Here is a 144,179-nt window from a genome sequence, read left to right as displayed (position 1 = left end):
CTAAGCCTTCCCAGTCTAATGGCTTGAATACTTGTTCTAAGCATGCAGTGAATAGCGTTGGAGAGATTGTGTCTCCTTGTCTGGCCCTTTTCTTGATAGATAATTTTCTACTTTTCTTGTGGAGAACCAAGGTAGCTGTGGAATCTTTGCATATATTTGCCATGATATTTTCGTATGCCTCCTGTACTCCTTGATTACGCAATGTCTCTATGACTGCTGGTATCTCTACTCAATCAAATGCCTTTTCATAATCTATGAAAACCATATAAAGGGGTTGATTGTACTCCGCAGATTTCTCGCTTACCTGATTGATGACATGGACGTGGTCCATCGTAGAATATCCCTTTCTGAAGCCAGCCTGTTCTCTCGGTTGACTGAAGTCGAGTGTTGCCTTCATTCTATTGGAAATTATCTTGGTGAATATTTTACACAATACTGAAAGCAAGCTAATGGGCCTATTTTTCTTCAATTCTTTATCGCCTCCCTTCTTATGAATTAGGGCAATGTTGGCATTCTTCCAGTTGTATAGTATAGTTGAAGGTAAAGTTCTCTAAATGTAATCCTCATCAAATGCTGGCTTATAGCTTATCGCACTGAAAACCAGTGACCGGGCCTCTCTCCGGCGCGTCAGCAAGTTTCGGCGCGTTGCATTTCTTGTTCGTTGGTGAATTTTTTACTAGTTAGTTTAGTTTAGTATTACGTTAATAAAATGGTACCAGTCCCTTGCCCATAGAAGAGGGTAGGATCATCGTTAAAAGATAATGCCATTTTATAGACACTCCAAGCGGATTTCTGCCGTCGTCGTCGCCGTGAGGTTCCATATAGAGTCCAACGGCGATGAAATCGTCGCCGCGCTGTGTGTTGTATGTGCGCGAGGGACGCGCGCTTTCATGGGGAGCGAACGCACGGCGGAGAGCAAACGCGACTTCTCCCGTCGCGCGAAAGGCCGTTGGGGAACGGGAGAGAGGGAGGGGAGGCGACGTTTAGCTGCCGCACCAAATGCGTATTTATATAAAAAACGTTGCAAGGCCAGAAGGTGGTAAAGACTTCCGACGCTGCTCGACGAGTGTCCCGTTCTGATCTCGTCGTAAACCTCCGAGCTAGCATCGTGTTAGCATCAATAGTTAGCATCATGATCAAAATTATCAGGCGAATACGAAAACTACGAGGACATAATAACCAATTTTGACCAACCTTGCTCATTGAAAGCCCGGCCCACGCGGGGTTTCCCAACAAACACACTCAACTTGCCGCATCATCTGTGGCTATCGTTTGGCCTTTTCTTTTTAGCTACCTGCTTTTACTTCTTTTTTGAACCGAAACAATACCCTTCTTTAATTTTGGATGCGGAATATTTGTTGCCGCTCTGCAGGCAGTTAAATTACACATTTTCGTACTGATTTCGGCATCATTCCGCAATTATTCTACCCATATGGTGCGGTCGCGACCGCCGCATGGCCCGAGTATATATCACGATTTCTGCGATCATAGTTTTGTTCGTGCCTGGATTGTTTGTCTTTTTATGCGTAAAGTTTGGTATCTCTGACTGCGCAACATGTTTATTTGTCATGTCTAACGCATTATATACAGTGACGTTTGCTTAAATACGTAGATTTATTGGAGACTTATACGTGTATTTAAATATCTTGTTGCGAGGTGTTGTATATACAAGAAGTGAACTGTTTCCAGCGACACTTTTTTTTGCCCTTTATCAAGTTGTATCTTCGCACTTTTATAATCCATGCTATCTTCTAATTTATAATGTATATTTTGCGGAACTCCTGCTTTTCATATGTACTCACTGTTGCGACTATAATCTCGGTGTAATTATAGTACACGACCGGTAACAGTTGCTCCTGCGCAATCTATTGCAACAAATGACAGCGTCACTGAAGTTTTTCCCTGGCTGTTGCATATGTACAAAAATGTACACAAGGTTCTTGAATGACAAACATTCATCAAAATATATGTCCGCAGCTTGTTCTCTTCATGGCCTTTACGCTTTTCATATCAGCTGCACGCACTGATTTGCTGGTTTCGAACTGATATAGTACTAAAGTTCAGTGTGATATTTTCTTTACTTATTAAATAGACAAAAAAAGCGCGGAAGATTTGATACCAGTTATTCCTGCCACTATTTTTGGGACATTCGAATATATTCTGTTATGAAAAAATACATATTTCACTTGACAGTGCGTAGCGTTCAATAATTTGTTTGCAGCATCTAATATGCAATGACACTGACAATGCAGTTATTATTCATGTATTTGATCCCTCGACAAATATTATAAGGAGGAGGCCGCGCTGCAATGTCAGCCCCCCCCCCCCCCCCCCCCCCCCCCACGAACTAAATTTCTGGCTACGCCACTGGAAGGCTCCCTAATACGCACTGCGCGTCTCTTGCGCCTCTGGCAACATTCTGGCAAACGCGCGAGCGTATTTTATAAGAGCATGACGGCGGCTTTGTCTATCACTGCGCGAACGCGCATCGAATATCCCTAATGCTTTTATTGCAAAAAAAAAAAAAATGCGGCCAGCTTGACACTCGCTGGGCCAAGTCTGAAGAAACAGCGGAGTTGGGCGACGTTCCTTAGCAACTCGTTGATGTAGACTTAACGTGGCTTAACTCGGTTTTTTTTCGGCAAATTTGGGCTATCAGGGCAAGGCTAGGCTATCATGGCAAGGCTGGGCGTTCACGCTTAGCTTGATTCTCGCGTTCTCGGTATTCCTGATCGGCTCGGCGACGTCGCCTATCGGCGGCTTTGTGGCGAGGTAGGCTGGATCGGCACGAAGACGACGATTCCTTTACCGCGTGGCTTGAAGGCGCTTCTCTCGTCGAGCAGCCTCTTCTTCCGGCATCAAGGTGCGCTTAGGTCGAGCCATATCTCGGTTTGGGGTAGAGCGGAGAAATACCCGGGCGCCGCCGCGCGCACTCTTTCATTAGCGCGGTAACGTGACTCTGCTGAACACGTGCTCGGCGCAGCTATGACATCAATGTCCAGGCTCCTCTCTCGCGAGCATAGCGCGCGGCGCTATGGGGCTTCTGCGTTGCCCAGGGGGCGCTGCAAACATGGTGCTAAATAGCGCCCTGAATCCGAAACTGGGTAGTACCAAGCTCGGTCGTCTGCTTCGGAAAGCACGTTTACAATATGGACCCGCCACTTTCGGTTGTGTTGTACCACGGCTTGCAGCGAATATCGGGTGCCGAAGATTTTTTTTTTTTTTCATGGGTGGCATGCTGCGTGAAGGCAAAAAATTATGCAACGCCGAATACGTGTACGCCGTTTAAGAAATAAGCGGCGAAGTTTTAGCGCGGTGTCAATCGCAAGTGAAGCGAGTCACGTACGAAGTTGAACTTCAGGTAAGATTTGCACGCTGCTATATATTCAGGCGCACAAACGCGAGGAAATTCTTGCTATAAATGAATTCACAGCAGCGATAAGCAGACATCACGTGTACGGAACTGCTCGAGCGCACGACGGCACGCGCCGCGACGGCAGCGCTCCTTCAGCATGCCATGTAACGGCGGGCCTCCTGCAATATTTGTTGACTACATGCCGCTAAACAAGTAGTCATGCCTGCGCTGTACTAACGGCCATCTGTCCCTTTAGCAACTGATAAGTAACTGATGCAATGGATATGAGCTCGTGCGAATCGCGCGGCAGCGCGAGCTCGTGCGCTGCTCGCTTGATGTAGCTTTTAATGACAGCGCTCGAATATCGATGTGCTGTAATCAATACTGCCTTGCTGCGCTGCCTCAACGTGCTGGCTTGAGGTCAAGAATGAGCACATTTAACTCTCAAACCTGTGCTGCTCGTAGTGGGGTAGCGAAGTTATGCAGTGCGCCCGACGCTCCGCTTCGTGAGGCCTTGAAAGAAATCGATAGAATGTGATCTTGGGATTCAGGCCTTCTTGCTCGTGGCGGCTTACGACACAGCAGTAACGACGGTGACGCTTTTTCGCGGCTGAGCTAGGTCTCTCCGGATCGCGTCGCCGATGCCTTCTGCTTCCAGCATTACGTCCCACGGCACACGGAGAGTCCGGTTTCATTAAACTAGGCTGCAGCCACCTCGCAGCGTGGTCGGCGTGGTCTCTGAGAAGTGACGAGCCTTTTCGCACTCGCAACAGGGCAGAAAAAAGTGCGAATCGATGTATAAATCGGGCAAGAAACGTGCTTCGCCACAGCCAGGGCTCAATACTACCCAAGCTGGTACTACCCAAATATAACTTGTCTCGCCGCCACCAGGCGCCGCTACTATACCTCTAACTCCAGCGCAAGACGCCCATGCTCGCGACTGACGTGGTTCCTCCTTGCTCAACCAGTTTTAGCGTTGCACACCGGAATTTTGCCAAGATTAAACAGCTCCGCTGTTAAAAAGTAAGCAAGTGTTACATGTTCGTAAAACGTGAAAGCGAAAGCCGGCTAGCTGTAGAAGAAGACGATGTCGAACGCGCGAGCAGTGGCACGAGCGCGAGGGGCAGTCAGGTAACCGTATGACCAGCGGCATCGGAGCCAACTGTGGAAGAAGACGACGACGACGAACGCGCGAGCAGTGGCACGAGCGCGTCTCTGTGACCACGTGACGTGTGCAACCAGGCACACACTAGGCACACCTTTAGTAAGCCAGAACCATGGAGCAGCCGTGCCTTCAGACACTCTACTCTCCCTGTCAAGCCGTGGTTACAAAGTAAAGGTCTTTTTGTACCTTGGTCAGTAAACTGTTTAATCTGCAGGAAACCGGAAACAATAGAACATATTTTTCTAGACTGCCACGATGCCGTATTCCTGTGGGATATCTTGCAAAGAACTCTTAAAAAAGAATTGCCGCCCTTTTGGAATCCGGTTTCTTCCATGGGCGGATACAGGGGAAGTGCCGAGTGATATGCTAATGTTGCTTTGCATTCATAGCGTGTGAAAGACGAGGATGGATATTAGGCATGCTCATATACAAACTCACTCAGCAAGACACTATTTTGTTGAGAGTGTGATCCACACCCGAGACTTGTTCAGAGCCCAATGTGAACACCCAGAATGGCTACCGTATTGGATCAATTGGCTCCTGTCAAGCATTTTTAAGCCACATACACCGGCCAAGTCGTAGCTGGTGTATTTAGAATATGTACAGTCTGTATCTGATATTTTTTGTTTGTGTTTGTGAAATGGCAATAAATAAAGAAATAAAAAAGCAGCCGTGGCTTCAGGGAAGCGTGTTCGTCTCGCACCGTGGAGGCCCGGGTTCGATTCCCACCCAGACAGAAATATACCAAATTTTCTTTTGAAAGCCACTAATTTACTCGGTTCACAGGAACCTCCGGAGAAATGTGACGTCAATCCGAGCATTTTTAGACGCGTTCTTACGCTTTGCGGCGCCATCCATTTTTCGGCACGTCGCTGTTTCGCCAAGGTCACAGCAAGGTCCCCGCCAACATAGACATCTAAGACTTCAGCCTTAATAATGTACTTGTGGGAATCATGAACAGCGCCCATCAGCATAGAGTGAGCTCGCCGTTAGTTGGGAGAGCCGCAGATAGATGTTTCCTCATTGCATAAAATCAGCACCATTCAATAAAATAAATTTCGTGCGCCTTGTATTTTATACAGGATAACGAGTGTAGGGTCACCTATACAAGCCATAAACAACCTATACACAACCTGATAGGATGAGGTGGACAACTGGGTTCAGTAACGCTTCTCAGCGATTCCTGCAAGGAGAAGTTGCTTGAGCGAAACGTATCCCGCATAGTGCCTTTTAGAACACGCTCAAACTACGTGGGTGTGAAATTATAGCTGACAAATCACGAATAGCGTTATTTAAGCGCAGTGAGAATAGATACAACCTATAGCGACAGCACTGCCCTACCCTTTTTTGCCTCGAGATGCAGTGTCGAGTGCAGCTGAAGTTGCACAGATCATGGGCGCTTGCTCGGTCTCGTAGGGCAGTTTCGCCTCATGCGTCGTCGAAGTCCATGGGTGTCTCTCACTTCCATGCACTGGCTGCAGGAAAGATCCGTACGAGTCCTTCTATGCAGTCCTGAGCATGGTGCTGGCTATCGCAAACCTGGCATTGGGGGCTGCGTTGGTCTACTTCCTCATGTTCGCGGACAGTGAGTATTCATGGAATCGATGATGCGTCCGCCTACGAGTGGTCAGTTGCGTTGCTTTGCAGAATGAGCCTTGAAGCTGAGCGAATTCTCAAACATTCGAAACAAACAAACGAACGAAGGAACCTCAACGCACTTAGTGCAAATTATTGGATAGCTTGTTTTCGCTTCGTGATAAGGCAATGATAAACATATAGCGCGCTCGTAAAGACACAATCCGTAAATATGGCATTTAATGTATCGGCGGCGACTACAGAGGATGTCCGGTCCCGGCGATCCGTGTTCTATAGTGACGTAGTATGACCTCCTGTCCTTGCCCTATAGTTAGCGGCTGCGCCTAATGACGCACGTTGAATGGTTATTTATTCCAACATACGCCTTGCACGCCAATGCTTTTGCGAGCTGCGCCACGATTGCACTGGGTATGTGCAGCTCCTCAATGAACATCTCGCTGACTTGGGTTCAATAAATATGTGCCACTGATTGTGCGGCCCAGCGAGGGAACAGTTCTCAGCGTTTGTAGGCACAGTTCATCATTATTCTCGTCTCGACGCCACGCGCGGACTTCTGGCCCTAATCACTAGATGGCGGAGCCTGTTTAGAAAGAAGTGCCAGAGAGGAGGTCCGGTAGCGGCACGACGCGTTTCTATGCGTTCGCACTCACCCGCGCACCACGCATTTCGGAGGCCACGCGCCGGCTTCGCGGCGGTGCCGCTAGATGTCACCGAGTGTTATATAAGCGCGAAAGGGGAGTCCCACTGCACTACATGCCTCATACATTACTCGTTTCGACGGTGTAAATACAGTGTGTGACTATATTTATTAGATTCTAAATGCATTACCGTCGACAGTCATGATGAGGTGGGTTCCGCCAAATTCTTTATTGATATTTTGCGGAAAGTTAGTGCGCAAACCATGCAAATCTTGAAAAAAAAGGTACTGGCACTCATCAGAGAGCTCTAAGTATTTTTCTACAGTATATTTGTTTCAGCGAACCAGTTGCAGTTACGGTACCAGCAGGTGCAATTTCTGGTGACGTCACGATACACTTCCTCACTCCGTTCATGGGATCACTGCGCGTGACAAACGCGATTTGGCCAGAACAAGCACACGCAGCTCTGTCGGTTTATTTTTATTTTTTTATTAGCAAGGAGGGGGGTGCAATTTTTCCCGCAATGCAAAGCGTTGACAGCGACAGCAAAGTATAGCTCGCATCTTTCTGGGTAATATAATTTCCAGTACACATTTGCTAACGAACTAAACATGCATCCAAAAACACACGCAATAGAGTGTATTCGATGAACGCGAACACTCACCGTCAGAACGCTGGCGTGATGAGGAGCGCCGGCAGAGGGCAGCGTGGGTGCTTGTCCCACGCTGCCCTCTAGGTGGCATATGCCACCGCCCGATTTAAAGGGTTCAGCCTCATCATCCATCCATCCATCCAAAGGGAACGTTCCGAGCTGTCGCTCCCTTCACCGGTTAAATGGGGCCGCGTTTCCAAACACAGTAGGTCACGTGATATGTAGCACTGAGCGCAGGAGAACTTAAAGTGCATTAAGCCGCGAGGCCTTTTGGAGTTGCCCTTGCATGCTTTCCCTTCACCTTAGCACCAGCTGTAGATTACGTGACTTCCAAAGCACGGGCCACGTATCAGTTCGGCGGAAATCTGCAAGGTAGTGGAGGAAGTTTCATGAAAGGAAAAATTTTCATCAATCTGACACTAGCATAAAGCTACAAGGAAGCCCATACAGGTTTCTTAGAATGAAAGCTTCGCAAATGAAGAAAAACCTGTCCTGGTCTGGAGACTATCGGCTAGAAGTGTTTTTCCTTATGTCATGTTAAAGTATTTGGCCTGCGGACAGAATTATTTTATTAGATTATAAAATCAATATATGATAAAAAATGGCCAGGAAGCCAGAGCGACTTTTAAGGTTATGCAAAATGCTATGGTTGCAATGTTGCCTATGGTCATTGATTTATAAACATTACTTGCACGTCGCCTGGAACTGTACTAGGCGTAAGCAAGAAAAGTTGTAATTTGCAAATTTCTCTGAGGACAATTTTTCATGCGAATAAAACGTTTAACTTTGCACTCGGACGAGCAACGCTTGAAACAGCGAAGCTGGGCGATCGCAGCCCAGCATTTTCCGGAGTGCGCGCGAACTTCGCATCTTATTACTCATGATGATGATAATTTCTTTTCGCGCGTCTCTGACTTACGGCCGTCATTGCGCGTTGCATAGCGCAGCTTGCAACACCGACACCGCGTTCAAATACCGACACCGCGTTCCACCGCGTTGCAATGCCGACGCGTTCCAGCAGACCCGTTCCGTGAATGGGTCTCTGTCTCTCGCTCTCATTTTTTTTCTCTCTCTCCTGAGCATAGCCAGCATAGCGCGCAAAACCTCTTCTTCACCTCACAGAGCATTGGCACGAGCGCGTGCGAACGCACCAGCTGTGGACGAAGACGACGACGCTCGAACGCAATCATACGGTTCGCATAAATGCACTTTCTGCAGGCGTGGCTGTATAGCCTAGTGGTTACTACACTCGCCTTGCGACCGTGAGAACGCGGGCTCGAAGCTTAGTTTCTTTAATTTCTTTCTTCATTGATGATGATGATAGTTGCTTGATACGAGTCACAAATTGCACTTGGCTTAAACAGCTTCGCAGTCAAAAACATATAGCATAGAAACGACGTGTGTGATTGTGGGATTCGAACCACTGACCCTCCACGCAACAGCCCGATGCTTTGCCCAATAGAACACATGCATTCCACGAAAGAATAGCAACTTTATCAGTCCTGTCCTCACGCATGCTACAGAGCTTTGAGAAGCTTGGCGTACGCGTCGAATAACAATTATCAAAGTGCGAGCGCGCCAGTTTTCCGCATCGTTCCTTGTGGCAACTAGCGCTTTGACACGTTATGCTACTGCACCGCCTTCGGGATCAGTGGGCGGCAGAAAGGCAAGGAGGCTTCATTTTAAACATCCTTGCAGAAAGGACACGCGCAGCGTTATGTGCTGCGTAACAGAATACCCCTGTTTTAGGAACAGTTTATGAGATGTTGACGTGTGCCTTATAATTCATGGCACCGAATCGAATACGAACCGAGGCATTTTATTGCGATAGCAATATATGGACACTCCAAAACAGATTTCTGCCGTTGCCGTCGCCGTGAGGTTCCGTATGACGTCAACGGCGATGAAATCATCGCCGCGCTCTGGACGCTGTATGTGCGAGTGGAAGGGAACGAGGGACGCGCGCTTTCACGGGGAGCGAACGCACGTCGGAGAGCAAACGCGCGTTCTGCGCCGTGCTCCCTGAAGTGCTGCAGAATTAAGCGTCTCTTTCCTCCTTTACAATCACCATATATAGAGAGCAAACGCGACTTCTTCCGTCGCGTTTGCATACACTGCGCGTGCAAGGCCATGCGTGTGATACGTAAAGATGTCCTCATCATCATCAGTCTATTTATGTCTACCACAGGAGGAACGCCCCTCGCAGTGATCTCCAATAAGCCCTGCCTTACACCAGCTCACCACATGCTATGCTTGCAAATTTTAAAATTTCATCACAATACCTAATTCTTTGCCGTCATCGACTGCATTTCAATTCCTTTTCTCATGTTAGCGTGAAGTGTTATATTTTTTTATTAATAAATCCCCACTGGGATTATCATATCTTTACCACGTTTCAAAGCTTATTTAACTTTTCTACGCTAAAGCCGTCTTGAAACGTGCTGAAGATATGAGGGTCCCAGTGGGAATTTAAAAAAGGCGGAGTTTCGCCCGAAAGGCGAAGCATCAATTGCGATAGCAAATTAGTAGAGAGCTTTACAGAGTAGGGATAGTAGTTTTATCGGCTGCATCAACTTGGACACATTCGATTACCAACATAATTAACAAGCATGGTGTCAGCGCGCACAAGCAAACATGAATAGATCGCACTCGATGACCGCAGACAACCACTGTCAAAACGCTGGCGTGAGCAAGCGTGATCGCAGCAGCGAGCGAAAGTTCGTGCGGTCTATCGCTTCAATGGAAACTGAGCGGCGAAATACAAAGGTAAGAGCCGTGTGGAGATCGCTTTCAAGATATGGTGCGCACGACAGCCCGTAGCCGCGCAAAGTGCAAGTACGCAGTTGCTGGTAGAGTAGAAGCCGCACCCCCTCCCTCCCGCACTGCCTTCCCGCTTTCCTCCTTTCGCGTGGGAGATTGAGTCGCCAGTTCCCATTGCGCCCGGTCGCAAGATACGCATTTGGTGCCGCAGCTAAACGTCGTCTCCCTTCCCTCCCTCCCATCCCCCCACGGCCCTTCGCACGACGGAAGACTTCGCGGTGGCTCTCCACCGTGCGTTCGCTCTCCATGAAAGCGTGTGTCCCTTGCGCGCTTTCAGTCGTACAACAGCATACGGCACGCGGCGACGATTTTATCCCCCATGGACTTTATACGGAACCTCACGGCGACGCCGACGGCAGAAATCCGCTTGGAGTGTAACAAATACAGCGTAACTGCTATCACAATACAAAAAAGGAAAAAGAAAACACTCCACACTAACATGTTAAAGAGAACGCCCGGCGGCAGGAAAGTGGCCTTCGGTTGCTTGCGCCGTTTACGTCGAGTCTATGCGAACGAAGCTTTGTGAGTACCACTCGCAATCGACGCGAGCAGATCAAATGAGAAGTCGCCTTGACTCAAATTGAACCAACCGTGTTTACATGCATTTCGTCGTGCCGACAGAAATATAGCCAATTCATCCAACGCCGTCGAGCTGGCTGAACCCGCGCTGCCGTTTCCATGAAATCATCGACCTGACTTTGGTATGATAAGCCGACTCGGTGCCAGTTCATCATGCTAGTTCATATAAAGGAACTAGCCTGACGTCACCTTTTGACGCTGGACCAATGCGCCTGTCTAGCGTTGGCCTGTACCCCCACCCCCCAATAGTACGAGAACCTGACCGCATTTTGGTCCTTAATTGCGTTATTCAGAATGACTGGCAGCATAATGCACAAAAATTGCCCCTTAGAGATCATTTAATACAGAAATGGGATTGGACCATCGCACATGCCGCGCTATTGCAGACACTGAAGGCTTTCGTGGTCAAATATCGTCATCGGGACAATGGATGTTTACAAAAAGAAGCAGTGAGAATTATCTCGTTTTGAACTGCAAAATACAGCGTAATAAAGCATACAATGGCTGCTGTGGAACACCCGTCCACCGCCAAAAAGAGACCTCTATGCCACGAAGCTACTGGGGGAATACATATCACTTCGTACACCACCGTGGTTTGCGTTGTATGTACGTATATACCGGGTGCTCAAAATAAAGCTTTACCGAATTTTTAAAAATCGCCTGTGGCAGGTATATAGCATAAATTTTATCGTTGAGCTGAATTCTTCGAAGAGGCGGACATTAGTAGCACGAGAAATCGAAACATGTATTCAACTAATTAACAAAATGAATAATGCACTTAGTTGATTACGACACGTATTGCAATTTACGAATTGTAGCCGGTGAGCTTGTCAGGCGTATACACTTGGCATGAATTTGCAGAATGACGCCAGTTGTGAGATAAGTGCCATCAAACTCGCCGTAAAATGCACTGTTGTTCCACTTACTTTTTTACCAAAGTGCTGTTTTATAGATTGAAGCACAAAAGTAACTGCAACGCCCATGTATTTCGTCCCGCACCTTGGGAAATAGTATACGTCTCAAAGCGCTTGGTTACAAATTCAGATTTGCAAAATACGGTTAAATTTGGACAATATTTTCATTTAACAGTTTACTATTCCTGATAAAAAGATTTTTAAACGTTTTTTTTTTTTTTTTATTGAGCTGCGTTTTCAGATTACTGCGCTAGAGGGCGCAGACGTCAGCCTGCGATAGCAATCAAGGGACCGCATCGCGATCACCTGTTTCCGGATCCCGCAAGATAACGATCGCTAGTGCCCGTGTAGCAACTTCCGATCCGGATCGACCCCAATCGCAATCAGAAGTGTACGTGTGACACCGGTATTGAAGATCTTGGTATTATGCCTACCAATTACTACTTCTTCTTCTTTCTGGGGTTTTACGTGCCAAAACCAGTTCTGATTATGAGGCACGCCGTAGTGCAGGGCTCCGGATTAATTTTGACCACCTGGGGTTCTTTAGCGTGCACTACAACGCAAGCACACGGGCGTTTTTGCATTTCGCCTCCATCGAAATGCGGCCGCCGGGGCCGGGATTCGATCCCGCGACCTCGTGCTCAGCAGCGCAACTCCTTAGCTGACTGAGCCACCCCGGCGGGTACCAATTACTACTGAATTGCCACCAATAAAAGCATTTGACAAACCATGTCTAAACGAATGAAAAAAAAATAAAAACGCTTTGGCAGCGGTGGGATTCGAACCCACGCCCCCGAAGAGACTGGTGCCTTAAACCAGCGCCTTAGACCGCTCGGCCACGCTACCACCACGTGGAGGTTCGATCATTTCCATTGCAATTGCAAATTGTATTGGTGTGGAGTGGTTTTACATAAGGCGGAAATAAATGCTTCGTGTACTCCATTCCATATTGTAAAAAAAAGCAGGAAATATAGCAAATACCTACGCAGATACCTTTCCACAGAATGATGAATAATGAAAATCATTATTTTACGCGCTATTAGTACACATAGCGCCATGCCCATAGCTACTATAAAAGTTATAAAAGAAAACAAAGATCAAGAAGAGATAGGCGAAATGCTGTAGACTGCGATAGATGCAGTAAAACCTGATTAGCTCAACCGGGCTAGGTTGCTATTTGTCACCGCCCCGTTTCATAGGGGATGCCAATAAACATAGTCATCATCATCATCATAGTTAGACATAAATAAAATGTTTCAGTCATTATACAAATATAAATATTTCAGGATATCTGAACATTTGAATGCAACAAAAAGATCCAAACAACAATCTTTGGGAATTGTGTCAAAGGGATTTCTTATGTCAGTATTACAGATTAATTTTTAGAGCTGAGCATTGCGCTAAACAAAATGACATGCATATACAGCCACATAACAGCCACACCATTCTTAATCGTGCAAGTCCAAAGTTAAGAAAAGTAATATGCTTTCCCGCCCCCAGCTTCATGAAGCACGGTATCACACTGCGCTGCTTTGAAAACTCGGGCATTTAAGGAAAGAACAAAAATTGTTGGCAGCGGTGGGATTCGAACCCACGCCCCCGAAGAGACTGGTGCCTTAAACCAGCGCCTTAGACCGCTCGGCCACGCTACCGCTATCGGTGAGTGCCGGAGCGTGCGACTCGTTGCACGGAGCCCATTGCGACACGTGTCGCGTGGCGTGCGACACGTATCAGGCGCGGCTCGACGCAACGAGTCGCACGCCACGCGACCTCATTTTTGCCGCGCCTGTCCCGCCCTCTCCCGGAGCTCTGACAAAATAAGCTCTGGCACCCTGCCCGTGGAGTGTCACAGCTGGTCGCGAAGGGGAGCAGGTTAGCGGCGGTTGATACGGCGTTGCATGTAGGCTCCCCAGCGGTTGATTGCAGGCCACTGCGGAGGAAGCAGCGAAACGCAAAGACAACAGCCGCCTATACAGAATTCAAACATTACAGCGCTTGAGTTGGTCCCTTCTTTTCCGTTTGTTTCTCTTTGTTGCGCTGATACATCATGAACTTTTCCAGCTCATCCAGTTTCGTTTTCTTGTGCAGAATGCTATTAGCACAGATAATCTCAGGTAGATGACTTTAAGTGTCCAGAGTAGTCGTAAAAGGGATGCCTGATGCTGGAGCCGACGTTCAGTGAACGGAACTTGCCTTCGTCAAGGAAACAACTGCTTGTCGCGGCAGCGTATATATGTATTTATATAGAGTGCGTACCAAGAGAAGGGAAACGCAGTGGAGGACGGCGGAGAAATAGATGGCGTGATGCAAATTATAATAATTGCAGGCGTTAGATTGAATTAGCTGGTAGAAGACAGAGGTAACTTGAGATCACTGCGAGAGGCCTTCATCCTGCAGTGGTCTAAACATAGGCTGATAATGAAGTGAAAGCCTTGTAGAGAGGCTGGCTGTACACCGCAGATTTCTCAATTACCTGATTGATTACATGGATGTAATCCATTGTTCAATACCCCTTCCCGAATCCAGCCTGTTCTCTGGGTTAACTGGAGTGTTTCACTGGTGTTATTGGAAATTGTCTTGGTGAATATTTAACACAATACTGGACGAGGTGATGCGCCTATAATTATTCAATTTTTATAACGTCCCTCTTCTTATATCTTCAAGGGAAGGTAGTACGTTTGGCATGTGGAAGTTTGCTGACAGTTTTTTTTTTTTCTTAGAGCAGCGCAGTATACTGTTTGTATGCACTGCAGTCGACATCAGCAAATAACCTGCAAAACGACACCGAGACGACGTCTGTTATATGAGGACAATGCAGCAGCAAATCGCAGTTGGTGTCAACTTAATTGTATTATCAAATTATTGTATTATCCACTCTGACACAACTAAGAGGGATGATCCAAAGAAGGCACCAGTCTATGCTCAGAAGACTCGAATGGGAGGACAAGTACCGATACGACTGAGGTAACTTGGCTTCTATTGGAGGCTTAGGTTCTGGCTGTTTATATGCGGATTTGGGCAACTCCACAAATACAACCGCGATTAGGCTACTGGGAATCTCGGTAGGCGAGATAGAAAGAGAAAGCACTTAATTTAACACAAGTCTGCGGTGACGTCCAAACCCTCAATCCAGGACCTCAATGGACGGAGTTCATCAGTGCTTCGTGTTACTGAATTCCTGCCAATATGCTCAGCGCTCGGTCGTTCTTAAACGGTGCTCCAATTCAACGCCCGCCAGGTACATTGCTGGTATTCGAGGCCGTTTACGAAATCTTCATACGCTCGCCTACACCCCGTGCTTGAGAATGTATGAAGGCTCCCTGCAGAGAGAAAGGCTTTTCCTAAAGCCGTTGGCTTCAGTGTTTAGAAAAAGATTATTTACACTGTGTTAAAAAAAACACGTAAGTAAACATATGTGCACATAATTAAACAGGCAGTATACGAGCAACGCGTTCACACATTATGGGAGAGCTTCGGCATCTGACGGCACAGCGTCAACCGAAAGGCGGTTGCGGCCGGTCAGAAATGCCTAACACGAGCGCATGTTCTCGCAGATTTAATAAGAGCTTACTATTATAGTTCTTGACAAAAGAGCACGGGAAGTGGCGCGTGAAATGGACGATCGCAAGCAGCAGAGCTCTTTAAACCCAAAAGTTATAATAAACGGATTTATAAGAATGCGTAGCTGAATTGAGTTGCGATTTATAGGCGTAGTCACCCTGCTTCCGCGTCGAATATGATTTTCCAGTTTGGAAACTGTATACAGACTTTCGCTATTTACATAGAAGATCCTGGTTTTGTTCGCTGGAGCAGCCCACTAAGGCTTGTGGGTAAGGAAGGCATCGACAAGTAGTGCACGAATAAACCTCAGAAAGTCATTAAAAGTAATTCGTGATATGCTGGTGTGGATGACAATGTGTCCCTTTCAACAACCATCGTTCACCTTGCGGGATTCAGAAGAAGTAATTGCTAATACACGAGCGGGTTTCAAACAGCAATAATCACTGTTCTATGTGTAAACCAAATTTGTCTTAAAATGCACAGGTCATATACTTACATGAGCTTGAGGCATGACAGGTGTTTGTTCTATTTAAAAAAAAAAAGACATGCTTGTGCCATTTCTTCCACGACTCGTTTGCGGATCACCTATAATTCATCCTTTCATAACATGGACATATTTGCCTAAACTGCTGTTTTTCATTGCTTTTCTTAGGTGATTGTTTTATTGTCTATATTCTCTTTGTGATTTTCTTTTTTCGGTAATGTGTCTGGTTCATGTCATAGTGTTTACATTTCATCTAGTGTGCGCTCGTTTAAGACAATGGCTATTGAGGCACAATCAAAATAACATATATATTCATCTAACCAATGAGAAGGAATACACACGCCGCATGGAGACTTGAAAGTTTTATATTTTTTGTGACTACTTGTAATATCATGACACAGACGTATAAGCGTTAAATGAGAGCTCTTCACGCGTTTATACATGTGATCTGAAACTGAAATTGAGCGGGATCCCCGCAATGTTTGCTACTATTTATTTTCTTGACAACTGCAGAAACCACGATGGGCAAAGCTTTATCTCACCTAAGCGTCCAGTCGCAACTGCGGAGCTTAGAACAGGGACGCGTAATATCGGCGGAATTGTGACAGCCGGCTAGAGCCACTGACGAACCACCTGCGCCGTTTATCCACTAAGTGAGCACGACGCAGCTAAATACGGCTACTTGCATTAGTTATGTTTACTGTGCGGCTCGGGCGTGCTATCACTATCACCGGAATGTTCATGACTAACGCGAATCTCGTTTGGTTTTCTTTTGCAGGCGGACCACAAATACGTAAGTATGCAATAAAACATGCACAGTCATGTTTCTGTATGGAGCCTTACGGTCTCGTGGGATTACCAGAGCTGTAGAAGTTTGTCATGGCTATTCTGCATTGCTGAAAAATATGTGCTTATAGTCATTTTTGAAATACTACGCCACTGTGACAAGGGAAAAAAGTGCGAGTAGAGAAACCCTACCAATTTTTTTTTAGACAGAAAGGCACACGTAACATTCACGGGGATATATCACTTCCGCAAATCCAGATCTCTGGAAAACCATTATTGCCATTATGGCTGTAAACAGTAATTGGAGGCAAGTAATTTTCTAGCGCAATACAGGAGCGACCAAATATTCAGGAGAAGACAAAACGCTCTATTTTGCCTTCTCCATTTGACCTATTCTTGCGCAGGAAGATAGCACTACAATTGGGGAGCCCAAAAGTAACGACAATATATAGTTCGTTCTTTATTTGCAATAGTTCTTGACACATTACAAGCATCATTCATTTTCAAGGCACTCTCTATGGGACGCAGTAGACATGTCCCATCGCGTTATTCATTGTTCCCAACTGTTCATCGACTTTTGCAAACTCGATCATCACCCTCGGCGCTTCAGTCCTTTTCTTTATTATCTCCTCCGCATATTGAGAACGCTTATGTTTAAGCTGTTGTTTCAGTCTTCGAAATAAATTTCATGGTGTAAGATACGACGATCGAGTGAAGGGTTAGGTAAGAGCGCTGTCAAATCATTTTTTTTTGTATGAAAGTGCTGCACGCCCAATGCTAATTGTGGGCTGGAACATCGTGATGCCCAAATCATCCGCCGGTGTTTCGAAGATTGCGAAGCTTTCTTCGAAATGTATCGAGCGGTCACTTGGGCACTTCAACATAAAAATACCGGCTCGTGGTCCAAACGTAAGAGGAACGAAATCTTCGATAACGAAAAATTTCCCAGTAGAGAACACAACTTGATGCAGACATGTTCCATGACGTTCACCATCGCAATATCGACGCAGGCGGCGACACAAGCTCAAAAAATTGGAGGACGCTTAAGCTTCGCCTTTAAGAGTAACACGCGATAGCGTTATCGGGACCCGTTCGCATCCCATCGTTCGCATACGGCAAGTAGGCTCCATTCACTGCAACACTGAACGTGGGAAAGCCAGCTTACAAAGACCAATTGCTTACACCGATTCCTTTAAAGTCGGCTTCACTTTTAAACTGAGATGCATTGTTGGAAATACGTTTTTTTAGGGGCAGTATAAGTGGTCTTATATTAAAATTTGGAGGACGCTTAAGCTTCGCCTTCAAGAGTGGAACGCGATAGCATTCAAAGACCCTTGATTGTTTCTCACACTTCCCGGCAACTACAGCTTAAGCACGGCCGCTGGATAAAAAAAAGGCACCTTTTTTTTATCCAGCAGCCGTGGCTTAAGTAACCGTAATGTTTAACGGGAAACGCTGGCGGTGAGCACTATGCACGAAGGCGCGCTTTCTGGTAGAAACACGGCCTCTTTCGTGATCCGGCCTTCTTTTATTGTGTGCCCCTGTAATATTTCAGCCTCAGAAGATTTAGCATAAAAGGCATGCGCTACCAGTGCTTTGTTCCGTGACAATTGTTTGTGAGCTGTCACTCTCAAAAGTCCGAGGAATAACTTTGTAAAGAATGCAAGACAAAGTGTGAGCAACTTTAGTGGTAAAACATATTTAGAGGACCTGCGTGGTTGGGGATGATTTCCTCGGCCGCGGGCGGCAATGCCGACGCCAGATTTTCTGCGACACGGGGCCCTAAATGCTATCTCGTTAAAAGGAATCGAAGCAGCGAGCAGGAAAAACTTCAAACGAGTACGCTGCTTGGCCAACCGATGGAGACGGTATAGTGCTGCGCACGCTACTAGTCTCACGTAGAGAGCCTACATGCAAGCGATATAAGCTCCCTATAGTCTCACGCGTACGCGTCCATTCCACTTGCGTAGAAAAAAAAAAGGTTTCGTTGCTTTTGGTGCGTCTCGTATGTCAAACCAACCAGCCTAGCGCAACTGCACATTCTTGTCGACTATAATTACATAGGATATTTAGGTAACTAATTAGGTAAGGGAACAAAGGAGAATGGCGATGGAGAGGAAAAGTACAGGAAGGCTTCCTCAAGTGGATGCTAACAATATACTTCACTTGCTTGTCAATCGATCGGCATCTGAGCTGCTACACGCTGTACAGTGTTAAAGAATGTTGTACGTTTTTGATAAGGAACTGCATACAGAAAAACGAAGAAAGAAAGACGTAGCCGGAAAACATGCTGCTGTCGCAGTAAAGCATTGTTGATTGCTAATACCAATCCCTACAGCTAATTGTTATTGCTAATCGCTATATATTAGTGCAATCTGAACACTAGTGAGCTAGAATTAAGTCTGGCAGGAAGAGCCTTTGCTAGCCGGCTCTTAGTTAAGCCACATTCGTTATTTCTAGGCGAGAACTCCTCAACATGGTGACGTTGCTATGCCGCGTCATGTGGTTTTCTAGCATCGCTTTTACATTTTTGTGTATCGTACCGCTATATATATATATATATATATATATATATATATATATATATATATATATATACAACACTTTAACCAAGGTAACCTAGCTATTTCGCCTAAGCGCTCCAATAGAATTCGTTCGGTTGTGTAGAGCGAATAGACAAAACAAAACGAAAGAAAGAAGGAAACAAACAACAGATGCAACGCGCATGTTCGAATCTGTGTAGAGCGAAGTTTTCTATATACAACTGGTGGTGATGCGTATAATCGTGTTGGAGCTTTCATTGTACGGAGCGTGCAGCAACCTGATGCAATGTTTGTGTTTATCTACCACCAAATTAGCAATACCGTGATCACACGGTAATCTTATGCAATTTTTATTTTAATGAATTACATCGGTCACAAGCTCTGACGAAACACAAACACCAAATAAGGCGGATGCAAATTGTGAGACGCCCTACGCAGGCGATGTGACTTGGACGAAGGCGACGTATCACGTTTGTGGAGAGGAAGGAATGGTGATGACAGGTGTAGATGCAAAGACGAGTTTAACGTCTGTACGTGTAACGATTCTGTACCTCTTGTGTCACAGGGGTAAACGCAGATTCTGGAGGATTGGTCAAGAATGAGCACATTCGCAGTGGCCTGTACTAAATGGCTAGAACGAAGAATATCAAGTAAATCAAAGAATATGTTGAATATAATGCGCACTTTCATTATAAAGTAAGTGGGACTTAGAGATACCCATGAGCCGACGTTATATGTTCAGGTGTTATGATTTTAGTTTTTCTTACACAGAACAGAGGGGCGCTTGTTTTATTGGTCCGAATACAGGGATTATATAAGCCCCTTTTCTGGTATATGCATTCGGTGCACATATAACCTTCGTATATCCAAAAGTATATTCCCCAAGATATTGACCGACCCAGCAGCAGCCACGGCAAACCCGGGAAGGTGGGCAAAGTAAGCTTCGCTTTCAAAACAGCGCCCATGTAGATCGTTTGTGTACCTATATGTCTCGTCTGTTCTCGCTGCACAACCTTAGTTTTTCAGTTAGCACTACGCAGTACATTATTGTGCCAGTGGGCTCGTAGTTATCGCTGTCATCTAATCTCGCTGTGTGGCTCCAACGCAGTTAAGTGGAAGATCTTGCCGCACGAGTTTTCCGAGCTAATCGAGCGTCCAGGCGGAGATGGAAGCGAAGGCCAATGCCTCGTCGTGTGCTTCTATGACCCCACCGCGAGCGAGTGGGACGCCAGCGTGGTGATGGACCTGGAGGAGGCCCCGTTCTCGGACGCCTGCACTCACCTAGTTTACTCGGACGTAGTGATCGACAAAGACGCGGGAGGCGTCCTCGATTTCCACAGGGCTGACCTGGCTATCAGTGAGCTCACACTGAATGACTGCATTGATTGATTGAATGATTGATTGATTGATTGAATACTGCTAAAAGGGGAAACTGCGAGGCCTTCCGATTCCCACAACCACTCTGGACACCCACGATGTCGGCAATTGTGCTGCACCTGTGGAAGGCCCGTCATGGACTGATTCGTAGATGATGTCGCCAATGCCATAACCGTAAATTGAAGCAAATAATTGAACAGACTGCCGGGCAGGCTTCTCAATATGCTACCAAGCTAACTAGTAATGACTGGTATACTGTCTGTAACAAGCCTCGTGGGACACTTTGTACCGTTTGCACTTGAGGTATTCTTTCTCATCTGATACCACCTGGAAAATCGCGCTCAGATCATTGCACATACATATATGTCGCTCACTACAAGAAACAGGTATGGCTCACAAAGAATTCCTGCACCCTTCTACGTAACTTTGCTCAGCCGGATTTCTGCTGACTTGTCACCTATCTAAATGAAGTCTGGAAAAGCGGGGCACTTTCAAGGAGGCCACTGTAGTTCGAATACCTAAGCTTCGCAAACCTCTAGCTCGGACTGCGCGACCTTTCAGCTGATAGTCGGCGTTTGTGTTGTTCATTTCCCTCTATTTGTGTCCGTGTCCGCACGCCTACCAGTTCGTCAAATCGGCGAGATTATGTCTGTCCTCGCGAGGGAAGCAAGCGCCGGAGGACGAAGGCGCCTAGAGGTTGAGAAGAGAATCGCCGCGTTCGCACCATTTACGTTTGTGCTTCGACGCCGTGGGGCTCGCTGTTCATGTTCGTGGCGTCCAGACGGTTGTGCGTAACCCGCGTTCACGAAGTGAAACGTCGCTGTAACTCTTAACATGAACGGAATGACACTCGGGAACGCTTGAATGAGTAACGTTCAACAAAGGCTGTAATTATTCTGCACAGATTAATCATTTTCCCCTAGTCATTCACCCGCCGCGGTGGTTTATTGTGGCTCTGGCGTTACGCTGCTACGCACGATGTCGCGGGATCAAATCCCGGCCGCGGCGGCCGCATTTCGGTGAGGGCGAAATGTAAGAACGCCGCTGTACCAGTGCATATAGGGTGCACGCTGAAGAGCCCAAAATGGTCAAAATTAATCCGGAGTCGCCCACTACGGCGTGCGTCAAAATGAGATCGTAATTTTGACACATAGAACCCCAGAATTTTACTTCATTCGTTTGTCACCCGCAACATGATTTCTACTTCAGCGAAACTTTTAACACCATGCCTCGCATAGTTCACCGAGCTGACAGGTGAAAACCAACTAGGTGCCTCGTATAGCGCAGAAAAAATGGGAGAAGGCGAGTATTCAGCGATTACTTTAAAAACGCAAAATCCACCTACCCATTTTAAACTTTCAGCACACGTCTCTAATAGAAGGGCAGCCATTTCAGCTAAATACGATTTCTCCGGTGTTTGTGGTACTCCTAGGAAAGCGGGGAAAATTTTGAAAAGTTTTATATAGCGCCTTTGAATGGCCCCAAAACGAGGGTGTGTCAGTTTTCATTTAACCGCTAAACGACGCACACACTTCAAAATTTGCCTTCACATTTCCCCAAACATTCGCCACATTCCCTTGAAATATAAACTTCGTGAGTGATCTAGCTTTTCTGGAGAGGGCAAAACCGTGCAAACAGGCGTATAACTTGCCAAGGTAGGAGACTGGGCGTGTTGGTATAGCATACTGGAAGTTAAATTGCGCAACACAGTTAAGTCTTGATTAAGCCATAGTTGAGTATTGCTACAAAAAATACGATAAAAAATCGTGCCATCATAGCATTGCTGACAGCGTTCGTGAGCAAACACGCAGGCTCACGGCGGCGGGTTGTCCTTTCCGTGTATTGGTGCGCAATAATTGCTCAAGGAAATCGGAACCGGGGCACCATTATCTTGGAGGGAGCCTTGCGGTCGAAGCACACGTGAAAAAAATAGTGGTGATGCGGTACATTCATTCGATCGCGCACCGCGTGAAAAAAATTTGTTAAAGAGGGAATGTAAAAGTGGTGTTTTTCGCACCAGAAAAATTGCTGGGCGTGTGTGCGAAGGTAAACCCAGGTGACGCACAGAAACGAGGCTGTGAAGCACAACACAGAAATAAGTTCGTCGACTGCACTGAGGGGGTGGTATATTCTGTTCCGCTTAAGTGCGGCAGAAATTACATCGGACAGACTGGACGATGTCTGAACGAAAGATTAAAGGAGCATGACTATAATGTTTCCAAAGCAGTCGCTGGGCACCTTGGGATACATTGCAGAGATTGCGGATGTCAGCCATTCTTTGAAAAATGTAAGATTGTGAGCAGAGATGGCAGCCAAATGATGCGAGAGATTATCGAAGCCGCTGAGATCGTGCGTGTTGGAAGTATGTGCGTAAGCATGCATGCCATCCGTCTCCCTTATAGTGCAAAAGAAATAGATTTCCTCACGCACTAATCTTAAATTTTTTATCCTCGTTCCTTTTTTTTTTTGCGATGGAGAGTGTAGCAAAAATGATCATGTGACAAAGCTGGCTTGATATTGGTGGATGGCCCTTTTTGTAAAGATTTTTGTCCCTCTCCCCCATTCAATATCTTCCTGTATTTATTCCGCAGACAAGGGAATCTATAGTTGCAAGTAACGTTGGTGCGTTTTTCTCTTCTGTGTGTCTTGCCAAAATGTTGCGCAGTCCAACCTATAATAGGCGTATAACGTTTTTGCACACCTCTATAGTCGCACTTACAGTGTTGTTATAAAACGTCGATTTGTCCCAAGCTAAACCTTATTGTCAACCAGGTTCGTAGAAAACGCTGCTGAAACTGTAAATACAGTAATACCTCGTTAACTAGAAGTAGTAAAAACTGCAAAAAATTTCGAGATAAGCGGAGTTTCGAGATAGCCGTATTCACGAAAATATAAGCGTAACCACCGCGTAAAGTCAACATGACGCCTTTCCAATATGGCGCCGGTGACCCCCGACTTCCTCACAAAAGCTCAATGTACCAGGAGCGCGGTACTTTTAGTAGATCATTTATGCGATATTATGTGCGACCCAGCAACCGACACGTCGGTCGTATTCACCCTTTTCGCGGAGCATTTTGTTCTAGAGAAACGAGATGGCGCTTTCGGCGGCGCGCCGCGCGTGGCCTCAGCGACAGCGCACGAATACGAAACCATTACCGCTTCTACCTTGCTTCTGTGCGATCAGCTGTCGGAAATGCAACTGAGTTTTCGCAAACGCACTGCGCTCCAGTAATGCTGGATTGAATCATGTGGATCGAAGACGTGTGCAGTAGTTGGCTGTCAAACTAGTGACTGGCATATTAACGAATTGAACGAATCTGTGTGGCCAAGTTCGCGGACCGCTTTTTTTTTTTTAGCATTTTCGCAGTCCGGAGTTCGGCGCAGAGGCGTTTCGAGATAAGGGATGAAAAACCCATGGAGATGACACCGTGCCAGGGAAAAAATTCGACTTATCCGATAATTCGAGATATCAGAGTTCGAGTTAACGAGGGTTTACTGTATGTAGGGTATTGTTATGGTTCCCGCGGGCTTACTAAGCCAGAGAGGACTCGAAGCCATTCGAACCACGCTCAAGTAAGATCAGCCTGTATAAACGGCTGCTGCTCCGAATTCGCGACAGCAATCGCTGACGTCATGCGCAGAGCTGCTGCCCAAGTTCATGGATCGGGCGGCACGGGCAAAGACCACCGTGTTGGCGGAGCTGCGATCTCGGAAACCAAGCGACACCGAGAGCATAGAGGCGACACTTTTCCCTTCGGCGACTCCGAAACTGGACATGTTCTCCAGCGCTATGGAGGCCTTCCTTGAGAGCCACGGCTTCTTGGGACTGAGCCTGGACGTCTACAACCCTTCTAGCAAACTAGACAGCAGTAACCATTACATGCAACTGATCAAGGTGAGCCCTGGAAGTGCCCGCCAGCGCGCAATACAGTACAAGTTAGTTACCACGCCTCTCGGTATTCTGCGCTTTGCTGGTTATAACATTGCCACAGTGGCGCCCCTGTATTCAGCCCGTTCACTTTATAAGGTGCGGTTCGCGTTATGCATCCCCAGGTCACCCAAAAGTGTTATTAAAGACCAGTGATCCATTTTGTCTAAGAGCGTCGTCGTCTTAAACTAGGCTCTTTGTAGAAATGGGAATTAATGGTGTAATCACTTGGTCACGCTCTAATACTTTTGGTCAGAACCGACAGATGAATAGACGGTTTGCAATCCAAGCGAGGGGACACGACTTTCCAATCGAACGCTTTTTTTCTTGCTCGAACTCGGAGCATCCCGTTATCTTTGAACACTGAACATTCGAGGCCGACATGGACAAGCGATGGCATCTAGCTCCGACACATGGGGGAGCAGGGAAAAAGCCTCGCAGAGCTGTGGCTATAGGGTAAACGTCACAGGAGCGCCTCGGAGTTTCGTCCAAAAAAAAAAGCAGCATTAGCACAACAGCTTCTTTGCTTTCAACATCAGCCTTCACTTCGAGCGTGGCAGAATGATACCTTGCCGCCCATGTATAGGGCGTAAGCAGGTCATAGCGGCGCTGGAAGAAGCCACAGCCGGCGAAACAACGCCACAACCAACTGTTGGCACGGCCGGACTGTATTACGTACGCTAATGCTTTAGTGTACGCGCCACGCGCGCGCACTATAGTCCAACTGTGGTCCTCGCTGAAGCCGCGGTTACCAGTGTCACCCGACCATCTCGCGAACAGATCTCGCTACCCTCTCGTGATATTTGATCTCGTGATTTAGCGGTTTGTTCGTGCGTGCGTGCGTGCGTGCGTGCGTGCGTGCGTGCGTGCGTGCGTGTGTGTGTGTGTGTGTGTGTGTGTGTGTGTGTGTGTGTGTGTGTGTGTGTGTGTGTGCGCGTGCGCGTGTGCGTGTGCGTGTGCGTGTGCGTGTGTGTGTGTGCGCACGCGCACTTGCGTCATCATAGAGAAGCTAGGGACACATCACATCCCCAATCACACCAGAGTGGTGATTTTCCTTCTCAAGTTCTTTCAATGCGTTGCTGTTTCAGGGCCTGAAACCAGGCTTGACTGGGCACAAGTACTTGCTGGCAGCGAATGTGTATTTCACCAAAGGGTTCAACGATGGGCTTGACTACAAGGAACTAGTGAAGTGAGCATTCGAATGTGTTTTTTCGGTATCTTCTTTTTAAATGAAAACATCAGCACTGTTGGGAAATCAACACCGCACGTTTTTATCTCGATAAAATGCATCTTTAAACTCCGTCACGCTTACAGCTGTGACGCGTCACGATTCCCAAGCAATTCATTGACGATCAGTTTGTTTGACGCACTTCTGTATAAGCTGAGGTGCGTCAATGACAGAAAGATGCACGGAGCACCAGTTTTAAACTGTTCTTTATTTCTACCTATACACTGAGCACAGAACGTTGTGACATCTGTAGTGCTAAAAATCCCTGTCTTTTATGCTTGCGCTTACACTTGGTTTCCTTACCCGCCGCGGTGGCTCAGTCAGCTAAGGCGTTGCGCTGCTGAGCACGAGATCGCGGGATCGAATCCTGGCCGCGGCGGCAGCATTTCGATGGAGGCGAAATGCAAAAACGCCGATGTGCTTGCGTTGTAGTGCACGTTAAAGAACCCCAGGTGGTCATAATTATTCAGGAGCCCTCCACTACGGCGTGCCTCATAATCAGAACTGGTTTTGGCACGTTAAACCTCATAAAGAGGAAAGAAGAAGACAATTGGTTTCCTTCATTTTCCGCACCACTCACTGCGGTGACTGAGCGACTATGTCCTTTTGCTGCAACGAAGCCGAGAGTCGAATTCTCTGCCGTCGCGGCCCCATTACGATGCGAGAAGAATGCTCGTGTACTTATTAAGTTCATACAGGTGCAGTTCAAAGTGTGAAGTGGTCGTCAAAATTCACTCTGAGCCCTTCACCGCGCCCTCTTAGCACTACTGTTGCATTACATTGAGTTCCCGCTTTTAAGAAGACCAGGGTATAGTCAGATTAGTCCACGCTTCATATATGTCTATAGGCTGACCTTTGTCGATTGTGCAATGACATTGCCCAAGACAGGTGTGTTGTCACGCGTATACTCTGGAATGTGTGGTTATATACCTGTATAAAGGTCGGACGAACGCGACCCGTGAGTTTAGATTCGACAACTGACCACTGGGATTGCCGCCTGCCTTTGTTATGATTTGAGTGTTGCGCGTATCCGTAAATGTTCGCCCGATTGCTGTGAGTGAAATCCTTAACTCACATTATACTGGCAGTGTTTGATCCTGTCGATATTAGGAAGCCTACATGCAAGCGCTTGCATGTAGGCTCCCTATGTCAATATGCTTGTCTCAAAGAATGATGGGTAATGTGCTGATGCACGTGCTATACTTGCTGCCTTATCATCAAACGCCTTGAATGCTTCCTATGACGTCCTCTGTGTGACTCGTGTTTTTAAAAATATCGTCTCATAAGAGTGGCCTGCCGACATTTTTGGTGCAACTTGCTAGGAATGTCTTGTGCTTCTTTACAAAAACCGATTTGATCCAGCCTGCATTTCTACTACTTTTCCTTGCAGTGTATTTGTTCTTTCGCCTATAGATCGCCAATTAACTCTTAAAGACTAAAATCGCTAGCGAGGCCATTTGCTTCAGTCACACTCCCAAAGAAGAAGTTTCGTATTCCCCGCAGGGCGGTGAGAAGGTCAGAAGACATAGAGCGTTGTTCTCCCTTGCCCTCGCTCCGTGCAGATCGCGGAATGTACCACGGATCCCCCATTAGGATTTGTATATGCGTGATGGAAAACCCGCACGAGCGCTCTCCGTGGCATGTTAAGCGTGCGATTTGCGTTTTTCATGCGTACGCGGCTTGCTCATGCTCGCACAAGACCGAACCATGGCACGCAGTCTTGACCTCACGCTTACATGAAGGAATGTCACGCTTATTTTCGGTCACGTGGTGCTTGAAACGTCATTCACACCTCATTTACATGCACGTCACGCTTAGACTTACAGTTTAGCGTGACATTAAACGTGGGATTTTTTTTAGAGTGTAGTGTAGTCCGCAGGGCTTTCGAATGTCTTGCGTAGAGAAAGTTTTCAAAAATAGTCGGCGGGAACGTGCACGGCTATAAGATGCTACGTGCTGTTTTTTGTAGACTTACATGCTTTAGAATTCGCCAATAACTATGCCCTTTGTTGTAGACCGTACAAGTAATTTTTTTTTTAGAACAATGTGCGCAGGAGCACTTCGGTATATACCGGTCAATTTCTTTCGCGTTCACAACACTGCCCTTATATTCGACTTGTAAGACTTTGTAAATTTGCGCTCTCCAACAGAAACGTCGACATACTTATCCTGGGCACTCACAACCTGATCAAGGATGAGAAGATCACGGCCTTCCCTAGCCCTCTGTATGGGACGAAGCCGAGTGACGTCTCTTGGGTGCGTCCAAACACCTGTCAACCCGCGTATTTAAATTTGATTCCGTGTTAAGGGACACCTAAGAGCACCAGTAAAACAGTGTAAAGCAGTGAAATGTTGTTACAAAATTATATTTTCATTCGTTTGGGGAAGAGATGATTATTACTGGAGGATTCTGCCTAACGCAAAGCCTATATACGTCAGGCAGGATGCTCTTTCCCTTTATATTTGTCATCCAATGCCTTGTCTATGTGTAAGATAATGTTAAATAAATAAATAAATAAATAAATAAATAAATAAATAAATAAATAAATAAATAAATAAATAAATAAATAAATAAATAAATAAATAAATAAATAAATAAATAAATAAATAAATAAATACCAAACTTGCCTTCATTAAACCTCAGGCCGGCCGTAACCTTCCAGTCTACTCAAATTCGCGCGTGAGATAGCTCTGCTTAATTTCTATGCTACATGAACTCTCCTACGCGCGACAGAAGGCGTGTCGTAAAAAAGAAAGAAATCAGAAGGTATGAGTGTTTATCTTTATTGTCCCTGTAAGACCTGTCTAAACAAATTTTGGTTACTTTTACGGCTCCGTAAGCTATTTCAGGCCTTCAAGGCCTGTTTTCGGTGGCACCCATGTTCTGCAGCGAAAATAGTTCAATGTCTAGTAGGCTCGGTCTGCCTTGTCGCCGTCTTTCCGCCTTCGCCATTTCTTCTAGAGAGAGCCGTTCTCCCCATCAGCAGAGATAACACCATAGCTGTCGCCAGATAACCAGTACAAATAACCAGTAGCGACGTGAACTGAGGTTCTCGTACTACGCACATGTGCACAGTATTTAATTACACCTCATGTAATTTGTATCTAACTCGCTCCTTTTTTTTAAATTGCAGCAACCGCTACCTGTATGAAAACAGCTCTGGAAATGCGCCGCTCATACCGTCCCCCCTTTCCCCTACCCCAAAAATTAAAAAAAAAAGATATTAAAGGGGCCCTGAACCACTTTTTATCAAAGTGGAGAAATGCATTTGAATTTAAAATAGGGTATTTCAGAAATAGTTTGCCGCAAAAAGTACTTCAATGCATTCAGCAGAAGCGGAGTAATTGGTAATCAAACACGTCCTCCGCTGCGTGTGCTCCCGTTCGCTTCTTCAATGCCTTGCACTGCGAAGGCTACGGCGGAGTGGGGCGTGGCCACAACGCTACGCCTTCTAAATTTAACCGTGGCGCGCAGTTCAAATTTCATGTTGGATGTTACTGTAGACGCCACAACTCACGATTTTGGTGCCTACGACGCTTAACGTCAGCCAAACGCGGTTGTCCTCAGCAAGCCGCAGTGTGCTTAGCCAGTGGACTCATGGCGGCACCCAGCGGCGGCCGCGGTATCTACGCTAGGTAGCCGACCGCAGCTACCAATAGCAGCTGCGTATGGGAATCCGCTTATATTACGAAATAAGGCGTCCAGAAGAGAGTGAGTATCATGGATTCTGCTGAAACGAGAGCGTTTGAGAGAATGGTGACTTCGCGCTCCGCTTGCGAGCTCCACGCACCGCGTGCGACAGCAAAACTTTGCTCAGATGTTCACAGCAGCGTATGCTACCCACGGACTATGTTATTTCACCAAGACCGAGGAGTGGTTCAGGGCCCTTTTAAGAAAGAAAGTAAAAAAAGAAGAAGAAAAGTGGGCTGGGTCGTGAAGTTAATGTAACATGGGCTTCAAGTAGCCTGGGAAGGTGTCACTTGCGAGAGAGAAAATTAACAGTTTTAGTTTCGCGTGTTTAGCGTAGTGGCAATGGTGAGCTCGAAAACCTAAACGACCCGTAACGCTTACCGCACGCACGCTGTTTTTCAAGTTTAACATTAGCGGCTCTGCGTGGTTTTACGTAAATAGCATGGAAACGTGGCGGCGGTCCCGGCCGCCCGCTTCGAACTGAATTTGGCGTTGCAATTGTGGAACTCACTTCGTTCGTAGCAAATGACTGTGTAAAACGGCTTTCACTCAGTTTTAGACTTCTCCGACGACAGATTATTATGAATAACTTTGCGGAGTTTTTGGGACCACTTCGAAACCTAACAAGATAAACTTATGAGATGTCAGCGGCACTTTTCGGTGAGGTCGTGAGCTAAGCGCTACTGGCTTGTACTCATATCGTTGCCGATCGGCAGTCATGAAAAGTACAAATACAACGCGGTCACGGCTTCCATTGCGCTGTTTTTCGCGCTCTTCGCAAGCCCACGCGAAGCTTGGCGAATAAATGAATGAGTTATGGGCACCATGTGTGTGAAATTAAAAGCGTAATAAACAACGATATCACGGTATACTAAAACTCGCTTTCGGCCAAATTCGATTATGGAGTGGTAACGCTATTTCCCTTGACCCCGCTATTACGCTTACGTTAACCTGAGACTGGACTGGACTGGAAAAACTTTATTTAGGTCCTGCAGCGCGTCCTGCAGGACCTGAGACTAATGCTCGTTTTATTCGGGGAGGTTAGACGCCTCCTCCCATAACGACTTCGAGAGTATATTTTTAATTATTCACGTACAGTCGCGAGCAAAAGCTTCGAAACCACGGCACCCGGAAAAAAAGAAAAAAGAAAAAACTTCTTCCAGCACTGGCCCGAAACAGAATTCCTTAAAATCATTACATTGGTTGATATTGTACACGTAGGTTGTGACAATTGATTTAAGCCAGCACGCCTAATCTGCGCAGAAAAGACGAAAAAAAAAAAAACCTTTCGCAGCATCATTGGTCTTCAAACTTTTGCTCGTGACTGTACCGCAAAGGCCCTTTTGGGGTGTTAGATACGAGGTTGGATGGATGGATGGATGGAAAGATTTTTTTTGGTCCATTGAAAGAAAAAAATTGTATGATACGTAGCTTGGCAAAGCAAAAGGAGGAAACATGAACTGTAAACATCGCCCGAAAAGGACAAGATGGAAAAACAAAAGCACAGACACTCGTTTCTCCGGCACGCACGCGCGCAAGCGCACCACACATGCCCGCACACACGTACGCAGTATTTTTAAATTGCTCCTAATGTCATTTGCTTGTAACTCGAGCTTTTTTTTTAATTGCAGCAAGCAACTTCTACTTTATGATTACAATTCTATTTTACAACTTTACAAATTACAAATTTTACATTATAATGCGCTTTCGTGGCGCTCTGCGCGTTCGCCCGTGAAACAGGCGTCATCCACCTCCTTTAGAAGCGCTCTGGTTGACATCCTCGGGGCCGGTCGCTGACTCCCACGGTGTCCCTTTTCTCTGCTATGCCCCCTTACCCACCTTTTTTCACTTAGGCTATAGAGCCAACTTTATGTTAATAAACGCTGTATCCATTCACTAATTCATTCATTCACGATCGAAATTTCGGATCGAGCCTGTTGAAGATCCCTTTAAAGACGAGTCAAGTGTCGCACCTCTTCCTGTGGCAGTTGCAAGACTGCACTTTTTTCTTTTGTGTCTGTTTGCATGCATGAATAATAATATTAATACAGGGGTTTGTCGCTCATGAGGTCGTCTCGTTACGATGGTTCCTGCATTCTTTTGGACACGCAGGACAGCGTCATCGACAGCGTGCGGACCGCCACTGGCAGCACGGATCGCCTGGTGGCCAGCATCTCCTTCTCCGGCGCCGAATTCATTCTCAATTCTAGTATCGCCAATGACGAGCTCGGCATGCCGGGAAAACTCGCCTCGAACATGAGCGTCGGCGGCCCCTACACGCACATGAGAGGGCTTCTGTCTTTTTTCGAGGTACGAGGCCCGGCAGTCGAACCTCAGTAGCTTGGAACCAAAACGAAGAAAGTTAAGTGGATATCCCGCGCAGTGTCAGAATCGGTGGACGCTAAGCATTTCTTGAGGTATAGATGGTTGTGCTAAATGGACAGCAAAGAGAAATAATGACTCTTCGAAAACAGCCGTGTGATATCTATATTGAAGCCTGGTAAAACTCCTCTTTCTCTTCAGTCTTTTCTTCTTGTGAGTCTGACGAGCTGCTTATGCAAGGTCATGGAGAAAATGATTGACACTAGGCTGCAATGGTGGTGGGAGCAAACAGAAGTATTTCTCGACCACGTGACAAAATTTCGAAGCGGCGGTGCACCTTGGATGCAATTTCGGATATCGTTACCTATGTCCAACATGAATGAGCTAGGGGAAATGTCACAATAGCGGTGTTTTTAGACATTAAACGAGAATTTCACATGGTCCGCCATGTCCATATATTGTGTGGCTTTAAAATTAGGCGCTGCGGTAGATATCCAACTTCTTTAATGGTAGATAATGTTTATTCAAACAAGCGAAATAAAAAGTTCTCCTCATAATCTTAGTCAAGGAGTCTCATAAGGCAGTGTCTTGAGTCCATTTCTGTTTAATTGTGTGATGGCGGATTTACCGCGGAGACTTCCGCCTGCACTATACTATTCTATATAGGCGGATCATGTTTGTATTTGGGCCTCTGGTTCATGTCCCAACCTTGTTCAATCTACGTTGCAGGAAGGCCAAAACATTGTGGAAAAATTCTTGAAGGAAACAGGGATGGAACTGTAACAGTAAGACGGCTGTGCTACCCTTCACCAGAGGATATGTAAAGGACTTTCAGTTGTGCAATGAGGGACAATCTTTGGACTAATGAAGCAACGCACATGTCTGGGCGTTACACTAGACAGACAACTTTCTTGGAATTCTCACATTAAATTCATTGAAGAACAAATAATCTGAATATTAAAGTTCTTCGCCGCGTAGCAGGCACTTCATGGGAAGGGTCAGTTTTATCACTTCTAAAAGCACATAATCCACTTATAAAGAAACATATAGCATATTCCTCGCCTGTTCTGCATAAAATCTTCAGTTCATCTGAAGAGCGACTTCAACGATTAATAGCTAGGAGCCTTTTAGAGTATGCTTAGGCGTTCCTCGAGCAACCTCGTGTTCCTCAGCAACTGCAGAGATACGTCCTCCTCCATTTCCTAATACGAGTTCGTCTGAAACCTGCCGCAGCTTCTTTCGCGTTTCAGTGAAGCACAAAGGGCACCAGTGGCGCACCGACGGGGGGGGGGGGGGGGGGAATTCGGGGGTTGTAACCCCCCCCCCCCCGCCTGGGGCCGACTTAACTCCCCCTTTTGTTCAACCCCTTTTCTTTCCTTACGCATTTGAGTGCTGCAACTATGATGTAAGACGTGCAATCGTCTGTACACTCGCAAAAAGCGCATTTTTTTACAATTTCCCGTGAAGAAATCGAAATTAGTGCTGTTTAGATGGTATTGGCAAACTGTCAACCCCCCCCCCCCCCCCCTCCTGGCAGAGATCCTGGGTGAGCTACTGAAGGGCACCCACTAGCAATTGCACTTATTGAGAGAGACACAGGGTTTGCATCAATACAGGGTTTTAGGTGCACAAGAATCTACTACCACATCAGAAATTTTGGGTCTTAGTTATCTCCTACCCTCCATGGCGACTCGTGGGCTGGGAATTGAGCTTTCAATTGAAGGAATTATTCGCAAACGAGACATGTTTACGCTAGAAGCACTACAACTACAGCGCTATACCAGGTATACTTTCGATACTCTGGTTATATTCAAGCGTACACAGATGGTTCTTGTCGAAGAAATTATTCTACAGCAGCGTTTGTCATTCTAGAATAGAACCGAATACAGACGTTTAAACTGTCTCACACGACATCAACTACAACAGAGCTTCTTGCAATGTTGTCTTTGTTACGATACATAAATTCCACACGAAAAGGGAAACAATCGGTCATTCTTTGTGAATCGCAGGCAGCTTTGTCGTCACTTCATGGTGACATCAGCAATTCGCAAAACATGGCGTTAGTTTATGAGGTACTAAAGGAACTCACAAAAAAAAAAAGCAAGGGAAGAGAATCACGCGGTAATGTTCCAATGGATACCTGGTCACTGCAATATTCCTGGGAATGTTGCTGCAGACGAGGCAGTTGCACAAGCTCACTTTAACAGTCACATCTGGACTCCCTCTAACACGAGGCGAATTGTGGCACATACTAAGACAGATCTCAGCCCCTTGTTGCAGAGCCACATGTTTTGATCAAAATTCGAAATCTTCAGATTTATTTCACATTTACCCTTCGCTTCAATTTAAAATCCCGTCCACATTTGATACAACCCGAGCCTTTGAAACGCTGACTCACCGTCTGCGGCTCGGTACCGCGTATACAAACCCCTTTCTTCAGATAACTTCAAGAGCAGATAGCCCCAAATACACCTTTGGACACGCGGATGAGGATATACAACACCTTCTGCTAAAATGTCCGCGACACGACGCACACAGAGACAACGTTTAGCACGTCATTTAATGGCATTGTACAGCAGGCCTTTCAGCCTAGGAAATTCTTAGGCCCATGACCAAGATATTCCTTGCAGAGACGAGTGTCACTGGCCTTACAATGATTTCTAGAAGCGCGCAATATTTTCAGAAACTATTGAGTAGGGTTCATCTGTGATAAGCTCACTCTATGTGTTTCATTTGACCCGACTTTGGCCCATTCAATGTCTGGATTCATGTACCTTAGTGTGAATCGAAACCGTGTTTTCTTATGTGCCCTGATTTCAGTGTGGCTGGACATTGTGTTTACTTTAGTGTACATATATGACTGTACTTTGTATCACTGTGGTTCTCTGTGTGAAAATGAGTAGCCGGCGCCAATTAAAGGCGGCAGCATCTCCTAAGCACCATATAATAATAAAGAATAAAAATTATATCTGAGCTGTTTTAGTAAACTACACCTATACGATGCCAAAAAATAAAGGACTCTTTTAGCGTAAGGGGTGGCTTGGTAACCTAGAAAAGACGCAAAAGCGAAATACAGGTGGCGACACCGCTTTGAAGTTTCCGTACCAGCTCACCATGATGTCACGGATTGTTACGGCGACTGATCTGGCCTAGGTATTTTTTGTATCGTTAGAGATTTGCTATATTTCATGCTAAAGGAGCCAGAGACAGCACTTGGCAAGTTAACGAAGGAACGACTACTGAGCAACAACGCCTCGAATACGAAAAACAATTTAGAATCTGTGACGTCACACTGACTTACCGGCGTTGAGGTTGCGGCACAAAATTAAAGAAAAAGTAAGTTCGGCCTTTATTTTATTTTCTCATAAGCAACCTCTTTCCGTGAAATTAAAACAAATAGAGTTCTGACGGAATACTTTATCACTTTAAACTGATCTAGTGTTGCCATCTATAGTTTCCGTTTATTGCTAAGTGCTATTGTTAAGTATTATGCGATAAATATGTTATGTGGTGGTGATGATGTTATGAGGAATAGGGAGAATCGGGGTGCTCGATTTCTTGTTCGTTTCAACGATGTGAATCCAACAGACAATGGAGCCAGGTAAAGCATAGGGGAAAAAGAACGGTCAATATCCGTTGTGCTTCATTATCGGTTGGCTTCATGTGGTTGTGACAATGCGTGACATTACACTAGACCGCATTGCATTGTCTTAATATGTCTACATTACATTAATGTAGGCATATTATGACGTGCCATGTGGATGCCATGTTTACATTATGTAGACGCTACCTTGATGCCATGTGAGGAAGTTGCTTCTGTTAAAGCAATATACGAGAATGAATTCACACTTTCATTCTTTGAATGAAGCGAATGATTGCCACTGACTCACATCGACTCGCATGCCTGCTGGATGCTTGAGAGTGAAATGCTGCAGGCAAAGGTATGAGAATGCAGAATATAATATGCTCAGCTAGTGCAAACCTGGAAAGTGTCTGAACATGTAGCTTACTGAAATGCAATTTCCTTTGCCCCAAGCATAGACGACACAACCAAAAGCTGTAGCATAAACTGCCGTATTTGGAGCCTATAAATAAAGCGTCCCCTAGCATTAGACCCATATTTGTACTATATGGGTCCAACTTAGGAGACGCTGTTAACCAGTGGTAAAAATGAAAAAAAAATTACAAAATGACCTAAGCAGACTTTCGGTACGCATGTCGTTTGAGTAAGCTATAATTTTAAAGCTCCGTAATGTGTATACTTACACCGGTTTAGCCCATCACGCGATCTCATCGCGCTTCGCGCGCAACGATATTCGCGCAAAAACCTCTTAAGGCCACCGCGTGGCTCAGTGATATACGGTGTCCTGCTGCTAAACAGGAAGTTTCGCCATTCGATTTCCATCTGCGGCGGCCGCATTCCGACAGGGGTGGAATGCAAAAGGCATTCGTGTACCAAACTCGTAGGGCGGAGTCTAAAAGCTCCCGCGTGATAAAAAAACAAAAAACGAAAAAAAAAATCCGGATGGCTCCAAACGCGGTGCTGACGCTATCAGCAGTTCGCCATGCTACCTGAATTCCTTCACCCCCAAAGTATCGTTTTCACTTGTAAGCACCCAATAGCGTCCTTCGACATGGACGCACGTTTGAAAGCATAGAACACGAATAGATTTCACGTCCTAAATTAATCGCCGTATAAAACAACTGATTAATGAATCACTTGAATAAGTGACTTAATCATCAGGAACTCCCCGTTGCGCAGAAGCATGTCTGGGGCGTCTCACGTTCGCCTGTAGTTAATCGCCGAATGTAAAGTGCGCACTTGCTTTCTTTCCTATAGTTTCTCTATCAAACTGAAGCCGCATAGTCATTTCTCTATTTCTTAATGGGAATCAATAAATAAAACTACGCACCAGGTATCAGTTTCAGTACCTAGCTGCTTATCGCATTGCGCCGAGAGCCTGTCGAAGGATCACGTTTGCCATAACAACCATGGTGCAAATAGCAAAGCCAAGCGATTCTCCATCCTGGCAGTCGCTTAATTAAGAATTTAGCGTTAAAAGTGTAATCTGACCTCGGAGAGTGCTGTGACTCCTGTTTTGTTCCTTACGCATCTAAAAAGACGAGCTAAGGGGAAAGCCCGTAGGAACGCTTATTGAGACTACGAACGCAAATGACAACACGACAAATAGAAAAGGTTCCACCGGCATCGTCCGAGCAATCCGCCAGATTCTTTGATTGGACCTAGGGAGCCTACATGCAACGCCGTTTTAAAACGGCGTTGCGTGTAGGCTTCCTACTGGGAACTAATGAATGGCGCCATCTGGCGCAATGCTGCGTCATCTGCGTAAACTACATATATGGGTACGCCTTGACTGCGTGACGTAACGCGGGCAAAAGAAGAGAGAAGGACAACATAGCACAAGCAATGTCTCTTGTTTTAAATATATTTTCTCCTCCCTTTTTTTGTCCCCATGTTAGGCTGCTGTACACAGGCACAGATATGCATCCACACCAATTTGCCCACCTTTCAGTCATTCGGCAATTAGCACGTGCGGGGTTTGCCATCACGAAGCTGCACTGCTGGCTTTAAGCGAAGCCGTAGTGGAGGTCCCTCGGAGATCATCTTGTCCATCAACGAGAATCCAAACCCAAAGTACAGGTGCGCTGTTGCATTTCGCTCCAGTCGGAATGTGGACGTCTCTGACGGGAATCGAACATGCGATCCAAAGCTCTCATCGGCTACTAAGGCGTAAACTTTGGACTTGCGTTTCTTTCCTACTAAATGCTTTAGAGCACCGTATTTCATATACGCCGCAGATCTGCGTGATGATCCACAGTGAGCCGTGGAAGCATGCAGTCAACACGGATGCCAGATGTCCCGTAGTCAACAGGGGTCTGTACTGGGTGGGCTACGACAATGCCTGGAGCATCAGACAGAAGGTGAATATCGTGGGTAGTCCGTCTCAAACCGACATCGTGCTGGGTTTACTGCAGCATTACTTGAATAAATTTCGAGACACTTAGGCACATTATGCCTGGGGCCTGAGTTCTCACACGTATTCTTCCTTAACACTTTGGTGAATTGGGTGAGACGTTCAGTTTAGTTTGTTGCTTCGAGGCTTTCAGTTCATTAGGCTCTGCGAATATGCATCGAGGAAACAACCGTTCCTTAGATCGAACGTTTCGTAGAATCGGGTTTCCTTAAATCATGGTTCGACAACATCTGTTTCTCAATTTCCAGGCGCGTAAATTCACGTGACACTATTTTCCATCAAAATGGTCATGATGCGAGCTCTCGTGAAAAAAGTCTGATTATCCTCAGCACTTCCGGACGGGCATCAGTAGAGTTTCATAGCGTCAAGAACGTTAATTTGGACGACACCCTCCTCATCCACTGAAGGGCATCCAGTAAGCCTAATCGAAATAGCACGCCGGAATGTGCACGGTAGAACTCCCATTGTTGACAGGCGGCTATACATTACGTACCAGTGCTAAACATATATAAATATGTGTGAGTATGACCTTCTAACGTCATTGCACAGCGCATGCCCCCATCCTTGAATCGGAGAGTGCGTTGGAAGGTAATGCCATTTAACGGGGAATCACCTAATTAATAATCATTTAATTGATTATTTAGGGTATTACATGCACTACTCAAGCAGGGGAAGGTACGAAGATAAAGGAAATTACTATTATGTGGTTGAAGAATTCTTCGAATGCATTAGTAAACACTGCTTAAATGACGAATGACATGTTAACTACTGCTAACTGCTAACTGAGGGAGGCAAAGAATTCCACTCTGCTGATGCGTTATGGAAAAAAAATATTTTTTACGTGTTTGCGTTGTGGAACAGAAGTGGTTGTAAAGCTTTAGAGTGAGTTATCTGTGACAAGCTTTTTAGTGGTGGCAGTATATAAGTATCTTTCAGTAAACTGGATTCGTTGGAATTAATTGGCTCATTTCGCGTGTCCCGCCCGCATCGCATATTGACAAGTTACCAATCTCCCTTTAAAACTACCTCGTTTGTTTTCTTCACGTTGGCGTCATTACTTTGTATGGCAAGAGACGTTATCTTATCGCGAACTGAGTTCTGAATTCTGAGTTATTTACTATTGAGCAGTCATATTCACGAAGTATGCACAATCTGCATGACCCCTTATTCAAAGCGTACTGGGGCAATTAAAAAAAATGTCAGAAATTGTCAGTACATCACTGAGTTGAAATGAAAAAAAAAATACAGCAGGCAGAAATTTGGATTAAGTGCAAGGAAATACAAAAACATATTGCACGGCATCAACAGCAACGAATAAAATATTACAACAAAGATTGCAGGCGCCAGAAGGAAGCTCTTCAAAAGATAAAGTTAATAGAGTAATATCAAAATAAACCAGTTGGAAATAAGCATAATTTACAGAGCCAAAACGGAGTTACATAGGTATTATAAAAGTCTGAAGACAAAGACAGCACCAATCCAGCAAGAAGATAGTAGTAATTCAAAGTAACACTTTTCTAGTTCCCCTAACAAATTTTGCGTGTTGCTAATTTCATGCGGTATGCTAACCATTTTGTTCCAGCGAACTTAAACAAACATTTGCCATAGACGTTTCTTTATGGTAGAGTTAAGTTGTCAAAAGTTTCATTTCTAGCAAAACGTTGTGAAGAGTGTATACATAGTAATGAAACATGAAAGGGCTGGTTGTGCCTTATTGCTCTATTAGTGAGAGTAGCGTAATTACATAAGTTTGTTTGCCGAACGAACGCAGGTTCGATATGCGCTCGATCGTGGTTTGGCCGGCATAGCCATCAAGAACATGGAGATGGATGACTGGAACAAAGTCTGCAAACAAAGGATGGTGCTCATGAAGACGGTGGCCCGGCAGATGCAGCACTGTCGAGTCACGCTAAAACGCAAACAGTGACCACCTAACCACTGCCTGCCATCTAAGAGGAGGGACACTATCGGAGAGCCAAATTAGTTCATTCCTTGCCAATATTATTAACGCGAAAGATAACAATCACGACACTATTAGTTTCTTTACGCGCGATCTGCCGGTTGTTTAGACAAACATCGAACAACGAGTATAAATTATGTTATGTTTAAATTTTTATGATGAAATCCTTATTGAATATTTTATTTATTCAATAATATATTTGCGCAAAAATAGGACGCATTACTATTAGGGCTATAACTGGCTCTTAATTTCGGTCTAGCATCGAAAGTGTTACCTTACTAAACAGGGTTATTTATGGTTAAGCTTAAATTTTGTGTGATATCGCGTATGAGATGTTATTTTTGCCCTGTCGAAATTTTTTTGCGTTTGTGTAGGGCGATGTGTTATTGCAATATGATGTGTAACAACTACGCTGTTATATTTACAAGGCTGACTATGAGTATATTCAGCATGTATCGAACCAGGAATTAGCGAACTAGGCTGTTGGTCCAACTATGTTTATGTTGATTTCAGTACATGAGTCAATAAAAAAAGTGTAGCAGCGAAAGCAGGTAATTGTCATGGCTGCCTTGTTAAGTTATGCAGAATACACAATGCTCGTTGAGGTGCGCTCGGCCTTACGCAGCTGTAGAAAAAAATCACCACCCCTTCCACTCCGTGAAGATGGTCGAACAGCGAAACCTGTGCATTCGCGGCCGCTTGGCTGGCCGAAGCGGCACTACTTGCGGAGGATAGGACGCGTCGGCGTCCACGGGTGACGGCGTTCGTCACGTTTTTTTTTTTTTTTCTCCGACGTTCCCAGACAAAGAGTCCAGGACCGAAGCTCCATATTTGCAACCAACGCTAACGCGAACTCCTCTCCCACCCCGCTCCTCCGTAGACGTACTTTAAGATATAAAGACTTACGTAAGCTTAAGCTTAAGTCGTAAGAAATGTGCATAAAGTTTAAGGTAAAACATCTCGAGATGCCGAATTAATGTTACATGTGAATCATACTTTTTATTTACTTTTTCGGAAAAAGATTATCAATATGCACACTGATTCGTTACAGGATAATTGGATAACATTTGACCTAACTACAAACAATGATCATATGGCAGGAGCATTATATTGTCACGGGACCAACACGAGGGTCTTCAACACGACGGGAGCTTCAACATGACGGGAGTTCAGAGCGCAGGTTTCTTCCCCAAGCGTATCACCCCTGAGGGAAGCCGAATGCCAGGCTGGGGTACGCTTGTGCCCATTTGAACCAGTGGGTGCCCGGTGGCGGTGGGAATCGAAGCCACAACCTCCGCAGCCGAGGCGGACGCTCTCCCACTAGGCCAACAGAAATGCCAAAAAAGCTTTTTGGAGAAATTGCTGAGCGAAGCACGCAAAACATTTCGCAGAACCAGAAATCGAGCGTCATAATATTGCGCGAGAGGCAGCGTAGTTGTGTCTTCTGACAATTTTTTTTTTTTTTAGTTGAGGGAGCGTGCATATTTTTGGTCTTCATGTTGGTTATAATTGTTCAGGAAACTAAGGTAATGTTGAATAGCTTGGCGAGCGAGCAACAGTTCCTGACTGGTATTCAACCTTGAGAAAGCGTTGTCCTTGACCATTACAATGCTTCCTGCCCATCCTCTCTGTCCATGCGCATTTTTTTGCCAAAAACAATCTATCGCAACGCTGCCACATCGTCCATGCAGGCCAGACCTGGTGTGGCCTCTGGTGATTTTTTGTTGGCAATGTCCTAACTAAAGGGATGCTACCTTGGAATCTTGGAAAACACAAAAATATTGCTGATAAATACGCTAAACATTACGGAAAGTGGCTTCCAGCTATGCTACAAACAATGTAAGAATCGTTGGAACCGCGGAAATAATTTTCAAGGATGTTAGTTTGAGCGGGAGAATTTGCATTTGTCAAATTTCAGAATAAAAGCATTTAAACGAGGGTTTCGACGGGAATTCAGGGCGCAGGTTTCTTCCCCAAACGTGTCACCCCTGAGGGAAGCCGAACGCCAGGCCGGGTTACGTTTGTGCCCATTTGAACCAGTGGGTGCCCGGTGGCGGTGGGAATTGAACCCACAACCTCCGCAGCCTCTTCGGTACGAAGCACGTCGTCGATTGCGGCCGAGCAAGTAGCCATTGCCCTGGCCCTCCGGGACGACAAACATGCCAATATCTCCAGCGACTCCAGGGCAGCCATCCGCACCTTTAGCGTTGGTACCGTGTGTAAGGACGCCTGTCGCATCCTCGACGGCAAAAGCATCGCCACCCACACTTTCCCGTGGTTCACCGCTCACATGGGATCCATCATAGGAGGCCCCACAAACCTCAACGAGCTGGCCCACTCCAAGGCGCGAGGTCTCGCTTTCCGCGACCATGGAGAACTCCCCCGCCGGCCCGCAGTGTTGGAGAACAGAGATCAACCGACCACATACAACGAAATTACGCAGCACTTTTATCTCGGCAGGAGAGAATTTCCCTTCTCACAAGAAGTTAAATAGAGCGCAGGCATTGACCCTCATATTATTGCATATAGGCTCGTATCCCAGCCCGGCTTTATTCCACAAGCTTTATCCCGACACTTATGCCAGTATTTCTTGCAGGCACTGCAATGAATTCGCTAGCCTAGACCATATGCTATGGCGTTGCCCCTCGTTGCGAGGCACGGGACAAATCAATGACGACAAGTGGCTCTTCGCTATCAAGAGCCCCGATGCCGGGGCGCAGCTATGGGCTGTCCAGTGGGCCCACGATGCGGTGGTCGGGCATGGCCTGACTGCCCCAACGTGGGAGCGACCCACAGCGCGCTGAGTCGCGTACCTCAGGACTTTCATTAAAGTTTTGCATCCATTCATCCATCCATTACAAAGGCAGTATTTTAACCTTTGTAACACACCTCGTATCCTCAAATGAACGGAATCACGCCCGACTTCTTCGTGATGCTTCAGTTGTCAAATACCCTGCCCATTCTCTCATCATTAGCTAAGTGGGGGCTTGATATAGTTTGGTTTCATACGCTGGGTTACGCGTGCCTCTGTTTCAAATGTTTCAATAAATCAAGGAGGAGGAGACAGAAGAAGATGCGGACGTCAGGGGAACCAGCCGGTGTAAATACACGGGAGGCTACCCTGTGCTGAAAAAAGGGTCAATTGGAATAAGTGTGATAGCGGGAGAGAAGGGTTGTATATAAAAGAAATTACGTAGATCCAACACACATTTTAGAATCTATGTAGCTGAGCTTTGGTGAAGCCGTTAATCAAATGGTCTAAATTTGCCCATTTTCTTTATGTGTCTTATGTTTAAACGAAACTGGCACTCGCTCATGTTCTCTCACGCACCTGCTACACAATGTTCTAGCATCAAGCCACCCGTGCTAATGGTTAAAGCATCAGGCTCCTGTGCTAGGGGATAGAGGTTCGATTCAACCAACGGGTGCCCGTAATGAAACTTTATTTAATATAGTGTGAGCTATTCTTCAAGACAGCATCCGCACCCAGCAGTACACAGCATTCACGGTCAGGAAAGTCCAGGATGGTTCGCAATGAACGCTTCGCTTTAAAGGTGCGCACACTAAAGCGATACAACGCGCTATAAATTTCACAGTCAGTCACAAAGTCTTGTCAAATACTTGCAAGATGCCGCTTCAGTTCTTGCATACCTAGGCTTAGTACACATTACAAAGTGCATTTCCATAACGTTCGATTGAATAAAGCTATTTGCATGAAACTGCAATAATTATTACCAGGAACAAAAGAAACCTCACAAATCGTTTATTGCATGACAAAACCTTTACTTCCTTAAAGGCCACTCTATATGCCACTCTATATGGCCACTCTACATGCCATAGACGGCCACTCTACATAGACGGCCACTCTATATGCACCCGTTACGTGCCGCGGTTAGTTTGGAAAAGCAGCGTGCGCAATCAACTTCTGGTAGAGGTGGCACTCGAGCCCACGCCACTAAAGAGACTTGTGCCTGAAACCAGTTGCTTAGACCACTCAACCATGCTGCCTACAAACGTTTACGGCAGACGCTGGTTTTAGAAAAGGTGAATATGTGAACGGGTAATGGAGACAAAAAGTTTGATCATTGTCCGTGCCAGGGCCTTAGATCGCTCAACTATGCTACATCGTTTATTCAGTTTAATGGTATTTATTACAATGCCTAAAGTGAGATGTACAAGTATGTCACCTGACGAACAAAGTATTCACACCCACAATGACGGACACAATGAAGCGATGACACAATCACTAGATACGCCAACTACCGTCAAAAGCCTTTATAACGAAGTGCTCGGGACCTCCAAAATCATTCGCTATACGGATCACTTCGTTGTAAAGATCACGCATCCTACCGTCCCCAATAGATGAGGTTAAGAACGTACAGCAAAATATATTCGTTATTTACAATGAATTCCAAACATATAACAGTAAAGTGTGTTACTAGTTTTCTTCTGCACAGTCCGTAGGACGGAATGTTCGAGTGAGAACCACCTTATGCAATCTACGTTTACGGCAGACTCCATGGCATAGCCCGGGAGCACCAGAGCATCCGACGCCTCTATTATACTTCTATTGCCACTATCAAACGCTCTGCTCATATTTACATAGAGTCCTCTAGAATGTATAGTTTTCTCTAGCAGGGCAGCAAGGATAAGTCCCCCACCAAGTTGGGAATACCAGCTTTTTTTTTAAAGTGAGTAATTTTTTTATGGAAAGCTTGTTGAAAAAAGTGTGCTAGTGGTGGGATTTGAGCCCACAAGCCCGAAGGATCTGGTGCCTTAAACCAGCGCCTTAGACCGCTCGGGCCACGCTACTTTTTTTATTATTTATTGACTGGGACACGCTACTGACGTAAGCCTGATGGTGATGGTTTGGAATAAAACATTGAACAGGTAAAGAATAAAAAAAATCTGGCAGCGGTGGGATTCGAACCCACGCCCCCGAAGAGACTGGTGCCTTAAACCAGCGCCTTAGACCGCTCGGCCACGCTACCGACAGATTTTCACGCATGATGACGAGGGCTGGAAAAGGAGACTACATGAACAGATAAAGAATAAAAAGATCTGGCAGCGGTGGGATTCGAACCCACGCCCCCGAAGAGACTGGTGCCTTAAACCAGCGCCTTAGACCGCTCGGCCACGCTACCGACAGATTTTCACGCATGATGGCGAGGGCTTCGAAAAGGAGAGCACATGAACAGGTAAAGAAGAAAAAAAGTCTGGCAGCGGTGGGATTCGAACCCACGCCCCCGAAGAGACTGGTGCCTTAAACCAGCGCCTTAGACCGCTCGGCCACGCTACCGACAGATTTTCACGCATGATGACGAGGCCTTCGAGAAGCAGAGCACATGAACAGGTAAAGAAGAAAAAAATCTGGCAGCGGTGGGATTCGAACCCACGCCCCCGAAGAGACTGGTGCCTTAAACCAGCGCCTTAGACCGCTCGGCCACGCTACCGACAGATATTCACGCATGATGACAAGGGCTTCGAAAAGGAGAGCACATGAACAGGCAAAGAAGAAAAAAATCTGGCAGCGGTGGGATTCGAACCCACGCCCCCGAAGAGACTGGTGCCTTAAACCAGCGCCTTAGACCGCTCGGCCACGCTACCACGCTTCGGCGGGCGTGCTATAGCTCTGTCTGGCAGATAACAGGAATCACATTACGTGACCTACTTTCTTTTGCAGCCGTTTTGCGGAGCCTGGAGCTGCATCCTGCTGGTCGCTTAGAGGAAGAAACCTGTTACGTCCTTCTGCAGTAACGCTTCGCAACGCTTTTGCACCAAACTCTACACTACCCTATTGAACTGGGCGAGTAGATGTTTTCCTTCAAGTGTCGTCAAAATAAAATTCTCACTCACCTGGGAGTAGCACGAGGCTATGTATACCAAGTATAAATAGGCTTTCCTTCGTAGCATCGCACTCTGGTGTGGATGCAGTTATTTTTCTTTTTCTCGCATATTACCTTAGTTCTGACTGGCTTTATTTAGTGGATTCGGCATCGTACCGTCACCTGGTTAGCTGACATGTTTGGGTGACAACCCTGGAATGGGGTTTTCGGCTCTATTCACGGACTTGGACAAGTTATTTTTTTCAACTGCGAATGTTTCTTTGAGGAACCAGTCAGGAAGTTCCTCCTCCTCGTGTATTTCGCCCCCATCGAAATACGGCCAAGCTCAAGCTAACCTTTCTATCCTCCATCTCACAACTAACTCGCACCACTGCCGAAGGTACGATGTACAGCGATATGCGATACGTTAGGCCCTACGCGCATGCACGTCGCCTACTGCGTATTATTGTGGCGGTTGCCGGTTGGCAACAGTCATAGCCACCCCAACCGCGATCACGTACAGCAGCGTGGCAGCACGCATGCAGCCCAGACAGTCCGCTTTGATCCAAATTCGTGCTTGTTACTGGCAAAATCCGTCATCGCTTAGTCTCATCTCACGCTGAGTGCAAAGCATTAGGCATCATTTGTCGTTATTTAGATCAGTGGTCTGTTTTGATGCTAGTAGGACTACCGAGGTGGTGCCGAGCCGTTAAAGTGGTTTCATGTCAACTTAGCAGATAGCGCCACAACAGACCCGGTGGCGCGCTGACCATGCGGAACGCTCCAAAATACCAATTGTACACTGCATCATCAATATGCTACTCCATGAACAGTGCGATAGTATTGGAGAACGCGCCGTACCACTCGGTGAGGCAAAAAACGATCACCGCTTGAGTTACCTTAAAAAGGAAATGCAGGCGTTAACTTTCACAAAAGGAGTTTCCCTGTTGTGACGATGTGGTAAAGGCAGGGTTGATGAAACTGTCTGTGAAAGTTCATGGCAACACATACCGTGTACACTGTATTGCTGCTGCTGCTGGACACATGGTTTGAAGGCTACCACCATATTACTGTCAGCTCAACCCCATAGAGCAGGTGTGGAGCGACATGAAGCGTTTTGTGGCTTCTGCGCACCGCGTATTCAAAATGCAAGAGCTGAAGGAACATGTTGCACATGTCATAGCGCAAAACTACCCTCTCCCTTCCCTTCGTCCACTTTTCCTACTTTCTATCCCCCTTTCCCCGCCCCTCAGATGCTGAGCCGTTCTCCCTATAAGGGCTGCAGAAACATGCATCTTTTCTTTTCCTCAACCTCTACTACTACTACTTAAGTCCACAGAAGCGGAAGAAGTGTGTTAACTACGTAATTGAAGAAGAAGAGAAGATAAGAGAAACGGACCATACCATTGACGACATTGTCGACAACCAACCACCAGTCGTTGTCAATCTAGGGGAGGGCACAACAACCTCTGACGAGGAGGCCAGTATGAATGATGAAAACTATGAGTGCCTGCGACTTCTCCAACTTTAGGCACCTCCCCCGGAACAATGCGTTGTTTGCATTGAACTTTAGAACATGATTATACTTTGAAAAACATGTTTGGGCTGATTCATTTATTGTTCCGAGTTTAACTCTGTGTACGCAGTACGTCATACACTGTGGCACCCACAAATTGTTACGGGCAAGTGAAAATTGAGCTGTCGGTATCAAGCGAGCTTCGGCAGCACAATAATTGATGCTTAGTGACTTTACTTGTAACATGCAACAATGCGTGGTTCGAGACTGTTTTAATATACGTAACGTTAATTATAATAGCCACACTTCGTCTTGCTGATAAGTAATTAGCCTTATCGTTTCCTTAAATTTTCAGGCGTAATAAACAACCTATATAAACTACGGGGAGCAAGTACCAACAAAGCAGGCGAGCAGACGCCAAAGAGACACCGAGCAGACGACGAGCACACGACGAGCAGTCGATGCGGCGCGGATGAACACATCTTGAAGGGCTTTCGTCATTCCTATTGGCTAACGAGCCCTGCAACTTCCACAGTGCGGCAAGGTACTACTGAGATGGGGTATAGCTTACCGACTTCAATATAGTTTCTAGATTCTTTCAGTCCACGTCTTGCCGTTAGGTTCGTTTACGGTTGAAAAGTGCCGGCTGCGTGAATTTGCAGTCAAGAAATACTATGCGTCTGCTAGAGAAATCAACCCAACGACAAACGCACAGACATATCATATAACCGCATGACAGTTGCAGAATTCTCACTCATTGAATATTTTCTATACGAACACGTTCACACAGTAGTACATCGCTTAAAAAACGTGAGGTCAGAACAGATTAACCCTAGTAACTTTAGTACAATCACATCTGCACATTAACTGCTGTGCGATGCGCTCGCAAACTTGCGAGTGTTGCACGCTGGAGACTACGCGCTAGCGGTGTGGCAACATAAGATCGAACGCACAGTTGACATTCATTTCAATATAAACATGCTTATATATATACCTACTGCCGCACTGCGCTGTAGAGAATAATGTCTATTGGTGTTTTGTGGCTAAAGCGCCCTTAGGCGTTGATGCACCCACGCTGACGCCTGGTGGCACGTCTCCTCCATCACGACTACCAACGTCGATGACCATGAGCAACCGTCGTGCATATGGAAGCTGCACTACGCTGCACACGCTAGCACAACGCGAAAGACGAAGCACGTAACTGACACACTAATACAACGCGCAAGACAAAGCACGTAACTGAATCGTCACCGAGTCAAATCAGCGCGTACAGCGCGTCGTAATTGCAGCCTCCGCGATCAACTTCAGAAACATTTTCTGAGCTAATTGCGGAGGCCACGCTCCGCTGTGCTGAGTACGGTGAACGCCACCTAGGTGGCGTTGGTAGTGCTTCTTGATGCCAGCGTCCCTTCGAATGCTGGCATCGAGGCGTCGTAGTGCTGAGACCACCGAAGCGTTCACTGTCGGTGCGCGTTAGTGTCATAATGCAGTACTTCTCTTTTCTGCTCGTAGGCGGCGGCACCGCCCCGAGCAAGAGCGCGGGTACACGGCGCTGTAGAGAATAAAAATTAACTGACCAGTACAGCCGCACTGGCCCCCGTGCGTCGCGTTGCAGGAACGTAACCAACATAGCTGTCTGTTTACAGCTTTAAAACGTACCCCACTATGTGCCCTTTAAGGGTAACGAAAAAAATATTTAACCGTCATCAATGCGGAAATCAGGGCGTTTCCAGCGGTTCCATTTCTTCAGAGTACGTAGCACGAAGTCACACGTGCAACAAAGAAGGAGAGGTCGGTCTTGTCAGTGTGGACGACGTCTGGCTAGGTACCTTGTACACACTTGCATTGTGCGTCGCCTTGACTAAACATAATTTGAAAACAGTTCTTTAAAAAAAAAGCACGCACATAGCTGCGTATTAGTCAGCATTCTTTCGTGTACGCCTGTTTCTCAAGCGATATTTAACGTACTCGTCACGGCAAGTTTTCGTAGATAATGTTGGCAAAACAAATACACGAGTCAACCAAGAAGGCAAGTCACATACACGCACAAAAAGAGGCTATCGAGTTCTTTCGTTGCCTTCGTGGGTTACCGAATGATACACGCGCCGGTCAGTCAGTGATGAACGTAGTCAATGTCTCATTTGTAGGCATCGTGTAGAACAAGAAGTAAGTGCAGGAGGTCAAAGTGAAAGCGGTTGTCGTCACTACCTTGAGGAAAAGGCCGAGCAGCACCTGCAGAAGGAAAGCTTGTTTCATTATTTTATGATTAATCAATCACTCATGCGTCCTAAGGCTGCTTGTGACAGTTCAGATACTGAGACATTGCCAGGAATATACCAGTGAATAAATATAAGTTCAAGGTGAAGCACCTTCAGAAAAAATTCCAAGGATGGTTGGAATGATAGAGTTCCAAACTGAGAAAGTTGGTGCGGTATCTTTTCAACAATGCACCATAAAATTCCGTGTATTCCAATATCTACTGTGGAATGCTAAGTAGATATCACACTGCACCGCGGCTGTATTAAATATCCTTCCTATTGTGACGAAGCCAGAAGCCGAAAACAGCTTCGCTAAGACAGCATCGAATCAAAAACAACGTTGACAGCATTGCAGTCCAGACAAGATGACGGCGGCGTAGCCTGTCTGGGCGCGGTTGGAAAATTCACCATTGCTTATGAAAACGCACGACTTAACAATTTTTTTATGCTGCTAATGTAAGTTCTAGTGAGATTTTGTTTTCGACAGGATATGGCGTCATATCGAGACTAGTGACAAATGCGTTGCAGAATTTGAGCTCAATGCTGTTTTTTTTTCTTTAGCCGCAAAAGTACAATGGCTTCAAAGCTGGCCATAAGAAACACAGAGGTACAGTACCATCACTTTTCTATGGCTTGGTCTGGCTTCGTTCATAAAGGCCATCGGGATTTTCTATTTCTTTAATTACTTCGTGGTTCGATTGTGTTAGTGTACTGAAGATGCATGCCACACAACGTTTCTTTAGGAAATTCACAACTTACACACTTCGCCGCTACTTTGCGAGCGCATAATTAGGTATCCACGTTTATAAGAGTGCTTGTCGCTACAGACCTCGATGGTATTTGGAATGCAAGTTTCCCCATGGGCGATAATTTTCGATGTTTTACATACTTTCTAGTACACTTGAGTTACGTTGTCAATAAATTAGATGGCGATCGAATGAATCTAATCATAGTACAAGACGTATCAGCGATGACAGACTAGGTCAATGACACGAATCTGGAAGGGTACTTGATGCCAGAAGGGCAGCATTTATACAAACGCATGAGCGGCTTCTAATTTCACCGGTTGAATGAAGCGATGGAATCCAAACGCGCCTAAAATCTCTTCAGGCACCTGTGAAATTCTATAGTCTAAGGTATACGTCCGCATAATTCCGAATTCGTATGAACAGAAGCGTATTGTGAAAATAAGTCTTACATTGGAGGCACTGTTAAATAATCCCAGGTGATCAAAATTATTGCAGAGTGTCCCACTACGGCGTGCCTCAATCAGATCGTAGTTCGACACGTAAAACACAAGAATGAAAATTTTTTATGCATATATAGATATCACTAGGAAAATGTATTCGTGACGCAAGTCTGGAAGCTCCGCTCTAACTCTGGGGCCCACAATTTATTTTTCTCGTAAAACTTGCTAATAGCCTAGGTAATATTTCAAGTAAACCGAGAGATGAAGTGTGGTGTCATAACGTAACATGCTAACACGGCCACTCATCGTAGCCGAGGAGATCCTTAGAGCCCAGCTTAGTTTAAAAGTGAAGCTGACACACAAAAGAAAGAAAATTGAAACTAGAGAAATGATAAATAAAAAATGGTAAATGGAAATGAAAGTGGATGAAAGAACAACTGTCCGCAGGTGGGGTATAAACCCACGTCATCGCATTACGCCTACGGCCAGTTGCTTTTTCACCCACTTTCATTTCTATTCATTTATAATTTGCTTTAATTCAATTCAAGTAATTTCCTTTATGCTGTCCTTGGTGTCATTGTTTGTTGACTTCTTATGATATGAATAATAAAAATCACGCCCCTCGGTTTCGTTCATTACATAGAGAGGGTCTCGAATCCAGCAGCTTTGGTGCCTTCAGGTAGCATGTGTGGGTTTATTGACTATAGTTGCCTTCATCCAAAAAGTTCACGTAGACGTGACGCCTGCGGCAGAATGGATGTTCCTCATCTGCGGCCAAGACCATGAGTGGTGGCGCGCTGGCTAACACTCTCATGGTTCGTTATAGTAAATAAACATAAATATACCCTAAAAAGTGGAAGGGAACACGGCGCCACGGTAGCTCAACTGGGAAGAGCATCGCACGTGTAACGTGCAGACATGGATTCGTATCCCACCTGCGGCCAGTTGAACTCTCATCCACTTTCATTTCCATTTTTTTTATCACTTTCTTTAATACAACTATAAGCTACAATTTCCCCTATGGTCACCTTGGTGTCATTGTTTGTTGACGTCTTATAATATATATATATATATATATATATATATATATATATATATAATGCTACGAAGTTACCACAACAGAGAGAGAGACATTCTGCGTGGGGAAGGCGGCACAGAAGACGGTTCTGTCTGGTGCTAGTGGCTGCCCATCATCTTGGCTATTGTGTATCTCATGCAGTGTAAATACAGTGTAAATAGTCCCGCCTTGTGTCGTTTTACGTAACATCTTTGTGGTGGAGGTGGGGGTTCCCTGTATCCAACAGGAGCTCCGCAACGGCCGCCTCATCACGCTTCCGACCATGTCAGTCGGTGCAGGCACACCGAGTATATATATATATATATATATATATATATATATATATATATATATATATATATATATATATATATATATATATATTTGTACCGGAGCACATCGGCACCAGCTCTGTGCCAGCCAGTGTGGAAGAAGACGTTGACGATGTTGTGGTTCGCGCTAGGTCAGTTTTCAACGAGCCAGCTTGTTTTAACCGTCAAGCTTCGTCAAGTCTACCTGCCGAATACTCTTCTCACATTTGGTGGAAGTGCTGGGTCGTCCCTTTCAGCGTCCTGGAACTCCGCAGCCGTACGCTACCATCTGCATTCGCTATGACCGAGGACGCCGGCCCCTCGCGAGCTGCCCCTGCTCCCACACCTGTGGTGTGCTCTGGGGTGCTTCGTCAGCGTGATCCTCCAGTCTTCAGTGGCACTGACGGTCACGACGTGGAAGACTGGCTGGCCGAGTATGAACGTGTTAGCGCACACAAGTGGGATGACCGCGACAAGCTGACTTACGCCATATTTTACCTTGCCGACGTGGCCAACCTGTGGTTCAAGAACCACGAAGCTGATTTACCACCTGGTCAGCGTTCAAAGAGACCCTCGTTTCGTTTTTCGGGCGGCCAGCGGTGCGCAAGCTTCGCGCTTAACATAGCCTCTGCGGCCGATCTCAACAAATTGTTGAGACCTTCACAAGTTACATTGAGGATATCATCGGCCTCTGTAGGCGGGTGAATGCGTCCATGTCGGAACCTGACAGAATCAAACACATAATGAAAGGCATAGACGATGACGCCTTTCATATGCTCGTGTCCAAAAACCCACAGAGCGTTACTCAGGTTAATGAACTTTGCCAAAGTTTTGACGAGCTGCGTAAACAGCGCATCACCACACGTCGCCCTGGAATGCAACCGGCTGACCTTTCAGCTTTGGCTCCCAGCAGCGCTTGTATTGGCTACACCTCCTTGCTGCCTCAAATTCAGCAATACGTACGCGAGGAAGTTGCACGTCAGCTCTCTCTTGTTGCATCGGTCACCGAGCCTCTCCCCACACTGGACCAGTCGCTTCGTCTGGTTATCTAGACGCAAGTTGCCGAGGCCCTGCCGTCCCCTGCTTCGCCGCCGACGGCACCGCAACAAGTTACGCCTACGGCGCCGCTACGAGCCAGCCCAGCCACCAACTTCTACACGCCGCCAAGTCATGTACGGCCGGTTTACGTACCGTTCTCGCATCCGAGACCACCTATCAATCCCTGGCGCACTCCGTACAACCGGCCAGTGTGTTACGCTTGCGGTAATCCGGGACATGTTGCGCGCCTCTGTCGCCGCCGCGGACTCTATTTTCGCGATGGCACTCCCAACCTTGGCCATGTCCCTCAACAAGCTACACACCGTCTTACATCTGATGCGACGTACTCGTATTCCCTTCGCTCCGCCTTCAATTCACGCCGATCTCCTTCTCCCCGCCGCTGCTCCCTTTCCCCAATGATTCGCCGTTCCAACCATGCCCAGGAGGAAAACTAACAGCCGCAGTTCCTGAGGCAAGAACTGCGCCGTCGTCGAAATTTGCAAGGCCTCTTCTTTCGCCACCTAACGAGATTGTAGTGTTTCTTGACGGTGTCGCGACGAATGCTCTTGTCGACACAGGAGCAGCTGTTTGTGTGATCAGTGAGTTTCTATGCCGCAAACTGAAACAAAGTAACGACTCCGCTTTTTGATATTTCGCTACGCACAGCGAGCTCGCAGCACGTCAAGCCTTCGGCCACCTGCACCGCTCGTGTTTTAATTCAAGGTGCGCTCTACGTTGTCCAATTTGTCGTGCTTTCTCATGTGTCGCATGACGATATCCTATATATATACACGTGTGTGTGTGTGCGCGTGCGCGTGCGCGTGCGCGTGCGCGTGTGCGTGTGCGCGCTCCGGGAATATACTTATATCAAGAGTCCCCGCTTGCATTTCGTCGTGTTTCTCCGATTTCAAGCGAAGTGTTTCAATGCCCCTTCAACTTCGAGAGATGTAGGCGCAGCAGCATGGGAATAGAGGGCAGCGTTGCGTAAAGGACAATCAAGGCTCATGATCAGTCAGGCCGGGACACGCAGCGTACCATCTCGCCGACGTTGGCGGTGGTGTGCTCGTAGACGAACACAAGTCCGAGGTGCGCGATGGGCGTGATCACGGGCAAGTAACAGGTTGCGGCCACGGGGATGGCGAAGAACAGTGGATTGCGATGCACTTCGACTCCCTGCGCAGAAGGAGCAGAGTGAACTTGGCCGGTGCCTGTATAGATAATAATAATAATAATAATAATAATAATAATAATAATAATAATAATAATAATAATAATAATAATAATAATAATAATAATAATAATAATAATAATAATTTATGGGGTTTTACGTGCCAAAACCAGTTCTGATTATGAGGCACGCCGTAGTGGGGGACTCCGCAAATTTGGACCACCTGGGGTTCTTTAACGTGCACCTAAATCTAAGTACACGGGTGTTTTCGCATTTCGCCCCCATCGAAATGCGGCCGCCGTGGCCGGGATTCGATTCCGCGACCTCGTGCTCAGCAGCCCAACACCATAGCCACTGAGCAACCACGGCGGGTAAGCGGCGCCTGTATAGAGGCTGCAGTCCTCGATAAAATGAGAGAGACTGTGGCGTGATCGCAAGAAATCGCACGGTGTGGTGCTGTGATTACTTACAAAATATTAGCGTAGCGGTTACTGTCACTTAATGCGGATTCAATTGTTCAGCCCCAGACCAAGCGTGACGCGGCTCAAGGCCGTCGAATCGCTCCGCCAGCGGCTGGCTAGTCGGCGGCTTCATTTGCATGCACATCGTGGATGGCAGCAGAGGAGTGACGTCAATTTTCGTTCGCGAACTGCATCAGGTCGCTTGAATGTACCGTTATACAGAGCTTTGAAGCGCCAGAGCTGCAACAGATACCGGGCCACTCGCTTGAAAATGAGCTGGGAAAGAAGCCTACGACTTCGGTACATGTAGCGTTACTATATACACGCTCGAAAATTATAGTTACCATAGGTTTCCGTTCACGTGTTAACCATACATGGTAACATTGTAAATGGAATGAGAAAAGCTTAATAAACCATTTTTCGCACTTTTATAAGCTTTCCCTCAAGGTCAACCGAAAATTCAGTAAGCAATGATAATACTTCAATCCCATTTCTGTACACTGCAGCGAGCCCGGCCCGGGCCCGCATCAAAAGCACATGCCGTGCCCGAGCCCGGTCCGAGCCTGTGAAAAAAGTGTCCTACCCGGCCCGGCCTTTCGGGTAAGCCCGAGCCCGTGCAGTGCTCTAGTTCGTATGTCTGCCATCAGTGAACATGTACTGTGATAGCATCAACTGCGTGCTCACCATATCCGAGACGATTGGTACCAGCTGAGCGGTGAGCATGCCAGGCTGCTCTCCGCCCTCGTTGACGAGCGAGGCCACGGCCAACAACACCAACAGCTGCCACGTGCCCGTCATGTCGCGAAATCGCTCGTTCGTGTAGCTGCTCACCAACCACACTGCCAGCCCTGAGTCCTGCGTTGAACGGAGTGCGGACACTATGTAGTGAACTGAGGTCATGGTCACGGGGATATAAGCGAGTTAAGTCGGCTCGTGTAGCATTCAGATCAGAGCAATAGACGTCGCCAATGGGTGAGAACGATCTAACGGCCTGAAAAGACGCGGACAAGCAGGGAAATAGGCGAAAGCCATTACACATCCTTACGGCGTCATTACTTGGCGCGAATTCATTCCGTTTGTTTGATCTGCATCGTCTTGTACACTATAGCACGGAACGATTGTCCGATGAGGAGCAATTATCAAACGAGACCAACAGCCCCTATGGTGACAGAGAAATGAGCAATTCGAGTGACGTGCTTATAGGAAGGAAGGCGGCCATGTTTAATGGCCGACGGGTCAGCCGACAAGTAGTCAGCTCTTCCCAAAAGCCTGTACTCTTTTACTCCCGGAAGTCACTGAAGTTTCGCCATAACGAATGCTACGTTTCCCCCTCCCCCTTTTTATGAAGGAGGCTACTTTGTCTTTCAGTGTGGTGCCATATCTGCTTTAATGAGGTACAAGCATGCAAAGTTGAGCTAGTTGGTTGAGCAACATTACCAAAAAAAAAAAAACAGCGCTAGCTACCGGACAAGTAAATGAACCACAGGCACTGAACGCTGCGCCTGCGTTGTTTCGTCAATGATGTGATCCTGCAGCGTGCGCTGTTTCTTCAGTGTGTTGCTTTAACCCCACAAGGCCCAAACACTATTCCGCTTCATGCAAAATTGGACTTAGTTTTCAAGGCATTATTCCACGGCATTGACATTGCATTCATTACAAAATAAAAAATATGGAGGGCGCTTAAGCTTCGCGTTTAAGAGTAGAACCTGATAGCGTTATCGGAACCCGTTCGCATCGCATCGTTCGCATACAGCAAGTAGACTTCATTCACTGCAACACTGAACGTGGGAAAGCCAGCTTACAAAGATCAAGCTTACACCCATCCCCTTTAAAGTCGGCTTCACTTTTAAGCAGAAATGCATTGCTGGAAAGACGTTTTTCCAGGGCCCCGTGGTTTTATAAGTGGTCTATAATAAAGTGGTCTTATAAGTGGTCTTAAATTAAAATGTGAAGGCTCTAGCACCTTTTTTATTATTTTTTGTTTGATATTGCCCCTACGCGCGCGCGCGTCCAGAACGAATTAGCAGGCGAAGTCCCAATTTGACCTACCTAGAATGCAAGCGCCATCTGGATATCATTTTCGCAAGTAAACTACCCGAACGCGCAGCTGTAGGTCTGGTAGAAATGCTGGAAAAGGAGTTTGTGTTGGAGTTTCCTCGTCGCAGAATTATGTTTTCTCGTACATTAAAATTACAATACCACGTCGATTGGTAAACAATCCAATGGCGAATCTGACGCCGAATGGTAAAGTCGTACTTTACCATTTTTCTGACAGATTTCACTGTGAGAAATTCAATTTTTGTTCACCAAAACCTTGTACCACGTGGAGGGCCTGCGAGGTCAGGGTGTTTGGGGTGGTTAGGGATGATTTTCTCCACCACCCGCCGACATCGCACGCCGACGCCGGTTGCCGACGCCGGATTTTCTGCGGCACGGGGCATTTAACGCTATCGCGTTAAAAAAAACAGAAAAAGAGCATTCAATTTCAGTTAATAGTTACCACAGTAATTTTTTAGCGATTGGTTTGCTTAACTGTCGTAACTGAAACATCGATTCAGCAAGTCAAAAACGCTACTATAGGTTACGCGTGAAGATTCCCGCGCTTATATCAGCCTTATGAGGTATAAAACTCAGCGAATTAAAAGCACGCTTGCAACTTTAAGAATTCATTTAACATGCTTTGGAGGTGGTTATTTGTGGCACTATGTTGCCCTGCGTGTTATGGGTCTCGCTTCTGAAGGACTACTACTTCAAGGGCCAGTTCGGAACTCCGAGCAGCGCCTGCGACGGCACTGCATCTCAAATGGCAACGACTGAAAACGCTAGCTATCACAACAGGAGAGTGCGCAAGCAATCCTCTTACCACTGTGCCACGTGCGGTACTAGAGGTACCACTGCTCGGTCGTACCGTACCACCGGTAGTACCGTACTACCGTGTGGATTTTACCGCTGTGTTAGACTGCGCTATCTTTGGGATCGGCCCACGAAAGCGGTTGAACACTCGTAAGAAACTGCGGTTAGTTCCCCAAGGTAAGCGCTTAAGCGTGCATGAAACTTTGGGCGTCGTGTGGTCAATATAGCGCGCATGCGTAGTGTGCACAATGGCAGCGTGGCACACCCTCAGCGCAGCCGATAGCCAGCGGCTGCCGCCGTGGATGAGGATGATGTTCCAGGGCAGCTGGGCGACCACGTCTCGCAGGGGCACGCCGCTGATGGTGGGAACACCGAACACCAGTGCGAATGCAGCCAGCGTCACGCAGGTCACCAACTCGGCTTTGCTGAATAAAGCGCGCAGGGGGGAGGAGCGAGTGACAGTCAGTAATGTGCACCCGAAACAACCAACTTTCGGCGAATTTCTAGGTTTGAATGACAACGACGCCAGTCCTCTACCTCGATTCGATCGAGCTTCAAGGCACACTAGTGGGGGATATTCTTAGGTTAAACAGGAGTTATGGATTGTCCTTTTCGAGCACAGAAACTTCGACGCAGCTCAGAGACCAATATGGAAAGAAAATATCGAAACACACACACACGCACACGCACACACACGCGCACGCGCACACACACACAAACACACACACACACACACACACACACTCTCTCTCTCTCTTCTGAGCCTGTAACCATCTTTTTCGACAAGTTAATGCCAGTTAATGAATGCTTTGCGAGTTTACAATGTTTGCCGTTTATTAGTCAAATGGGGATATTTCACCGCGCCGGGTCAGGCTAAAGAAAAATCGCTGCCAGCAATTGGAGAAAAGCGCAGATGAAGATAACAAATATACTCGTGCGTCACACACCTGGTGAATAGTATGACAGCGCAAGCGATCGTGGTAACCAAGCAAATGGCGAAGCAGAAGCGTTCCTGTAACCTGCAAGAGATATGGCAGAAGATGAGATTGCAGTCAGCGCCAAGTGCAAATGGGGTGGTCTTAAACTCGACGCCGGCCAATGTTTGACTTTTTTTTTTCAGTTTGCTATCTCGAGAGCACTGAGCATTTCGTTTCATAGTTGACTTCATTATTTTCGTATTCAAATACACGTGAAAGTTCAAGGTTGAGTATTAAAGAGACACCCTGAATAGGTTTATACTGAAGAAGTGTTCTTTCAAAACTATAGTTCGTTAATTTTACAAAATATATTAATCATTAGAAAGCAAAAGGAAGGCCAAACGTTTATTTTCGAATTTCACGCTGAAATACAGTATGGCGTCCCGGATTACAAAGTATTTTGTCTCATTTGGGCCGTTATGTTCCCGTGATTGTTCTCGAAAGACAATGCAGTCTATCTTTATCGATAAAAAATTAGCAAGGCCTGTTCAGATGTTAAAATTCATGACGTCACGAGATGGTGGTGCGGGAACTTGAAGGAAGTGGCGCCACCCGTCTATTGCTTTATCGTCTTTCTTGGTTAATTACCATGCCTCTTTTCACAGTAAGAGTGTCCTCTTTGGTATTATAGAAGGGTAATTTACTAACAGCACAAATTGTTGTTTCTCTTCTGTGTCGCTTTAAGCACGATGCCAACAAAAACATGAGTTCTCTTTTTTCAGACTGCATATCGAGAACGCATTGAGCATTCCAACAACGCACAAAAAAGTCACTCTTATCGTAAAAAAAGAGTGGGTAGGCTGGAAATGACGCAAGAAACAAAAGCTGGTGCTGACGCCACCTTTAAGTTACAGAAGCACTGCACCGTGACGTCATTAATTTTTCCGGCGTTTGTCCAGAACTATAGTTCATTTTATTGCGATAGCAAATATATGGACACTCCAAGCAAATTTCTGGCGTCGCCATCGCCGTGAGGTTCCGTATAAAGTCCAAGGGCAATGAAATCGTCGCCGCGCGCCGTATGCTGTATGTCCGGGCGAAAGCGCGCGAGGGACGCGCGCTTTGACGGAGAGCGAACGCACGGCGGAGAGCGAACGGCCGTGGGGGGGGGGGGAGAGGGAGGGGGGACGACGTTGTGCTGCGGTACCAACTGCGTTATCTTGTGACCGGGCGCCAGGGAAACTGGTGACTCAATCTCGCATGCGAAAGGGGCAAAGCGGGAAGGCAGCGCGGTAGGTAGGGGGCGCAGCTTCTACTCTACCAGCAACTGCGTACTTTGCGCGGCTGCGGACGGTCGAGCGCACCGCATCTTGAAAGTGATCTACACACGGTTCCTACCTTTGTATGCTCTGTGCTCTCGCCGCTCAGTTTCCTTGAAGCGATAGACCGCACGAACCTTTGCTCGCTGCTGCAGCCGCGTTTGCTCACGCCAGCGTTTTGACAGCGGTTGTCTGCGGTCGTCGAGTCTGATCTATTCATCTTTGCTTGTGTGCGCTGACATCATGGTTGTTAATTCAGTTAGTAATCGAATGTGTCCAAGTTTATGCGGGTGATAAAACTACTATGTTTACTTCGTATAGATCTCTACTAATTTGCTATCGCAATTGATGCTTCGCATTTCGGGCGAAACTGCGACATTGTTTATCCTTAAAATGGTTTATCTTATGTTCTAAAAGAGCTGAAGACTGAACTTGGCAACTTTCGACTGCTTTTACTGAGCCACAGTGGCCCAAGTATGAAAACATGCCCTGACAGTCCTCGCATCATAACCAGGAAGCGGCTCTATAGTATATATATATATATATATATATATATATATATCGGCTCGAAATTAAAAAAAATTTACATTTGCCTTCATTTTTTTCGTCGAATGATTTAGCATTTTCCCTTTAGTGTTGTTTTAATGGCTAGCGGTACTATTCACGTTTGATATATTTGTACAAGAGGAGGAGCAGGAGAATGGTGGAGTCTACGGGTGCATCTAGCCTTGCAGAGGCATTCCGGCAATTGCTCCTCAAAAACGGGAATAAACATGCGTAGGAATAAGCAGTGCATTGCAGCATACAGTTCTTCCGTATCCAATGTGGCTATCAACTGCATTACGCGATTGGCAATGTTTAGCATTACTTAGTAAGCTTCACCATTCGTTGAATAATGGCCGAACACAACACGAGTTCCCATGGTTTAATGAAACAAGTGTTGTTGGATCGTAATAAATAAATCTGTATATTACACGCTGTTTTAGTACGAAGAATGAAACATTGTGACAGACGGAAAACTGCTAGCCAGACGAGTCTTCTCGGCACCCCCTTATTCACTCTCCAAGACGCCAATTCGTAGTCACTACATATAGGCGTTCCTATGCATATAAAAGCAATACTTCGCCAGTTTTCTTCTTGGCAATTGGACCAGATACATTTCGACCACCTGGGGTACGTTAGTGTGTACCTATGTTTAAGTACACGTTGAGTGAGAAACTGCTGTTGCTGTACGACGCTGTATTGAAAACGGAAAGGTCGACAACTCTGCACGCCCTTTCAGTTCAGTCTGTAAATTTTGGAGTGGTCGTAAGCCACTGGTTCAGTTATCTTATTTCCTAAGAATCCAAAATCGATGGGGGCGAAATGCGAAAACACCCATGTACTTAGATTTAGGTGCACGTTAAAGAACCCCAGGTGGTCCAAATTTCCGGAGTCCCCCGCTGCGGCATGCCTCATAATCAGATCGTGGTTTTGGCACGTAAAACTCCATAATTTTTTTAAGAATCCAAAATCAAGACAGGGATACTTGAGGTCCCGAAATTTTGCCTCAAGAGCGGATCGAATATTACATTATCAGTGCTTGGTTGTTCCTGTGTTCGACCCAAAATCAATGAATTAACGCTTCCTATTGCGCTCAGTGTGTGTGACGTGAAAAATTAGCACCCAGGTGTAAAGCGCCTATTTTTAAAGGGACAACACCAAAAGGAACACTTAATGTGTCTAAAATCGCGATGTATCCTTTCAAGACTGTCTCCATTTATTTGGCGCACAAGTGGATGAAATGAAGGCTAAATTTATCGTTATTGAATTTCGCGCGGCACTAAACCACTGCGCCGGCCCGTCAGGGTTACGTCATGAATGTCCAACTTTTTCGAGTGCTTGTGCCGATTCTCCTAATTAAGTTCTCGAAAGTCGTTAGATTGAGTCCTTGGTTCTTTTTAGAGCATAATATAATCATTGTTTAACGAGAAAACAAAAAAAAATATTTAATTAGACCCGCGCAGACGCTACCAGAATCTATGACATCACGGTGAGTTGGTGTGAGAACTTCAAGGTGGGGTCGCCGCCTGTCTTTACTTCTCGCGCCTTTTCAGGCTCAGAAATTCCACCGCGCGTGGTAAGACTAAGATTTGCGGTATTCAAGAACCATAGTTTACGGATCTAGATTACCTTGGTATTTCTTTAGTGTCCCATTAAGAGACGATTACGAATGAACGTGCCGTGGTCTCTGCCGTTATTTCCACTTACTCGATCTTGCCCATGCTGCACAGTTTCGCTTGCATTACGTCACGAATGGCGAGGGCGGATGATCGCGGTGCGAGTTCCTCACTGCAGATAAGAGCGCCACAATTTAATTAAAAAAATTAGTCATCCCAACCAGATTAGTGCCATGAACGTGGAAGCCACTGCAACTATACTATGCTATAAAACGTATATCAGGCGATATCTGGAGGTCGCTTCATGCACTATAATATTGTTCAATTAGAATGGACAGATGCAAAATTTCTGCGAAATACAAGACCTGCGTTCATTTCAAAATTGTCAGTATATTCCCTCGCTTGCAGATCATTGAGAAAACTTGCTATCGCTGTGACACAATTGGTAGTGCAGTGCACGCGCAAGGCGAAAGTTGTTCGTTCGGTCCCCACTGGCGACAAGTTTTGTTGCCGACTTTCATTTACATCTTCTGCAATTTTATCAATACGCAGGTATAATCAGTATATATATATATATATATATATATATATATATATATATATATAGATAGATAGATAGATAGATAGATAGATAGATAGATAGATAGATAGATAGATAGATAGAATTCAAACAGAATGTTCGGCAAGTTCGGTATGCACATAGTTTAGAGAGAAAGAGAGTAAAATTTATTTGGAAAGGGCAAAAAAGAAGGAAAATGTGCGTGGAACCCCTAGTCCAGGGCCCCACTGGCTTGAGCGGCTCGCTGGGCTTGGTCCAGGAGAGCCAGCTGACTGTCCTAGAAGGAGCACACATACGAAGAGGCATGCTTGCTTGCTTGCGTAGCAACCGTGTCACAGCCGCCGTCAGATATATATATATATATATATATATATATATATATATATATATATATATATATATATATATGCAGGAAGCGCTAAACTCAAACCTGGTAATAGCGTAAAAATTATTTCCAAGAGGCTTGACAACTGGCTGGCTTCGATCAGTAAATTACAATAAGGGACTAAAGAAATTAGTTTAAAAGTTAATTAGCGAAATTTTGGTAGGCAGTCCATTATGGTAATCGATTTCTCTGACAAGGAATGTCCGCCTCTTCGAATATTCAGCCCTAGGTATGTTCATGGTATTATATGCCACAGGCGACTGAAAGAAAGTGTGTTAACTCTTTTTTGAAAAAAAATAGGCCATTGGTACACCTATATTTCGCGCATACTGCGCAATAGGCGTTTAGCTATTTTCTTACTATTCGCTGAGGTACGCGAAGAACAGCGCCGTCCAACAAAGGAGTGTGGTGCACAGTGCCACGGGTAGCACAACCAGCGCGGTCGCCTTGAAAGAGTACCTGCACCAGACGCACCAGAACAAGGATTTTGCAGGGAATGGTTCTTCATGTCGCCGAGTGGGGCGCACTTGTGCTTTCGGTAAGACAGCTCTGGATCCACATGTGGTCGTCACTTATCTTGCTGGCATTGTAAGTATACACTAATTCCGATAGTCGCGATGCCTTGTTTCGTATGAACTATGCGGTCGGGTCATCAGAACAGGAATAGCTATAAGTGGGCTCCACAAAGTCTGAACATGCACCGCTGGCCAAGAGAACAATGTCCTTAAACTAAAATATGATCTATTGCGTTCTTTCTTTCGGAGAACCCGAGCCTTGTTTAATGTCTACCTACGTATGGCAAACACCATTGAATATGAAAGAGATATCAAGGATGAGCTCTTGTCCTTCCGTTTCATGAGGCAGTGGAATTCTGGGAGGTTTTAAAGAAACTCTGTATTCGTCTATACAGTGAGAAGCCTCCCCATCGTAAAGACTGGATGATGACTTATACGTAACGTTCTGCCTTTGCACGCTTCGTAGCGTTTTACCGCAACCTCGACGACAATGATGTCGAAATGTTTATCTTTCAACCGGGTGCGCGAAACAATAAATGCAACCCCCTTCAACTTTATGACTCTGGTGAAGTTTATTCAACTCGGTTTACGTTAAAACGAGGAGCCACCGAATTTGCCTACCTCAAACTGCCATTCAATGGTCTTAGTGATACACGTATTGCTAGTAGCCAGCTTCTCTCTCTATCTTACACACACACAGACACACACACATACTTTTTCACACGCCACACAAGCACGCACGCATGCAGGCATGCACAGGCACGGACCTGGGAACACCTGCCGCAATGAGTGCCCTCGTCGATTTTGCGCAGGCTGATGCAAGCGTAGATGTCATGACGACTCCGATGATAAAGGTCTTTCTGATGGTGAAGCACATCCTGAAAAACGAAGCAGAAATACAAACCTAAGTTGCTTCGAGTATTCAAAAACAACCACATGTAGACGCGAGCTGACAATCAGGCTAGATTTGGTTGTCTTGACTGGCCATCTGATGTGCCTTGTGCTGTAAGTTCTTTCATGAAAACATCAGGAGTTATCTGTATAATGTTTCTTCAGCACTTCAAAACAGAGGTAGATACTTTTTTTTTCTTTCGACAAGCAGAAGGAAACGAATAAGAAATTACTTCATAAGATTTGCGTTGTGTTTGATTGTAATTTTAATACTTGATCTTTTGAACATAAATAGTGGTTAACAGCTGGCAAATCGTTCTGTAAAGGCGGAAATGCTCGCACATGGAGCTCCATCTAATAATATACTGAAAATTGTACCACACATAAGATCTTGCAAATCGACTGATGTGCTAAGCGGATTGACAAATGACAACTGCTGAAAAAAAAATGATACTCACTTTTCATTTGAAAGGGCCTCAACATCGTCTGACGTACCTGAAAAGGACAAATGCTTGCTTTTATTCAATCATCTTTTCTTTTTTTCTACAGAAAGTATTACGAAGAAAACATAGACTGCTAGGAGCGCAGCATCTTGGTCTAGTACACCCGTTGCTGTTACTGCTGATTATTTATTTGCGTAGTTATTCTAGTTATTCTTCAAAATGTAACAAAGCGTACGTGTGGCCCTACTATGGAGGCTTCCAATTTTAGCATATTTCTGCATGGAAAAACATTCAGTGAATGTATTTGACATATATTTTATACGTCATGAAGCTCGAAATTGGCCTGCGTGTTTTGCGTACATAAATCAAGAATTAAAATATTCATTCGAAATTGTTTACATTGTTTCTTTTACCACTTCTTTTTACATGACTCTTGAATAAAATCATCTTCGGGTTCAGTTATTGACTGAACGGACGGTATTTGAAATTCCGTAAGCGGGCTTTCCCGCACATCTCACATACCCTAACCAATACGGCCGCATTTCCGCTAGTAGAACTGTAAAAGCTGCGACACGCATCTTGACACTTGGACCCACCTATCAATGAAAGATAGCAGGACTAATGTCACCGGCTCGCATGTTGGCATCTTAACTCCGATCCTAGCCCCGAGGTCTGTCATCTTCGTTAGGTCAAACAAGGTGTGTGGAGAAGCACACTTGCAGGTTTTTCGTACCGTCTATTCGACTTCTACAACGGCCCAACCTCAACGAAGAAGTTTCCGATGGAGTTTCGACGTCGGCCGACATCCGCAGGCTTTCAAGCGTTGCTAGCCTCTTCGGGCATCGGCGCTGTGACCTGGCATAGGTTAAGGTCGATAGATAATCTGGGGATCCTAACATGGGCAGACTTCAGCGTCGAGAGTGCGTCGCCCCTAGCATTGCATTGTTCTTGACGACGCCGGCCGGCGCCGATGCCGAAAGTCTGTTGGCAACTAGTTCGTTATGGTTGGGGCTTAACAACAGCATGCTCAGATTACATTATGGCATCTTAATGTTGAACAGTGCTTTCGCAACAGCAGCTTTCAGCGAGGTTTTACCATTGTGTGGTTGAATATTAATCTCTCCCTCACTGACGCGGCCCCTACATAGTATTGTAGCAGGTTTATTTCAGGAATTAGGGACGCCGCATTGAGGGTGATGTGGCCGTAGGTGTTCACAGCCAGTCATTCTGGGGTCGCGCAAGCCTTATGGGATCAAGCAAATTCCTCGCTTAGAAGTGGTGCGTAATAGCGTAGTGTACAGAAAACTTTCCTGTTTGCTCTCCACTTGAAGCTGCTAGCCAATGGTCATAATAGATCTTTGAGGGCTCTCACTCATCACGGTCTCCACTAGGTGGACAAACTAAACCACCTGAATGCCAGTCAGACTGCTGGCAGCACTTACTTTTGCCAGATAATTGGCCATAAACTGTTGCCTCGCCTTAATAAAACAGATTTGGTGACATTCATGAAGGTGGAGATCTCCAGATGACTGGCGTGTGCGTGTAAGACGACTTTGACAGCGTAAGGATTCATCTACTGTGTCAGACTGGATACCAGGCGTGGAACAAGTATGCCGGATAGGTGACTGAGTGGTTGATGAAGACGATGATAAGCGTCTATGAAAAGATGGAATGCGAATGCTATTCGAAGCCGTGTCCACAAATACAACGCGCACTCGGTATTGCCTTTGTATCGATGTATCCTGGACATTTTGTATAAATGAGTTGCTTGTGTACGTTATTACACTGTAACACGTGTTTTCTCTTTGTTACATTCTGGCATAATTTGTTCTGTATTCTTACTTAATTTCCGTACAGACTTATAGTTTTAGTGCGTTATCAGCTTATTTTCTTATTTATACCTGAACGAATCCCAACTAGCCTCAGGCTTGGGATCCGGATGCATTAAAACAATGTCACTGTTATTTTATGAATTGTTTATCGTGAAAAAAGTCAATCAATCAATCAAAGCATAGTTTGGCTTACGAGACGAGCTGCGCGTCGGGTCATCGCGGGAGTAGTTCCAAGGCACGAGCACTTTCCTGGAACTCCGAGAGTCGGCCGTGTCGCCGAAGTTCATCTGCGATCATGACGCCACTTACTGACGTTATTTATCCGCTCGCCCTCTCATCGATTATTTTTATTGTGTTTTGTTTTCTGCGTTTATGTTGCGGACAGTATTGGGTTCCACCACTGTAAGGAATGCGGTGCCCTTGTCTTACTACACACATGCCACCGTCTAATTTCTGACATATCGGGTGGTTGGACATTAGAGAAGACATATGAATAGACGAGAAGAATGAACCGTAATATAATACAGAACTGCCTCAAGTTGAAAAAAAAATATTGCAGTCGACAATTTTTTACTTACGCCTAATACGTGCAAAAAAAAAAAGCTTTCTGGGAAGCATTTACTCCACATTGGCTGCTAAAATAGTTGTTTACGTAACTGCGGCGCGAGACAGCAAAGAATAATAAGCGCTACATAACAATTGGATATGCTACCGGGAGTCGCGTTTGAAATCAATGACAAAGTGAGGTGAGAGTTGACTCTGAAGTTACGCAACAGCAGGAGCGAGGTTAACCGCATTATTCTTCTTTCTGCGGTTTTACGTGCCAAAACCAGTTCTGATTATGAGGCACGCCGTAGTGGAGGGCTCCGGATTAATTTTGACCACCTGGGGTTCTTTGACGTGCACTACAACCCAAGCACACGGGTGTTTTTGCATTTCGCCTCCATCGAAATGCGGCCGCTGTGGCCGGGATTCGATCCCGCGACCGCGTGCTCAGCAGCGCAACGCCTTAGCCGAATAAAACGTTAAAAACGCCGAATAAAACGCTAAAAGAACGTTAAACCATAGCGATTAAATTATTGTTTTGACGGGTATAGCTATGGGGTATATCGGGACAAAATGTTATTCCGCTCGACGATACAAATTTGAGGTTACCAGTCCACATCGCAGAGACCACCTCAAGAAATGATCGGAATGGATGTAGGGATGGGCTACCGTAGACGTCCCATCAGAAAAAAAAATAATAAAAAATAAAAACGGATTGGCAGCGGTGGGATTCGAACCCACGCCTCCGAAGAGACTGGTGCCTAAAACCAGCGCCTTAGACCGCTCGGCCACGCTACCTACAACACGAGAACGTATCTAATAGAGTGCTCACGGTTTACATTATAAATGAATGCTTGTAGGTGAACGAATTTGGGAGAGCTTTATACTCGGCTAGCTCATGCGTCACTGACATAAAAGTTGGGCTGCGGCGACTTGGACAATAAGTTACGCGATCCCGCCAAGATCTAGATGAGTGCATTCATTCAACTACGACATCATGTTGAATTGTGAAAGATGCAGTCTATTATAGGCACACAAGTGCTTCAAATTTCCACTACACGTCGTTACAGCGCCATACTTCCACCAGGAGTCGAACCCGCGGTCTTCAGCTCAATAGGAAAAAAAAAAAGTGCCGAACATTGAACAACTGCGGGGAGATATGGGGGGCATAATAATCGAAACTTTACGGTCATTTGTAAACTTTAGATTCATTATCGCGCATTACTTGAATAATGCCACTTTGCGTATACGCTGTAGATGTACAAGTTATTTCATATCTACCCCTAGACCCAAAGGTACCGGTTGCCGGCATTTTTCTTTTGTTTCACTGCTGGCAAAAAGAGCAAGCAACGGAGCTTTGGTCAGATCTATGCAAACTTTATTTACTTTTCCAAAATTTCCGAGTCAAATCGGATGCGAATGTTCAAGAAAAATTAAGCTTGGAATATGAAAATGAATACCGAGAATTTTCTCATTTATAAACACATACAAATATAAAAGTCTGAATTTCGTTTCTTAAAAACAAAGCTAATATAAATTGTTAGATGTAACGCCGTTCAGAACTGAACATCCAGTCGACTGAAAACTTGCAGATGAGAAACAACTGACTCGTGATCTATCTGGTGCCCATCACAATGACCGTGATAAAACACCGAAGCAGTCCGCCACTAGATGCACCGAGAATGCTGTGGTTATCGAAGGAGGAAAGATGCCAATCTAGACGGTCAAATTGTCTAAATAATATTTTGCGTTGCCTAAGTAGAGACAAGAAATACTTAAGGTAAATGCTTAAGGCAAGCTATTATTATTGAATGACGGGAAATAATTCAGAAGTCAGCTATTCGATGCACTAACTCAGCAACCGATAAATCTGCTTAGCGACAATTTCTCTTCTGCGGAAGAGTCACTCGGAACATTCAGCACTTCTATTTGTCTTTATCTCTGTAGATTTCAATAAGTGTTAACGCTACGAACAGAAACAATTTTTCGACGACCTCCAAAGGGGAACTGTCTATTCGAATACGAATGAAATACCAAGGATTATTTGATGCCTATTTAAAACATAATATTGACGCAGGCACCTACTTTTTGCTTTTACAACAAAAGAATGTGAGTTAAGAATGGATTCCTTAATTCGTCCAGATATTTGCCAAAGCAATCAAAAGTTCCTCGTCAACTAATGTAACTGTTGGCTTCAGTGTATTGACAGACATCCTTTGCGAGAAGGGCTGAAATTCGGTCTTGTTGGTACGACATACTGCGAGTGAAGCGCTATAGACAGCGGCAGACGGATTGTGCAACACATGCTACTCGGATTTGTTGCACCCAGTGCATGTGTCGTACAAGTACGTCGGTCCCTGCTTGTTGCGCTTCATTTGTACTATCATTTGAGGGACTTATCAGTATCTGCGCATTCTCTAATTTCTAACTTTCAGTTTACTGCCTCCGTTTGGCCATCCGTGAAGATTCTCAATAGATTGTCTCTGCACATAACCCACCGAAGACTGAACGTGAGAACGTGACAAAGAGGGTGTAAGCTCCTTAACAGCCCATGTTGTGAAAGACGAGGCCAACCACCGACTGCCAGTCTCTCTAAAGCCGCCGACGTTCGCATTTCAAACTTCTTGAATAACAAGGCCATCTATATCGCGTTTTGAATGCATGCAGTGTCAAATAAAGCGTGCTTTGTATGCTAGAGTTAAACGCGTCGGCGGGAGTTCTCGCTGAGTGTATCATACCCATACCTCGCTATTGTTGTAGTTTTAGCGCAAAATGCCTTTGAAAGTCTTGCTTACTAATGTCATATCGACAACAATTATTTTACTATTTTTCATTAAAGTCTAGCTTTGGAGAAGCTGCACATCAAAAGAATACAAACACAGTCGCTGAGGAATTTTTCGTAGTCCGATCTTTTGGAGGCGTCGATAGTACGGACTACACCCATGTCACAGCGACATTAACTTATAACTACTGTAGAACGGCAGCCGAAATTTCGGCCACTGTTTCGAGAATATTTTTCAAATAAATGTTTACCAGTTCAGTTTTGTGTGACTGAGATCATTCTTGGTGCAAGTACAAAGCAGATGGGCTGCTTACATTGTCTATACAGAGTGCTTTCTACGAACTTTCAATGAACAGTCAACATATTTCTTCGCATTTTATAGCAATAGAAAGCTTCAGCTTGTACGTAAACTTCTTACAGAGTCATTTAAAACCATGAGTGGCAACAGTACAGCTGGTAGCGACAAGACGTAACACTTTGTCCAACAACAACGCGTTTGAAAAAGAAAAAAAAACACCGCCCAAGCACTCCGTACAGGTGGTTAACCAGCGAAGCTGAAACTTGCGGCCCCGGGTTAGCAGTGGGTTAATCCCGACGCTGTCTTGAAGCGTTTCTCAATAATTGGTTACATGCTTGTGTTTCTAGTGGAACGCAAGCGCCAATGGCGGGCGGATGCTGCTAACCACGACGCCGTGCTATCTCGAGATATCGAACGCATGCGACAACGGCGAGCCGAGGAGGCGGCGTTACGGGCAGAGCAGCGTCAACGTGGCAATGGCGGGAACCGGGTCCGCACGCGTCAGCTTCGCTGGTTAACCATCTGCACGGAGTGCTTGGGCGGTGTTTTTTTTTTTTTTTCGTTTCGCCTAGCCATATGCAGCTTTCGCTGTAAAACAATTTGTGTAGCATGAGTGTTCTTGTCGAAGGGAAACCATGAAAGGTCTACACTTTAACGATTATGTCGTTACTAACACGTTACACCAGCATTTTGCTATTAGTAGGTTTGACTGGTCACTGCAGTATTAAGTTTGCACATTCTCTGCTTTAAAATCTGCGTCACAAGATGTCGCAAGCAGCGTTAAATCAAACTGAATTGATTTTTATTTTTTACATAAATACTTATGTTTGATAAATATGTTTGAATCCATAACCAGAGGCTAGCTTTTGATCCAATTGAGTATGTACATCTTGTAATCAGCGGCACACAAAAGGCTAATAAAAGTTGCAAAGATGACATAAAATAAAACAGATACATACTAGGAGTAGCGGGCATCAACCACTGGTGCCAATACGAAAAAAAAAAAAAAACATACCGACATACATCTCTACATACATCATCATCATCAGCCTATATTTATGTCCACTGTAGGACGAAGGTCTCCTCCCTGTGATCTCCAACTATTGCAAGTTCATTCCACAAAAATCTACACGTAACCCATTCACTTTGTTGCAAAAAGTAACGCCCGAGTAATTGAACGAAATTGTGACTGTGCTTTAATTCATATGGGAGTTCGTTCCACACGTTCGATCTCATGAACTTTATCAATCACGGACCAAACCCTTTAAATTATTTTTTTTGGGGGGGGGGGGGGGAGCGAACGTTAGAGCATTCAGAAGCGAAATTTTGAGTGTTACGGGTTGATGTGTGCAGTGACGAGTTAAAAAATGTATTAAAAACATTCTGGGGTTTTACGTGCCAAAACCACGATCTTATTATGAGGCATGCCGTAGCGGAGGTATCCCGAATAATTTTGATCACACGGGGTTCTTTAACGTGCACCGAATGCACGGTACAGGAGGATTTCTTGCATTCGACCCCATTTCAATGCGGCCGCCGCAGCCGGGTTCGAACCCGCGCCCTCGTGCTCAGCATCGCGACACTATAGCCACTGAGCTACCGGGGCCGGTAACCCGCTCTTAATGCCGGACGCCTCTCCTGTGACCCGGTATTCCGCAAACGCTAATATGTGTACGGTTAGGCTAAAACTGTCTATTCTCTGGTTTCGACTGTATGGTTAATCTTTCCAAGTTCTAAGGTTGGCAGGTCTGCGCCATTACCTGCTGGATGGCGGAAAGTCGCTGTCCCCGGCGCCAGTGAGGCGCCAAGTTCTCGGCGGTGACGCTTCCCGACTCGCGCTCCTCGGGACCCACTTCGGCGGGAAACACGACGCTGGAGCCCCGGCCCAGTAAGCTGCCTCCGGGTCGGACTCGGCCCGGACTCACCAGGGAGGACCTCCTTGGAAGCAGAGACGTGAAACGCCGTCACGCGATGAGTAAGCGAAAAGTAAAGGATCCAGAAGGCTACAGAGAAAACCAATGCCTGTTCACCAGAAAGATAGCTTCGCAGATGGAGAAAAAGTTGAAGGTGCTACCTCGCTCCAGAACTAGAACCAGGACTTAAATTCTACCCATGCAAGGGGTTTTCATACTAAGCAAATTCGTTGCTTTTAATCAATTAAACAGTCATATTTTGCCAAATAGAGTACACAAAGAGGCATATAAAGGTAGGACGCCAGGACTACAAGGCTGTCATTGAAGTGTCCTTGTGTGGGGCAGTATCGAAGATACATGTATCTTAGATAATATCTTGTGATGCTCTTTGGTATATTGTATTTGTATCATGATGCATTTGGCGAGACGAGTATCGGTATCTATTTTTCTATACATTATGCGAATTATTGTGTATCTTAAGATAGACGCTAAACTCATATCGAGATCCATGAGCACAGCCAGAGTCACTGAGGAAACCAATATACAGAAGTTACAATTGATTACGAGAGACTATGAAGCTAACTATATTTTTCAAATAACCATATATCTAACTTTTACAGCGAAAGTTGTATATGGCTAGGCGAAAGGAAAAAAAACACCGCATATCCACGGGGTGAATGATGATGAGTGGGCGAAGCTCCGGAGGGAATCATCGGTAAACCATGAATCTTCCGTGTAATTCGCCCAGTCTCGCCGCACTAAATCGAACGATTGACTTCCACCAATGACACGCGCCATATGTGACGTCATTCCTATTTTATAACAGCGCCCTTCATTATAATTGCACCATCTCCCGCTTAAGGGGACGCTAGCACAAACGCGTTAGAAACGTGCAGTACTCTAAGGGGAAGAGGCCACAGCGTCTTACGCAGCCGTTTACACATGCCGGAACGTGCACTGCGTTTGCCGACGCCATCAGCGTTTATGAATACGGGGGTAAGGCGGAGAGGCCACAGCGTCTTGCACCAGCTTCTTGCACGGGCCGTAACGCGCTAGCACAAACGCGTTAGAAACGCGCAGTCTTTCGTTAATGTTGGGTATTTATTGCCATCGTGGTGCGTGTGTCCATGTCCGCTTCGTGGCGTAGTGGGCTAACGCCGCGCGCTCGGAAGCGAGGGGTCCCTGGTTCGATTCCGCGCTACGGGCACAACTTCGGAATTTTTTTTCTCATTTTTCTCAGACTGGTTACACACTACTACTACGACGACGACGACGGGGACGAACGGGTGCCGCTATAAGGAGCTTCGCCCCTAAAAAAAAACACCGCCCAGGCACTCCGTACAGATGGTTAACCAGCGCAGCTGAAACGTGCGGCCCCGGTGTTTAGCAGTTGGTTAATCCCGACACTGTATTGAAGCGTTTCTCAATTATTGGTTGCATGTTTGTGTTTCTAGTGGAACGCAAGCGCCAATGGCGGACGGATGCTGCTAACCACGACGCCGAGCTAACTCGAGATATCGAACGCATGCGACAACGGTGAGCCGAGGAGGCGGCGTTGAGGTCAGAGCAGCGTCAACGTGGCAATGGCGGGTACGCGTTCGCCGGGGCCAACGCCCGCTTTCAGCGGGAGTTTCTCGAGTGGCACTTTGACTTCGGCTGCGACAAAACATCCACGTTGAAATCGCGAAGTGGAACGCAAGGGCCAATGGCGGGCGGATGCTGCTAACCACGACGCCGAGCTAATTCAAGATATCGAACGCATGCAACAGCGGCGAGCTGAGGAGCCGGCATTGCGGGTAGAGCGGGTACGACGCAGAGAACGACGTCACTAACGGTGCTGCCAATGGCGCGCGCGCTTGGGTGCGACGTAGCTGAACGACGTAAGTGATGGCGCAGCCAATGGAGACGTTTAGAGAAACACGGGACGAATGGTTTTTCGTTTCGCCTAGCCATATACAGCTTTCGCTGTAAAGCCACAGAAGGATGGAGGGAATGTAAACGATGATGAATGAATAAGTGAGATGTAGGCCACTTCTGCAATGTCAAATCCTTGCTCTAACTTGCGTATGTAATCGGTTGCGTCAGTTCTCGACAAACGTTTTTGCCGGGGACAACGCGAGTTTTTCAAGATAGTGGAAACCTAGGCTTGTTGGTTCATGATCTTCGCTATACCATCTGCGCTACACAATCCGACGATTTGTTCCTTCATCTGCTTTTTAAGCATGAAATGCTTTTAGATCCGCTTCTCAGCGACCTTCAAATGACCTTGAGCCAAAAGCCAGAGCGGTTAGCCCGGCACTCAAACGATAACATCCGGGCATCAAAAAGAGATCATCCGGGAAACCAGTCAAAACTGAAGAAAATGTGTTCTCTCGCCCCAACCCTTTCTGTACACGACCGCATTACATATACTATTACTGCCCAAAAAAGTTACAAAAATATTGTTTCGAATTTGTTCCTAATCTTTGTTCATAATATTACACAAGGTGTAACTTCTAGTACGCTGAAGTTTTATTTGTCATTTCCAATAGGGATGTTCAAAAGGCAGATACAGGGCACTATGCATACACATAATTGTCGTCTTTTGCCGCTCAGGCAGGGTTTTTTGTGCTCTTTTCAACGCCCGCAGTCCGTGAGTTGGCCGCGCATTTTCAGCTGACCACTTCGACACAACAAGAAGCAAAAAGTAGTGACAGCAGGGAGCCTGCTCAAGTGACATACGCTGAGCGCGCTGTGTTGGAAGAAGAAAAGCGGTTGAAGGCGGCGGCACAACAGGCAGAAAGAACACGCCATATGGTAGCCATTTCATGCTTACATCTACTCTCGATTACGGGAGAGCCAGCAATTTTATCATCTTCATCGCCGATGTCATTGCCAGAGATACCGCAATAACCCGGAAACCACTGAAACATCGTGTTGTGTTCTTTCGTGATCACGTATTGGTGCGTTTCTCGTATCGCCGGCACGAGTTGTTCACAGGACCCACAACGAATAGCTGCAGAAAGACGCGGTGAGGCTGCCTTTGAGTCGCAGAATATTGCCCACAGATTAGCCTGTTATTGATTGATATAATCAACAGCACCTCGGAGGGCAATAAGCTCCGATCCTGTCGATGTTGTCAAGTGGGAAATGTTGCACCTGTCGCTGGTCGTGATAAGATAACCACTGCGCCGGTGAAGCCTGTTCCCGGAATCAGATACCCTTATATGGATGGGTTCGAGCAGCATTGCTCAGCGTTTTCAAGTATCATGACTTCCTTCTTATTCATTGCATCATTTGCTGTTCAGAATAGTTCCATAGCTGGTTTACTCTTCATCACCCCCTCTCTACTATAACTTTCCCCCACCACGTTTTTTCTCTTTCTACTCTGCCGCTGTTAGGACACCAGTAAACGTTTTATTTACTGGCTAGTTCAGTGTCGCTTGCAAATGCCCCATTATCTGCTGTTACATGAACTACCGCTTCTTCGTTTGCCCGGTACAAAGTCAAATCAAAATATGTATTTTACAATACTATCATTACCGGCGCGTATAATGCAGCACGTCCAACCTTAACCTAGTCCTTAAATTACGCGCACATTGAACATCGGTGCAAGCTCACTAAGCCGTTGTCAGGATGATAATGAAGAATTCGGCATCTCATTTGAAACGGGCAGGTGGCATATCTGCTTAAGTTCTTTCTTTTGATTTTCTGGTGCTTCTACGCTTTTAAGTACCTTGATACCTACGCTACATTTTCTCTTGTCTCGAAACATTAAATTCATAGCATGATGTATTCTTTACAAGCTTCGATACGTCCGTAGAACTCATGCAATCTATCCAGCGCGTTCAGTGCAGTTTGCCAGCCCCTAAGTTCACGTAAAACGTCACGCCTGCAGATAAGAGATGTTCTACATCCACCGCCAAAGTCATGAGTGGCGCTGGCTAACACTCCCAGGGTCATATATTGTGGACATACACAAATAGCCTAAAAAATTCGGGTAGTTGCCTAAGCATGCGTAAGCATTTTGCCACTTGATCATCTCCACGCAGCCGTTAGTAGTTAGTATGCGTGTGTTAATAGCTAGTATGCCTATGTTTACAAGTTCATACACCGATAAAACTACTATCCTTACTTCGTATAGCCGTCCACTAGCTTGCTATCGCAATCGATGCTTCGCCTTTCGGGCGAAACTGCGACTTTTTTTTTCATCCGCTTTCATTTCAATTAATTTATAACTTCCTTAATTCAATTATACGTACATGTAATTACCCCTATGCTGTCCTTGGTGCCTTTCTTCTGTTGGCTTCTTAGTAAGTATGTGTATAGTGACAGCATATTCTTACAAGACTCTTGTGACTATTCTGTAGAAATGTTGCTACCGTCAAGCCGGTTTACTAATAGATGCATAGCATTTCTTGGTGGGCCAAGTTTGGAGGAAATGTAGTGTGCCGACCCCAAATCTAATCAATTTCATTTAAATGCGTAAGCTTTTCTATATGCTTACTCAACGAGACATCCCGTCCGTCATGCAAGACGAATCGCAATAAAGAAATTAATGTATAAAGCAAAACAAATTTGAAAGGAAAAACGTTGTTGGTGGTGAGTTTCCAATCTACGACCCCACGCTCAGAAGCCGAGTGTCTTACCCACTGGGCTAAACAACCACGCTTGCGGAAGGTTAATATATCTGAACCATAGTAATTTGTTGTACTGGCTGTACAAAACAAATGTCAAAGAAAACAGTTTCCGTGAGGGCTTTGCTCACAGACGAGAGTGGCGATGTGGGCTTGTTGGTCTGTCATCATGGAATGGTAATTTTGGAAGCGCATAAAAACATGGACACGAGAAGAAACGAAGACGAAGACAAGCGCTTGTCTTCGTCTTCGTTTCTTCTCGTGTCCATGTTTTTATGCGCTTCCAAAATTACCATTTGCTCACAGATTTGGTGATGGTGGAGCAAAAGCTATCTCTAGGGCCACATGTAGAGCCGACTTGGAGCATTGTATATATTAGGAAAATTCCGATTTTGCGAAAATTTAAAGCCAAACACGCCACATGCGCGATGCGTTTCAGTGGTCGCGGGATGCGCCTGCCGTTGGGCGTTCCTTCACCGACCGAAATGCTACCGATCTCAGAGGGCTCATGCGTTTCACATCACGCAGCACACACAGATAAGCAGTGAATGAGTTGGTATAAGAACGATAAGGAGCGATGAGGGATTATATGGGTCTCGTCACAGTTTATAATGGTTCGACGGGGATGGATAAGGCGCTGAAGAGCGATAATGGCTGATAATGGTCGGAACAATTCTGATAAGGTTAATAAGCACCAATAAGGGTTTGTAAGGTTTGGATCAAGTCCGATAACATTGATAAGGACCGATAAAAATTATAAATGTCGGATCATGTCCGATAAGGACAGATAAAGGCGTATACTGGTCGGATCAAGTTTCATAACATTGATAATGATATCGGACTGCGTGGAGATGAGCAAGTGGCACAACGCTTACCCACACTTACACAACTCCCAGCGGAGCTTGTGCGTGAATTATCTTTTTTTTTCTCTTTTTTTTTCATATAGTCCCCGTAACATCAATGACCACCGTGGCATCCATGGCTATACCATGTGGTGAGTTAGAGCGACGACGGCATTTGCACTCCCGTGATTAAATGTTCAAACCTTCTAAAAACAGAAGAGCGGTGAATTGCCGATGAAAAAGAATACCGACAGAAAAAAGAAACAGAAAAACTGACTTTCCTCTCTATCTGTTTTTTCCGTCGGGATTTTTTCATTCGCAATTCAGCTCAGCGTCTTTCCTGTCTGCATCTGTGTTTAGAGCGAAAACTCTACTGCCCCATGAGTCGCAAGGTCATTCATCGCGTCGCAATGACCTTGAGCGGCCGGAGCGCGAGCCGCCGGAGGGCAAGTGTAGCAGGTGCGACGTCACACACCTGCCACACTTGCGACGCCTCTGCCACACGACAGAGGCGTCGCAGCTGCGCTCAGTCGGAGCCTCGCCGCTGCGGTACCACGTGACTATAGGCGAGGGTTTAACGGCTGCTTCGCCGGCGCTTGGTCGCCAGGGATGGCGCGCCAGCTGGGCCGTCTGCGCGTGCGCTTCAGCGCAAGCGACAGGCTGAATCCAATCATCCAGTAGATATAGCTAGACGGCAGGCTGCGAAATCTTATTTAGAACGTTATAGAGAAGCTTACCAAGCGCGGAAGCATGCATTAATGAAACACTGTGTGCATAGTCTTTGCAAAACCAAGCCAAACAGACCTTTCGCTCATGATAAGTAGGTTTACAAGAGTTAAACTTAAGCCAATTTTTTTCCGCAGTGTTCTTTTCATCGGCAATTAAATGCTGTTTTACCTTCAGATATCGCACCAATTAGATCAATGTTTGCCGTTTCCCCGTTAAAATGTGTTCGACCTGCGCCGATCACGAAGGCTCTACAACGTTGCACAGTTTCTACGTAACGTTAGCTGCTACGAGGAAAGTACTGGGGAATCTGGGCCGATCCCGAAGACGAGGGGGGGGGGGGGGGTGAAGCCTAGTATCAAATACGAGCTGTCACAAGGAAACAACATGACATACTGGCACGTGAGGCACGTGCCAAACTTCTCAAAGAGCTAGTTGGCCTAAGTACGAGAGGAGCATGCGTGCAATCGTGGTCTATTGATTAGAGGACTGGGCTGCCGTGCTCGAAGGCACAGGTTCGATTCCACCGTCGGTTATGCACTGCTTTTTTATTACAGAGGTCCCAAAATGTTGCGAGACTGGAATCAACCTACCTGCCTACCTACTTACCACAAAGTGCATGGAATGAGGCTTAAGGATGCTTCGCAATAAAATGACGTTCGTGTGGCGGTTACGGGGCTGTCATATAGACAAGCGTACTTCCTTATCTTCTTCCAGTGAGCGTTTATCACCGGCTAAAAACTGTTAGTTGTCGCTCGGAGCGAGACATGGCTTTATGTACCGGAAATCTTTCGAATGTTGTCGCCGATTTGATCACTACAACTTGACGATATATACATCTGCAGGAACGCCTCTCGGAGCCGCCCAATAAACAGGAGAACATTTGCAACCCTTTTTGTTATCGCTCGAAGTAATCTATTAGAGTGCCCTTGATCGGTACCGGCGAATCACTCCGAGGTCAAGAATACCAACCTGGCAGAGGGACGGCTCGGGTCCCAGGGATCGGGCAAGATTTTCCTGCGCTGCAGCTCACCCGTACTGGACCGCTCCGTCCTCCGGAACGCTGGGTCCGACAGACGCTCGGTGACGACGGGCGACTGCACGGAGAGCGGCCCCGAGTTTCGTATCTTCCCGCGAGATGGCGACGACGGCGGTGAGTGCAGAGCGCCAGGGCTGCCTTTGCGAAACAAGCCGCCGATCGGCGGCTGTTGCTGCACGAAAGGAGGTGGCGTCGTCGACGTGGAAGGCGAGGACCCCGACCTGGTGGACTCCGGAGGCATCGACAGAGTCAACAACGTCGGCGGTTCATCGCTGCTTTTCGGCGGAGTCTGGTTGGGTGACTGATCAGGCGAGCTGCTCTGGCCCTTCAGCGCAGCCCACGCAGCGCCGCACGTAAATCTGCCGCAGATGTCCGCCATGACGGACGCCATCTTGCGCAGAGTGACGCGCTCGCTTCGACTGCGTGTGGGCGCGGTGGAGGCGGACTTCGTGGGACTATCCCTGCAAGTGAGAACCGTAGTGTGCGGCTGTGTAGGCAGAATACGGGCGACATCGTTCTTTTTATATCGTTGGTTTCACTTCGTTACAGCTAGGCGTGTACGAAATGGGAATACTCGAAAGGTTTTGTTAACCAATGGAATATTGTCCTATTTGGTTCGACCGGTCCTCGAATCGAATAGTCACTATTCACAAACGTGAATATATTTCGTATGGTTTTCGAGTACTTCAAACGTTTTGAAGCCAGGAAAATGAAGGAATAGGCATGTAAAAAACTGTCAGCCCTTCCACTGGGGTGGAGACGGAAGACCAGCGAAGCTGTAGTGTGGTGGGAATTATGTATTTCCAATTATGACTATTAAGATGTGATGGTGTAATTGGTTATTTTAACTATTAAAGAATCAGTAATATATATATATATATATATATGATCCGGTGGTTTTCATTTATTTAGTGACCACAGGGACCATGGCCTTATGGTCGCTACGGTACACCACCATAGGGTATACGGCAAAGGTTGGTACGTTCTTCATAAACACGTCACCACGCCACGCGCGTTCGGTGTGAACGCGGGCAAAACGCCGTCGCCGTCGACAACAGTTCTGCGCGTTGTTTGTGTGACCGCACACAACCGCTGTCAAAATGCTGGCGTGAGCAAGCGCGCCGGCAGCAGCGAGCGAAGGTTCATGCGGTCTATCGCTTCAACGTAAACCGAGCGGCGAAAGCACAGCGCATACAAAGGTAAGAGCCGTGTTGCAAATCGCTTTCAAGATACGGCGCGCGCGACCGCCCGGCTCCGCGCAAAGTACAAGTTGCTCGCAGAGCAGAAGCCGCAACCCCTCCCTCCCGCGCTGCCTTCCCGCTGTCCTCCTCTCGCGTGGGAGGAGTCGCCAGTACCCCTTGCGCCTGGTCGCAAGATACGCATTTTGTCCCGCAGCTAAACGTCGCCTCCCCTCCCTCCCTCCCTCCCTCCCTTCCTCCCTCCCTCCTGTCCCCCCACGACCTTTCGCGCGACGGAAGAAGTGGCGTTTGCTCTCGGCCGTGCGTTCGCTCCCCGTGAAAGCATGCGTCCCTTGCGCGCTTTCACTCACACATACCGCATACGGCCAATTTTTTTCTACATCCGGACGCTACCATCGAAGACTGAGCCTTTAACAGCTTCGCTGTACAAAAAAAAAAGAAAAGAAATAAGCAAGCGCCTCAATCCAGTCACGCCATAGCCAAAATGGTACACTGTGGTTAGACGCATCACGTTGTTCATACGGGTTAACTGAAAAACCGTTACGCTTATCAGGCCCTTCAGGATGGCCTGTGCTTCTCACGAATCAGTCCACGAAAGGACTCACTGATAGGTGTAGTCCGCTGAGAAAGCTAATATCTACTCCTGCAGGGGCTCGGTAGCAGTACAAGGTATAGATAGAAAAGTTTTGAGGAATAAAAAAAATATTAAGGAAATGTATACAAAAATGCTAGAATTAAAAACGTGATAGCATACCTGATTAAATCAAGCAGGCTAGATGACAATTTGTCACCACCCCGTTTCAAATGGGATGCCAATAAATAATCATATTCATGGGCTGCGTACGGCACGGCTGAGCGTGGCTGCGTGGGCTCTATCTTGAAAGCTATGTGCGGTGGGTACAGAATCTAGGCGCGGCAAGGATTGATGATTTCGTGTGCGCTGTGTTCTCGGCGCTTAGTACGCGTTGAAACGAGATACAGCAGAAAGGGCAATTCGGCCCGCTGCTGCTGCCGCTCTTCCTCGCGCCAGCGTTTTGACAGTGAGTGCCCGCGGTCATCGATGGAGATGTGTTCACGTCTGCCTGTGCGCGCGTGGCAACATGTTTGTTAATTTGTGTAGTCATTTACAAGTTTATACGGCCGAGAATTTACCTCGCATAGCTATCTAACAATTTGCTGTCGCAATCGTTGCTTCTCCTTTCGAGTGACAATGCGGCATTTTTAGCAACTGTTAAGTGGAAAGTGGGCACCCATCTCAAGATAGCGCAAGCTACGAATTGAACTTGATTATTATCTTCAGAAAGTATAGCAGTTAAAGAAATTTTCTTTCTAGCGTGCCTCTCGGGGTCAGAGGCTTTATTAACCCAGCCTTGCGAACTTCCGTAGAACTGGTTTAATTTGGCAGTGATGGTCTGAGTAGAGACTTGAGTAGAAGTTGCAGAATATGCATAAACTCCCAGTGAGATCGCTTATGTCCACCGCTTCGCTAAATGAGAACGGTTAGTTGCTCACCCATAGATTATTTAGCTGTCCCGTGTCCTAAAGAGGATATCGACATAGCTTCCTGAACGACCAGGGCCGCGATCCGTCATTTAATTCTGACAAGTTGCAAGCATCAGATAAGTCTTACGGATTTTAAAGCGAAGCTTTGTTTGCCATCCCTTCCCGGACTTTCCTGACCGTGACTGCTGGCTGGGTGAGTGCTGCTGCTATCCTGCCGAATAGATCATACTTAAAAAATCAATTAAGTTTCTCATGCTGGAATCGAACCTCGTCCACCCAGTACAGTAGCCCAATGATCGACCATTAGGCCACTATCGCAGATGGAAGCTAGCTCATCATGATGATCGGCGCGTGCTGATCATGTTGATTTCTATACTACGTCACATACCCACAACGGAGTATGGGTCAAGAAGCGGGCGGTGGCATTTAAAATAAGAAAGAAGGAATGAAGGAATACAAGTCAATACGAGAGTTATCACATTGCGTAGCATGGATGAGCGAGAGACACATGCCTGCGCGCAGTTTATAGCATTTCATTACCCGCCTAACGAAAGCTTCGCGTCACATAGATTCCAAGATGTGCATTGGATCTGGATAATTTTTTTTCTTTAATTTTAAAATACGAGTGCTTCATATGGGAACGTACCGATCACTCTGCGGTGGTGAGGATTGGATCTTTCGTTGCAGGATGCTGTCCATCTCTTGCACAAGGCGTTCGTAGTGGACCGGTGACAGAGTGGCCCGGCGATTTTGGAGCTGCGATTGGAGCACAGAATTCATGAGCACTTTATCTAGTTAGAAAACGCTCGGTTGGCTACCTAATTTAGCACTGAGCCTGGAACCGATGGCACCGAAAATAAATAACTATATCTGCAAGGTTGTCTCATTGTGTCTTGTCACTTCCAAATTTCAAGTTCGCACTAAGAGCCTTAAACTATCCTAACATTCTTAAGTTTGCTAAGTATTTGCGTGAGTGGTTTGCTATTATCATTAAATAGTATTGCATTTGTTATGGCGTCAAGTAGTTAATAGAAGCCGCGTGCTATCATTTCAGGTAGCTTAAGAGTTCGCAATGGCAGTAGGAGAGCTTTTACAGAGCATTGTTTCATTCTCGTTTGGACGCACACATTTAAATTACCGCAGTGCATGCAAGCCCGAAGTAACTTCTCCATATGCGACGCATGCATGATTGAACGGGCCCTGAACCACCCCGAAGGCTTCGTGAAATAACATTGTCCGTAGCTAGCATACACTGCTGTGAACATCTCAGTCAAGCTTTGCTGTCGTACGCAGTGCGTGGAGCGCACACGCGGAGCGCGAAATCACCTTTCTCTCAAACGCTCTCTTTTGAACAGAAGCCACGTTCCTCACTTTTCTGTACCCTTTATTTCGCAATAAAGCGGATTCCCGTACGTGGCTGCTATTGGTAGCTGCGGTCGGCTACGTAGCGTAGATACCGTGGTCCGTCGCGGTATGCCGCCACGAGTCCGCTGGCTAAGTGCACTGCGGCTAAGGACAGCTGCGTTTGACTTACGTTTAGCAGCGTCGTAGACACCAAATTCGGAAGCCGTGGCGTCTACGTTAACATCCAAAACGAAATTTGAACTGCGCGCCACGGTGACATTTAGAAGGAGGATCGTTGTGGCCACGTACCGCTCCACCGTAGCATACGCAGTGCAAGGCACTGAAGAAGGAACGGGAGGGCACAGCGACCAATAACTTTGCCTAATAACTATTCTCCGAAACGCATTGAAATACTTTTTGCGGCAAAGCATTTCTGAAATAGGCTGTTTTCACTTCAAATATCTTCCTCCACTTCGTTAAAAAGTGGCTCAGAGCCCATTTAAGATTATTATACAGAGTTCTACACCTAAAGCGACCTGCTCTATTGCGCTTAACAAGGTACTTTTGAACACGAATTATGAACTTCCGGCTCACGAACTAGGGCGTTAAAGGCCATATGTTGTTAACAAAAAGAGTTTGGCCTGAGCACGTCAAGTCCTCACGGAGCTCGGCGGTCTCTTGCATCGCAACAAAAGGGCACAAGACAGGTCGGATTTACTATCACGCTTTTGCGTTCGTGTTTCACCTGAAGTTTATGATCGTGCATTTCGTACATTGATAAGAAAAATCATGCTCCGCAAAAATTTATTTCGTCTGTAAAACGTTCTGTAAAAAGTTAATGAACGTTTCTCTTTGTGTTAAGTGTATAGATTGTACAGATAGTCATTGTGCATCTGTAGACTTTCTGCAAACAATCAGCTAAGAAGTGCACATGATCAACACTAAACCGAAGGAAATATATTCCCTAACTACTTTTGTCTACAGCAAGTTTGTGTACATCATATAGCCAAAAGGAAAAATTTATGAGGAGGCAGGGCAGCGTAAGGTCATATAGACGATCTAGAGATTATCCTAACATTATTGTAGTGCTTGTTTTTATTTCGAACATCTTTCTCTGTGGCATATAGGGGTACAGAGTTGCCAACCTCTGAAGATAATTTTCCCCTAACGCGGATAGAAAAATTCCCTAGATTTCCCAAGATTCAGGCAGAATGCGGTTATTGAGTATGTTCTCTGTAAGATAAACTGCGTATGTGTCATGCAATTACACTGAAGATTTTAGTTTGAAGACTTATTTATGTATTCGTTGAAAGAATTTATTGATCACTGTGCTTAAGCAGAAATGTCACAGTGCAAGTTACAATGCTTACAACAGCATTTATTCGCACACAGCCTCAACAATGTCAAACGTAGGAGCAAGGTTGTTCCTATCGAGGCGTTTTGGATACCATCAGACACGCGCTAATAATAATGATAATAATAATTATGAAGTTTTAGTATTTTGCAAGTATAATTGCAGAAAATGAAGAGAGCAGAAGGGGATGTGCTATCGTGAGGGATATGAGCGAGAACGCGTGGCAAATAGCCGCGAAACCGAGTTAGAGTGATAGGCGGATGGCGCTGTCGAAAACACAGGGAAAAGGGGGGGGGCTAATCGACATCTGGACAGTCTTGCCCCGATGTCGATTACGGTCGCAGCACACACTGCAAAACCGATGAAATGGAAAGAGCGCCCGCTCATCAAGGACAAATTCATCGTGTGCACACGTTCGTCCCGCGCGCACGCAGGTGTGCCGGAGTGCAGCATATATATATCCTCATTCTAGTAGACCGTCCGCCTGGTGCAAGTGCGTTACTGAACTCATTCAACTTCTCAAAGTGCGGCACAAAATTTGTAAACGACCACTTACACATGACCTGCATACATGATATAGTATCGGATTGTAATTTGAACATACGAGAAAACATAATTGTGTTACGCGGAAACTCAAAATTACGCTAGCTCTGGAGACGAAATGTTTTCTTTGTCGACACGACGGTGTACACGCACGGACGCAGAAAATTTGCCGGCGTAGGTACATCTACTGTAGATGTGCTGCGTTCTACTACTAGGCAGGAGTAAGGGAACGCACATAAGCCAAAAGTAGAGAAGCTGCATGTGCGCAACGACGTGACCGTGCAGCTTCTCTCCTGCGGACAAGAAAGCACAAGGAGCACGTGTGTTCTGTACAAGAAAGCAGATATAAATTGCTGTCATTTACTGGCCTCAACGGCTACACTCATTCGCATCGGGCAACTTGTACTTTTCAATACATTTTTAAAGGATGACTTCGGTTCTGCGCTCATCATACCGACATTTCCTTTGGCTAGGTACGCAGAGGTACGAACGGCAACAGTTCAGTAAGAGTGATCTGTTAACTGCCTCAGGGCATCCACACCTTGTCATTTACTTGACAATATGCGTTCACTGAGCTGCTGTGCGATTATGATTAAGTTATAATTAGCATTCCAATGCGGAGGTAATTTCCGGGGACTAAAATGAAAACATGCCGACACCTCTGTAGTTCCATCGCGGCAGCGGTTTCTTTCCTCCATTTGTAAGCGGAAAATTTCCCTAATTTTGACCAATTTCCTCTTTTTACCTAAAGACAACTAAAAAATCCTAGATCTAGGGAAATTTCCCTGGGGTTGGTAACACTGTAGGGGTACCTAAATGAAAGCGGGGCGGACCTCCTCAGGTAAGAATTGAAGTGGTGACTTTAAAAATTTGCAGTTTCACCTGAAGGGCGAAGCACTGGCAGTGACAGCAAGGCTTAGCGTTGTGCTTGTACTGCTTGGAGTGTCCTAACTATACGTAGGTGCGACTATACGTGCACCAACATTTCTGGCATCCTGAAATGCTTTGACACACCGTGTAGGGCCACTGCGCTGCCCCTAAAAAGCGGCGTCAGAGAAATTACGTCACTTTGACATGTGAGCCACGATATTGCTTCTAACTTTTTCATAGTCCGAGAAAACTTAAGCTAAAGAGCAAGCGCTGTGAATGAAATGATTCGTGAGTTTTGTTTGCGTGCTACAATTGTCAACATTTCTGGGGAATAATTCCGTCAAGAACAGTGTACTCGTCCTACCAGCTGTGGCGGTTGAATAGGGCATCTACCTTGTATTTATGGCATAGATAAACATGTAGTATAGATACACATAAATATATATGTAGCATCACGGCAACAGCGACAGTTCGCCTGGAGTGTTCATATAATTGATATCGCAATAAAAACTTCCTGTCAATGAGCCAACGCATGTAACTGTTAGTCTGGTCAGGTCATTGGCATTCTCCTTAAAGCGCAAAGGCTCAATGGTCAGAGAGTGCTGGACATTGTTATTTGGTGTAGGAAGCGATTAAAAAGTTGTCTGATACATAATTACTGATAATCTCAGAAATTGGTCATTGTGTTAAAAATTAAGTTAATTAAAGCCGTGGCGTAGCTCCTCTAATTTCACATTTATGACGGTCGTACGGTTCTTCAAAGTGCTTGCGATAGGCTGAATACGCGCCTTTGCCTGGCTCGACGATCGGAACTGCTGCGAGACGAACTTGCACCTCAGGTGGAGCACGGCCTTCTCGAGCACCGAGCTGAGCACCAGGGCCACCAGGAAGTCGGGGAGGACCAGGGCGCCCAGGAAGGAGGCCGTCATGAAGACGACCACCAGGGGGCGCAAGCGGGCCCCAGATACGCCCAGGAGCCACAGTGCCGTGCGCAGAGACAAGGTCGTCGAGTCGGCGGCCATGAACAGCGAGAAGCACGCGATGAGCAGCACCGACTCAACCTGCGCGCGCCGAGGCCCCCACGGATATAGCACGTGGTGGAGAGCTGCCGTTCATGTTGGAGCGCGACAGTGCGTACCGCGTACAATAACAGAACTGTGCTGGTAAATGACCAAGACATTTTGTTAACTTTCCAGCGAAAGTGCGTGCAACAAGTGTTGATTGCTGCCGGTGTGACGAAATTGCATCAAAATGTGTAAACAAAGTCTGCTGACTCTCTATATAATGCCTACAGTCGAAGCCCTGGCTTCTCTGTCTAAATAAGGTATGTGGACAACTTTGTTACCTGTATATCTGTAAAGTTGCATGAGATATATTTGATTTATGAAGGTTACAAATATACTAAGTGTAGAGACGACGGATTTGCGATGTAGAAATTTGAGGGAAGTGCATTATTGTTTTAATTATTTAGCTGAATAAGCTTAACCCCCCCCCCCCCCCCCCTGTATGTGGCCCAGCCACTTCACTACAACAACTTCACAAACAAGTTGACCGATAACAAAGCAGTTTCAATGGGTGTATTATCCCTCACATATACACAAGGTGAGACGACACCACGGTCGCAGTCGATCGAGTAAACGCAGGGTGCCATTACACTGCGCGTGGAACTCACCCCGAATGCTTGGGTGGCGTTGTCGTCCTGCGTGCGAACGCCAATCAGCGAAAACAGCAGCAGCGAGAGCAGACATGTCGCCACCGGAAGCGGAAGTAGCCGCAGCAGCCACATGCTGAGCACCACCAGCAGGCAGTACGCGCTCCCAGATTTCTGCACAGTCAGGTCACGGATTACGTTAGAGGCTACTATGGGGCCAATCGCTGGGCGCAGTGTGTCACACTGAGAGTGATAATTTAACTATCGCACAGGATTGCACGCTTTTTAAACTGCACAAGTAGCGTGGCTTCCGAGATCTGTGGGACCACGGTAATACGAACACAACACTTTGGCGCATGCGTTGCTGTACATCATTGGCAATGGCTGGCTCCAACCATGTCCAACTATCCGACAGCACAAACACTGTGCCTTTCCTTTGGCTGTGCGCATACCTGGCCCTTTGACCATGTCCTAAAGGCGACGCGAAAAGCAAAATGAAATGGTTTAATCTCTTACCTTGAGCAAAGCACCTTCAAGTCGAAATGCCTAGCATTTATTACAAAACTCGGTACTCTTGTGAGTATATATGACTTGTTTTTATTTTTGGGAATCTTTTGATCGTGCTTTGAAATTTTCAGGACTCGCGAGCCAGTTTCTTTTGCATGGAGCACTGAAAGTGGCAGCAAGTGCTCAATGCGCTGAAGCAATTACTGACTCTACTGCGAATTAATTGCACAGCCCGAACTGAATTGCGAATCGGGTGTACAGAAAAATATGGTAATATACGTGAAATCTACGTGAATGAACGCTAGTCGCGTAGTTCTCAGGGGCCGTGGCAACGTTGTGCTAAGTAAACAAAACGCACGAGTACTTCTGTTCACAAAGATAATAAAAGTGTTTGGTGAAGCCTACATTTCATGGATCAAAAAAGATGAATACAAAAAAGAAAACGGGTCCCTCCTATTCTCACCGACGCTAAGCAACATACGATAGTGGTAAAAGTAATTCAGAGTTGCGCACTATGACATGCGTTGCAACCAAATCGTGTTTTTAGAACCTAAAACCATACAATAATTTTCCTTTTCTTCTCTTCTGCCCGTTCTCCGACTGCATCCATTACCCACGTACCGCCCCGTTCCGTTGTTAGCCGTTAGGCCTCACCTCCGGCCGCATCTGCGACACTACACTTTCCAATCACAGATTTCCCCGTTTCGCAATCTGGTTCTGGCTACATTGTAATCTTGTTGAAAAAAAAAGCAACAAAGACTGTGACTTTTCCCACTCACCGTGTCGTGCAGCAGCAGGATCGGGCTGAAGCAGATGGGCGGAGCCGCGCATCGCAGAATGTGCACCAGCAGCATCCAGGCCTTCTCACCGCGCCGATTGCTTTCCGAAATGCGCACCGGCATCGGGCTGTTCTGGTGGCCAGCTCACAGTGAGTCAGCACGGAAAGGATTGAGGACAGCTTGCAGGCCGATACGCGACGGCACTCGACGCAGTGCAGCGCGTGGGAGGACGTTCTTCTTCTGGTCCTTCTCGTGCTTTGTGTTGTTGATGATGATCATGAAAGGTTAGGAAGATGGCACAGTCTCCCTCGTGGCGGATAGTTGAAGTAACCAACAGCAGTAGATAAACAAAAGATAAATAAAGATACAAAGCAATCAGATCAGAACTGAGGAAGAAAATACGTGCAAAAGAGAAGTCAACCCTTAACAGAAAGAAATAACAACCACTGCAACGCTAACAACAATGATGATGTTGATGATGGTGCCGAATAATGAATGTGATGATGCATGGGGAGAGCAAAGAAAAACATTTACAAATATAAAATGGCATGGCAAGGGAAAAGTCACGTGCATATAGCAAGAAGCACGGCCCTTTTCAGATATAAAGTAATCTTGTACGGGCATATTATGAACTGACTTCTTTCCGAATAGTAATCTTTCGGATATGGCGTCCGAACTGTGAGGCATCGACGATAGCATGAACGCGAACATAATGCGGAAGAGCGAAGTTTCGCCTAGCAGCATAAGCACAGAACCAACCTCCAGAGAGGAAACCTCACTCCGTGGCTTTCACTTCGCAGTAGCATTGCAAAATAATATTACTATCAAATAAGAAGCGCATCGTCATCAATTCAGGCTCCAAGGCATAAACGGACATCTTCTTTGGTACATGAGTATGCGTAGCATGCATACTCATTTAGGTATATCAAAGCTTTATAGTAGAAGGTGTGTGACCCCACCCCCCTAAGACTAAATGTAAACATTTGTCCATTATATCATAAAGAATTACTTGACCGGGATGTTGTGACACACGGTCTGTGTTTTTTTTTCTTAAAGCGCACGGACATCACCCCGATTTCATATTTACCTTATTTACTCTTTGCAAACTTCAACTGAACGAGGACGTAGACTGAACCAAATGCCACGTCGCATCGACAAGAAATTTTACCTGATGATTTTGCTGCCCCATAATTCATTAAGTTCAGATTGTTGTGTGCTGAACTGATATGTCTAAATTTAAGTTCACTGCGACGGTACGGTCGGTTCTTCTGAACATATTAAAAAGACATTTCTTTTATACGCCGCGTGGCTAGCCAGTAAAAGGCAGTTCGGGATCGTATGGCCGCACCATAATTTCAAGTTCTATCTCAGAGGCCCTACATGAGTGACTGACATCGCAGTCGTTTCTAACGATATAATACATGGTTCGAAAAGATGTAATGACTCTTTTGAAGCTCAGTCATTACAGTGGTAAAGGAATCCATTTGCTGAAAATTCTCACATCGATTAGCTTTTGTTCATCGAACAAGGTGTACCATGAAAAAGGAGCAATGGCCCACGTGGTCGAAACGCCAAGAAGACAGATGACAGGACGTTATATGTTTCTTGTAGACGTAAGAAACAACCTCTCGAAATGGCTTTCTTGAACCAAGAGAAACCATAGTGAGCAAGAGTTTCCTCAACTACTTGGAAACACCGCCGATGAGCTTAAATAAGAATCATTTCAGATAAATCAATGAAACGAAATAAATCCAGCATACGCTGCGACCTAGATGAATCGATATCGTTCGATTCGAGCAGACGGCTTGGGCCTAAGGGTCCACGTCAACTCAGAGTCGCTGTAAGAACTTGCCATAACTACCCGCTCCGACGATGAATCAACTACACGTACTCGTTGGTACCGTCTGTTTCCTGTCCTTCTTCTATCAGTTCTACTCCCTGCTGATCGTCTATCTCGAGTACAACTTTAGCGTCACCATGGACGAGCGACAGCGAAGTGACCACATTATCTTTCCCGGAGTCACTGTGTGCGTCGACGGCTGGTGAGTATCGCAAAGTGATGTGACGGCCATTATCTGTGCACAGTTGAACCAGGGCGTAAAATTCACAAAGTGCTCTTACACGAGAATTGGTTGTAAAAACAAATTTCTGCCAATCCTAATGCGGGGCATATTATTAGCCAAAGTGGCCGGCCAGTTGAAAGACAGCACTTGGGAGCAAAAAGCTTTGTGAATTCGGCCCCTGATGTTTAGTATGGGCAGCCGCGCAAACATTCAAATCAAGCGCATTTAGGACGATAGTCAGTTATGACAGGGGACCAGTAAGCATAAATACACTTTGACTGGTGAAGACACCATGATGCCTCGATGACTGGCTTTATCACGAGATTGCAGCAGCCGGACAGCAAAGAAAAGAAGCAGGATTTGCTAAATTGTTGCAAAGGCTGTGGTGTATTCGACCGGTCGCTCCACTCCTTTGGCTCAGGGCAGTAGCAGGCAGGGCCGCTCTTACCGCGTGACAGGCCGCTCGAGGCACTTTGCATGTATTCGCGGCTCTCTTTCGCGCTCGGCGTTGGCGTCGGTGCCGGCGTCCACGGCCACGAAAGTCATCCCGAACCTCACCGACCACGCAGGCCCTCCGCAAGGCGCAGAGGCGTTAGCCAACTAATTGAATTTATGAATGTAAAATGCGTAAGATAAATTGTAAAGTACGACTTAACCAGAACCTACATACATGATAGCGTCGGATTGCAATTTAAGTACATGAGAAAACACAATTCTGTTACGTGGTAACTCAAACACAAACACCTTTTCCAGCATTCGTTCTACCATTCAATCCTTGCATAAACACATATAGACTACATCTGTGCTCACAACAATTTTTTTCATGTTGATGAGTGTGAATGCCTGTATGGGTATTAATCTTGCGGGTACGGAAGGAGGCACAAAATTGGAACCATCGTTACGGCTCGCGTTTTTTTTTTTTTTTTTTTTTATGAACAGAGGTGTCCTTCAGAGGCGTCCGTGCTTGTGTACGTGCGTGTGTATATGCATGTGTTTCTTTAGCTGTTTTCCTAACAGTGCTATATTATTCAGTGCTGGAAGAAAACAACGATGGACATCACCGCTTGTTTAGTAAAATAACTTGGAATCCTTCTATACTATGTAGTATAACGCGTGCTAGCCCTCAGTGCTTTCACAGTGAGCCCGCACCGGTCTTGCAACATTCGATTCAATAACTGGTTCATGTATTTATTTATTTTCTCCTTACATAGGCTGAGCACCGAGAGGCTCTGCAAGTACATGCCAAACAAATGTAAAAAGCATGACATGGTAAGCAAACATCGACCGACCTTGCCCGATAATTTGTAACATTACCGTCATGCAAACTACCTTATACTTTGGGGGTGATGCGAACTACACTCGAGGTCTCCATGGCCAGCGCTTTTCAGAGGTCGGAACCGAGGCACTTTGTGTTATATATGCTAAAACGACGTACAGCAGCCCGTAGGACAGGTACTGAGTGAGACGACCCACACTGCGAAGTGTGTGTCATTTCTCCCAGTCCCTGTCATTCACACTGTACGTTGTTTTACCATGAATTACCAACTAGCCCAAGCCACCACCATTGCGTTATATCTCTTCTATTATAGGGCTTTCCTTATGTTTGCTTGTTTTCTCCGCATTGCTATGTTACTTGACGATGGGTGGCGAGCGTTGTTCGGCAAGACTTTTTGGGGGCGATCGGAAACTGTCTGCACGAGCCTTTACATGCGAGAGCTTCATGTCTAAGCGCAGCCACCTCGTTGTGCCTCACACCTGTGTCACTTGCATCCTGACGTTGTTCTTGCATTAGTGAACCGGTGTGCTATTAATGTTATCACCAATTCGCTTTGTCTCTGCATTTGACCCCAGATTTATGCTCCCGGCTTGTACGTGCCCCAGGCTGTGCCAGAGCTGCGCAAGAACGTGTCCTTCCTTATCCAGGAACTGTTCACCTGCGTCATCAGCTCTGGAAGTCCACGCTGCCCCGCCTTTAACTGCACTCACAGGTGTGCGCCATGCACATAAATGAACGGACCAGAAGCATTCTTCAAAGAAAGGGGAGGGGGGGGGGGGGGTGCGTAGTTATGCCTCGAGCGTCGCCACTAGAGGCAAACCAGGACAAGCCATTGCACTGGAGCCACTGGCGGTATAGCTGAAAAGTGTTGATTACAGCAACGTAGATTTTGCGTCAGAATTATACGGGTTCGCTGCATGAGCAAAAAGCTTGGTTTGGGCATCGTCCGTCGCATGTAGCCTCGCTGTTAGCGATTAATTACATTAAGAAGGTTAAAAACTGAGCGAGTAAATTATTTTGCGCTTTTTCCATCGCGAATTGCATTGATAACATACCATGTAATATATTTAGCACGTTCTATAAAAAAGCTTACCACCGTTTTTATTATATTTTACTGACATGATAAAAGAGGAGATGGCACGTAAACTCGATGTCAACTGCACCTTCTGTCATGAAATGTGTGTTTTACACATGCGTTCTTGTGTACTCACATAATTCTTATACTGACACCCTTGTGCATGTAACACATACAATTATACAGATATCATACTTTGCATGTACATAGTGTTCATACATGGTGTTCTTGGCCATCTCGTCAGTGCCGCTGCGTTCAACCCGACCCTGACAAGATTCGCGCTGTCCAGAACTTTCCTGTTCCATCTTCCACCGCAAACGTAAAAAAGCTTGGTCGGTCTTTAGTCGTACTTACGTCGCTTCATCAAGAATTTCGTGACACCGCTCGCCCACTTACCGATTTACTCAAGAAGGACGTTGCTTTCACATGGGGCCTAGCTCGGACCAAAGCCTTCTCCACTCTAGTACGCTTGCTAACGGCTCCCCCATTACTGGATCATTATGATCCATCTTCTCTCACTGAACTTCACACGGATGCCAGTGGCTATGGAATTGGGGCTGTACTCGTTCAATGGCAGCGTAACGCAGAGCGCGTGATTGCATACGCCTGCCGCCTCCTGTCACCCGGCGAGAGGAATTTTTCTATTACTGAACGGGAGTGCCTGGCGTTAGTCTGGGCAGTAGCCATATTCCGCACCTAGTTGTACTGCCACGCATTTTCTGTGGTTACCGATCACCACGCCTTGTGCTGGCTCTCGTCACTTAAGTACCCCACTGTACGATTGGGTAAATGGGCGCTACGGCTGCAAAAATATTCATTTGCTGTTGTATACAAGTCCAGCAGCTTGCACAAGGACGCCGACTGCCTCTCCCGTCATCCTGTCTACCGCCCTGAAAATGATGCGCATGACAGCGACGCTTGCGTCCTAGCCATCTCTGATCTGCCTGACATTCGCACTGAACAACGGCGTGATGACTGCTTACGCGTTCTCATCGATCGTCTCCATTCTGAACATTCGGAGCCCACGCTGCACATGTTCGTACACCGCCGCTGTCTACCGTCGCAGCTTACGCCCCGAAGTACCAGCATTTTTAGTCGTTGTCCCGCACCATCTCTGGATATCTGTTCTTGAGCAGTTGCATGACGCATCTACCGCAGGCCACCTCGGCGTTTCTCGTACTTACGACCGCGTACGGCGCCGCTTCTATATGCTGGCCAGTCCTGTATACCGCTCTTTGCGCCGCTAAGTTACAGCCCGTGCGCTCTGCTGTCAGCGCCGCAAAGAATCTGCTGAGCTACCCGCTGGACGTCTTCACCCCATCGATGTGCCCTCGGAACCATTCTTTCGCGTTGGTCTCGATCTTCTCGGCCATTTTCCGACGTCGACATCTGGCAATAAGTACGTCGTTGTCACGACGACTACGCGACCCGGTACGTGATACGCGAGCTTTGCCCACAAGCTGTGCAACTCCGGCGGCGGATTTCCTTTTTCATGACGTCATCCTACATCATGGCGCATCCCGGCAGCTCCTCACTGATCGCGGCCGCACCTTCTTGTCCTGAGTTGTGGAAAACCTACTTCGCTCCTGTTCGGCCGAGCAGAAGCTTTCCACCGCCTACCACCCGCAGACAAACGGACTCACGGAGCGGTTCAATCGCACGTTGACAGGAATGCTATCTATGTACGTACATCTTTGACAACCACAGTGATTGGGACAGCACGTTACTCTTCGTAACCTTCGCCTATAATTCGTCCCGTCACGAGACCGCTGGCTTTTGACCATTTTACCTTCTATTCGGCCGCCACTCTACTATGCCCTTTGACACCATTGCTTCCTCCCTCGACGAACACTCCCACTGAATCAGCTCAAGACGTCTTCGCCCAGGCTCACACGGCGCGCCACATTGCTAGCTCCCTGCTCACTGAGTCTCAAGCCGCGCAAAAGATGCGGTACGACAGCCGACATCGCGACGTTTGATTTTCGCCTGGCTCCGTTGTCCTCCTATGGACACCATGTCGCCACATTGGCTTCTCTGAAAAGCTGATGCTGCGCTACACCGGGCCCTACACGATATTGCGTCAGCTTGGCGATATCAACTACGAGATCGCCCCGCTGGACTCGCCTGGCCGCACTGACGTTGTGCATGTGTCTCGGCTGAAGCCTTACTTTGCCGTGAGTTCACGTCCCTTATAGTTAGCGCCTAGACGGCGCCTTTACAGGCGGGGGTTATGTTCCGGCGCAACCGAGAGTGGCGCCAGTCAGAAGAAGCCGATTTGACGTGTGGAGGTGGAATCACTCTCGACAGCCATCTTGTTTATGTATAGTTGCTCGCTCTAGTATATATTGTAAATACATATTTATCTGTTACTTCAGTGTCGTAACAATATATACTGTATGCGCCCTCTAATGCGTGAACATGACGAAACCGTAGAACATGACGAGACCGCAGCGTACCTTACGCGCATCTGTTAACCAAAGTAAACGGCAATGCAAATGTCCTGAACGTGTCGAGATATGCTGCAGACGTCTATTAATTATTTTTGCACATATACCGCTGTATGCGTTCGCGAACCATCTGGGCACTCTGTCAACCGCCTACGAGATGAAATTTAAGGTGTGCCAAGTGTGGGAGCTAATGCATTGACCAATAGCTTATGGTCAATGAGGCATGGGAAATTCCTAGTTTCAATATCCGGCCGTCTTTTGTGCTCCTGAGTCCAGCGAACATTTGACGCAGGTACTACACGACAGCTGTTTACATGGATACTGACTAACCTATGTCAATAAAAACATGATTATAAAAAAATATTGGGTCAAATGCATTACAAGGAGACTAATGATTACAATTCGTTCTACTAGCACCAACAACAGGTCGCGCGAAGCTGTACCGCTCAGTTTGCTTCGAACGGAACGAAACCGCAAATATAATAATGGCAGTACCGCAGCCTCGCCACAAATTTCGTTATTACCACTAAGGCGCTCTTTTCACAATTATGAAAGGAGGGTTGAAATTTATCCACTAGAGTACAGAAATTTCCTGTTCTTATCGCGCGCCTTCATTCCCCCTGGCGAACGGGCATTTCGTACCTCACGTATTATCACAATAAACTTGCTGCAACTAAACCGGTGCTTACTTGTTTTCTCCACCGCTTTCCAGAATCGACAGCACCTACTACCGGCTCCCGTCGCAACAGTGCTACACGTTCGACGTGAACGCCATACCACGGCATGAGCACCCTTTCAAAGACTGTCCAAACCAGTGGGAGTGGGGTGAGTTGACCTTGCTTGGGACAATGAATGCCAACAAGCATACATAGTGTTTTAGCATAGCACTATGTCAATCTGTACCTTGGCCTGTATCAGAAGGTTTTGAGCATAGTGTATCAGTCGTTTGCACTGCACATTCGAGGACGCTTTTCGTAGAGCATTCATTCGGTCTATATAGCCGAATCCCAGCCATCGCTTAATGCTGTGGCGTCATCCAGAACAGAAATAAAGCGCTTTTGCGGCAACGGTTATGTTTTCTGTTAGGCCTATAGCAGCCTCCAACAAACGATTGACACTAAAGCCATCGACAAACGATCGTAATGTTTTGTCGTCGATCGGCCGAAATTGCCGCTTGACTGGCCGCTCGAGGCAGTTTTCGTATATCCGCGGGCTTCTTTCACGCCCGGAAAAACATTTTTGTGTAGCACGTATTGAGCAACAGAAAGCTGTATCCAGAGTATTTCGTGTTGCTCGACAATTTTGACATTGACATTCTTCATCGAATTATAACATTTGAGAACTTTATTAATTAATTAAGATTAATTATGTAATTAGGCACAATGCAAAAAATAATCTGTCTCCAAGCAGCGGCAAACGACATTACTTTAATTCTGTCCAGCTGCATGGCATTTGCATGTTTTTAAATCTTGGTGCAAGATAGTTGGGAGACCCTCTATAAGTAAACAGCTTAAGTGATGTGGGTAAAATGTCTTACGATGATATTGTACAAGTCGTACTCACCACATCGTGGTATATTTCAAAGCTGTGTATGTCATACAGCGATACACCAATTCAGTCCGCTTCAGATGTCTCATGCGGTGCAGTTTACAGAATTCGGATATCATTTCTTACAGCTGAAATTTAGAGTTGTAAACATAATGCTTCATTCAACCATCCCCCTTTTCTTCTTTCTTTCTGCTTCTTTAAATACGTAAGCATTTCTATGGTTACCCAACGAGAAAACTGTCCGAGAATCCGTCCGTCTTTCGCGTAAGACGATCGCTTTCAAGGTAGCTATGAAAGAAGACGACGACGAACACGTGAGCAGTGGCACACGCGCGAGGGGCAGCATGGGAACGCTGGTATTATGAGAGGCACCGGAAAAGCTGTGGAAGAAGACGACGATGAACGCGCGAGCAGTGGCACGAGCGCGCGTCTCTGTGACCACGTGACGTGTGCAATCAGGCACGCACTAGGCACACCATTGGTAAGCCAGAACTGAGGAGCAGCCGTGGGTGGCTTCGGATCGGAACGTCATCAGCGCACCTGGCGCTGCCACCTGCAGTAGCTTACTTGCCTCATCTGTTCACGTTGCGCCGCCTTTCACAGCAGTTCGTGTCGCCGCAGCGCTGTCGCATTTACCGTAATCACGCCAAGACGACCGAAGCCGCTGAGCAGTGTTATAGGATTACCAGCAGTACTGAGCACTGAGCACCTCGTCGTTACTAAGAAATGCTTACGCATCATTTAGATAACTCCCTGAGGAGATTCTATGCAATGTTTTTAGTTTCGCGCTACTTCACATTTTGCAAAACGACTGATGGCCTAGATAAAAAAATCTTACTATACAGACTGTAGATCTTAGCTTTTTTTTCTTTTAAATGCAACAAGTTTCATCAAATTCGGTACAGTGGATGACAAGCGAATTGGTTGCTCCGTCTCCATGCATTTAGATAGGAGCCCTTCCTGAAGTGAGGCTTTCTCTCAGAAATATTTCGCTCCTTTCTCCGAAAGTTCCGTGAACATTCGCCATTTTGTGCGCACGGAAGAAAAACTCTCTGCCTCTCTCTGACCGTTTGTTGATTGTGTAGAACTGGAGCTGAACTACAAGTTTTCGAAACGCGACACGATGCTGCTGCTGCCCCGCTGGATCTACCCGCTGTTCGTGCACCAGACTGGGCTCTGCCCTCCCGACCAACTGTCCGCCGTCCAACTCCTTCCGGGAAAAACAATCCAAGTCACCGCCCAGCAGGTGAGCGGGATCTCGGTCTGGCCCCACTAGATCGAAGAATCTGGTGAAGGGTTTTATGTTCAAGTAATTAGGGAGTTTTAGAAATAGGGTCCCCAAAGCGGATTTTCATACCTAATGATTAAAACTTTTTGGTAAGCTTTTTTGCGCCCTTCTGTGCCTTTATTGCATTTCTTACACGCCAGGTCAGTAGCATTCATTAACTTTGGAACCCTATTTCTAAAACTCCCTATTGTCTTGTTTACGGATGCTCTGCTTTCGGCATTGCATCCTTTATGTCAAATATTGATATGTCCGTATGCCTACACTTGATTCTCCTGTTAACCTGCTTTTACGAATTATCGAGCCCTTCAAGCCACAATGCGCGTATAAAGCGCGTATTTTAATTTCCTGTAATCGCCGAAATAACTTCGTTTATCTGAGCCATAATATTCTATAGCGCGTCTTGCTGCGACACCACAACGCTGTAGGTTGCGCCAGGCTGACAGTGACAATAACTTTTATTGGTCCTGAGAAACTGGCCAGGGGGAGCCAAAGGCTCCCTCAGGTCAAGTCGGTGGCTCCGCCCACGATGGCACCGGGAGGCGAAATCCCGTTGCGATGTCGTGGGCCCTCTGGACTGCCTGGAGTTGGATGTGGTGGTGGTCGCTTCTTAGGAACTCCTCCCACTGTTCCTTTGTGGCAAGTATAGAGTTTTCTATGGCTCGGCACAGCCAGAGCATGTGATCGAAAGAGCATGAGTCGGCTCCGCATTTGGGACACGACTGCGGGAAGTGCGGGTCTATCTTGCTAAGGGACCGCGGAGTGGGGTACGTGCGGGTTTGTAACATTCTGAGCGTGCTAGCTTGTGGTTTATTTAGTTTTGGGTGAGGAGGAGAGAACCACCTTCTTTCCAAGCGGTATAGTGTGAGACGATCTCTGAAAGGTGCACAATGGGTCTTTCTGGATGCTAGCCTCGTTACGAGGAGGGCCGTTGACGGCTGCGCGGGTCGTGAAATCGCGCGCCAGCCGGTGAGCCCTTTCGTTGGGGTTGCAGCCGTGCGGTTGGATTGAGTCTCCCAGGTGGGCCGGGAACCATGAAATGTGGAAATATGCTTCCGCACCAATTTGAGTGAAATTAGTGAGCTTGTTGATCGCAATTCTATTCGCCCGTTTCGATACGCGCGCCGCCGAAAAGGACCTAACGGCTGCACGGGAGTCCGAGAAGACGAAGAGGGGAGAATGTGCGCTGTGTATGGCCAGGGCGATAGCCGCCTCCTCCGCCTCGTGAGCAGAATTGGTGCGCACAGAGGCCGCATTCACCAGATTGCCTTTCGCATCCACTACCGATAGGGCGAACGCGTCTTCACTGTCGTATCTAGCGGCGTCTACGAATAGAGCGTGTAGTCCCTGTCGAGTGATCTGTTTGAGGATTGCCTGAGCTCTCGCACGTCTTCTACCCTGATTGTGTACTGTGTGAACGTTGCGCGGAATCGGGTCTACCTTGATTAGGGAACTAACGTTTTCAGGCAGACAGACTTTATTCTCCGGGTCGTTCCTGGGCCGAATGCCTGCCTCGTTTAGTATACTAACTCCTGCCTTGCTGGACGATAGTCTATAAACCTGCGCCGCCGAGTGGGCTTCTATAATTTCGTCTATCGTGTTATGGAGCCCTAGCTTCAGTAGTCGTTCCGTGCTCGTGGACTGGGGAAGTCCCAGCACACGTTTGAGGCCCGTTCTTATAAGCGCGTCTAATTTGGCCTTCTCTGCCCTGCTCCAATTAAGGTAAGGGGTTATATAGGTCTACTTTATTTATTTCTTTTCGTTTTCAAGTCTCAGGAATGAAGATAAAGTGAAAATTTTAAGCACATTCAACGCACGTGTTGAAACCTATGAGAAGCAGAACTCTTAGCGAAGCAGTTAAGTAAATTCGACACAGCTTGATACGACGCTCACAGTTTGTTTCTTTCATCATATGTAGCTGATATAACCTCATGCAACGTTTATTATTATGCACTGCATCACTCACAAGCTATACCGAGATACAAACACAAGGTCAGGTGGACGTACGTGTGAGATGTCGACTCAGAGATGTCACAACGACGGCGATGATGTGTGATACTTGTCAAAGGGAGAGAAAAAAACATTTATTTGAATTAGGGTAACATTTTCTTCGTGTAGGGCTGAGACCTTATAGTGCATCGCCCCATTGGCTCACGTCATGCGCTGCGCGTGCCCGCGGCATCAGCAGTCGCGGCTGCTGCGGTTCTGAGCTTGTCAGTGCAGTTTTCCAGGAAAAAACTGAGGAAGAACGGGGCACAGAGGTGTCGGCACGAAGTACGACGCATATGTGAATGTATTTAGGTATTCTATATTATTTTGCCTCAATGGCGCACACCCATTATGAAGGATTGGCCGAGAGTATGCCCAGTGTCATACATATTCAATCACACAAGATTTGGGTAGCCCAAACGTAAGAAATTTAATGAAATGAAAATAAGTTGTTGAATATCACGCGTTGCGCTTTAGATATTGCTAAGAAGCCAGCACTATATACAGATATTTCATGACATGATCTAATATTTTATTACGTAGAGAACGCGTGGTCTCACTGGCACTATGTTCTCTGTCAATTACGTGCGATGTCAGCCAAACCGGCTGGCATCGCTGCGTCCTATTGTGTGAGATGCCAACCGAAAGACAGATCGACCGACAGAGTTGAAACTGGAGTGTGCAAGGCAAAGAGAGCTTCGCTTACAAAAAAGATTTGGTGTAAATTATTTACTTGTGCGCAAGCTGTTCGTGGTTATCTTTGTATAGTGTAACTGGGGATCTGTAGCGAGCATATATGTTCTGAACATTGTCAGACAGAGCAGAGTAAATTTTTATCGTAAGACACTTGTCAAGCAGCTCCATAAAAAAAGCTCATTGATGGCCGTAGCTGCCATGGCTGATTGGCCAAGAGGAGGCTGCGCAGACAAAAATGATAAGAAACGCAAATCAAGCAGCTCCATAAAAAAAGTTCATTGATGGCCGTAGCTGCCATGGCTGATTGGCCAAGAGGAGGCTGCGCAGACAAAAATGATAAGAAACGCAAATAATACTTTAACAAGAAAATTCAGCTCTGCCCTATATAACCCCTTCATTTCAAACGTGACAGTCGAAGGGTCGCAGGCTATCGTACTGATACAAAATGGTGCCTTTACTGCTTTCGTCAGAAACAGTATTACTTGGCGTGACTCCAGCTCACGTATATATATACGCATCATGTCATGCTTCAATTTTCGCATCTTTGGAAAGTGATTAGTTGACAACTCCAATTTTATCGAAAGTGGTCGTTAACAAGCATTACTATAGCAAGGCATCACCTCGATGATTCCAACAGAACATCTAGTGGCGTTGTCGTGAATTTGTGCAGAGATAATTATTACGTATCAGATGTACAGATTGCGTCTATAGCCGGTTGCTTACTCTTGCTGTTCTGTGCTTACACATATATACTAATAAAAACTAATTTCCTGCTGCAGCTTCGCACCTTCAGGCTGCCTGCGCCTTATAAGAGCATGTGCACCGATTACACGTCACAGGGGTCTTTCCCAGAATTCAAGGGCATCCTCAACTATGACGTAAGTATTCTGGACATTGCGATGGTGTTGGTTTATACTACGCGTATGCGTGTAATTATTAAAAAGAAAACTTGAATGAAAGTTAGTCACAACTTAGATGTGGCCATGGTGTAATGCGTTAGCGCACGACTTTGACGTAAAGCACCAGGGCATAGTCAGCTGAATCTCACGCTCTCCTAATAGCAGCTTCTACAGCTCCTGAGAAGCACAAAATTACTTTATCGTCAGATTGTATGCTCGGGTAAAAATTAATTTTGCGCTGTTTGCCCGTAGTTCCCAACAACCTCGCACCAAGTTCTGTATCGGAAGGTGTGTCACCACCGGCGCCCCATTTGATAAAGAACGAAGGTAATTTTCAAAAACTGTAGACATGTGTGACTTCAAAAAATAAGCACCCAATTTCCAGTGAAGCTGTTTCTATCGAGCAATTACGACAAAAAATTGAGTTGCCTGTAATTAAATAACACTCTTTGAATCGTGTCCCGTATGTGACTTATTCGTTTGAAACCTTGCCAGCATATAACGTCTTCAAGGTTTTGGTAAAGAATTTTTACAAATGCAGTAAATCATCCAGATGTATTTTTATTTGGCGAGCATCTTTTCTTTCATTTATCTCTCCCCCATTTTCCTGAGATGTGATCTTGACTAAGTTCACAGTTCCCCCACGGAAGCTTGTCAAATATTGTGTTGTTCCTTAAACGCAGCTATAACGCTCCGGATAGCGCCTGCGTATGTAATTTGCTGTTAAGGTGCGTAATTTATCCACACACCTTCAATTTTGTTTGCACATTACCTATAACCTTCCTGTAATTTCAACAATGTGCATGTTTTCGTTAATTGAGGTCACCATAGCAACCTACTACAAACCTCGTATAACGGAATAATGAGCGCATGGCAAGAAGAGTTCAGTACTTATTTGCAACGCTTCTATTCTGGCCAGAAAAGCGAAAGTTTCGTCACACATTGCACTCAACATGACCCCCGTTTCCAGTACACATAAAGTTGGTGTACAGTCGCGAGCAAAAGTTTGTGGACCAAAGGCGTCACGATTTTTTTTTTCTTCACAGCCTGGGCATTCCGGCTGAAATCAAGAGCGCGCGCCTACGTGCACGTGTTTGGTCAATACAACGTATTAAGCCAATTCGAGGCCGCGGAGCTGGGCTTGAATATATTTAAGTTTTTTTCCGAGGCCGTGGTCTCCAAACTTTTGCTCGCGACTGTATACATAGAGTTATCTCCAGTTATATATTGGGAAGCAGAGCTGATCACGGCAGTATGACACTTTCTAAGACATGCTTCAATAGTTAGCAAACGCAGTGTTTATTTCGCACATAATTAACCTGGCACAAAGATTTGAGATAGCCTTCCCCCCATTTTCACTAAATCTAATCTCGGTGATATTTCTTGTTTCGCCAGGAAAACGGACTAAAATGTCAGCGCTCGTAAAACACTCATAACGCTCCGGAGCACTTGCATAAGTGATTTATTGCAAAAAACACAAAAACCCACCTATTTTGAATTTTGCCTACTCATTGCCCATTACCTATTTCTTATTTTATCCAAACAGAACCTTCTGTAGTTCACCAAGGACAGCGAGCGAACGTCGTATCATGCATAAAAATACCGTAGAGCCGAGGGTTCAGCAATTTTCCGTAACTCTCCTAATCAAGTCAGCAGCATTAAAATTGCAGGACATTTTGCACCTGAGATGCGCCTCATTTCTGGAATATGAAGATTTTGCAACGCAAAGTTCTTTCCGGGCATTGCGAAAGGCAGCTTGTAACGGCAGCGTGACATTTGAAAGTACTTTTTCTGAAATTTTTCGTAAAAAGCTGTATGTCACCCACATGCATTTATGCACAAAAATTGTCCATAGTTGTCCGCCTATTGTTACGAAGTTTGATCTTGGTGGTGAGTGTAATTAAGCAACGGCTGCTCGCAAAGTTTTGCACATCTCGCGATGACTGATGATCGGTCTCATGATGATTCTATTGCACCAGTTTATCTTTTTAGCATCTGGGCTGTATGTTAGCATTGACGCCATGGATAAAAGGGCTACGCCCTTACGCATCCTTCTGCGATCGCAGCTCTGTATGCATAAATGCGGCATGGAACTGGAAGTAACCCACTGCGGCTGCATTCAGGCTACGTACGAGTTCACTGCCAGTTACCCGTTCCCAACGTGCGACTTCGGCCAATCAGGTGAGCTGATGCTTTCTGCAGCAGTTATTCCCGTTTCGCTCAAAGTGTGAATCAGATTTAATTCCTTCTCATATCTTCCTCATCAAACATGGCATTGAAATCGCGTGGAATGCTATTCTGAACTTCGCGTGGATTAATGGACTTCGGTGAGCGTCCATCATGCAACAGCTACAGCAAAATATCCAGCGGACTTTCGACAATTAATACGCAGTTGTGAAAAAATCTGGCTTGCGAAAGGCAGCTTGTAACCGCAGCGTGACATTTGAAAGTACCTTTTCTGAAATTTTTCGTAAAAAGCTGTATGTCACCAACATTCATTTAACTCATTTGACTAACTTGCCATTCCGATGCCTTTTTCACACAACGGCGCATACGTGCTAGCGTACGTGTATGTGTTACGTAAGAGCATGCATCATTTGCATGTTTTATCTATTCAGTTCGCGTACAGCGCCAGTCTGAGCAGCTCTCAGTTAAAATGCTAGACCACAGTTGTTTGGCTCTCAAGGTTGTAACGTGCGTATAAAGAAATCTCCCCAAAAGTGGGAAGTGTGATAGATTACATCTTAGTTGACAATTAACCTGCCTATTTAATTTTCCTCATGTGTTTAAAGTTCACACTGCATATTAATCAATAATTCGTGCACTTGAAACATTAGGCAAGGCCTCTTCCTTCTTTCTTTATTTTATTCTCTCGCTGTCTGTCTTTGACAGCGCATGCGTTCTTGAATTTAAAACAAGTCTGCATGATTTCCATTCACCGCGCCAACGACGCCTGCCTGGATATGTGCATATCTCACCACGTATATTGAAGACAGTGAAGGTTTCCAACAATAAACAGGACTTTGTCGTTATTATTTTGGTGCACTTTGAGGTATCCGGTGCCCTTGTGGGTATAGTTATAACAACCCAGATGAGGGCTTACTGCACGGCTGATTTCGCTTTCTTGCAGAACGCTGCAAATCGGCACTTACGGAGAATGGCACTTACGACAGGTGCTCTCGTATTTGCGGCCTCCCATGCGAGTAAGTGGATCATTTTGTGCATCATACAGTGGCCCTTTACGCGACTAGTGGAGGCTCCTATGGTGCGGGGCATTGTTGGCGCAATCTATTTGACATACTGCTCCTTGCTTTTAAAGTAAGAAGTTGCATGGAAGGTATATTCGAATGTTGGACCGACGCTCATGGCATGGTCGAAGGAATAGCGTCAACGCCTTCTTGCTCATAAACCAAAGTGTCTGCTGTTGAATATGTACGTTCAAACATAGAATAACGGAGAGAGGGGAAGCAGGCATGGAAAATCGGAGAGTTTACTCAAAGTTATTTCTCGTTGGCTAGCGTGCGCAGGAAAAAGGGCAAGCAAATTTAGAGGAAAAGAGAAAGGGATTGCCCCCAGAATTTTCAATGTCTTCCGCGCTGACAGGCCAACTGCACCGACCTCCTGCGTTATTTAACCGGCCTAAAACATTTATTGTTCCTTTTTTCCCTTTTTTGTTGTTCTGATAGTGCAAAAGTGTGTACTCATGTCAATCATGGTGCTCTTGTGTTCCACGACAAATTACCCGGCGAGTAATCAACCGCTTTAGAAACACTGGCTCCGTGACCAGATGCTGTAACTCTCAGGCAGGTCAACGAGAGCTGTGTTGAAATGTTTACGTGCCACGAGACTGGACAAGCAGCTTTAGTTAGGTTGGTGCGTCATGTACACTCTGCGTCAAAAGTGCACGGGGCTACGTCGCCTGCAACTGTCAGAGTGACTACACACTCTTTTAGGAAGTTTCTGTGGTACTTCATAAGTTTAAACGCCCTGGGGAGTGAAAAGAACTCCCGTACAAACCACCCAAAGATCTGGAGTACCAGGATCGCCACGGAAATGGCACCACAGAATGCCGAACAACACATATGGTGAAGGCACAGAATAGACTGTACATTTTTACAAAGGCTGTACATGCGCATTCCTATAGCTCTATCCTTGTTTCTTCCCCATAATTAATAACTCCCTCAAAAAAATTAAATTCTAGTATTCTACGGGCCAAACCCACAGTCTGATTATGAGGCACGCCGTGTTTGGGGACTCCGGGTTAATTTTGACAACCTGGGGATCTTTAACGTGCCCCCAATGCAAGGAACACGGGCTTCTTTGCATTTCGCCTTGATCGAATTGCAGCCGCCGCAGCCGGGATTTGATCCTGCGACTTTGTGCTACGCACCGCAACACCATAACGGCTAAGCCACCCCGGCGGGTCATGACTCCCTTGAATCCGCTTTATTCTTCCGAAGTACTGAGTAGCAAGTCAGAGCGCACCTGCTGAGGCCAACCTCCGCGCCTTTCCTCTATTTTTTTTTTCTGTCCCAACCGGCGCAGCAGCTCGGTCACAAAGGCACTCTACGGCTGGGCATATGTCGTCGTAGATTCGATCCCGCACTGTGGTGGCCGCGTTCCGAAGGTTCAGAATGCAAACTTAGAACAGCGCGCACCTTAAAGAACTGGGCACATGTTGAGTAAATCCGGAACTCTTCATTTCGGCGTTCTTAGTAGGCAAGTGTTTTCGCATTCCACTTCATTGGAACGCAGATGCTGTTGCCGAGATTCGAAATGGTGACGTGGCTCGCAGTGGCTGAACACCACATCCGCCAACCCACAGCGGAGGGCACGTGAACAGTGAAATTATCCACTCGACTTCAAATGCTGGGATAAAGGTTGCAACGTACATAGCACTCGGCTGAACGCTGTATACATTTCTCTTTGCAAAATGGCCTGCAAACAAAGCAAGATGTTTTGTATTTCCCTCAAAGCATATAATGACACTGACAAGTGGATGGGAACGGAACTGTTGTAAAATGCGGTATCAAACCACCGCGTCATGTGCGCGTTGTCAATGCGCATGCGCCAAGTTGTTTTCTCTGTTCGCTCGACAGATGCCCCCCCCCCCCCCTTTCCCCTTTTGCTTTATATATGCGTGCAATAAACGCTTGTGCCTGTTCTCGGCTAAACACTTCGTCGGCAACGTCTCCCTTCTTGCTGACGGCAGCTAGGCTGCCGCTGCTATGCTACAGGAACTGTGTCGGCTTCCCATGTAGTAAAGATGCCTGCTCTGTAGAGAGTACTCTTACCCAGAAAACAGGCAGCAGCAGCAATAACAGCTTTGCCAAAATGAGAGGTGACCCACCTTCGAGAGCCGGTGCGCATAAAATTTTGCATATTTGTTTTTTTTTTTGTACAAAAGTAAACCTGACTCACCTCTTAAGCTTGAAGCAAAATGCAGCAACAGGAAGCACGTGCTTTCAACCTCCACACCTGACGCCCCATCTAAACCAACCTACCTATCTTTTAAGTTTCAGGCCCTGGTCAGTTGACCGCCGAAGCCACCCAGATGATTTTGGAAGAAAACAAATAGATAAGCCTGCAATGCGTGGCCTCATATTTTCGAAAGAACGCTGGCCTCAGGCTCATCTGGAAGCCTAGCAGGCTTTGGCGACCCACATAAGCAACGTCAACGTTAAAAAAAAGTGTTTACCAGCTTTCGGCATAATATTCCAATCCCGAGTTCCCAATATGTCGCTCAAGCGATGCCAATGTAAGCAGTCAGTAGAGAAGGCTGAGCATACTGCTTCAATTTATTGACTGAGGCTAATAAATAAAGGAAGGTTCCCCTCTCTACGAGTATGTCTGTGGGCTTCATTGCATTTCTCATTAATTATTTCTGTGAACCTTCCATTCAACCGGTGTAGCTCGGAAGAGGATTAGAGGCGGACTATGGACGGCCTCTTAATCTGGTTATTACTCCTCAGCGACTGAAATCACTGGTAGGCTTCGTTGCACTGCACGCAATTAGTGAGATAGAGTACAGTCAATATATACGCGTACAATGCCCACAATTTTGCAAAAGCGTAGATGATGGAAGACGTTGAATGAGAAGTCGCCTAGTGAAACAATTTTATCTGTGTTCTTGCCTTTCAGACAAATTCTATATGACGTCCGCATATCTGCAATTTCCGATGAACAGGTTTGCATATTTTTATGTCTCAGCTGTTTAGGTTCGCCCGAGATATCTGTTCTGTAACATCATCTATACTGCATCGCTTCTTCGCCGGTAGCCGAAAAATAATAACACGAAACAAACCAAGAGCTACCGCTACTCCATCAACACAATTTCTGCACAATCAGTCGTGCTTTCTGTCTTTGCGCAGCACAAGAAATTCAAGGGTCGAATTGCCTCTGTGGGAATGTGTGCTTCTTATCCGTTATCCCTCTGTCAAAAGAATTGTTGCGTACAGGGTGCTTTATTTAGAACATACAATTTTTTAATCGCCTGTGGCAGATAGCATAATTGTAATCATTCAGCTAGATTACTCAACGAGGCGCACATTCTGTGCACAAGAAAACAAAATGCATGATCAACTAATTACCAAAAATGGCTAATTAACATATTTGTTAATTACTTTTCGGCACATATTACAATGTACGAATAGTAGCCGGTGATTTAGCATGTCAGATCCACTTAGAATTAGTTCTCAGGATGACACCAGTCTCGCGATCTTCATTCTCAAAGTGCACATCGAAACAGATGGACGTTACAGTTACTTTAGTACTTCAGTGCATAAAACGGTGGTTTGCTGAAAAAGTAAGAGGAACAATAGCACAGTTTTAGCGCAACTTTCATTGCGCGTATCTCGAAACCTATGGCATCCTTAGAATTCGTTCTATGTGGATATGCCTTGGAATCGCGCCGGCTACAATTCATAGATTGCAATATGTGACAAAAGTAACTAATTAAACAGCTTATTAGGCTGTTTTCAATTATTCAATTACGCATTTTGATGTCTTGTACCAGTAATGTCCACCACGTCGAGAATTATAGCTCAAGGAGTGTAATTGCATTATCTGCTGCAGGCATTTTTTTTTTTATTCTTCATGCGCTAAAGAAAAACACCCCGTATAACAAACCGCTACAAAAATACCATAAGTGTAATAATAATGTACACTTGTCATTAAGCGTTAAATGGCAGAACGCTTTCTAAAACGCAAATGTCGAATCTTACCATTGCAAGCGTGCTTCCAAAAAAGTTGCGGTTTCAACAACCAGAATAACAATGACATATTAAGTTATTCATTCATGAATGTAAGACAATATTTCATTTACTGCCTGAATATTACAGTAAGTGTGTCATCGAGCGAAATCTAGATGTCGAACACTCACGTGCAATTTTACTCGATTAAATCCGTCCCTGTACTCGCTGCTCAAACGAGAAAGTCTCACAACACTTCTATGCATGAGGCGATTGCTGACGCTTCGTTCTTGTTTGTGTCTTTCCAGGGCTCAGCACGGGAGAGAATGTACGTCGGAAAGACTTCCCTTTGATGAATGGCGCTTTGCTCTGTTATTATTCTGTTATTTGCTCTTTTTATTATTCTTTTTGCGCTTTTTCTAAGCCGCGATCAGCACAGACAGCCAGTACACTCTAATTACGTAGCACCTCGAAGCGAGGAGCGACGTTTACCGCACTCGTGATTACACCACTAGATGCTTTTTACTGTCGTGGCATCATAGTTACAGGCGATCGGCTCTGTTCCGTGAGTGATACCTTGATACAAGCTTCCGACGTGCACGCCTGACACATAAGGAAATAGTATAAGGTGTTTACACTAGTCACTAAAGTAGCGGTGCATACTTCATCGGGAATCAGCGTCGATGAAGACGCCATCCTACTGTGACAACCCAAGTCTTCCGTATAATAAAACTACAAACAACAGAATTCTTCGTATCACTCGTTGGTGGACTTTTAGCTTCGTGTCACGGGGAACGTCTTACGGGGCGGTAAGACGAGGGACGGGTTAGACAAAAAGGCGAGACACGCATTATACACCATCATTTTCGTATCCAAAAGTGTCATACAATTTATGGGAACGTTCGAGCTCTTGTGTAAAATCCTATATATTCATATGATATCATGGATAGGCTGTTGCTTTGCGTATGGGCTTTTTTCATTGAATTTGAATAACCCGCACATTCCAAAGGCTGCCTAGACAAAAGTATTTTCATCACTTTCTTTCTTTTATACCAATTCACGGAGGTTGCAATGATAGGATTCCAATAAACCAATCCTAGGCTGGAAGGATGACATTTGAGGCAGAAAAAAAAAGGTAAATGTAAAAAGTCTTTTTTTTTTTCGTTTTTATCCGAATGACCAATGTTTCTATTGGCGGACCTTTTACGTTGTACTTAGATAAAGCCTGGATACCCCAAATCATCGGCATCACGTTCAGTTATTCCATGTGGACTCCCCTCATTTTTGCTTCACCATGTTTTCAATGAGTTATACATATGTAAGCGGCAGCGTGTCACATCAGGGTGATGCGCTATGATGAATTCGATGCGCTCATCTCGCGTTCATGTAACCGCTATTGGAGAGCATGCCCTGTATTTTGCACTGTCTCTACTGCCGTTTGCTTATCTTCTATCTGATTGCAGGGAGAAGTTCACTCTGAAGCTTCGCTTCCGCTCAGACATTGAAGAGCTCGTGCTGTACCAGCCTACGCTGACCGTTAAGTGAAATGTTTTCGTTTCATTATGCCTGTATGCAACTGAAAACGATGAACATTATGTTGTAACGTTGTACTTGATCTCTTTCCAAAGTCGGACAATAGAAGGTAGCACAAAATCTACAATCACAAAATGATAACTGGTAATGCTGTAGCAAACACATATGGCGTAACGTAGCAATAACATGTGAAACGGCGTACCTTGCCTGTCAGAAGGATGGCTGGCTTTTGCCTCTACCGGACATCACTGAAGCTGACAACATCGATCTAATTGACGACTGGCTCAGAAAACAAGAGCTATCCAAAAACTCGAATATTGGACGCGTCACTGATCGCCGTTCCATGATGTTGCCTCGGAGTCAGTCAGATGCACTTTACCACCAGCAACCTGTACATTTCTATGCCTTGAAAACCACGTGATTAGAGCGACAGGCTGTGGGGTCGAGTGAGTTTATTCAATGGCGCCCATAGAATTTCTTGATAGACCGCTGCTGCAGACAATGAATTTCGCCCATAGCAGCGACAGTGAAATATTTTTTTCCCGAATTGACGTCTCGACGATGGTGAGTAATCACAGTAATTGAGCAACACCAGTAAAGCACGTGCCGATGTCCAACTTCGTAATAAAACTGAGCCAACTCGCGGCCTTTCGGCGGGCGAATGCAAGTGACGCGGTGCGCGTTGAAACTTCCGGCTGAACCCGTACTCCGACGGCACAACAAAAGAGGGCAATTTGCCATCAAGTGAGTCCATACCAAACGTCCGCTGGAAATGCAGACCAGCTCCAAACCGATCAAATGGGGGAGAAAAATGAAAAATCCGTGCTCCATATCAACCGCAAGAATTCACCTCGGTGTTTTATCTCAATTCAAAATTTGCACAAGGTTGGTCCTTTTGTACGTACTTCGCCTGAGCATTTTGCTACATGCTCCGTTCTCTGGTTTACTCATCTCCCAATTCAAAATGCATATATCCGTGGAACTATGATATTCTTAGCCATTTTTGCCAAAATTCAAGAGGAAAGGAAGAGAAGGACAACATCGGCTAGAAGTCAATAAAAAAGTCGTCGGCCCTTCCTCTCCGTGAAGATGGTTAACCAGCGAAGCTGAAACGTGCGGTCCCGGTGTTTATCACTGGGTTAATCCCGAGGGTTCAGTAAAGTGTTTCTCAATTATGAGGTTACACACACGTTCGGCTGCGACGAAGAGAACGACGTCACTGACGGTATGCCCGCAGTCCGCCGCTGTCGCTTGCGTTCGATGTCTCGAGTTTGCTCGGCGGCGTGCTAAGCAGCATTCGCACGCCATTACCACTTGCGATTCCTAGAAATTAAATTGCTTCAAAATTAAATCTGCTCATTACGTAAGACAATGAATGGCTTATACCTCTTTAAGCAATGACTCACACCCCCGTTAACGCGGCCACCCCATTACGACGACAGAAGAGAAGTGAAATTCTACGTTGGAATGATTAGCGGCAACGCAGCCAGCTGTGGAAGCAGACGACGACGACGAACGCGTAAGCAGTGGCACGAGCCAAAGAGCCAGCTGCGGAAGAAGACGACGACGCTCGAGCCAATGCTGATCACAGGCGATTTCGCCTAGCCATATACAATTTTGTTTAGACGTATAAATCTTCGCTTTAAAAAGTGATTTCTGGCTTTAGGAAGCAAGGGGTGGGGGGTGGTAAGGAAATGCACGTCGAAAGAATTGTTTGCAGATCCATAAGAACTCCTGTTAGGCGTACATAAAGAACAGAACAGCTTCAGCTGAGAGCAAACCCTCAAAGGCCCGCAAGCATTCTCAAATAAAGTTTGCAGCGACTACTGCGTGGCCTGAAGCGGCTACGCAGTATTTCGCATGGACATTCATTGACTTTCATCGCACATCTGTGCGTCCGGAAGTGAAGATGCGACATTCTTACGCGCCAAGCACTGCAGGCCGACGATGACAGTATGTCAAAACACACCGTGACTATGAAATGCAACTATCGTGAATAACTTTCCCTTTTTTTTTCGAGAGGATTTGCTGTGAGGTATAGGGAGATAAAAAATCGAATAAAAGCTTGTAAGTCTGCATCGTGCAGAAACTGCAGCAATGTCCCTTAGAAGTTGCCCGTCAGCTAACTCCAATGCAGTAACCCTACATGACGAAAGGAACTCAGCCGACCGGAAGACGCCTAATTACTCTATATTTGCATGCGTTCAGAAGGAACGCTGGTGTGACGACCTGAGATCGACGTCACCTAAGTGCTTCCTCTGCCACGTTCATGTGTGATTTGAAACAACACTTATTGGAGTCCACAGAATTTGTGAAAGAACTCGAGACTCTTCATGGCGAATTGAGACACTAGGGTTCCCCACATGACCATACAGGGCTGTTTCCCGCAAGGACATTCGGATTTACCTGAGAGAAGGGCTTCTCCTTCTTTCGATGCTTCTTAAAGATACCGATACACTTAGCGCGCGGTGAGTTTTAGCACTACTTGCTAAACGCATTATGTAGTAGCGTGTTTATGATACGCTGCAGGCAAAACATACGCAGGCATTCCTTTGCAAGGCTGCATCCGCCTGTAGCTAACATTCTACTCCTCTTTTTCAGATGATGTTGGATAGCTTTCACAAAGATCGTTCAAGTATGCAAAACTTTACACAAAGACAGAAACACTGACAATGTTTTCCGCCAGCTGCCACGGCTCCCGATTGGTTTACAAAGATTATTTGCAAACTTGGTAATCCATTAAGCGCTTCTCCATTTTACCCCGCACGTCTTATGGCTCCCACCATTATCTGTGCAAATTTTGCTCGTCTTCTTTGAAGTTTCATGTTAATACGTCTTCTCGTCTGCCTGTGACGATGGTTGAAAATCAGTCACACCCACACGGAGTCGCAGTATATCTGAAGAACATATGGTCCGAATGATCGTGGATGGACGCTATGAAAAGGAAGCAGTTACAATACTGAGAGTATCGTATAGAAACCCCGAAATCAAACGAGCATTCCTCTAGAAATAAAATCCTATAAAATAACCAGTGGGCTCAACGACACTTCTTTTTTATTTCTTCTCTGACCGCCTCATACAGCGGATCGAGCTGTTTGCGTACGCCGGCGGGTACCTGGGCATATGGCTGGGAATGTCGGCCCTCGCATTCCTCTTGGATCTTCATGGCAAAGCGTATTCGCACAAGTATGTTTGCACGTTCCAACCATCTCCTGCTATCTCACTCTTAAAGTATGCAGTTTCTGAGTGCGTGTCACTACCAGTACTTAACTGCGAGCGACTTAATACAGGCTGGACAGCCTTCAGTAAAATTTCATCGGCCCGAAACGAGAAACGTGTGAGGTGCCGATGAGAATCGCACCGACAGCGCCAAGTCGGCGTGATTTTACTAAATCTACCTAATACATATTTTAGTTCCACAAACATGGAAAATTTGGAAATCGAACCCACGACCTCTCGGTCCGCGACGATAGATCGCCGAGCGTTTAACCCATTGCGCCACAAACGCATTTGCAGAGAGCTACACAGACGCGCCTTATATATCTAAAGCCCAGACCACACGTACGCTTGCAAACGCGCGCAAGCTCGCGTCCGCGCGCCGACGCATGCGCAGACGGTGCGGCACGGCTCGTACGCGTCGAAACGCGGCGCGATCTCGGTGATCAGCTCCTCTCAGTTATCGCGCGCCTGGGCTGCCTCACGTAGGCGCGCCTGGCTACGCAGCGACGGCGCGGTACATTCAACTCTCAGTTAAGCAGAATTATACCATCCAAGAAAGTGCTTCTTCTTCACTTTTTGTGCTGATCTAACAGCTCCAAAAAGATAACAATTACGTTTATAGATATCGAAGCATTTTGAAGCACTACCAACAATGAAATACGAAGTGGCGTCTGCCAAGGTGTAAACAAGTGAGGCCAGTGAGCGCGCGCTGTCGCGCGTATTTGTGGATGCAAACCGCCATTCCTCGCTAGGCGCGGCAACCGCAAGGCGCGTAGACGCCAGCTTACGAGCGTCCGCAAGCGTACGTGTGGTCGGGGCTTTACACTCCTCCGTGTACCCGCGCTCTTGCTCGGGGCGGTGCCGCCGCCTACGAGCAGAAAAGAGAAGTACTGCATTATGACACTAACGCGCACCGACAGTGAACGCTTCGGTGGTCTCAGCACTACGACGCCTCGATGCCAGCATTCGAAGGGACGCTGGCATCAAGAAGCACTACCAACGCCACCTAGGTGGCGTTCACCGTACTCAGCACAGCTGAGCGTGGCCTCCGCAATTAGCTCTGAAAATGTTTCTGAAGTTGATCGCGGAGGCTGCAATTACGACGCGCTGTACGCGCTGATTTGACTCGGTGACGATTCAGTTACGTGCTTTGTCTTGCGCGTTGTATTAGTGTGTCAGTTACGTGCTTCCTCTTTTAAAGTTAACGACGACCAGCTCTGCAATGAATTCGAGGTAAACAAAAATATACTTGCGTCGCATGTATTCATTGCCTTTTTCTTTTTTCTTCTTTTTTTACAGGAAAAAAATCAAGAAAATCTTCACAACTTTGCCGACGCCGAGCGGCCAAAGTTTGTGGTGAGCACTTCAATTGGCATACTTGTGTAGGCTATAACTAAACATGCTCGTCTATCCTGCTGAACGCTAAATATAGACAGTATGAAAAATCATCTGCACTAAAGACCAGTCCATATTAAATTCAACCAAGATGAAGTAAAATCACGTAAATTTACCTGCCTTTCAGGAATAAATTCCTTGCCTACGCTTAGGATAGCGCCGCGCAATTGTCAAAGCAGTCTGGCTCTATGTATCTGAATCAAGCAAGGCCGGGATAATTCAACGATTCTATACCAATACTTTTTCTTTCTTTTCGGCTCGTAGTCGGTCCAGCGCCTACGTTATGAGCCGGATCAGCCGGTCCTGATCATCGAATGACGAAAAAAAAAAAGCAAGAGAGTCACGCGAAGGCATCATTAGATTTAGCTGACTCAAAAACGAAAGCACAGAAAAGAAGGCAGCACTCAGATGCTCGTCTATCCTTTATAATTTGACAACAGTAATTGATGACGTGTACAGAGAGAAATTTAAGGTTGGTGAAGAACTTGGGATATTTAAATATTAAAGGAAGCATTGTCAAGAATCCGTGGCCGGTAGAGCTTAACGATTCCTTTCGCTCGATTCAATGGCTTTAGTGCACTATAAATCGCAAAAAACAAGAGGTTTTAAGTGAGTGCCTAATTCGTGTTAAGAATATTTGCTGTAAAAAATTCAATGCTATCTGCGGAATCTCCAGAAATCTCCAGAAATGCAGGAAATCTTCAGAAAACCAAAATGTCTATTTTCATATACCCTCCAGTGACCTATATATGGCAATTCCGCTTAATGTAGACCGACACTGTAAAAAGTATTGCAGTAAATGACGAGAAATATCTTGGCACTTCAATTTCCAAGCATTTTACAATCAAAATGACTACAGGCCGTCATTTTGTAAAGCGTACAACACAATGTCCACAACACAGCAGCCAGTCGAATCAATTTATTATCGCGAGCGATTTCTTATTTATTTTTATGTGTTATTCGTGAATCTCTCCTTCCCTCTTCTTTTACGGCGATTGAAACGTCTTGTCGAAATGACGCCGGTGCCTTCTCAAAAATTAGAAAAAACATGACCGTTAAAGCGACGGCTGGTTTTCACAGTGTATGCTTCCTTCTTATTGTTGTTTTGACAATTATGAGCATTGAGGAATGTATAACGTGTTCTTGTATCCCGTTTTTTTATTACAGGCTGAACAAGAAACAACGATGGACTGACCCGGTGATTCGCATCCGCTAAACAGTTTTTGGCACAAGTAGCTGCTTCGAGATCAAAGTGCCTGTAATATCTCGCAACAAAAACGCAAAAAAAAGAAGCACAACATGGATTGAAGCAATAGTTCAGCTGAATCACAGAGTGCATGACGTTTCTCCGAAAAGAATAAAACATTGTGTATGCATTTCTTGCGGGCCAGCATCATATGAGGCACGTTGGACTATGATAGAAGGTGTGGACCATTCCCGTTAACCTAGTTCTTGTTCTTCTCATGTTATTTTTCACTCATGCCATTCGCAGTGCAAATGACGTGTTCATCATTTCATCAGCAACCAAACAGTTGAATATTTAGACATTGGACTAATCTAAAAGACGAGCCTATGTAACCGTGAACTCACAGCAATACCTGAGATGGTATCACATATTTTTAGACTCTTCTAGAGCAAGGCTGCGCCCTTTATTTTGTTGTTGTTTTCACTCTGTACAAAAAGAATCATTTAGGGCTCGACAAAGATGTTCAATGTCATTGAAGGCCGAAACGCAGCGGTAAAGCACTTTTGTCTGCCGGACTCGGTCGAGACAACTGCAATTTTTCTCCACAAGTTGTACATGTGACAGGGCGCGATTAGTTATTGTTCCAGGCCAGGTACTGCTACATGTGCAGTAGCTGAGTCTGAATCGATGTGACAAATGGTCGGTTCTTCAAAAGAAGTGTTCAATTTTGGAAACACCGATAATCGTTTCGTGTGAGCGCGCCTGGCGACGGGTGAAATCTGCAGCAGTGCACCGATCCAAGCTTACGTCCATGCGACGGCAGAACTTCGTATTCTACCTCGTATTCGCATTTTGTGTTCACTCAGGGCCACTAAGACGCTGAACTATTTCTTCATATTAGAATAAGAGAAAAGAAAACTAGAAGGCTCTCGGTCCCCAGTCCTTGGATGCCTCGACATCCCGGTGGCTGTTCCTTATTGACTGCGCTTGATGAGGACTGTGAACAACCTTCGCATTATAACAACACAGACTTGCAGTTGCGGATGCAGCATTTGTGCTACTACGACGGAATGAATTAAAAAGCGTGCTTCATTGCGTGGTATGCTTCATCACACACCCCGCTGCCTGCGCAATTAATTTCTTAATTTATCGTGTTGTAATATGCTGGCGTAAAACCTATCGCAGCAATTAATTTCTACAGTGGATTAACTATATGTCATGGTCATGCATAATAAACGCTGAGTTTATTCGCCTACAAACGGACACAATGTCACCGTAGTGCGCGATACCAACACTTGCCCAGTTCAAACTTTCCGGTCAATGTATTTGTGTTCTCGTGGGGTTTCAGCTCTGCTTTGACATATTGCAAATGTGAAAACTGCCGTGCTTAGCCGATGGCGATCACGGGATCAGACCACCTCTCTTTGTTCTTGAGCCTGCAATCAGAAAAGACAAAAATTACATGAAAAGCTGCCATGTGGCCCTGCAAAACGAGGCCGATGCTACCCATTCGACTACGGACTACCCAGTGACCCAGGTAAGCTGGAAGACGGTTAGAGACGAACATGCAAACATAGATACATAGCCCCCGGAAAGTACATGACGTACCTTAAGAATATACTAACGCATTAAAAATAAATAAGACGGCATCAAGAGCAGCCAACTGCCGAAAAAAAAAAAACTCAAGTTAACAAACTGCGACCTGAGCGTGCATTTAGCGAGGGGCGTTCAGCTACAGAGAAGTGAAGAAGTCGGCAACAGAAAATTGGATGGTTCGGCTACAGAGAAATCCGTAAGAATCCGTAAGAATACATTTCGTTTGCGTCATTTTGTACCAACATTTCTCTCATTAGAGTTTCATTTTGCATAACTTTTCCACTTAGCGTCTGCCCAAACATCAAAGAAAGATTCACATGTCACCGATCACCGCATAAGCGTCAAATCCGTCATATTAGTGCATAGTGTTTCAGCACATCACTCTATACAGATACCCCCACTGTATCCGCCGCCTGCTTTGCCCGTGCTAGCTAAGCAACGCAGGCCGCATGCGTAGCTTGGCTTATCGAGCACGTGTATGAGGCTGGCAGGTAGTGAAAGCGGTATGTATTTCTGTAAGTACGGTAGCTGTATGTTTGAAACTGTCTGTGTAGTTGAATTTTGATATTCATTCTTTTCTTCTACTAGTTATTATTTGAAACATGCAAAAACTGCCCGAAAATTCCTTCCATATATTTTGTGTGCAAACGTAACTATGTTCCCAGATAGTTCCAGCTTGGGCGTGTAAAAACGTCGTTCGCGTGTTTAGGTGTCTGTGACGTGGGTAAGTGCAATTATTGCAATAATTTGCTATTTATGTTTGGATACAATCTGCGTTTGGAAATTATTTATCGGTTTCATTGAATCCTGTGCAAGTTCACACACACTCACCGGAAGCGCCCGGCCTTCTTCGTCCAGACATCGCTGAACGCTTCTTCGATTGCTCTCCTGTAAGATTGGCAAACAATTTTTGCCTAAGAATTCGCTATTAAGAAGCATGTATAGACAAATTCCCTATAGCTCCCATATTAATAAATTCGTATGATTTATGGAGACATAAGGCTCTATACAGAGGGTGTTACAGCGATAATTTTCAAAAAATTTTTAATGTTGCCTGTGGCAGATGCTACAATTCTGGTTCATCATCCGGTCTACTTGAAGAGGCGGACATTAACTGCGGAAAAATTGAAATGCATAATCGCATAATAAAGAAATGATTTTGTGCTTCAATGCATACAACGACGTTTTATTAAACTGGAACGCCAATGCATTTCTCCTCAAAGTTCGGGAATTATTATCTCGAAACTGCAGTCATTCTGAGAATTCGTTCCAAGCGGATCCGCCTTCCGAACTCCACGGCTAGAAATTGTAAATTGCTATATGGGCCATAAGATAAAAACTTAATTAGTGAATATTTTTAATTAGTCGATTATGCATTTCAATTCTTTGTGCAAATAATGTCCGCCTCTTCGAGTAGACCAGCTCATGAACTAGAATTGTGCTATCTGCCTCGGGCAACCTTTAATAATTTTTTGAAAGTGTTCTCTGAAACACCGCTGAATAAGGGATCACATAAGTTCATAAGGGATTATTTAGATGTGGACGTTGTGGGGCATATATCTCATTCTTTTGTTATTATATGTAGAAGATTATGACGAGAATCTTTAGGCTCAATTTATGTATATTGTCGCGAGAGGAAAGGCGATAGAAGTCCACTGGCAGTGAACGGCATTTTTACTGAAGCGGCCACAACAACCAACGTCGTTCACGTTGTCTTCTACATCCCACCAGTTCAAAAATGGGCGCCCGATCTCATGATGATAATTATAGAATTAACATGTAAAACACGCGCGGCATTGGGCACCCGATCTCATGATGATTATTATGGGAATGAACATGTAAAACACGCGTGGCAATATGTGCACTATTTCTGGGAAACTTTCTAACAGTTCTTTTTTTTTTGTAAGCACGAGGTAAGCGTTTATTTTGATTTTTTTATTATGCACCACAGGCAATGAAGCGTGTGAATCACGGAAAGCGCAAGACAGTAATGGCGTTTTACAGACATGACTCTTACAAAACTTTTCTGACCATCATCATCATCAGCCTATATTCATGTCCACTGCAGGACGAAGGCCTCTCCCTGCGATCTCCAATTACCCCTGTCTTCCGCTAGCTGATTCCAACTTGCGCCTGCAAATTTCCTAACTTCATCACCCCACCTAGTTTTCTGCTTTTCTCGACTGCGCTTGCCATCTCTTGGTATAATTCCCTTCTCTTTCTGACCATGGTGAGAACTTGGTGTGAATTGTAACTTCAGCTCCTCATTTAGTTCGCTTCAGAAATCCGAACGCGCAGTTCATAGAATTCTCGAATGTACATGTGCCACAGAGTTCAAGAATTGCGAAAGCGCAGTCTCAAGATATCTAAAATTACGCGCAAATTTGTACAATTTTCTTCCATCAGTCCCAAGAATTAGATTTCTAACACTGATGATTTCAGTCAAAATGACAGTATTTCGTTGTTTCGCGCGTACTTACGTACTAAAAATGGCGCTTGGGTGGTAACTAAAATGGTGTCATAAGTGTCATTTCATATACGTATAGTTTCAGCCATGGCTGTATTACTGTGCGGGAAAGCCCTAGACGGTACAATACATTTTTATTGAGCAAAATGAAGGAACTACATTTAGCATAAATTGCATAAATTAACATATTATTTGAAACGCGAACACGAAATAACTAATCAGAACGCCGGTTATGCTTAATTACATCATAATGTCACGTGTAATCGCCTTGTAACCGGTTTCTAAGCATGGAATAGTTTCAAGTGTGCTTATTTAGTTAAGCCACTGTTGCAATGCAGGTGAACGTGCAAACGTAACAACGCGTTGGAGGATAGTTTCGGAATTTTTCGCGTTTCAATTAATGCTGATAGTAAATGGCAGATGCAACGCGTTGGAAGATAGTTTCGGAATTGTTCGCGTTTCAATTATTGCTGATAGTAAATGGCAGATGTTTACTGCATTATGCTATGGCTGGCACAAAAACTCGACACTGTTAAAACTCTCTATCTGGCGATCACATTAAAAGACCGGCTGATTACCGCTGCTATCGAGAACACCCGTAAGTCAATCAGGGAGACAGCGTTAAGCGTACGCACTTGTGTGTTTTGATCTTGCCCTGCATGTCCAAGAGGAATGTCATCACCGACAAGCCCAGCCATATGCCCAGGTAGCCAGCGGCGTAAGCTATAAACTCGATCCTCTGCAAAGTTCGGAGCAGCAAAAAACAACCTATAAATCGCAGACATATGCAGCAGTAAAACCACACTAGTTGGTATTCGTTTCATTTTCTTTCTTTTTCCTTTTTTTATTTGAGAATGAGCTTTATGACATCATATAATGCTGAATCATGTGTTCTCTGAACAGAATTGGCGTTCTAACGAAGCCACTCACGTAGTGAGTGACAGAGATTGAGCAAAAGCTATGCCTTTCGTAGAATGCTCGCACCATTTGTCGCGCCCTCTATCAGCAGCGTTCGTTGTCTCTGTAAGAAGAAAAATACTGATTACTCAACTGTCAGCGTCGGCTGATACAGCACCAACTCCTCGATGTCTGAGCGGTAGCGTAGCTTCAACGTGAAACCTTCCCTGCATTTAGAAACGGTGTGGTTAAGCACTGAATTACAACGATGACGACGACTAGTGGATCTTTGTAACTGCCCTAAATACAAAGATGTAGGAGAGTTATCTTCTCGATTACCCCTTACGCGGGTAATACTGGCGTAGCCGAGGATGAGTTGCAAACCATGCACGATCTGCTCATGTAGGCGAGCTGGCGAACTGGCCTTCATGGCCAGTTTCGTCGTCAACGTGTTGGAATTGTGCTGGGAGCTTGCGGGAGAACTATAGGCAGGTCGAGGTCACATTCTAATGCTCGCAGTAGCGATACAGAAGTCCGTGAACAATAGTCAGCAGAATTGATGCAGCAGTAATCGGGTGAGGGTTGCCTCGCACCTGGAGCGCCAGTGACCTACCGCGCAGTTGTTGTCGGGCCCTGCGAGTAAATGTTCGCGAAAAGAAAGAATACGCAATAAGTATTGATATCGTCCTTGAGGGCGCACTAAAGACGCCTCCTGTTTGCCTAGCGGTCCACAATATTTCGGACGAGTTTGCCATTATGCAACAGTTGTTTCAAGAGGCCTCCTCATCGTTACCATCACTGATACACTGTTTAACGCTTATTAAGAAGTTGTCACGAGGGAAAGAATAACAAACGCCAAGAATGCTAATGCCTAAATGTAAAGATGCTGTTATATTTTGTTCTTCCCGCAATATATTCGTCAGTGTCTGCACTTTAAAGGAAAGCATTGCATATGATGTACCAGAATATGCTGACCTGTTCATTCGATATCTCGGTTATGCGGACGTCGTAATGGACCTGCCTGAAAATCGAGAGTAAAGAAGAAAGCACGACGTAAGAAGTGCAGATCGTGACTGAGTGTGACAGCTCAGGAACGGACTAATGAGGAACTTCACAATCAAACGTGACTATCCTTTAACCTCAGTAACGAATAACCATGAGCTATATCAAGGAAATTGTTTTTTTTTTCTACCCCAAAATGTGTGCGTGTTTTTTTTTTTTTTTTGCTTCCTATATTTATGAGCGCTGTCATTGCAACTCTGTTTGCCTAAGTACATTACTCGAAATTGCGGACACGATATGCCCTACAAGTCATTGTCCAATTAGTCAATTTCGAAAGCTTAACTAATGATCTTTCTAATTATTAAACTCAAGACACACTGTGCAATTACGGAATTGAAGTATGGCAATAAGAATATGATGTCAATGTGGCAGAAATCCTCATACCAGCACCTCTTTCTGGATATCAGCCCCACCATGGTGCTGAGAAATAATCTGGCGTTCGAATCCAGTTAATAGCTTCCTTAAAGACACCCTCACTCACTGTGGGACAAAAAATTACTGGAAGGCTAGTGTACTTCGTAGCACATTCCGCGTACATATGTTTGGAAGCTAATCGTAATTTCATAAACGTATATATAAACTTGTTACCACCATTCTACAATTACGCGATTGCCCCACATATTTTCAAGTGCATAATTTAAAGGTCAGTCAGTGAATCCTTGCTGCTGAGCTAACGGAGCTGCGTTGCAATTTCTTTTGCAGATAAAGCCCTCCTTTCCAAACTAACCACCTGGAGTGGCATAACTATCCGGACACTCTCTGCCGCAAGCGACTTCAAAAAAAGTGTGTATGAAATTAAGAAAAATAAGTAGTTGGTTAGTCACAAGGTATAAGCGCACAATAGTGTTTAATCGATCGTTCTCTTCGGTATTACATTACTCGCTGTGGATAGGTTACCAATAGAGCACGTCGGCTACTTCAAATCTGTGCTTCGTTTCAGGGATACTCCATTTTGATGTCAAGATAAATTCATATCATCATGCAACATTCGTGAGTAATACAGAAATTAAAATCAATTATAGTTGATGCTAACAGCTACCTCCAGGGAACTGCAGCTCGTAGATGAACTGTGATGCAGATGCTGCGTACAACATTGTGCGTGTAATGACATGAAGATGTCGACATAATGCGCGCGCGAATAGTCGGGCGAATAGCGGCTCCACGTAAGCTTGCTTTTTACCGTTGGATATGAAAGGGCACAGAGTGAAGTGCATACGTATATCGTCATCGCCGATGATGTCACCAACCGTATAGTAAGTGGTGCAGCTGATTTCACTTACTCGCAGGGTAGCCCACAGGTACGCTTGCACTTCGCGTACGTCCCATTAGCAGTAAGCGCAGCGAAGCAGTCGCCTGCAAGGCATTTATAAAACGAACCGTAGCTTTATTACCACAATTTCGCTGCCGATGAGAACAGAACTTTTTTGTGGTATAGAAACGTAATTGATTATCGTGGTAGCAAAAAGCAAACTATCTAAATTAGTATTTAAGAAAAGTGATATCCACGGTCAAAAGCACTTCATATACGATCTGACTAGTAGTTGCATAATGGCTGAGGCAAATTAAGCACAACTGTAAAGGTTTTGCACGTGCCAGACACAGCCTGCTATCGGAATCAGTGGCAGATAAGGAAAGAGAATTTACAAACGCGGATATCTAAACGTGTCTTCACCTGACGTGTACATCCCACGTTGATTGACACAAGGTCACTGAAAGCATGGCATTGCTCGTGACGAACCGGCGGTATAGTATGTGTACCTACATGTTTCTGGAGTACGAAATTAATTCCCTAATACGCCCTTTATTAAATATCTCATTAGGTTTAGGGCTAATGAGTTTCTAGACGGCCAATTTGCACACTTCATTACAGTTGAAACGCCGTTATCACATTACGATTTGCTTTCCTTTTGCAGATACGAAATAAACGGCCGTGACCTTTTTTTTTCTAAACATATGCGGTCCGGTGACCCTGCTTGCTATGGAAACATTAGTAAACCTCCTAGCATAATAACATTAAGTACTCGATTTCACATGCCGATTTAGATTTAAGTCAAGAACACCATAGCACTTGCCATTATATTCACAAATATTATCAAAAGATTACGGCAGTATTGAAATATAGGAGCTTACCCGACGCGGTAAAATCGCACGTTGCAGCTGGGTAGCTTGCCGTGAACTCGTGCGTAACTAGGACGCAGCCGCAGTGGATCACTTCCAACTCCATGGCACACTTTTGGATGCAAATCTGTCAGACCGAACAATAAAGCGGAAGGAAAAAAGAAGACAAAAACCCTTTTTGCAGAAGCAATAGCAACAGATTACCTATTCCGTAAATTGCAGATCGGCCGATGATGATCCTAATGTTCGTAATCTTTATTTCCATCACTGATACCATTTTGCTTCCATTCTTTTGATGTACATGCATGCATTCTGCAGAAACAATATACACCGGAGAAACTATAGGATGCCAATGCTCACGGCGTATGCAAACATTGAGGCTTACTGCAAGCGCACCGTCAAGTCAGGCTAAAGGGCAACAACACTCCCGGTTTTGCAGTGGTCGTCGACGGACCTCAAAGCAAAACACCAGCGCGTCTCGCCGGATTCATGTATAGACTTGATGCAACACCATCGAAACTGTGGTCTGAATTAATTTTGCAAGTTCCATGCTAATTTACCAATGCTGTGGAGAGGAAGTACCTTTTCCTTCGCTACGTCGTCACGCCAGTACTGCCAAAGAAACGATATGCCTTCTACGTGACTGACGTCTGCTTTCTTTCTATTTAGTTTTTCTTTAGTTGTTATCGTTTAGACATTCACATCACCCTTAGCCGACTAGATGAAATAGTTTTTTTTATTGCGATAGCAATTATATGGACACTTCAACCGGATTTCTGCCGTCGGCGTCGCCGTCGCCGTGAGGTTCCCTATAGATAAAATCTTCGCCGCGCGCCGTATGCCCGAGCGGAAGCGTGCGGGGACGCGCGCTGTCACGGAGAGCGAACGCACTCAATCTCCCACGCGCAAGCAAGGAAGCGGGAAGCCAGCGCCGGAGGGAGCGGGGGGGGGGGGGGGGGGGGGGCGCACTTTTACTCTGCCAACAACCGCGCTCGTCGCTCCACCCGCACCGTCTCTTATCTCCCCACGGCTCTGACCTTTATGCGCCGTGCATTCGCCGCTCAGTTTCCGTCGAAGCGATAGACCGCACGTACCTTCGCCGCTGCGGCGTTTGCGCTTGCTGCCAGCGTTTTGACAGTCGTTGTCTGCGGTCATTCAGTGTGATCTATTCATGTTTGTTTGTGCGCGCTCACACCACGCTTGTTCATTCAGTTAGTAATAGTCGGGCCACATTTTCCAATGCACGCTACACATGCAATTAATGCTGCCCGGATCGGCAGTGCAGCGCTACAGGTGTGTCCCTTCGCACGCGCTGCCCACGGGAAGCGCTTCTCATCAACACCACCGTTTCACACGCGCCTTCTCGTGGTCATCGAGTCTCTCTTCATGTCGGTCTACTTACGCCGCAGCACACCTGCTTACTTAATCAGCTCATGTTTACTACAATTCATATTGCTACCAAAGCCGCTCACCTTACTTCGTATGACATTGCTGTGTTGCTATCGCATTCATTGCTTCGCCCTTAGGGCGAAACTGTGACATTTTTTTTTTAGAGGAAGCAGTGCTGCCGTTTCCGAAGCCAACGTGACTGAGTGACTGTCTGTAAGGGAGTGTTGAATATGCCATTTCGTCTGCTTCACCAGCTTCCCTGAAATCTGCCCTGCGTTATATCCTCGCGATATTTACCCTCTCCTTTCCCACTCTTCCATTACGGGTAAGAACCCTAACATCTGTCTATAACAGCTCTCCCAGACTGATACATCATCCCAGATATACGAATACATTGCGCCTTAGAAACGATCAGCATGGTACATCATTCCAGATACACGAATACATTGTGCCTTAGAAACGATCAGCAGTGTCCAAAGATGTAACACTCCATGACTGTACAAATGCCTAAGTGTGTATATTCTGCAGTTCTGATTATATGCCAGAATTTCAATCCTGCCGGGCAGCACATACGCACAAGGCTAGTTTCGACAATTACGATCGAACTGCATCTCATACAACTATGTACCATGAACTTGGCTTGCTGTCCCATTGCAGGCTTGCCTGTCTTGAGTTGCGAAGTGGCTTCGACATGTGATTCTGACCATCAACATTGATTAGTACCGCTGACGGCGCCATAACCACCAAGGCGGGAGCTACATCGCTTCTGCAGACGTCATCGGCGAATGCTTGTTGTTTTTTCCGAGAACTGAGTGGCGGTGCCGATGTATCGGACGGGGTTACCGCAGTATACGTAATCAATTGACGTTATTTCAAATGATGACGCAGGGGAAAGAATGGGTCGCGCGTTTTTGGCATACGTTCCAATTATTGAAATAAAAAGAGCGCGCCCGACATTTGCGGATACTTACGTCGTAGTTCAGCATGCCTTTGAATTCTGGAAAAGTGCCCAGCGCCTTGTAGTCCATGCACATGCTCTTGTAGGGCGCCGGCAGTCGGAAGGTGTGTAGCTGCGTATAGTCCGAAGCAGGAGAGGCGCATAAGGTTTTTATCCGAACACAACTTAGTGGCTCTGAGTGAACGAAAAACTCGGTGCTCGAATGACCCTATAATTGAGCGAAATACAGCTCCACTAATGTGAAACCTGGGGAGGTGCGAAGCATGCAGTGATGCACCGCTAATGGGCTCATACTGCCTTAAGCAATGGCTCATAACCCCGTGAACGCGGCCTCCCCATTACAACGACAGAAGAGAAGTGAAATTCTACGCTGGAATGATGAGCGGCAACGCAGCCAGCTGTGGAAGACGACGATGAACGCGGGAGCAGTGGCACGAGCACGTGCCCAGCGCGAGCACGAACCGCTTGCTTCAACGCAGACAGCTGTGGAAGACAAGGTCGACGACGAACGTGGGAGCAGTGGCACGAGCGCGTGCGGAGCGCGAGCACGACGACGACGACGATTATGACAGGAGACGCTGACAGCCCGGGCGCATACAAAAATGACCGGATACTTCAAAAAATGCGTACATTATTCCGTGCACAACTTTGCTGTGTATAGCGCCTATTCAGATGTGAAGTGCAGTTTGTGACATCGCATGTTTTCCATTGCTTTCTAAACAGTGTACTTTCTTTTTAACGACGGCAGTGCAATCACAAACCACGCAGTGGTGCCGAAAAGCGAAGAAGCGTGCTAGTCGTTTCGTCATATACGTTTCCTCTGGCTTGGCCAATCAAAGCGCTGTGAAATTGACCAGTCAATAATACGGTCGAAAATTGGGACTTTTACTATCAAAGTGCCTCAAAAGCAATTTAGATCAACAAAACTTCCTCTGTGGTTTCCGACTTAGTGTGGTCGGTGGAGGTGCACGTTTCTCGCCTGCTTGACGGTGACGTGGATGACTTTTCCTGGGAGCAGCTGCACTGCGGACAGCTGGTCGGGAGGGCTGAGTCCTGTTTGGTGCACGAACAGCGGGTACACCCACTTTGGTAGAAACAGCATCGTGTCACGCTGGGAGAACCGGTAGCGAAGCTCTAGCTCTGCGCAGAAAGTGATAAAATAGATTCACTCCTTTTGTACACAGCAATGACATTGTTCAGGCGTAGACGACGCATATTTACAAAAGCAGTTTCTTTTACCCACCAATTCAAAGCCTCAAGAACAAATAAATGAAACACAGTAACGTAAGTACTTTTCAAATGCAAAGGTTGTACTTTGCGATCAATGCGAAGAAGTATACGTGTGATAAAATGACTATCTAAGAGCTCTGCCAGTGTTAGCGCTTATATATAGCTCAAGCGAACGTCGTGACGTCTGTGACAATCCCGCAGTGGTAGGTTAGTTTAACTGAGCTCTGAGCTTAGTAACTAGCTAGCCAAGCGTTGTCCGCGTTAATATCGAATTAACACAGTAGTTGTTTGTAGCATTCCATTGTTAAAGCGCAAGTAATGGGAGGAGGGCAGGCAAACACATAGAGATACAAAAAAAAAGCCAGCACGTACACGAAATAGTAACATACATGTACATCCTTCACCAGTGGCGTTTCAACACAAACTTTTACTTGTACGGCCTCCACACACCTCCATACTGACTACCTGCGAGGGGCCCTTGGCAATCCTGCTGCCGTAACAAATAGACGTAGCCCTAAGCCAACTATGGCAAACAAACAACACTTTTTAGCCGTGACATCTGTTTGACAGCACAAATCACTCGGTCACAACTGTTTATGGAAGAACCCCGGAATCATTACACACTGCCTTAGGTCTTGTGCGAACTTATGATTTCCTGAAAACTTGTAAAGCTTACAATTAGATTGCGCTGCAGTAATCCTTGTCCAGTGCGCTGCAAGTTCCCCGGACGAAGCTGATTTCCTAGCGGTCGTCATCATGGTGAAAGGGGCGCCGAAGGAGCTCGCAGACGCTTCTCGGCTTCACAATTTCCTGACATCATCTCTCCACCCCGCTAAATGAACTCTCTGGCTGAGGCCATGGGATCACGCCACCGTGCTAAGGCGCCCCCATTACTTCTTGTACCCGCGCGGGTAATTCTATTTGTATACACAGCGCTGCTATCGCTGGCCCTCATTGCGCTCCTACGCTAATTGCAGTGCGTTGTCATGGTGAACAGCGTTCTCCGAGAGATATTCAATCACCTCCGAGGTGTTTATCACGCACTGAAAATCCCTCAGGCCACGTCAAAGCCAGCTTTAACGTGGCCGGTGCACTTCTTACTAACATCACTAGTAGTAAATCTGGCGCAATTTTCTGTACGCATAACGAATACAACGCTTCATGCAGCAGTCCAGCCCCATATCTAGGCTATTTGCGTAAATTTCGCCTTTCTGGCTTCGAGCAATCTCCTAGATCCTTATTCTAACCTAATCTGTGAACGAAGGTTCGTTGTATGAAGTGATTATCATCGCTTTGCCTGTACTTCCTACCTTCGTACTGTCGTTTGAACATCATAAATGAGAAACATTAGAACATCATAAGTAAGCACCCATAATGAAATCTCCAAATGTGATCCAGAACCAGATGCACTCATAACCATAAATGTCGAGGCCCAGTTCTGCCCTGTAAATTTCTTAACATAAATTTGTGGTGAACTGACAACACAAAACTACTCTAAATTGATTAACAGGCGAGCAAGAGAAGCCTATGCTGGGAGGCAACGTTCAGATCAAGTAAACTGTAATTTTATAGCTAGTGCATGTCCCCTGACAAAAACAACGTCCCATTGTCAAAACGTTAGCTCCGGTTTCATGCTCCCCTTAATCGGTCATTGTCCATCAGTTACAGTCCTTGTGTTTTTCCGAGCGTGAAAGAAGCCTGTGAATACACGCAAAGTGCCTCGAGCGACCAGTCGCGCTGCAATTTTGCGCGTATTCGCGGGCTTCTTTCACGATCGGAAAAACAATTTTACATAGCAGGTTTTGAGCAACAGAAAGCTGTATCGGTGGTTTTTCATGTTGCTCTACAATTTTCTTATTGACACTTTTTATCGAATTGTAACGTTTGAGCAGTTCATTAATTAATTAAGACTAATTACGTAATTAGGTGGAATGCAAAACGTAATTTGAGCATCTCCAAGCGACGGAAAACAACATTACCTTGGTTCTGTCCAGCTATGTGGCATACTTATTTTAAATCTTGGTGCATGATAGTTGGGACACTCTGTATACAGCACCGCGCGTCGTGGCTGCGCCAGTCGGTCAGTGATCGGTGCGATGTCTCAATATATCGCGAAATGAAAGCACGTATCTAGCTGTGCTCAAATTTCGCATTAGGTAGTATCGTAATCGTTGGTCATTTTATTACGATAGCAATTATATGGACACTCCAGGCGCATTTCTGCCGTCGCCGTGGCCGTGAAGTTCCGTATAGCGACCACGGGCGATAAAATCGTCGCCGCGCGCCGTACGCTGTATGTGCGAGTGAAAGCGGGCGAGGGTGAGCCGGCCATCGCGGCTTCAATCTCGCACACGCGAGGCAGGGAAGCGGGAAGGAAGCGCGCCGTCTTCTGACGCGCGCGTGGCACGGGGGGAGGCAGGGGGGTATTACTTCGGCGGCTGCTGATTGCGGCGCGGCCGCGCGGCCGCCCTATCTTGAAAGCGACCTGCGATGTGGACAAAGGGTGAGGGACTCATCTTCAAAGCGATCTGCGATGTGCACAATGTGCAATTAGTGCTGGTAGCTTCGTATGCGCTGTGCTTTCGAGGTTTAGTTCGCGTTGAAGCGAAAGACGGCACGAAGGTCAATTCGCAGGCTGCTGCTGCCTCGCTTACTCACTACTCTGACAGCGAGTTGACAACCTCTTGACAGCGAGTTTCCGCGGTCATCGAGTGAGATGCTTTCATGTTTGCTTGTGCGCACGTGACACTATGCGTGTTAATTTGGTTAGTATGCCTATGTTTACAAGTTTATACGGCCGTTAAAACGACTATCTTTACTTGGTAAGCATCGCAATTGATGCTTCGCAATTATATGTAGCAGTTTCGCCCAAAAGGCGAAACTGCTACATTTTTTAACGCTTCCATTCAGTCAATGTCACTTGAAGGGCGATCAGAGGCACCTAATCGGGGATTCATTCGGCTAATTCTCTTTTCTTGTTGGCTGATGGTACCACAACTTTCACTGATTTGCACGGAGTGTTGTGACATGAGGTATATGCTCGAGCATGGCCTGTGAGATCGGGAAAGCCCACGCGAGTTGCCGGATCTCGGAGTTCATAGGTCAAAACTCATGTTGCTATTCGACACGGTGTTATGTCGAGTAAGTACTATGCAAGTGAAGCCCGTGGTTTCACTTGAATAACTATTATACACAACGGTGGCTGTAAACGAAGGATGGCGGAGCTGGCAGCCCATTGGTCGCGAAGCGCACTCACTCACCCCAGTCCCACTGACTTGGACAGTCCTTGAAAGGGTGTTCCTCCCGTGGTATGGCGTTCACGTCGAACGTGAAACACAGCTGCGATGGGAGCCTGTAGTATGTGTTCTGAATTCTGCAATTTTTGGAAGAAACGTTTCAGAAATGCTCCGATCCGCAAAAGACTACAAAATGGTTACCTCTAATGCGGCAACTAAAATTAAACACGGTGCTTTTTTTTTCTTTACCCGTTTTTTACTTGCTTGTGTTAGACAGTGGACCTCTGCCTATGCAGAAGATCGACTTAATGCACGGAAAGTAATATCCGCAACTTAGTTATACTAAACAATTACTAGCCAACTTCTCGAGTTCTGTGTTTAGAGCGTGTACATTTAAATCTATCTGAATTCAAATCGCAAAATCAAATCCAAATTCCTTATTTTTCTAAACATGTTTGGAATGGTTTCCAGGACTAAAAGCTGCGGTCTGCAGCCTGACAGAGACCTAGAAACCAGATACAAAGCCGGGCTTTTACTTTGTGCAAAGGTGGTGCCCGACCTCCATGTCCATGCCAAACCATGAGCAAATACATACAGGGTGTCCAGCTAAAAGTCGCCAATGTTTTAAAAACGACGGAGTGTGCTAGGACGCTCAAACCAACTCAGTGGTGTTGAGGATCGCGTGTCCTAGTCTAGGGCATTTTTTGTTTTTGTTTTGCGAAGCCAATTATTTAGCATAAACTAATTGCCTAACTTTTTACGTATTGGCTTCACCAAGAAAGTGCCAATACGAAAGTTGTAGATCAGATTTAAAAATGGCCGACTGAAGTGTTTGCAACTAAGTACCATTGATGGAGCTTCTTGTAATTGCCTTTAAGGAAATCCCGCGAAAACGTTATCCCGAAAGAGTGCTATCAAAATGGATGACGTCACGAAGTGCTTTAATTTGGAAACTAATGTAACGTTGCCTGTGCGTGTTTTATTTTTGCATCCCTTCTGGCTTACCACGACCCCCCCCCCCTTCCCCCGTTCCAATTTACCGGTACATCTTCGGACAAATAACGTGCAAGTGGCACCTGTCGCTGCAGTCGTACGCGGGGCACCTTGCGCCGCCAGCCGTCATTACGCACGAGAACAACTCCTGGGCTGGAAACGTTGTGGCGTTCCGTATGACCGGCATGGACTGTACTATGTACAAGCCCGGGGCGTACATCTGCGTACACGGGGTGTAAAACAAACTGTAGGAGCATTGAACAAGAGTGCACTGTTTACGACCGTTGTTCACGGAGAAATACTTGCGAAGTGAAAAGAATAAAAAAATATGCCTGCATATCCCACGCCCTGTGGGAATCGATGCTATGTGAAGCAGTGTGCGGGTTAAAGCCAAGTTAAGTTAAAGGGACACTAAAGGGGGGAAATGATTCCTTCTGTATCAGTAGGAGGCAGCCCTTAAGAGCGGTGACCTCTCAGAGCAACTACGGGCTGTCCAGAGGGCCTGCAACAGGGCGGAGGACCACGATCTTCCGACTTCGACGTGGGCGCGGCCCGCGACGGCTACGGGAATTCTCTGAAAAGGGAGGTAGCCTAACGCGGTTCCTCAGGACCATCAATAAAGTTCTTTGTCTGTCTGTCTGACCCTTCCACAACACCGAAAACACCAGTCTTACCGGGAGAAACCGCTTTGTAAGCCAGAAAGAAACGAAAAACGCAGAGGCGAGTGGCGACGCCACCTTGAAGTTTCCGCACCAGCTCACCATGTCGTCGTGTATTTTTACAGCGTCTTCTAGGTCCCAGTTAATTCTTTAGCGGCAAAGATTGACTAAAGGAGCCCAAGATTGAATACGGCAAAGTCTCGCGAACTTTTATTGAGCCACCGTGGCCCAAATACACAAAATTACTTTATAAGTCGTGACGTCACACTGCAGTGCTGACTTTGCGGTTGCCGCATGAAATTAAAAATTTACTTTGAGCTTCGTTTTCTCTTGTAATAATTGACCTATTACAGTGTAATTAACGACAGCAGAGTTCTCGAAGAATACTTTATCAGTCAAAGTTGATTTATTGTTTTGCTTTAGTGTCCCTTTAACGAAACGAACATGAGAGCACCAAGGCGTTGGCGGCTGTTTCATGATCTATAAAACACGCATGTCATGACATTCATGTATGATGAACATAAATGATAGGTCATGACACGCATGTCATGATATTCATGTCATGACCTATCATTTATGTTCATCATACACTCTTGTCATCCTATGCCACTTTTGGCACATACCAAGTAAACGAAACGACCATGAGAGCACCAAGGCGTCCCTGCACGATCACGGAAGCCGAAGAGCTGGCCATCGCGTTAGTCATCCGCGAAGGCCAACACGCAAACAAACCACTGACGATCCTCACGGATTCCCAGCAGGCCTGCCGCAACTTCCTACAGGGAAGAATCGCCAGACCTGCGGCACAAGTCCTAGCCCAAATGCCCAGGGAGGACACTGACGACAACACCCTCCAAACCATCATTTGGATACCGGGCCACGCGGCCATCACGGGTAACCTGTATGCCGACAGAGCAGCCCTAGAATTTGCGCATAACCGAGCACTCATCACGCCGACTGTAGATGACCCTGACCCAGTTGACCCCGAGTATTCAGCAATCCTGAACTATAACAGAGGGTGTCGCTTGCGATATCCCCCACCCCATCGAATACTAAAGACGGAGGATGCCGCTGCCTGGCGTAGGCTCCAGGCAGGCACTTACACGAACCTACACATATTACATCGCATGCACCCCAGAGCCTACAGGGACGAATGCCCGGGGTGCGGGGTCACACCAACCCTATACCACATTACGTGGGAATGCACGCTACACAACATAGAACATCACGACACGAACACCACGAGGGAGCAATAGGAGGCACTGCTATCCAGCTCGACCCTCGACGACCAGCTCAAGCTGATCCAGAGAGCAGAGAAGATGGCAAGAGCCAACGGAGCCCTGGACTAGGGGCCCCGACCATTAGCAATGCCCCTTCGGGGCAACACAAAACTCTATCTTTGTAATAAAGTTTATCTACTAAGGTGTAGGCGGCTGATTCATGACCTACATGACACGGATGTCATGACATTCATGTCACGACCCATCATTTATGTTCGCCATACAATCTTGTAATACTATGCCAGTTTTGGTATATATCAAGTTAACGGAACGACCATGAGAGCACCAAGACGTAGGCGGCTAGCTAGCTAGCTAGCTAGCTAGCTAGCTAGATAGATAGATAGATAGATAGATAGATAGATAGATAGATAGATAGATAGATAGATAGATAGATAGATAGATAGATAGATAGATAGATAGATAGATAGATAGATAGATAGATAGATAGATAGATAGATAGATAGATAGATAGATAGATAGATAGATAGATAGATAGATAGATAGATAGATAGATAGATAGATAGATAGATACTGTCAAAGTGGCAAATGTTCTCTAAGAAATGCTTCGCATTTAAAATCTTACGTGGTCTCGTTGGTAACAGTCCTGACAATAGGACATCCATTACTGAGTGAATTGTCATCGAGTGCTCACCATGTCATGCTTGTGACACTTGTTAGGCCGGTATTTGCACAGCTTTTCGGTGCTAAGCCTGCGAACGAAAAACAGGTTAGGGAAGAACAACTGACACTACGGCCACTCTGGTATAGGTACGAAATATACAGATCAAAGGCGTTACTCCTCAAAGTATGGTATCATGTCCATAGTAACACTATGGACATAGTGCAACAAATGTACATATATGTACACTAAGTACGTACTTATGTACTGAGGACGTGGTATACATCTATGGACTCGCCGAACTGTCAGTTTTACTCCATAGTACCATATTGCAATATCAGCAGCGCCGACAGCAATCAACCTGCACCGTCATAATTTACATGATCATACACTGAAATTCCATACACGCGCAATCTGTCACTTAATTTAGCGGATCTTTACTAACGCGATGGCAGTAGTCCGCAGTAGTCGGGAATCGTGCATGTGGAATTCGCAAGGCAGTTTAGGCAATTTCATTTACCATGAAACCGTTTTCGCAGAAGAAAACGAGTGCTACTAGTCGTGACACTTTCCTCTTAGCTACACTAGACTGGCACAAAGACACTGGTTCCTTTCAGATATTTTTGTCAAAATACATATGTGAATAATCTCGCAGAATCCACAAATCACGTTCTGCGGAGGCCTTTTCTGACTTGCACGCGCAGACACTCTACTGATCCCACAGCGCGAAAGTGCAAAATATTTCTCTGAATAAATATGTCTTCAAGTAAAAATCTTGAAAACACTCTTACACATGAATCCGGCAACAGCGAGCCATGCCTTTCTCTTCTGGATGAAATTTGCCTGCGTTGCCTCGACGCAGAACTGCGAGTTCACGCAAGCGCTCTCGGGTTCTGATATCCCGGCCCCAAATTCGACTCGACCCGCTATAGCGTATTGCTTGTGTGAACTAATTCCTGTGGCTGATTAATTCCAGGTACGCGCGCAGCAACTTGTTCAGAGGCTAAAATCTGCTTTGTCATGTAGAGGTAAACGCGCCCCGCGACCGTGACTTCAGACGGGTCATGTATATATGTTGGGTTAGGATAGGTTAGGTTGGGTTAGGTAGGGTTACGTTCAATATCTGGTTGGTTATTAACTTCTAGGCTGCCTTTCATACCCCACCTTCAAAAGAAAACAGCTTAAAACAAACTGAAGAGCGAGAAATCAACACTCTCGTTCTTCTGCACTCTCGCACTATTTTTCAGTATCAGAGTCCTAGAAATGGCGGCCTTCTCACCAGCCGTCGACGCACACCGTGACAGCGGGGAAAACGATGTAATCGTTTCGCTGTCGCTCGTCCATGGTGACACTGAAGTTGTACTCGAGGTAGACTTCCAGCACGCTGTAGCATTGATACAGGAAGCATGCTAAGCACACGGCGCCGATGAATGCATGCAGCTTGTTCATTGTTCGTTGGCGCTGCGTTCTGCGCGACCTTTCCTGTCCAGACTGGAGAGCTGCTTCGCTTCTGAGACGTCTATCGTGTTCACCCCGAGCACTGTCGGTTGAAGAAAGCCGCAATACCCTGCAATTTCCTATTTGCATTAACGTAGAGTACACTTTTTTTCTTGCGTTAGAGAGTTCATTGTTGACGACTGCAGTAAACTTTCAGCGTGACATAAACGTTTGCGTCATCAAACTGCCTCGGGTCACGACAATCCCTCGTTGCTGGATTAATGCATTAGACTGCTACATTATAGTGCCGAGAACAAAGTTCAGTAAGCGAAGTACACACACCATAGGCTGTAACCACTGTCAATTAAAATGAGAGTTTATTCTGCGTATGCAAAAAAGGCGAACTTTTTTGGTATATCGTAAACAGAAGAATTATATTCCTAATATAATAAATGTACTGCTTTCGAGAGCATCGTCTTTAACTCGCAAGAGCTCGTGTTTTGCCGTAAACCGCGTACACTTAATATGCAGTAGTACGGGACATCACGATTCGACATCGATAATGTCTAGCCCACTCGCGGTTGAAGCGCTGTTTTCATCGAAATAAGTGATGTCATTATATATTGATCAAAACATTACATCGTTCGTACATTACTCAGCCTCTTATTGGTAGTAAAACGGGAGGAAGATAGAAATCTGAAAATATAAAAGTGACTCATCTATACACAACTGTTCGAATGCTTGGTTACCTCTAAATTATTGTGGCTATCTACTAAGCATTTGCCGAAAGAGCTTACAATTATTATAGAAAGACGAACCTATCAGCTTTCTGTATATGTAACATTCTTACAATCCACTTGAAAACACACTGAACCGCCATTCTTTCTTTCACGTGGAGTTTATTGTAGATGGGCGTGTTCTGTCAATTATAAATTGTAAGGTTTTAGGGACAGTAAAGAAGCAAACAGTGTCGTGAGTGTGATTTAAGAATTGAACTAGGTTCTGGGACCTGCCGCGGGAGCTTAGAGGCTATAGTGTAGCGCTGCTGAGCTTGGGGTCGCGGGTTCGCTCCCGCCTGCGGCCGTATGTCGATGGGAGCGAAATGCAAATGCGCTCATGTACTTATATTTAAGTGCGCGCTAAAGGGGCCCTGAAACACTTCTTGAAAGAAAGTACGAAAACGTTGCCGATCTGTACAGGCTGCTCCTGTGAACATGGGAGTTAAATATCATTGCACTGCATGCAACGGGGAATTTACAATCTCGTGTATAACAACAATGTCGTTACAACCACAATGTCGTCTCGCAGCGTCATCGGAAGCAGCTGGACCCACCAACAGCTACTGGCTGGTTTCATGAGCGCGAGAGCATTGTCAGTTTTACGTAATTGCTCATTTCGAGGTAAATAAATGAAACATACAGTATTTATGTCTGTGATCTCAAAAAGAAAGAAAGATCATTTCATCTTTGCACTGCCACTCTGAGTGGCCTCCGAGGTATCCGTCGTCACTACGAGGACGCTCCTACTCCCTATGATTCGCCGATGCCCCTACATCATCCGTATATTCGCACCCTCAACGCGGCATACCGCAAGCCTCAGTTCTAGCTCCACTCCTCTTCAATCTTGATTCTGGAAACTTCATCGAATAATCGGATTGTATAATGCAGACGGAACAACTGCCAAAAAAGAAGAATCTAAAGAAAATATAAAGAAATAATCTAAAGCGGGAAACACAGATGTATTGTACAGCACTATAAATTACGCTGCAAGTGTGCAAATAATACTTTTGCGAAACTATTATAAACATTGTAACAATTTTAAGTAATCTGTAACATCATAAATGAAATTCGTCCGCCTTAAATGCTCCAACAAATGCATTTTACAGAACTCCGATATTTGCTTTTGGTGCAAAGTTACGGATTTGTAAACATTGTGCGTAATTTTTTTTTACTTTGCTAATTGACGAATTTTTTTTTTAATATTACATGCCCTCAATCGAATTTCTGCTTAACAGAATCACTGGAATTTAACTTTTTCCCTCATATGCAACAATTTCACCCAAAGGGACGCTTTGAAATGTAAATATGAATGATATTAAATAAGGGTTACCTTCCGTTTATCTCACTCGGACAGACAACTTCATTGTGCGGTTTTTTAAAGCAGTAATCCGTAATTTTCGTTCCTCACGTGGCGTTTTACCGGCGCCATGTTGGAAGCGGCCAGGCATACGTGTTTTTATGGCTGCGGCATTGAAATAATGGCGTTATCCAGCAACGCCGCTTGCGTAGGAGCCCTGAAGCGACCGTATGACCAAGGTTTATCAGGATTCATCATAAGAACCGCCAAAAGACTCCGGTAGTATTTCCGAAGAGTGTGAGAAGTCGCTTATACAGCTTCGCCGTCTATGATGTATCAGTTGCTCTGATTGTCATACAATTGCGAGGAATCTTTTTTTTTTTTTCTATAGTCCGGCACAATACCACAGACTCTACCCCGGTACATACCCGACAAATATATGCAAGGTCTGTCATAATGAGATAGCCACATTAAGTCACATGCTCTAGGACTGTAACGAAAACCCGCATGGTGCTAACTCCGGAACCCTTCCGCCGCGGTTGGCCGTTGCCTTGCGCAGCCCCAGCCTCGGCGATCAACTCTGGGCCGTCCAGCAGGCCCGCGAGGCGGCGGCGAGGTAACACCTTGACGTCCCCACGTGGGAGACCTAAGGCCCCGTCGGCGAAAGCTCTGCAGGACTATCAATAAAGTTGTTACTAACCAACCAATAGTACTGAAAAAGAAAAATGTGGTTGATCCCTCTTATATAGGAATCGGTATAGAACACGAAAGTGAAACGTGTCTTCACAGAAGTAGTGTAATGTTTATTGCACATTGATATATAATGTCTATTGGTGTTTTGTGGCTAAAGCGCCCTTAGGCGTTGATGCACCCACGCTGACGCCTGGTGGCACGTCTCCTCCATCACGACTACCAACGTCGATGACCATGAGCAACCGTCGTGCATATGGAAGCTGCACTACGCTGCACACGCTAGCACAACGCGAAAGACGAAGCACGTAACTGACACACTAATACAACGCGCAAGACAAAGCACGTAACTGAATCGTCACCGAGTCAAATCAGCGCGTACAGCGCGTCGTAATTGCAGCCTCCGCGATCAACTTCAGAAACATTTTCAGAGCTAATTGCGGAGGCCACGCTCCGCTGTGCTGAGTACGGTGAACGCCACCTAGGTGGCGTTGGTAGTGCTTCTTGATGCCAGCGTCCCTTCGAATGCTGGCATCGAGGCGTCGTAGTACTGAGACCACCGAAGCGTTCACTGTCGGTGCGCGTTAAGGCCGGAATACATGGAGCGAATAACCGGCGTCCGAGCGAAGAACTTCGTCGGGCGGCGAACGTCCGACGGCCGGCGTCAAGAAATTTGCCGTCCGCAGCCGATCTGCCTGTCCAAACATTTTCGTCGGGCGAACGCCGCCGCCGGAAGCGTCTAGCGCGCAGCGGTGGACGACAGCCAATCAGGAGGCACTAGTTCCGGTCGCAATGCATGCTGGTGTTTCGCGCGCGCGCGCCTTTTCGCGTCGTCTGCAATCGCGTTGGTGTTGCCGTGTCTGCATGTCTCTGCACCGATTGAGTAGTTCCTAGTATGATCTCTCAGGAATCGCGTTGTATTTGTACATCCCATATCCGCTGATCTGCGAGGAAACAGACAAGCAGTGCAAGCTCTCTACAACAACCTTCAACAGAAATCTTCTGATCTCAGAGGCCACATGCTGTCGTCATGCCTATCTCCCGACTTCCCCGATAGATGGCGTTGGCATCGGATATTTCTTTCGCTAGGCTTAGACGCGTTCGAAACGAGAAGCGATCTCGAAAACTACTCAAGGTTATCCATAATACTCTGTCGTCGAAGCGGCCTGAGACTAAGCGAAAGCCGTTTACGCAGTCATTTGCTTCCAACTAAGTGAATTCTACAAGGACAACGCCAAATTCAGTTCGAAGCGGGCGGCCGGGACCGCCGCCAACACGGCGGCCAACGCGCGGCGGCGTTCGCCGCATGTATTGCAACACAGCAAACATCCTGCGTCGTGTCGCCGCGTCGTTACTTGACGCGTGAAGTTCGTCGAGAAAGTTCGCTCCATGTATCCCGGGCTTTAGTGTCATAATGCAGTACTTCTCTTTTCTGCTCATAGGCGGCGGCACCGCCCCGAGCAAGAGCGCGGGTACACGGAGGAGTGTTAGATATATAAGGCGCGTCTGTGTAGCTCTCTGCGAATGCGTTTGTGGCGCAATGGGTTAAACGCTCGGCGATCTATCGTCGCGGACCGAGAGGTCGTGGGTTCGATTCCCAAATTTTGCATGTTTGTGGAACTTTTTCTTCTGGTTTATTTCTTTGTATTATGTTCTATGACGTATTTCCGTGACGGAAATACGTCAGTGAAGTCTTGGTGGACCCCGGAATAAAACACTTTCGTGTTAAAAAAAAATTGTCGCAGTTTCACCCGAAAGGCGCAGCATCTATTGCGATAGCAAATTAGTAGAGAGCTACACGGAATAAGGATAGTAGTTTTATGAGCTGTATAAACTTGGACATGCAGCAGCACCCTCAACGCGCAGAACTGTTGTCGACGCCATCGGCGTTTTGCCCACGTTTGCACCGAACGCGCGCGGCGTTTTTATATAAATACGTATTTGGTGCCACAGCTAAACGTCGCCTCCCCTCACTCCCACCCGTCCCCCCACAGCCGCTACTTACGAGCAGTGTTGCATGTTTCTCTAAAACAAGAATGAAAGCTCGTTCCTTCCCAATGTTCAAACGAGTTCCCGTTACAAGTTCCTTTAATGCGAAAGAAACGCGTTCCAGTTACACTTCGAACATTGGAACGTGTCGTTGCATTAAAGTTACATTTTATGATTCTTTAATTAAAATATAGTGTCGGATAATCCTGAGGCGAAATAAAATGAGCAATTTAAAACTCACATCGAACTACGTAAATAATACGAATTTGTATATCGCCAGCAGCAGATTATCTGGAAATAAAAAGAATCAAAAGAACGCTCCTATACGATTTTCTTTTTTCAGGGAGCACCGGACATACTCCATAGATGTCTAACTGCAACTCTGGTGCTCGTCTATTACAAGTGCAACACTTCCACTTCGGTCTTAAAATGCGCATTCAGGATACTGCGCTTAAGATGTGCAAATAGAAAGTTACTCACATGCACCAATATAATAAAGTTTGTTGCACAAGAAACCGCATCGAAAGAAAGAATACATAGGTGTTTAATGAATGCTAAATCAATAATGCAGTATGAGCGGGAAAAAGAAATGTTCAGAATACATATTCACAACTTAGTTCAGTCTTTTGTTTGAACTCAGCAAGAGTTGCATCTCGATGTTGGTGCCTAACAGACGAACCAGTTTTTCAAGCGAAGCCTGTGTTGCCACACAGGTGTTGGCGGTGGTGGTGGTGGTGTCATGCTAAAACCCTATCGAAAACGTGTCGAAAACTCGTGCTCGTTTGCATGGTATATACCAAAATTGGCATGGAAGGGTACGAGTGTATGACATTGATGTCATTACCTAACATGACTGGTAGGTAATGACATCAATATCATCACATGCTCGTCAGTTACGTCACGATTAACGAAAATAAAATCACGAGTGGCGCATAGCCACATTGGATATGCGCCTATGTGCCAGGGACAAGAATGGAAGGAAGGAAGGAAAGAAAAAAAAGAAAGAAAGAAAAGAAAGAAAGAAAGAAAGAAAGAAAGAAAGAAAGAAAGAAAGAAGAAAGAAAGAAAGAAAGAAAGAAAGAAAGAAAGAAAGTGTGGCTCATACCTGGGCCGCACATTTGAGCTCCACTCCCAGAGTAGAGCAGATAAGCTAGGGGAAAGCTGCGCCGGCGCCAGATCACGTGACGCGCTCGACCAATCAGGGTCGTTTGGTGTATCACGGAGGGGGAAATGAAGGGAAATGAGCTTGGCACGCGCTCCGCGGGGCTTCCCTCACCTCAGATCAAGTAATCTCGCCACTGCTGTTTAATATAGCACTGCTGGACCTGCCTATGGTACTCAACGAGATACGCGGAAGCAAGCACGCTCTATACGCAGATATTACTATATGGGCCAACACCGGCAGCATGGGACAGATGGAAGATGCACTCCAACGGGCAGCGGATACTGCAGAGCGCGTCGTCCGCGCTTGCGGACTTCGATGCTCCCCTACGAAATCAGAACTCCTGCTATTTAGGAAGCGGGGAAACCGAATTCAGTTGAATATCCAACTCCATCAATCCCCGGTCAAGGAAGTGGACACTATCCGCGTCCTGGGAGCATACATTAATAATCGGGGCAACAACAACGCAGCAATTCAAAAGCTCCGCACTACCTGCACCAATATCTCCCGAGTGATATCCAGAATTGCCAATCGACACCGTGGCATTAAAGAAGCGGACATACTGCGTCTCGTACATGCCTTTGTGATCAGTCGTGTCACTTACAGCTTCCCGTACATGCGCATTCTCAAAAAGGACGAACTCAAACTTGGCCGCCTACTCCGCCTTACATATCGGAAGACCATTACATATATCTACCACCATGGGCCATGAATGACAGCCTCCTTGAAATGGGAATCTATAATACAGCGTCAGAGCTCTTCCAAGCTCACTACATGAACCGAGTCATTCGGCTCGCACGCACCAAAGTAGGTCGCGCCACGCTAGAAGCACTGGACATCAATCCACCCACGCAGGTCACCAGCAAGCGATCACTACCACCAGAATGGCAGCAGGATATCATCACTCGCCCATTGCCACGTAATATACACCCCATCCACCACGAAAACGGGAGAGCTGCCAGAGCCAAAGCCTACGACAAGTATTCGGTTCAAGCAGGTGCCTTCTTTGTAGATGCCGCCGGACCCCTGCACAACCGCTCCACGGCAACCGTTGTACGCAGGGGACAGGTGGTAGACTGCACCTCGGCCACCGGAATAGACATCACAGCCATGGAAGAAGCCGGTATAGCCTTAGCCATGCGTAATCCAAGAGCCACCTCTGTCCTCACGGATTCCCAGGCGGCGTATCGCAACTTCGCAAGAGGTCAAGTCGGCCACCTCGCACACTCAATACTGCCACAGGCTGTGGCCAATCGTCAAGAGGATCAGTGGAAACAGCTGCTGTGGGTACCAGGGCACGCGGGAGTTCGAGGCAATGAGATTGCTCATGTCTCCGCCCGAGAACTTCTACACCGGGGCTCCGCCGATTCTTCCAAAGCACAACTTCTCGCTGACCAGGACGATCCTCAGCCCCTTCTTTCATATTCTGAGATCCTACAGCACCTCCGGCTGAGTAGACGCACTTTACCCCCGCTGATCCTAAATTAGATAAGGCAACGCAGGAATCATCGCCGTTGACGTCATACAGAACCTCACGGCGACGGTGACGCCGACGGTAGAAATCTGCTTTGGAGTGTCCATATAATTGCTATCGCAATAAAAGATGGTTCAATACCTCGGAGTTCTTCATCTGCGACAGCGGGTAGTCAACTGGTACCAGCAAGTACCGCGACAGCTAATACTGTCCCTCGGCTCGAAGGGTTCGGTGCCTGTGAGG

The 144,179-nt window shown here is 46.0% G+C and overlaps 3 protein-coding genes, 1 long non-coding RNA gene and 8 other non-coding genes across 12 annotated transcripts; 1 reads left to right on the top strand and 11 right to left on the bottom strand.

Annotated features, from left to right (window-relative positions):
* Positions 1–12,483: 12,483 nt before the first annotated feature.
* Trnal-aag (transfer RNA leucine (anticodon AAG)) lies at positions 12,484–12,565 on the bottom strand. The gene has a single exon. It is a non-coding gene; the product is annotated as a tRNA-Leu (tRNA).
* A 724-nt stretch (positions 12,566–13,289) lies between these two features.
* Trnal-aag (transfer RNA leucine (anticodon AAG)) lies at positions 13,290–13,371 on the bottom strand. Its single transcript has one exon. It is a non-coding gene; the product is annotated as a tRNA-Leu (tRNA).
* A 24,094-nt stretch (positions 13,372–37,465) lies between these two features.
* Positions 37,466–39,690, top strand: LOC119446085 (putative chitinase). Its single transcript, XM_037710427.2, has 2 exons — positions 37,466–37,582; positions 39,407–39,690. The coding sequence occupies exons 1-2, from the start codon at positions 37,469–37,471 to the stop codon at positions 39,560–39,562; spliced, it is 270 nt and encodes an 89-aa protein (XP_037566355.2). The 5' UTR covers positions 37,466–37,468; the 3' UTR covers positions 39,563–39,690.
* Positions 39,691–44,504: 4,814 nt separating this feature from the next.
* Trnal-aag (transfer RNA leucine (anticodon AAG)) lies at positions 44,505–44,586 on the bottom strand. Its single transcript has one exon. It is a non-coding gene; the product is annotated as a tRNA-Leu (tRNA).
* A 71-nt stretch (positions 44,587–44,657) lies between these two features.
* Positions 44,658–44,739, bottom strand: Trnal-aag (transfer RNA leucine (anticodon AAG)). The gene has a single exon. It is a non-coding gene; the product is annotated as a tRNA-Leu (tRNA).
* A 73-nt stretch (positions 44,740–44,812) lies between these two features.
* Positions 44,813–44,894, bottom strand: Trnal-aag (transfer RNA leucine (anticodon AAG)). The gene has a single exon. It is a non-coding gene; the product is annotated as a tRNA-Leu (tRNA).
* A 72-nt stretch (positions 44,895–44,966) lies between these two features.
* Trnal-aag (transfer RNA leucine (anticodon AAG)) lies at positions 44,967–45,048 on the bottom strand. Its single transcript has one exon. It is a non-coding gene; the product is annotated as a tRNA-Leu (tRNA).
* A 72-nt stretch (positions 45,049–45,120) lies between these two features.
* Trnal-aag (transfer RNA leucine (anticodon AAG)) lies at positions 45,121–45,202 on the bottom strand. Its single transcript has one exon. It is a non-coding gene; the product is annotated as a tRNA-Leu (tRNA).
* A 3,384-nt stretch (positions 45,203–48,586) lies between these two features.
* Positions 48,587–63,997, bottom strand: LOC119444124 (sodium-dependent dicarboxylate transporter SdcS-like). The gene is made up of 8 exons (XM_037708597.2): positions 63,893–63,997; positions 62,971–63,069; positions 61,758–61,838; positions 58,219–58,290; positions 57,537–57,696; positions 55,103–55,273; positions 53,825–53,962; positions 48,587–49,168 (listed from the first exon to the last, which is right to left on the bottom strand). The coding sequence occupies exons 1-8, from the start codon at positions 63,958–63,960 to the stop codon at positions 49,046–49,048; spliced, it is 912 nt and encodes a 303-aa protein (XP_037564525.2). The 5' UTR covers positions 63,961–63,997; the 3' UTR covers positions 48,587–49,045.
* Positions 63,998–66,455: 2,458 nt separating this feature from the next.
* On the bottom strand, positions 66,456–89,054 carry LOC119445022 (uncharacterized). Its single transcript, XM_037709352.2, has 7 exons — positions 88,804–89,054; positions 87,539–87,691; positions 86,655–86,927; positions 82,402–82,511; positions 78,987–79,514; positions 71,678–71,855; positions 66,456–66,578 (listed from the first exon to the last, which is right to left on the bottom strand). The coding sequence occupies exons 1-7, from the start codon at positions 88,924–88,926 to the stop codon at positions 66,456–66,458; spliced, it is 1,488 nt and encodes a 495-aa protein (XP_037565280.1). The 5' UTR covers positions 88,927–89,054.
* On the bottom strand, positions 67,554–67,635 carry Trnal-uag (transfer RNA leucine (anticodon UAG)). The gene has a single exon. It is a non-coding gene; the product is annotated as a tRNA-Leu (tRNA).
* Positions 89,055–117,940: 28,886 nt separating the features above from the next.
* LOC119445020 (uncharacterized) lies at positions 117,941–121,776 on the bottom strand. Its single transcript, XR_007466105.1, has 4 exons — positions 121,719–121,776; positions 121,303–121,406; positions 119,032–119,088; positions 117,941–118,040 (listed from the first exon to the last, which is right to left on the bottom strand). It is a non-coding gene; the product is annotated as an uncharacterized LOC119445020 (long non-coding RNA).
* Between the last annotated feature and the right edge of the window lie 22,403 nt (positions 121,777–144,179).

This window comes from Dermacentor silvarum, chromosome 3, assembly GCF_013339745.2.
Source record: "Dermacentor silvarum isolate Dsil-2018 chromosome 3, BIME_Dsil_1.4, whole genome shotgun sequence".
Taxonomy (NCBI): Eukaryota; Metazoa; Arthropoda; class Arachnida; order Ixodida; family Ixodidae; genus Dermacentor; species Dermacentor silvarum.
Note: the sequence above shows the minus strand (reverse complement) of the source record. Positions and strands in the feature narration are given on the sequence as shown.

What these genes read in the sequence shown, in the direction of transcription:
- LOC119445022 (XM_037709352.2), bottom strand. Translation starts at nt 88,926, where the DNA reads ATGCCGGTGCGCATTTCGGAAAGCAATCGGCGCGGTGAGAAGGCCTGG. An exon ending in TCCTGCTGCTGCACGACACG is followed by an intron (nt 87,692 to 88,803) that starts GTGAGTGGGAAA and finishes CTGACTGTGCAG; the next exon opens with AAATCTGGGAGCGCGTACTG. An exon ending in CCGAGCCGTCCCTCTGCCAG is followed by an intron (nt 71,856 to 78,986) that starts GTTGGTATTCTT and finishes TCTGCTTCCAAG; the next exon opens with GAGGTCCTCCCTGGTGAGTC.
- LOC119444124 (XM_037708597.2), bottom strand. Translation starts at nt 63,960, where the DNA reads ATGACATCTACGCTTGCATCAGCCTGCGCAAAATCGACGAGGGCACTC. An exon ending in ATTGCGGCAGGTGTTCCCAG is followed by an intron (nt 63,070 to 63,892) that starts GTCCGTGCCTGT and finishes CGTCTGGTGCAG; the next exon opens with GTACTCTTTCAAGGCGACCG. An exon ending in GCTGTCATACTATTCACCAG is followed by an intron (nt 57,697 to 58,218) that starts GTGTGTGACGCA and finishes CGCTTTATTCAG; the next exon opens with CAAAGCCGAGTTGGTGACCT.
- LOC119446085 (XM_037710427.2), top strand. Translation starts at nt 37,469, where the DNA reads ATGATCCACAGTGAGCCGTGGAAGCATGCAGTCAACACGGATGCCAGA. An exon ending in CCTGGAGCATCAGACAGAAG is followed by an intron (nt 37,583 to 39,406) that starts GTGAATATCGTG and finishes GAACGAACGCAG; the next exon opens with GTTCGATATGCGCTCGATCG.